This window comes from Astatotilapia calliptera, chromosome 12 (genome assembly GCF_900246225.1).
Source record: "Astatotilapia calliptera chromosome 12, fAstCal1.2, whole genome shotgun sequence".
Taxonomy (NCBI): Eukaryota; Metazoa; Chordata; class Actinopteri; order Cichliformes; family Cichlidae; genus Astatotilapia; species Astatotilapia calliptera.
The window spans coordinates 10567521-10693979 of record NC_039313.1 but is presented as its reverse complement, the minus strand read 5'-3'; the positions used below and the strand labels follow the sequence as shown (position 1 = coordinate 10693979).

Genomic DNA, 126459 nt, shown 5'->3' with positions numbered 1-126459 from the left:
GTCCTTAGTTGCCATATTGTAGTTGTAGTATATACAGAGACTGACGGGTATATTGGTATTTAGAATCAGCTTTAACGTTCAAGTACACATACAAGGACTCGGGCTATTTATGCTCACTTCTCAGTGAAAGAAGCATTTACTTTCACTTGACTGTCAACAGACAGTACATTGCATTATTTATTTTTAATATTAATAAGAGTTTGTTATATTACAACAGTTGGGTGAGTTTGTACACTGCATAAACAGAGGAAACAAGAGTTTTTTAAAAAAAAAAGCAAAATGTTTGTGTCAGAATAAAGCGCAGGCAAATATTTAACAGTAAGAAACTCTGGAAATAATGACAACTTTAATACAGCAATTATTGTTAAAAAAAAAAAAGATGTACCAACTAATAACAAATTCTACTATTGCAGTATTTTGTGGTTATTTAACTCAAACTACACATTTAAAGACTTTCAAATCGTATGTGAAACTTTTTACGTATTACTGTATTACTGTTAATGCTTCCATAGGAGCAGCCAGGTGCCCCTAATCAAATGCACTTTAATACCTAACTGTGCACACCTTTATAAGCAGAGATGTATTAGTTTGATGGTCTGCAGCATTCAGGTAAAACATCAGGAATGAGAAGCCCAATAGTCTGAGATGGGTTATATGGCCAGGTGAGAAGCTTTAACAAGAGGAAAATTGTCAAGACAGTACAATTAAAAAAAGACTGAACAAGAATGGTTTGTTTGAAAAGATGTGCAGGAGAATGCCTGCTTTCTGGAAAGAATGATGGCAGGAAGACTTAGGTTTGCAAAGACTTGTGCAACAATGTCCTTTGGACAGGTAAGAGCAAAGTGAAGATGTTTGGCTGTACTGCAAACATGCACAGGGCCATGTTGGGAGACAACCAAACATAATATTAGCACAATCAACTCGTACCAACTGTCGAGCACAGTGGTGGAGGGGTGATGATTTGGCCTTATTGTGCATCCACAGGACCTGGGCACCTGGCAGGCACTGAGTCAACCATGAACTTCTCTGTATACCTGCATACTCTGAAGTCAAATGTGAGGTCATCTGTGTAACAGCTAAAGCTTGGCACAAACTGAGTCATGAAACGGCACAATGAGCCCAAGCACAGCAGCAACTGTACAACAGAATGTCTGAAAATCAAAGAATGAAGGTTGCAATGGTTTGGCTAAAGTCCAGACCTCAAACTGCCACAGTAAGACCTGTGAGAGCTGTGCATAAACAAAGGGCCACAAACCGCAATGAACTGAAAAAACGCTGCAACTCACTTTTAAATGTCTAACATCTGATGCAGTCACGTATCATATGTTGCTTGAGTCGGCACAGTTGAACCTTTTCTGCAGTAGTTACTGTTTCAGGGACAATATTATATTTAATGAAAAACTCTAAAAGTAAATGTTAATGAATACATTTATGTTTTCATATTTGAAATTTCTGCTTTTTGTATTTAAAATATGTATTAGTTTAATCACTTTTAAATCTTTTCATATAAATGGTTTCTGAGGGAGATGGAGCAAATTAAAAAGAATCTGCATGCCCAGCAACCTTTTTATTACAAGGTGGATATAGTGGATTTTAGATTACTTGCTATGCAAAAGCCCAATAAATCCTTTGAATGTAGCAAACCTCACAGATTACTAGAATCAACAAGCACGTCCTGCAGTACTTGTGGTTACAGCCCAAGTCTGCTGGCTATCCAAACTTTAGCAGAAAAGCTAAAGTTTGGATATGAATGATTATGAAAAGCTTCAGGTTGAAGTCCTGAAAACATCAGCAGTAGATAAGGTCAGTTTTTCACGATCTGCCACCACACAGTCAGCAGAAACCACCATTAGCTTGTTATTAAGTGTTAGTGAGTTTGTTGGGGTGCATGACTTGAGGCTTTACCTAAGGAACCCTTTTCCACTCCTAGGCTATTTAAACTTCACTCATATTTGAAGGAATTACCGCATTTTTAAAACCCTCTTGTGGAAGGTTATCCATCCAGCTGCAGGCAGGAGGCAGGGGGCTGCAAAACTGCTGGGATCAGTTTGGAAAAATCCAGGCATTATAAGGAAGTCATAAGTCTTGTATCATGAAACAAAGACTTGGCAAAGTGTTTGCTGTTGGCAGTGGTCAGTGAAAGGGGTAGAGAAAGGAATCCAAACCGATAACAGTCTTTTCATCTTAATCCAGTCTTTTGTTTTGCTGACGCACAACTTGTGGTTCCACCAAAACTCTTCTTACTGTATTTCTATGATTTCCAGTTAAAGCATTGAGGTCCACTAAACTTCACATCTTCTCCTGAGCTCAGCCCGCTCATGTGGGGCAAAGGTGAGAGCACAGCCTTGGCCCACACTTGGGAATGTAGGCCAGGCCCCCTGGTGGGGACTTGCTGCCGCCCTTGAGACTCACTGGAAGGGAAAGGCCTGAGCTGCTCCCAGCAGGGTGATTTAGATCCCTATCACCCCTGGATCAGGATAAGATCATGAACTTCAGCGTGAAGGGAGTTTGGGTGGTTTTGCAGGAAAATCCGGAGTGAGTGGCAGCAGCGGGCCGGAAACATGCTGCAGTGGAGGATGTTAAGGCAAACAGTGGTATTGTCAGGAGGGCGTGCACATCACCTTGGTTTAACTCAGTATCTGCGAGTCATGCTGTTTTCCCTAGGCTGGCTGAGAATTACTTACATCCATAATGACACTGTTTACAGTCACAGCAGAGTGATGTTATCCAGAAGAAATAATGTTACAAACTGTAACTGAGGAAGCAGAGTAGTTTATTTTAAGAGATGTAATTATCATAAATTCAGCAGCCTTTCTGCTTCCACCGCTGTCATTGAGTTTCTTTCTTTCTTTCTTTATTGCTGGGTAATTAACGTATTTAAAGAAGACCTGTACGTTTTAGTAGAACAAAAATTTCCAAAAATATTTCCATGTAAGAGTACCTATAATTTTTTTTTCTACCAAAAAATAATTATCTTTAGATGCAGTAGAAGATGAGAAGAAGACAGGAACCATTGTATGTTTATTTTTTTAAAATAAACTAATTATATTTGATGTATCTTTAAGTAGCCTGTAAATTTGTGGTATGTTTTATCATTTTTTTACAATAATATTAGGAAGCATAAACTCCCCCATCTCATTATAATTATATATTATTTTGATGTCCATATTACAGGCAGTCCTGATGCGTGTCTGCATTGAAATTCAACCACAAAAACTGAATTTACATTTTGAAAAGTAATGTTGTTTTTGAAGAAAATGGGCACATTATAAGTACATATAAGTATATCCCGTAATTATCAACTTCGAGGTGTTTTAGAGGAAAGAAGGTTTCTCTGTGTTACACTGTAATTATACTGCATTTATAGGGTTCCAGGCTGTATTACTGAGTAATTTAACCTTCCAGTTTTACACTGTAATTACTCAGGATTGTAAGTTTGAAGACCTTATTTCTGCGTAGCCCAACCTCCCCAACTTGAAAAATAATTACAAAGTATTATTAGGGGCATGAATTGTAACATAGAGTAGTCTAACCACCCTATTTTACATTGTATTTACACAGGATATATTAAAAACATGCAGACTTTATTATAAAGTAGCCTAACGTCCTACATTACATTGTAATTACAGACACATTTTTGCTGCTCGTGTTATATTTTGAAGTAGTATAACATCCTCATGTTGCATTATAATTCCACAGTACGTTTTGGGGACCGGGCTGTATTAACAAGTAGCCTCCATCAACACCTCTTTTCTTGCACTGTAATTACACTGCACTTTTAGGGGCATGGGGTGTATCACTGAGTTACCTGACCTCATAGTTTTGCATTGTAATTAAACATGTTTGGTGCCACCTGATATTGAATTAAAATGACTTATATTTGAATTTAAATGGTCTAATTTTAATCATTTCAGTTGCTCTGATTTTCATTCGCACAAAAAATTCAGTTCTCTAAATATGTATGTATTTGTTTAATTACAATGTAAGCTGGGCAGGTTAGGTTACTCAATAATATAAGCCTTATAAGAAAGTAAAAAAATACCCCAAAGTTACTAAAATATTTACAGTATAATTTGTTTCTTCTATCTTTTTGAAACCATCCTGTTTTTACCCTCCTTGTTCTGCTGTGCAACTAAATCACTATTTGAAGCTGCTGTAAACTGCGCCCTAATTCAGAAAAACCAGATGGTAATTTCCAGGAAATTACACAATACATCATGGGCTTTATTATAAATTGCTAGCACCTTTCTCTGTTGTTTGTTATACATTTATACATTGTTATTTATATGTTGTTACAAGGATGGAGACGTGACAACATTGCAAATAACGAGATCTGCTCACTGGATGTTCCCGCGGCACATCCACCCTTTTGGCCTTCTCCCCCTCAGCCATCAATCACTTTGCTCTCCACCACCCCCCTCTTGCACCTCTGGTGAAGTGGGGCCACTGCCCTTTACGCTGCTCTGCATACGAGGAATGTGGCACGTTACAGACCAGACACACACACACACACACACTGAGGAAAACAGTGTGTGTTTTCCTCAGTGTGGACAACTCCCCAAAGGCAGGACCATACAGTCAATGTGTAAATGTGCAGAAGAGATTTTTCAAGGCTTCACACAAACAGTACTGTTGCCTCAACAGGACTGAGCTGCTTAGTGGGGCTTTGTGGGATGTCGGTGGAGTAATGATGTGGGTGGTGGGAGAGGGGTGGGGGGGCTGATACAGTATTTTCTGACTTTTATGATACGCTGTTATGATCTACATTTAAAAACTCCATACAACTTTTATGTTTAAGCGTAGTGTTTCAGTTTTGCCATAACAAGGGCTCGCTAATCCTTTAATAAACTTTAATTCACATAATCTGTTACATACACATATCAGTAACACACATAAACATTGCTAAATGCACAATTTTTAGTGTGTTTGACATTTCTGCACTCATACTTCTTTCTTATCTGCTGACATGTACACAAATACCACTGGCTCTGGTTGTGTTGGCTTTCTCCATTCATTTATTGGTCCGCTTGATGTATAGGCATTCCTGATCCTAGCAAACTCTAATTACTTTGGTTAATCAGACTTTTTATCTAGTGCCACGGCACACCTGAGTAGTTTGTCTTTCTAACAATGACAACCTATAGAACAACAAAATGTCGTTTCATTAATTACTTACATGCTGGTTGATCCCATAAGTAGTTCCTTTTGTTTCACCTGCTCGTGTCCTTTCTTTAAATAAACTCTCAGAAATCTGCACATTCATCAAAATCCATAAAAAAGGAGCACCAGCTGTTTTTACTCCTGTTCCTTCTCTGTCTTTGACAATCCTCTGGACAGCCAGAGACTTAGTCTCTCCATCATGCTGTGAGCAGATCGTGATCCACAGTCCTATACAAACTTTTTACACAAACTCAACAGTACAAATATCATCACCTTAAAACCTTTATTTCCTGCACTGCTTCTGCTGCTTTCGTCTCACCCTGTCAGCCCACAGCTGCCCTTAATGATCCCTAACCCCTACGACCTTTAACCTCTTCAAACCCTCTCACAGTTGGCGGTGTTATTTCCTGAATTGGTCTGTTCTCTTTTGTTTTAAAATGCTTTCAAGCAAAAGAGATTAGCAGCAAAGATATGACGCAGGGCCTGAGAGGTGCTTCTGGGCCTTCAGTTGATCAGTCTACTGTTTATTGAATCCTCATCAGAAATGATTCGAATAACTAAGCAAGATGGAGCTGGAGAAAAGGTTGAGGAATGCCAAATTACTCAAGAACTGGACTGAATCTCAATGAAAACAGGCCTTACGGAGTGATGACATTTTGAAATTTTTGGATCACATTTCTGTCAGTGTGAACAGAAGAGGTCAAGAGAGAGACACAACATGAGTGTCTGCAGCCATCTGTAAATCACGATGAAGTGTCTGTCATGTTTTGAGGCCAGTTGTGGATGTTGTCAAAATTGATGGATTTATGAATGCAGAAAGAAAAAGGTTGCTTTTTGTCCACCACGCAGTATTATTTGAAAAGGGTCTGATTGGAAACCGCCTAATTTTTCAGTATGGCAATGTTCCCAAACACTGCCAATGCAACTAAAGCACATCTGGATAAAAAACACACACACTGGAGCACTATCAGTTGTGGACTGGCCTCCTCGGAGCCTCGACCTCAACATTATTAAAGCAGTGTGGGATCAACTTGACAGAGAATGAAAAGGCTGGCAAAGAAGAAGAGCCTTGAACGTCCTTCAAGAAGCCTGCAGATAGCTAAGTGCCGGCTGTGTTAAAGAACTTGCTGGTCATACTTTTAATATTGACTTTTAAGCTCGTTAGAATTGAAACTCTGCTTTATATACTGTATTTCTATGTATGCACCTTTACCCATTTTCCAAGCAAAATATAAAGAAATGAGTGACGTCTCAAGACTTGTGGACAATAATGTAACCAATCTAGAGTATAACTATGATAACTACACTAATACAAGGTCTGTTTATGTATAAATATGCTTTCCACAGGATGTTTTTTTAAAGTATTGCGTAGAAAACCCTAATCGGCATGACATTCCTGTTACATTTGTGTGTTTGCACACTGGGATGTCAAGCAGAAAAACTGAAGGGAAGTTGAAGGAGGGCAGGCTCAAACACAGTCGGGTGTGATGAGAGTGTCTTTTTTTTTGCCATTTCCTGTGGTGGGTGGCTCAGTCATGCAGGATACCCTTTAATGGATAACAAGCAGAACAACTTTCTTTCTTCAAAATAACCTATGGTCCCCTGAACACAGACAGAAAGCTCAGGAAGAGAAAGACAAAAACAAAACACACACTAACATGAGTTTCCTTGTTCTACCTTTAATTTTTCCACATATCAAATTCAGGTTTTTTTTTTTCTTTTCAAGAGTCCCAAGTTTTCCTGCAAGATGTAATTAGTGTAGAAACAATACACTTTGTGCATCTAAATCCTGATCCTGTTTGTGTACGTGGTTTAGATAGTGTTTGTTTACTAAACCACTGATTGCCATATCCTATGTTTGAACGGGAGTCCAAATAGAAGCCAAAGTTAAAGTACTGCCTGTATCGCAGCCCTTTATAGCAACAGGAGTAATAAACAGTGCTGGTGGTGACATAACATACGTTTTGCTAACCATGCCAAATCAGAAATGTCTCCTGATCACACCCAGACATTCCTCATGCTGCCAGCACTCTTCATCTCAGCAGAGGGCTGCCATTCACTACTTTAACTCATCCATCTTACCCACTCGTATATGTGTGCGATGAAGTTTTTATGTGTCCAGGTATTTCGAATGTCCATTTGAAGATATACCGAAACATGATCTCACCCAGACTGGCATGGAAGGAGTAGAGACTCCCTGTTTGAATTTCTCCCCGCTCATATTTTTGAGATACAACCATCCCTGTGCTCTCTGTTTATTGCACTTTTAAGAAAACATTCGCTGTAGAAATGTTGTTGGCTTGTCTTAAATTATACATGAAAATCTAAATATTGTGTCATTTTTGGGAAAGTGAGATTAAATATTTGGCATGCCTTTTTGTAAATATTGAGATTTGAAGGGTTAAAGTTTTAAAGGTTTAGATGCTTTTTCGGGGGGTAAGTGGGAATAATTGATATGATGAACCTGTTGCTTGTTAACACATCAAGCAAATACAGATTTGAAAGGATAATTCACTTTATCATATATTTACCAGCAGGTAATAGTTACTGAAAGTTCTCGTCCAGTAGAATTTGATATTTATGGACCTACATAATGCATCTTCTGATTTCTTAAACATGCCACAGTATTCCTGTTTAAAATGGGAGAGCTGTCTACATAGTTTTTACATGATGTATACATAAGGATTTAAATATTACCAATAAAGTAAATGCATCAATAGAATTTGGAGGTCGAATTATCCCTGAATTATGTCGTAGATAAACATTTTAACAACCTATTAAATAACACATGTTAAATCTGTTTTTCACAACCTTATCTGAGCGTTATCAAATGTACATTGAGCAAAATACAAAAATCTTTAATGTTTTATTTAAGTTGCAAAATCGGTTCAGGCAAATAATTCTCTATATGGCTTTAAATACACATTTCCTTACAGATATTTGAGATATTTGATACATTTTAAAAGTTTTAGAAGTTTGGGGATTTCAAATATCATTGTACTTGTATCAATACAAGTACTTAAACAGAGTGCTCAAAGATACTGCAAAAAAACCAAGAGCTTCAGCTCATATCCTGCCAGCTTCAGTTAGCACAATAAATGTTCATGACGGTGCGATTACAAGAACCCTGAACAGGCTATGGTTTAAAAGGGTTGCCAGGAGAAAGTCTCTTGCATGAGAGCACAGCTAGGGTTTGCAAAATACATCTGAACAAACCACAAGACAATGTCCTTTGGACAGCTGAGACCCAAGTAGAGATGTCTGACCATAATGCACAGTGCCAGATTTGGAGAAAACCATAACAGCACAAACACCTCATACCAACGATCAAACATGGTGGTGAAGGGGTGATGATTTGAGCTTGTTTTGCAGCCACTGGCCGTGGGCACCTGGCAGGCACTGAGCTGACCGTGAACTCCTCTGTATTCTAAAGTATCATGAAGTCATATGTGATGATGTCTGTCTGATGTCTGTGAATGTTCTCAGTCATCCACATCATCATTGTCTAAGGAGCTTGGAAAGAAAAGTGTCTGGACTTCTTTAAATTTCCTTGAAGACTTTTCACCTCTCATCAGCTCTATCAGCTGTCAGCTAATGCTTGGCCCAGACTGTCATGCAACAGAAGAATGATCCGAAGCACAGCACCAAATAAAAGCACAGCTGAAAATAGAAAGAATTGAGGTGATACAATTAAGTCTAGACTTCAACCTGACTGAAAAATTGTGGCTCATCTTAAGTGAGCTGCGCAAAAACAAATACCTGCAAAACTCAATGAACCAAAGTAGATTTGACTCCATAGAGTCCTGTGATAACTTTCTTTTTCATGTGTATGTATATACGTGCATACAGGTTATTTTTCTGCAAACTGTTTGAGGTATATGATGCTGTGGCTCTGAGCACATAGTTCTCTTGATAGGACCTTCTGTTTGTGACATGCAGCCAATCAAAAGAAAGTTGGCTCAAAGGGAGACTGGCCTTAAAGATTAAGGAGCTAAAATAGTTTGTCTTGGGCAGAGGATGAGATCAGGGGCTGCACCAGTGCAAGAAAAAAAGGATTATTTTGAGTTCTGAATCATGTTAAGCTCGTCTAAAAGAGAAGCAGGAAATGAATACAATATGCTCATTTTAAATGCTGGACTTAGCCCCTACAGTATAAAAATGGGTGAATTTATTTTTAACTATTCTCCTCATAAAAGCAACATTTGATAATTTCCCTTGTACCCTTAATGACGAGCTTCGACACCTCAGTATTTACCAATAAAGACATGACTTGACCACCATTAGTAGTTTCCAGGTAGCTACATAGGCAGAGAGACACCCAAACTAACTTCTGATGCACATCCAGTCTTTTTGCTCAATAAGCAGGCCTGAAACACTAGGTTCGGAAAAACCATTTCAAGGGTTCCTTCTAGTTATCTTTCAAGGGGTAAAGAGATAAAGGGATTTGTCCTTTTCCCGGTAAAAGATAAATCACGTATCCCTATTTTCCAGATTTGACCTGATGTTTGTTTACATGTGATAATGTCTTTGCTGTTCTGTGAAGCGCAAAAAGTAAACAAACTTAACATCTTCACTTTTACATAATCCAGATGGATATTTTAATGTTTGAGGAATGTCTGTTCTCAACCCACAGATGAGCAATTATATGTTAGGATTGCATCAAACCACTAACCTAGCATAAAACAGAGCGTTGTCATATGCAAATGCATACATTTATCTGTACCTGTGTTTGTGTGAATACTGAAGCCTAGGGAGTAGTTTACCCAAACCACAGGGCTCCATCTACAAACACACACACACACATTACACTTCTACTCCTTCTCCTCCTCTCCGCACCCTCCATGTTCCTTCCTGTTCCTGTTTCCTGTTCTGCTGTCCCCCTGCACAGGAAGCCTGGTCGTGCTACTGGACTCTGACAAAAAGCCGTGAGTCAAGCTGTAAACTTTCTGGACACACTGGAAGAAAGAACGTGGAGTTTTGTTTTGTTTTTTCTGATCTCCATCTCCATCTAGCTCTCTCATTGTTTCTCAAACAAATGACTCATGGGGTCTTTAACTCTATGTACAAAGCCACATTTGTCCTCCACGTTTAACCACCTGCAGACTCTTGGCTTTGCTGTCTGTGAATAAGCTGTGTCCAGCTGGGAGGTCTGTAGATTGTGTGCACCTGCTGGCTCTGGTGCAAGTCTTACTCAGTCAGTAAAAGCATTACTCAGTTCTCTTGTTTCGTGACTCGTTTACGCTGCTTTGGAGGCTTTGTAATATCATTGTCCTGTAATGTTAAGTTTTAAAGTGACCAATCGTTCCAAGAGCCGTTATCAGCTGGTGTGAGGAGCTCAGACTGAGGGTTGTGACCCTGATCCGAAGTTTGAGGCTCGGCTTCGATTAGATCATGCCTGATCAGTGGAGGGAGCCGATCTGCAGCCTGACTGGTGACCAGCTCCAGAGGTCAAGGTTCAAGCCATGAGAGTCAACTTCTTAACTCAACCATGAAAAAACACACGTCGCTCATTCGTGACACAAATCTGAAATCAGTGATCAATCTGATCGCCTTTTGACACGGCCTTAACTGTATGGCCTCTCGCTCACTCGGAGGTCAAGTTTAGTTGTTCTCTGTGTGCTGTGTCATCCGTTTGTTTGTGTGCATGTTTCAAAACATATGGCAACATTTGCTCTTTGGATAAAACACAATGAAGAAAATATGCTTTTGCTGTCTCAGCCATTTTTGCAGTGACCATTAAAGGCTTTAAGTAAATCCCTCCTTCATCTTCCAGACTGCTGTGGATAGGCTGTGCGTATGTTTGTGTGTGTGTGCGTGTGTGTGTATGTGCATGTGTGTGTGTGTGTCCATAGTTACTGGAATGTCTGCTAGCCAGGCCTTTTATTAGGCTCATCCATACCACCACATTATAGGCTCCCGTAGCCAGGCAACTGCAGGTTCTGGCTGGTTACAATGGCGAGCGTCCATTGAGTGACGTCGCCGGCCCTATTTGCCTCCCTCCTAAGAGAAATGAGGGCCTTTTTTAAATGTGCACCCCCATTCCAGCTCTTTCAATACTCACACATACATACACTCACTTAACCCGTTACTCACGCAGACAGACACACACACTGTGCTTCGTCACCCTCTGTGAAGATGAGTGGAACTAACAATCTGAAAAAAAAAACATCTCACTGAGGCAGAGCACACTGCAGCTTCCCGGGAGTGTCTTTGTGTGGGAAAACCCATGCAGGCCACAAAGTGTGAGCGCTTACTGTCAGCCAGTCTTAGCCTGATTATGTTACTCTGTCTAGTAGAACATGTTTTACTGTGCAACAACATTCCAACTAATACAAGTAGATTAGGTTATGATAACCTGTGCATTTATAGGTAAACATGAAAGTATGATTAACAGTTATTGAAGTTACAAATTACTCACATTTTATTATTTAGACTAAAAGCAAAGGTTGCCATTAAAAACATGGTCATTTTGTTGGATTCATAGTCTAAATTCCAAAGATATTCAGTCTGACATCAATAAATAAAAGCTGTACCATTTACCGTTTGGGGAAAAAGTAATTTTGGTGATCTCAAACCAGCTATCAGAGATCTTGGAGTGACGTTTTGTGGCGAGTTTTCACTGAATTCTGATGTTAACAGTTGACAAATTTCACAAATGCAGTCCTATTATATCTAAAAGTGAAATGGAGTTTGTTATTCCTGCTTTTATTTCCTGTCACCTTGACTACTGCAGCTCACTGCCTTCTACTCGGGTTGTCTAGCACTCATACAAAATGCTGCTGCAAAGCTCCTTACCAGCTCCTCCATCCTTCAGCTCCTCACATCACACCTCTGCCGATCTCACTGCACTGGCTCCAGAATCCAATTCAAAGCTTAGGCTTTCCTCTTTGGGAGTCTGCATGATGAAGCACCCACTTTTGCACACCTCACCGGGACTCTCAGGTGTTGATCAGGACTAGGGATCAAGACTAAAAACTAAATGTGACAGAGCCTTTGCAAGTGTGAGCCCCCGCTCTCTTTGCAACACTCTGCCCTCCTGTGTCCAATCGACGAGCAGTTTTTTATCAGTTTCTTATTGAACTTGTGCTTTTTTCATATCTTTCAGAAAATGCAAGTAAGTAGACCTTGAAATGGAAATATTCTATCAAACCTATAGATGAGGACCTTGTGATATGGTTGAACATGCTGGAAACTTGCTGTAGTCTCAGTGAAACCTTTGTTGTTTTCTTAACTGCATATTCAACCCTCAATTGTGGGCACCCTGAGTCTCTGATGATAATTTTAATCTACCATGAAGTATTTCTTATGTGTGTTACTAGAAGTCCACTGATCGCCCTCTATCCTGACTGTATGCAGCCTCTCTGCGTGGCCATATTTTGAACTTTTAAGAGGGCATATGACCTGCTAAGATTCGTAAGTCACCAGCAAAACAAGTATGCATAAGCTTCTGTAATCCAGTCACAGTTCTAAATCAGAGAGCTGTTATTGGAATATCTTGTGTATTTTTCCACTGTTTAAATAGGACTGTAACTTCATTACCTTAATATACCAAAGTAATCCCCAGTGTTTTGAGTAAATTCCTCGCCTGTGAAGTAAGTAAACTAATTGCTCTATACCAATTTGTCATGGAGCCCGCCTATCTTAGCACCTTGGTGGAAGAAGATGTGAAGACTTATGAATGAATGGAGTGACTTGCAGGACAACGATTGCAGCAGCTTCTCCACAGCTTTAATTTGAACGTCTTTCACTGACTGCGGATGAGGAGGGGAGGGGAGGTGGTCTGAAGGGGGGTGGGGGTATTGTGAGTTGAACAGCAGAGCCCCACTCTGGCTGAATGGGTATTGTCATCTGGATTTCTATGGCTAACCAAAATACTTTCTCCCGCCGTGGGGGTTGGTTTATGAATTCATGATGGGAACGGCAAGTCTTACACACAGCTATGGAGGGCACTCCTGCCCCTGCAGACCATCATAACTCAGACTTTAGCACCAAAAAAACACTTCAAATGAGGATTATATACAATATATTCAGTTTAATCTTAATAAAATGAAACAGTATTGCATCTTCAGATACATGAATATGGAATCATTACATCAAACATCAATAACAGAAAACAAAGTTTATTTCTGGAAATTGTGAAAAAACAAAAGACTTCCTGCAATGAAGGGAAAAGTTGCAGGTTCTCGAGACTGTAGCCTACACTGTATCTGTTGCACATTTTCATGTCACATATAGGCCAAATCTCCAGAATCTACAGGTCCAAAATAAGAGCAAGCCTCAAAGCCACCCCACTCCTATTAACTTCTGAGCAAAACAAAAGCTTATCTGAGATTTATGAGGGCTTTGACACAACATTTTACTTTGACATTGTTGTCAATTGTCCCCCTAAAGGAAACTGGTCTTTGAACGCGTGGGAGTGCAAACATTCTCAGTTACTGTACAAGGTTGTGCTGACAATGCACATCAAGGCAAAAGAACAGCCTATATTTTTCGGTGGCTAGAGTTCCTCAATAAAAGAAAAAACAACAACAACATGTAGTTACAGCAGTAAACAATTCAAAATACTAATAATTTCGAGAATTTACAAAGCTGGTACCTAAGAAAGATACTCTTTTTTTTATATACGTCGTGAGCTACCTCCTGTAGTTGATAGTCTTTGTTTAATCTCCTGTAGACAGACACATAAAGGACGTGGTCCGAGCGTATTGAAGGGCCAGTGTAAAAACAATAGAGGTGGTTCCACTGATTTTCAAAGTTCAAATTTATGAAAAAAAAAAAAACAAACTGCTGGTGCAAAGATAAAGTCCGTAAAAAACAGTTTTTTTCAAAAGCGGCAGGTTCACTATTAGGCGTCACCTCCTGGGAGCCACATAGCTACACATAATTCCTCTTGTCATAGTCCCCGTTCTGCGTGGCGGCTCTTTTGGTCTGTGCGTATTTTACTGAATATCCCGAGTTCCCGCTGGAAGGACAGGAGCAGCACAGCAGCGCTCCTCCGATCAGCAGCAGCGCTGTGGCCGCCCAGCCGATGTAGAGCGCAGCGCCGATCTCCCTCTTCTTGGATGCAGGCACCTGCGGGTTGTAAAAGTCCGATATAATGTTGTTTGCCATCCAGCAAAGGGGCACGAGTACAAACAGGCCACTGAGGATGTAGATCACCCCACCGGCGTTCACCACCCGAGCTTTGATGTACTCAGTGCGGATACAGTTGGTGCACTGTGCCCCCGCAATCACAACCATGAGACCCAGCACTCCCATCACGGAGGAGATGATGGTGAGCGCTCTGGCCGCCTGCAGGTCGTGGGAGAGAGCGAGGACAGAGTCGTGCACCTTGCACTGCATCTGCCCCGTGCTCTGCACCACACACGACATCCACAAGCCGTCCCAGAGCGTTTGAGCCACCACGATGTTGGCTTCGATGAAAGCCGTCACCTTCCACATAGGTAACCCGCACGCAACCATCACCAGGAGCGAGCCAATTACGCACATGGAAAGTCCCAAAATCTCCAGTCCGGCCGACACCATTTTCTCTCTTGTTATGTTCAGTCAGGTCCGCGTGAAGGTGCTTAAACTCTCCGCTTGTTTTTCTCCTTGAAAGCAAAGTGCTGTTTTTGCTTTTGTCTTCTTCCTTCTCAACTCGATACAGGAGGGTGAGTCGTTAGTCTCGCATCACTCGTTACGTTTACGCAGAGATGTAAGGCAGCAGCTCCCAGTCTCTTTGTTAGCGAGGGGATGTGAAAACAACTGGAATCACAGTCGCACCGGACCACGAATATCTGTGAGGTGGGGTGTGTGGACTCGGAGAGAAACTTTCCTCCAATCCGCTGCGTCCGCATCCTCAAGGGACCAATGAAAGCGCAGGGAAGTTGACCGACTGAATAAAGCGGTCCAGAGCGCATTGTGCGTTTGAACAGTTATTTACAATGAATAGAGGGGGCGGGAGAGGGGTGAAGAGATTTTATGGCAGACCTCTGTGTGCGCGTTAACGTTGTGGAACAGCTGAAGTGCAGTGGTGTGATGTATCACGGCACTTGCTATTGATTCTTCAGACATGGAGGATAATGCAACTTGTCTGTTGGGTATAATTATCATTTCACACCTATTCTCATAGGAATATTATATTTGTCTAACCCATTAGTCAGAAAAGAAGTACAAATCTGACTTTTAAATATGTCCACTTATCTTTGAAGTACAAGTACAACAAGAGTTTTTTTTAATGCTTTTCTTTATTGCTGTTGCTTTTTCTTAATTTCACCTTCATCTTCAGTCAATCGTTTGCAGTCAACTTGCACTTTTAAATAGATTATTTTAAGTTAATAAACTATCTACAGCTAATTTTATACGTTTAGTGTTTGGACTGGAGGGTTTGCGCCCAATGACTGCAATGAGTTGACTTTTCCTATCAAGCAGGCAGATTTCAAATTCTAAAAACCTCACAGGATTCATACAGTCCTACCAGCACAAAGTGGAATTTTACTCCAGGATATGTTCAGTGTAGCAGGCTTGATTTGAACTTGGGAGAACTTTTAATCTGCTTAAGGTGGTACTACCAAAATATAACTCTCAGTGAAAGAATTGTCTTGGCTGAGGGATTTTAAATAACAAATACAACAAGTAGAGAAGTACTTTATTTTTTTTAAAAGGCCAAATGAATACAAATCAAAATCATTAGTAAATGTGTTACAACACTGTAGGTAGGCCCAGGGACCCACTGGATGACTTCTGAAAATATGAAGAGTGACGTCAATTTAGGATTTTTATTTTTCATTTTATTTTCACAAGTTTTATAGCTTTTCTTCCTGATAAAGAACTCCCTCATAGCCATTCATACAAGACCAAAGTAATTAAGTAATAGATAAACAATTAACTGAAAGAAAAGTTCTTGTTCTTTCACTTAGAATCGAATTATGTGGCCCACGATGTAAAATGAGTGTGACATCCCTGATATAGACAATAGCCTACTTTCTTATGCAAAAACCATCACAAACATAGCAAAAAACATACTTCTTTATCTTTTAATGTCAGTTTTTTGCACTGCACTGTGCACTTCATTTTAATGATTTTTAATGCCATTTAATATTTGCTGTGCTTTTTCCCCTACATTTTCTAAGTCATATTTACATCTATTTTCCTGTTTTACTTTATTGTATAATAAAGTAAAATAAAAAATTAAAAATGTCAATTTAATTCCAAATTTAAATGCTAAAAAAAATTATGTATTTGAATAGATTCTTATTTTTGCTTTATTGTATTTAATTTACTTTTATTTCAAATTCGTTTTGTTTGTTTTTTTACTTTATTGAGATATTTCTTTTCTCGTATTGAATTTTATTTTTTGAGTTCTACTTATTTTGTTAGCCTGTAACTTTGTTTAGCTTTTTTTTGTTTAACAGAATTTACCCACTTTGAGATAAATTAAGCGATTCTCTCATCGTTAACATAAGATTACATAATTCGGCGGATTCTTGGGAAACATTATAACATTTTTAATAAGATAGTCACAACTTCTATCGCAGAGTTGTATATTTAACGGTTTCCACGGCAGAAAGAAAAACCGTTACAAGGTAAAGTACCAAAGAAACTGTTCCGCTGAAGTAACCATATTGGTTCTGCCTAATGATACATTCCTACTTACGCCTTTCTAGCAATTGAGCCGAAATGGCGTCAGTGGCGCTGTACGGTAGCCGTGGGTAACGAAAAGACACTGGGACGAGGGCGGACTCAGGGAAGCGGTTTCCGGGTCTCCCTTCCTGGGCTGGGACAGCAGAGAGAGACGAAACGCTCCGGTGGATTAATAGCATTCAAAGGTACGGACAGGTAAGGTACTGCTCGGTTGTTTGCGGTTATTATGATATATAGATTTTTAACTTTAAACAGTGTAGCGACTAGTCGATGGAACCCTAAGGGAGACAAACCGGACAATCAGTTTGAAGACTAGCTGGCAATATGACACCAGCCGCGGTAGCAACTGTTGAATGCTAAAGTTTGACATGTAACACAGTTTCATCGCTTTTGTAGACCCAACGTTGGTTTATCGAGCAAGTTTTTAAAGAGGAAACTATTTAAGGAACTACTGTGTTTACTTAAGCTGGGTACAGGCAAATTGCAAAGTCATTGTCCCAGTAGCAGATATTTGGAAAACTCTGTGAGTGTCTGACAGACTGGGTGTGGTGGACATCTGACTGTTACAGACACTGAGGCCTTCACACACGTTTCAGACTCCCCCTGGCCAGTGACTAAAGCATTATATTAAATTCTCCTTCATTATTTGACACAACTGTCCAAATAAACACTTCCCCTTCTTCATGTTTTGAAAAACAGCTGCGCTACTCACTGCTTTGAGCTCATTTATTGCCCCATGGCCCAACTACTGGGAAGCTTGCTACACTTCACCAGGCTTAATCAATTCATAAATCAGAACCATTAAAGAACTTTGCTCCAGATTCCTCTTGTGTACCCTTCCTGACCTCTGCACTTGCTTTCTAACATGCGATTATTCCATGACCTTTGGTTATAAAGCACATTTCCACAAAAGTAAATTTTGCCTCCAGACATCTTTAACAATAACAGAGGGAAACGATAACACATTCTCATTATGTGTCTGTCTAAGATGTGGCTGAGGGCCACTATTGAAGAATTGTCATCCATCTTTGTTGTGTTTTGGACTGGGTGAAAACATGCATATTTCACTTCCTTTCTTGTTAAGTGGTGAGCACTATGGCAGACTCTGCAAGCTGTAATCTCAAGGCGGCAGCTGCCCCTTACTACAGAAAACAAGTAGGTTTTATGGCCAGCTGAACAGAGATCAATTTGATATTAAAAGAACAACATCTTCCCGTAATGAAAGACGCCCCATGGCTCAAATCAAGCACCTTCACCTTTCTCTGACCTTTCCCCTTCCTCCGACTTTATCTCACTAACACAGTCCAACAGGGATCACGTTTGTTTGAAACTACACAGGGATGTTTCCGATCATTTTGTGCTGTGGTGTGAATGGAAAGGCAAAGCTTCATTCACACCAGCAGAGCCAAATGGACTGTGGGTACTGCTGATGTGAAATATAGGATACTTTTCAATTAAGCTGGACTTGTGTCAAAATGTGATTTTTGTTTTTACATAATGTGAATTTTTTTGCAATAATGTCTTTTTGAAATGTCCTAAAAAAGATCCATTTGAATAGTAAAACAGAACAAAAAAAACCAGGAGAACACAGTTTTAGCAGTTTCTACACTGCCAAACACACTGATGTAAAGTTAAACAGACACATTTTTGAAGATAATAAGTTGACCCAGTAATGTTGTCTTGTTACCAAAACAAATTATAAGCAAATTATATCAATGTGGATTGCCACATTAATACAAACATTTTGTTTATAAGTTTTTAAAGTAACCTATACCTTTCCTTATTTTCTGGTAATTAACTAATCATTTGATTGAGGTGTGTTGACTCAGGGTGATATCTAAAACCTGCAGGACACCGGCACTTGAGGTGTGGAGTCCCCCATCCCTGACTTTTAAAAAAATTATTAAGAATGCCTCAAGTTTCAAATATTGAGGGCATATGTTTAATTTACCCATGTTATCCATAAGCTTAGGCTTATCTGGATGAGGTTTTTGTTTTATTCTTGCATTTATTAAGAGATTCTTTATTTTGTGTTGCTGAAACCCAGAATAAACGTTGTTTCTTCAGTTTGTTTTATATGTACAGCTAGTTAGAAACTTGCCTTGAATACACAGCATGACTTTACACCACCAGTTGTATGAAATAGATGCAAACCTTTTGAGTGTGAAAAATTAAGCCTTAAACCTGCAGCATTTCTAAATGTCAGCAGGCCTGTTAGTTTCCCTTGATTGTAGTTGGCTGTCAAAAAGACTTCCGATAAACATCCGTCCTGCAGTAGTCTATGGGGAAATGGGCCTAAGTAAACACAGAGAGAATTTTAATTTTGATGATTTTAAGTGTCAGAAAGGAGGATTAGCCTTGCAATTTTCAAGCTATTAGCCAATTAACTTCCAGTTTCAAAACATCAAAGCTTCCTAACAGGACTTCGTGACTTTATGTTGGTGGCATTACAGGAGTTGCATCCATCTTTCATACCACAGGTGTCGAACTCCAGGCCTCGAGGGCCGGTGTCCTGCAGGTTTTAGATGTGTCCTTGATTTAACACAGCTGATTTAAATCGCTAAATTACCTCCAGTTCAGGCCTGGTAATGAACCAATCATTTGATTCAGGTGTGTTGACCCAGGGTGAGCTCTAAAACCTGCAGGACACCGGCCCCCAAGGCCTGTGGCTGTAATTATACTCCGCTGCAGATGAAAAATTACAACAGTTCTAAATGAACCCAAACATCTTTTTCTACATGATGTTTTTATGCATATGATGTATAGAGACAGATCTTTGATTGGCTAATATTGGCTGAGTATATTGTAAGACAACTATAGAGAAGATTAGTGCTTTCTAATGTTGGAGAAAGTAGTTTTGCAGTGTGATGTTTTTGAAATAAATTTTAAAAATGAATGCACTTTACAATCAGTCAGTGTGGAATTTGTGTTGTGATTTGATAAAAGGCTTTCTACAAATATTATTATGGAGGTTTAATGGGTGGAAATGAGCATGGAAATGAACAGGTTATATTACCTGCACCTTTAACTGTGCACCAGTGTACAGCAGCGGTGAGTATTATAAAGATAATATTTTGTTACTGAATGGCTCCCACTTGTTTTCAGTAATTTCCTATGTTGTCCTCATTGTCATAAATCATCCTAAGCTTTAAACTCTGTGTGTGTTATGAACAGTCCTGGTGGTTTGCCTGTGGTCGAAAGGCTTTCTTATTCCGCCAATTGTGGCTTTTTTTCCTCTCTGTGGGCTCATATTTTTAAGTGTTTCCAAAACCACAGCTTAAAAGCCTGTGTCATGTCTTTATTACACCACTTTGGCCCACCATTCCTACCTTCAGACCCCCAAGGGCTGCTTAATTACAGTCAAGCCCCCTTCTCTGTGTGTTGTATTGTCTACGTGTGGAGGTCTTTTGCCAAACATCACTTTATTATGCTCAGCTGCTCCGAGGTTCCTGTTGCTTTGATCAGTTGCCAGTAATTTACCATTTTTGTACTTATGCCACTGACTTCATAAAGTCTCCACATTGTTAAATCATTGTTTCATCTTTTTCAATAAGTTCAGAGAGGCCTTAATCCAAGAAGAGCGAGTCTGCAGACCTTTGACACTGCCTGTCAGGGAAGGTGAATAGTTCTTCTAGCATTGCTGGTCCTTCGTGGCTTCACTCCAGCCAATAAATCAACTGTAAGTGCATTACATGCCAACAACTTTGGCTTTCTAAGGTGGCATTTTTCCCTTTTGGCCCTAACTGTTTAATCTCCCCCATGTCTGGCCCACTGATGCCAGTGTGTATGTGTATGTAAGCAGCTCAGCAGCCTGGCCGATTAAATGGCCATTATTAAGAGCGTATTATTGAAGTGTGCCTCCTGCCTGTCTGTCCTGTAGTGTTGTCTTTGAGAGATTACAACTGAGATATTGGACCAGTTTAATTAATCTGCTGCTGGTCTAATGCTGGTTCCCACAGAGCCTGAAGAAGAATAACACTTAGAGTGTGTGTATGTGTGCAACACAACTGAATGCACTTGTGTGGGCTGCTGCTTTAACTCAGATACTCATTAACTGTAAAAACACATTATTAACTGCCTTTGTTGTGTTTTTAGGCCTGAAACAAATGATTTTGTAGGTCATGAGTTGTGACCATAGAGTGTAACCATGGTGTCACCCACCCGGTGTTTAGTGTGTGTAGTGTCTATTGGGATTTGCTCAACCTTCCTCAAACTGTGGGTGATGTGTACATACTCCACACATGGCAGCACTGTGCCAGCAATATTTATGTTTCCACAATGTGCTGGCTGGCCTGTCATGCAGTTTCCGAGACTAAAACCTTAGTAAAAGTGGTTAGCTCTCAGTAGCCTCCTTAGGGGAAAAAAAGGGCGCTGATATTCTAACACTACCAGTCTTGGTCAGAAAGCTGCATTCACTGACTTTGATGCTTTGCGCCACTATGAGGGTAACGTTTCTGAATTCTTGAATATATTGCTACTCTTTCAGGATGTATGGCTGCTGATTGGCTGTCTATTAAATTTTCCTATCCTCCTAATGTATTCAAATTTCTGAAACATTTTTAATTTTTAACAGTACTTGCAAAAATAACAAGAAGCAGGTGGTTTTCTGTTTCCAAATTCTTCACTCTGTATTTAGTGGTGACTTGAGCAAAATTCTGTCATGGATTTGATTATTATAACCACTTATTTAATTTTGTATTTATTCATCCGGTGCAGCCAGAGTAGCTCTGATCCACCAGGGCTTGGCCAATGGGAGATTTTGGTTTGCCCTCTGTGTCTGAAAGAGTAGATCCTTGGGAACTCAAAAGTGTAGGTTGGAATCTTTGAATCTTTAGCTTGTTCCAGTCATCCTTTCTCATTCCAAAGCATTACGTGATGCCATTATATTAGAGGGTGTATTCATCTCACCATTGTGTGAGTACACATGGTGTCTTTTAATGTTGGTGCCTTGAGTCATTAGTCATGTTTTTATTAGTGTCCTAATTGAGACCCACAAAGTCTGTGTAAAGATGTTGGAGGGTCAGCGGCAGCATAAGTCTTTGGTTTATCATCTCATTCTGTGCTTTAACAGAATTACCTTTCTTTATGGCTCAGAAATTAAACTAACAGAAACTAGGCTGCATAGATGGGTTGGATTGGTATCTGGGAACTGGAGGCTGGATTCAGGTTTCTGGTTCTTTATAGTGTAATTCAAGCAATTTCAGAGCAGTGGTATGACAGCAGGGAGGAGGCTGTTGTCATCAGGGAGTGCTATTGTTGAGTGCTTGGTTGGCGACAATGTTTATGTAGATGGCACTCATCCAGTTAACATCCACATGAATCCAGGGACTCAAGGTTTCCACGGAGATTGCTTTAAAGTTGATGAATTTAAGGACAAGGCCTCATATGGTCTCTGATCACTTGGATTGCCCCTTTACCTTAATTCAGCACTGCTCCATTCTAAATGGGTTGAGTCTCCCCCCTTACTGTCCTGCATGCGGTTGGTCTTAAAATGTCTTCAGGGTTCAGGCACGTGTTTCCCCTTCTCTGTAAGCCCAGCTGCCCTATATAGGAAAGGCTTCAGGAACGAAAGGGATAAACAGCCATTGTTCTCCTTGTGTGCTTGGTGAAACCACCCTGTCAGCAGGACAGATCGCTGCCCACTTTGATCTAGATACAGACCACTCCCAACTACCATCTAATACATTTAACAGCGTGAAATGGTTCCCCAGGTGACCACAAATGTGTTTGTCAAATGCCACGGTCAAATCAGGTTCCCATGCCATGTCTTTCCACCGGCAAAGATTACATAACCAGAGTGCATCTCCGTTTGGCAACACACAGGAGCCTGCCTCTTTCTAATGCTTATCACACTCCACCTGTCAACTCCCAGTGTGTTGGTGATAAAATGGAGCCTGTTCTTCCTGCTCATTCATTATGTAGCGAATTTATCAAATGAGGCTGTTGCTCTGTCGTCTGCTCAGGGTCATAGGGAGAGCCAGGAGCAATGAGCAGGCAATACTGTAACAGCTTAATGAGAGTCTGGGAAGTTACTTGTGCAGATTTGATAACGTCTGCAGTGAGAGTGATAGTGTTAACAATGGTGTGGCCATCGGCATCTGAACTTGGACTACATGTTTTGGTCTTTTTGCAAAGATATAAGGTATAAATGTAGCATTTTTCTAATTGTATAAAAAGAAATAGTCAAATATCAAAGTTTTTGCTGTTGCTACAGGTTTTTTTGCCACCTTTCTTTGTAGCTCTCTGAGGTTATTAGGATCCCACAAATCAATGTGACAGCACAGCTCTAAAACCTTGAAAACATCAATTAATTATTCTATTCAAAAAGTTGTTTCAGTTGCTTTCCACAAAATAATGTTTTTAAATTTATATCAGTATTTTAAACTAAATGATTACATTCATGATTTGGTTGATTTAATTGTTTGTTTGTTTTTTTACATTTTGTTTTTCATAAGAAAATTGAAGCAGACTCAAGTCAAATGGGTGTTTTTTTTCAGCTGTGCAGCATAAATCCAGTATAAATATGTCACTTATTTTATGGTGGTTTAACAGATATCAGTGTTTTTTCAGGCTTAAACTTGAACAACTGATTTAACCATAAGGGTGTAACCGTGTAAGTCACAACAGCAATAAAATTTTAAAACATAAGGAAAAACAAAGGCCTCGTTGAGCTCATAGGCTACACAAAATGTTATTATTAATTTGCTGGATACAACTTTTACAGAGTGAAAAGTTGTGTGTGTGTGTGTGTGTGTGTGTGTGTGTGTGTGTGTGTGTGTACATATATGTATTGTTCAACTGAATAGATATTTATGATGCATAAAAGTTATCTGAATCATTACAATGGGTCGCAGCAGGACATGTCATTTACCACTCTTTTTTCCCTCTCCTACAGGCTTGACAGACATCACATAAACAGTAGCGATGTCTCAGTCTGGAGAGAAAGGAAAGGTGAGTAAATGTCAGAAATTTCCTCACATCACAGTTTAGATTAAACTATGCAGATTTTTGGTGGGTGGTTTTCTAATAAGGATCTGGTGATTAAGGGCCATGGTACTTGTAATCTCTAACACACACGCCTTCACAAGCATCCACAGAGGATATCCTGTTTAAATGCAACTGTTTCATGGCTTGGCTTTATTGTGTGTTTAAAGTTTCTCAGTGATATGTATCATCATCAATCTCTCTCTTATACACTTCAACTGTACACCTAGACTTCATAAAATGATGAGGCAGGAGTTTAGAGGATTTATCAGATGAAAGAAATAAGCAGAAAAATGTCATGTAACATAGTTATACTATGCTATCACCTAAATGCAAAACATCACATATACTTCTGACTAGTTTGCAGCTTATTTTTTGTAGTTTCTGATCCTATTTGTTTTTCTTGTGCTACAGTTTCCAGATGCTGCAGGTTATGTAGGGTTTGCTAACCTGCCTAACCAAGTGCACCGGAAATCAGTGAAAAAAGGGTTTGAATTTACCCTCATGGTTGTAGGTGAGTGGTCGAGTGCTCAAGTTTCAAAGTGGGCATACCAGAAAAGGTTTGAAGTACTCTATATGTTTTCTCTTGAAAGTACAGATTTATAGTTTAGTCTCTATTTTTCAGGGGAGTCTGGTTTGGGCAAATCCACATTGATAAACAGCCTGTTTCTCACTGATCTCTACCCTGAACGTTACATCCCTGGTGCTGCAGGTATGCACACACACACACACACACTTTAATATTAAAAAAGGCCTACTGCAATGTCTCCAGCAAAGTGTTATTTCAAGTGGAATGCTGAGAATGCTGCAGTCTCAAAATGTGACCCTGCCCTACTTATGACTTGACTTAGATTAGGACTTGGGCTCTAGCTTGAAAACAATTATCCAGGCCCTCACAGTTCAGAAAACACATATCACTCTTATATGGCAAAACCGGCGGTTTGGGCCAAATCTGGTGTAATTTTTCTTATGATTTGTTTTAACAGAGAAGATTGAGCGGACAGTGCAGATTGAGGCATCAACAGTGGAGATCGAAGAAAGGGGAGTGAAGCTTCGTCTCACTGTAGTTGACACTCCTGGATACGGCGATGCCATCAACAGCCAGGACTGGTGTGTTTTTGTTATGTTGTTTTTGTTGTTGTGGGGGAGTTAGAACAACTTGAGACGTGTGCAGCGTGATCTCCTATCCTCCCCACCTGTCCCCGATGCACCTTTTTTTCCAAGTTTTGTCTCAGGCTCCTTATTTCTTACCTCTCCTCCCCCTGCATTCTCCGTGTCTCCTATTATGTGTGTATGCGTCTGTAATGTGTCGGTATGTGTGCTTACTTGTGGGGCGTCCTACTGTCAACGTGGGCTCTCTGTCCAGGATACGTTTCCTGTTAATTGTGCTGGCATAGCTGTATTTCTACATTCTTGGGTCCTCTTCATAACAACTCTTCAGACAACAGTTTAGACCAGCCGTCCCCTACCTTTTTTGCGCCACGGACTGGTTCATGTCCGACAGTATTTTCATGGACCGGCCTTTAAGGTGTCGCGGATAAATACAACAAAATAAAACCAGTACTGGTACCAAAAAAAAGGAAGATTTATTCATAACACATGGGAAAAGACCCAGGGAAACAGAGTTAACGATAAAAATGATTAAAAAAAAAAGATAAAAAATAACGATAAAAAACAATCAAAACCCTGAAAACCATAACTTTCACAACTCTCACATCCCGGTACCAAACGACTCATGGACCGGTGCCGGTCCGGGGGTTGGGGACCTCTAGTTTAGACTACTGAACTGAGAGAAGGTAAAGAGGTAAAAGTTAAAACTGATGGAATAGTATGATTAAACATTAACGTTATGTATGTTTGGTTGTTTTGTTTAACACTGATAGAAATAGGAATGATGTTCATTCTACAAGTTGATTTTCATATTTGACTGTTTGGCTAGAAGATATAAAACTGCACCCATCAGCTACATTTTTTATCTTATGAGTCAGAAACAGATGGTGTGAAAATGGCTGCTTTCCTTTTTTTTTTAAAAAAGTAACACTGCTGTTGTTAGGGAGGTTGAGATGGTGTGCCAATTACAGCAACAAAACCTTTCATTTTAAGTTGATTCCATTGAATTTCCAGCTCTTACAGGGACATAAACCCCTTCAACTGGAAATGACCTATTCATTCAGTCATAAACCGGGAGGATTTATAATATCTGTGATCTATTGCCTGACATGTAAAACTACACTCTAAAGGGTTTTTGTGGGAGTTAAAGCAGGTTTCTGAAGATCTATATCATCCTGTGTGTTCAATTCAGTGGAAGTATGTCCTGGCCTTATTCTGAGAAACTATTTCTTCACTTTGACCCTTCTAACCTAATGACAGGTGTTTTACAGCTCTAACCTGCTCTTTGTGTATGAGAAAATCTAACTTGGAGTGAAAATAAGTTGTGTATTAAAACTAACAAATTCCTTACTGGTGCAGATAAATGTTTTTTGGGGGGATGGGATGTTCTGTATTTGATTTCAGTTTTAAGACCATCATCCAGTATATCGACAATCAATTTGAACGATACCTCCATGATGAGAGTGGGCTGAATCGAAGACACATAGTGGACAACAGAGTGCATTGCTGCTTCTACTTCATTTCTCCGTTTGGACATGGGTAAGTAAGCACAGACACAACACTAAAGACACCAGAAATGAGCTGACTGGTACTTAACACACTACTTTTAATCATGTTTGGTGGTTCTAAAACAGAACTTCCTTAATTTGGGTATTTCAAAACTACACAACTCTTGCTGTTTATGACATCTTTAGCATTAGCGTTTTTGATTAACTTGAGTTCCTTTCACACATTTCAGTTCTGCTTTGTTTCTCAGTACTGTCATATGCTGTGAAAGGCAGTTATTCCTTGTCCAATTTTATCATTTTTGTCATTTCAAAACAGTTTTTCACTGTGTCCTAATTTCCCTCTTTGTTTTTCCTTCTTTCCCAGTCTAAAACCACTGGATGTGGAGTTTATGAAGGCCATCCACAGCAAAGTCAATATAGTCCCAGTCATTGCCAAGGCTGACACACTGACTCTGAAGGAGAGGGATCGCCTGAAGAGGAGGGTGGGTTTGATTTTACACCCACAGACACATAATTTCAATCCTAAGATGTCTGTTTTCTGGTGTATACACCACATGTAATCATCTTTATTCAAATACTACCACAAAGCCCAAATGCCACTTACTAAAGACACTGTTAATCCAATTAGCAGATATATGTGTACGCCATTAGAAAGTGGCTTATAATCATAGAATGGAACAAAACAGTATTATATAGCTTATCTGTCTATAATGGCAGCTTAGCATGTCACACCTCTTTGCGTTCGTGTGAGAAAGCACTCGTGCACTTCTCCCTGTGATTGCGCTGATGAACGGCTTTAAGTTTTTGCGTTTCTGATGAAATCACCAGTTTCAAAGTAAAGGGAGGGACAAACCAAGAAAGGAAACAGTAGAAGGGATGGACTGAGGAAAGTTTGTTGTATATAATTTAGATGAAGCACATTTCATCCAGTTTCAACATGTCCCACATACTTCCTCTTGGACCTGACCCAAGTGTCTGCCTGCCTGCCTGCACGCTTCTCAGCTTCCTGCTGTCCACAGGGGAAGGACATTGTAGTACCGCTCATCACACACACTTCACAGCAGTGTGTTCAGCTGATAACGTCTTGCTTCAGATGATTTAGGAGGATTTTCCCCGTCTTTCCTTGTCTTATTTCCTTTTTTATATCTATGAGACAACTTGAGTATTCCTTATTTCTGTGCTTTTTGTCTCAATTCAGAGAAAATTGGAACTAGTTGGTTGATAATGTCATTTTCTGTTTTTATATAATTAATTGATTTTAATGTAAAGATGTTGCCTCAGACTGAGAAGTTACATCAGAAATTATTTTTGAACTTTAGCACTTTTTGTATTTGAAATGATTAAGTGAGAAAAAGACCCACTCTTTGCAGCCTGGTAAAAAAGCATATTGTGCCTCAGTTGCTAATAACTTTTTTCTGTCAGCCCTCTTTAATTGAAAGTCAGCCTGTCTCCTCACCTTCCCCGGATGCCCAGACCTCCCACCTGCTTCTCATTCAGGTCTCGGAGCCGGTGGTCTGGCAGGCGTCAGGCTGATCGGCTGACCGGAGTCCAGCTCTGCTTTGTTCTCCCAAACAGCCAATCTGTTTTGTTAGAATCCTGGGCTGTTAAATTTCTTGAAATCACCGATGCAGTATCTTAGCAAATTGCAGGTTACAGTTGGTCATTCAGGATATTTCTTCTTGTACTCACTGAGACAGCAGGATTTAACAGTGGGCGCACATGAAAACTCAGTAACTGCACTTAACTGCAACTCAAACCTCAAGTCTGTTCCTTTGGCAGTTAAGAATAAAAAATACCATGTTTCCTGCCACTGCTGACCCCCACCTCAAGCTGAAGGAAACCCCCAAGCTTTTTGCTCCAGCTGCCAGCCTTCAGCAGGTCAGCTGTCTTTATCAGAGTTTTGGCTCAACTTTTGTTTAATTTTGTGTGTATTTTTCTCCCTTTACTATAAAAGTTTAGCCAGGAGAAGTGAAGTGAGAAATAATAAGGGACAAGGGACTCTAAGGAAATACTGTAACAGTATCACTCTGATCTGACCTCTTTTCAGCTAAACTTTCAGTTTGTTCACATGCTCTGCTAAGTGTTCCCTTAACAGACAATTCCGACTGTACAATGAGCAGCAATTAGCTGCAGAGTTTAACAAAACTGTCAAACTCACGCATACCCACACCCAATAAGATCTATAACATCTAAAGCGATGAAGAAAACAGGAAATATAGAGGATTAGTCAGCTAATCCCATGTGGCTCTCCAAATGACGTTCCTCCCAGTTTTCTCAAAAAGGTATTTCCTACCATCAGACCACACATTCCGAACATTATTAATACTAGTTTTCTGTCTGGTCAAGTACCTAAGGAGCTTAAGCATGCAGTCATACATCCTTTACTTAAGAAACCAGGCTTTGACAGTTCAGTCATGTAAAATTTTAGACACATTCCCTTTCACACTTCCCTTTCTTAGTAAGATCCTGGAAAGGATTGTTTATACTCAGTTGATGGACTATTTGAATGACTCTCAATTGTCGGAAATCTTTCAGTCCGGCTTTAAGCCATTTCACAGTACGGAGACAGCCCTCATAAAAGTTATGAATGATGTTCTGATAGCGACAGACCATGGTAAATATGCAGTGCTGGTCTTCTTGGACATGACTGCTGCATTCGACACAGTGGATCACGATTTGCTGATCTCCCGCTTACAGCACTGTGTGGGAATTTCTGGTTCAGCACTGTTGTGGTTAAAATCTTATCTCTCAAACAGGACCTTTTGTGTTAAGTTGGGGTCGGCTTCATCCCCTGTGGCCCCTCTGCTTTGGGGTGTGCCACAGGGATCTATTCTTGGGCCATTATTGTTTGCACTGTATCTTTTGCCTCTTGGCGCAATATTTCAAAAACATAGTGTCATTCCATCTACATGCAGATGACTGCCAGCTTTATTTACCTTTTAGTCATTCAGATAGTCTCCCAAGTCGACCTCTGCTTGACTGCCTTAGTGATGTTAAAGCATTGTGGCAAAAAACGTTTTACATTTTAATGATCATAAGACGGAAGCGATCTTATTTGTCCCAAATCGTGTTTCTGACGCTCCAGATGTTGATCTTGCCGCTTTGACTTCCATTTAAAGAGTTGGATCACAAATCTTGGAGTAAAAATTGATTCTGCACTTACCTTTGATGGTCATGTAAACGGGGTGGTAAAATCAGCATTCTATCACCTCAGACGTTTATCGAAGGTTAAGCCCTTTCTTTCCAAGCGTGACTTGGAAAGTGTTATTCATGCCTTTATTACTTCACGTTTAGATTATTGCAATTCTCTTTTAATAGGGGTTGGGCAGGGCACTTTGTCACGCTTGCAACTAGTCCTTTTATTGGTTTTTAAATCTATAAATGGTCTGCACCTGTTTATTTGTCTGATTTGTTGAGGACCATGTCCCCATTCGTTCGCTTCGGTCAGCTGAGAAGCTGTTGCTTTCAGTCCCTAAGTCAAGGCTGAAACTTAGAGGAGACGGACCATTCTCTGTTGCAGCTCCGATGCTTTGGAATAACCTCCTCTCCATATTAGACAAGCTACATCAGTGCCAGTTTTTAAGTCCAGATTAAAAACCTATTTTTATTCCCTGGCTTTTAACTCTGTGGGTAACTGACATTTTCATTAATTTTATTGCTATGTCTGGTTTTTGCTATTTTATTACTATATTTATATTTGTATTGTACAGCACTTTGGTCTACCAGGTGTGTTTTTAAAGTGCTATATAAATAAACGACGACGATGATGATGAGCTATCTTCCCTACATTTAAAAATGGCACCATGTGGCTCTTGGGAATGTATATTATTCCTACTGACTCTTGTTTGTTTACAATCTGGGCATGTACAACTTTTATCTCCGTCCTTGTATAAATGACTAAACTGCTGTGGCGCTTCTATGTGGGTTTTGTGTATTTCATATATACAAGGATGCCCTACTTTGATGATCGCAAAGCTGCACTTTTTAGTGTCAGTATTACAATCTTTGGTCTTTAAATAAAAAAGAAAATACATATTACAACACAGCTGAAGTTGAACAGAATTGTACTGATTTAACTGTTGAAGTAAAAAGATGAACCAGTGAACAAGAGACTCCTTTTAGAAAGTGGAAGCACATAAACTCTACTGCTGCTTTCCAGCATTTTGAGTTACATTAAAATGAATCATATACTGGGTGAGATCAAGAACTTCCACATCTTTTCCCATTTAAAAAAAACAAAAACCATACCTGATTTCAATGTGGGCTCTATGCACTTCAATGTTGCCTCCTTTTCAGCTCCCAGCGCATCTGCTTTCATATGCTCAACCTGTTTATTTTCCCTGAAAGTCCTACTTGGTGGTGGGATCATTGCCATCAAAGTCAATTCAGATTGACACAGGACTTGATGTTTACTCTGTACAAGTTTGGCAGTTCTGGTGAAATCGCAAACTTTCTTCTTCAAATAGTCAAAGGGACAGTAAAATGGTCCAAAATTGTTCAAAATGAAATTGGGCAGCAGAACTTTTCATCACTCTTTACATAGGAAATTATGTTGGAATGAAAATGATGGCTGACTAATTTACAATGAATTCAGGATATTTCACATATCTGACCCAGTAATCTGTTTTTTTTTGCATGTTTAGAAGTTTGACGTGCCATGGTAATGCCCATTAATCTCTATTAAGTGTCTCTCGGGAAAATGGACGGGAGTATTTGTTGGGTTGATCAGATAAGTTCAAGTGGCTCTTAGGTATACGTGCCTGACTCCTGCTGTACAGTCCTGTACAGTATGGCACCAAGGCCTTCCTTTGAGGTCAGAGCACTATCAGCCAAGAACCTGTCAGAAAGCTGAATGCTGGAGAATGATTGATAACCTCCAGTGTTTCTCCCACACAATTTATTAGTTTGTTTTTTGGAGAGCAGTTTCTCACCGCTCGGAGAATTTGTTTCCCCTCCCTCAAAGGCTCGTACAGTCCTTTCCCCTATTATTAGTGGGAAACAGCTTGTATAGAACAATATAAATTTCCTGCAACGTGTCAAGACTGTTCCACTGACAAGACACAAGTAGCACAGCTCAGGCTCAAAGAACAAATTGAACAAGCGTTCACCAGAACTACTCGTCATTTGCCTGCGTTTTAACCAGTTCTTCCCTTCCTGGCAGTGCTTCCCCCACCAGCCTATTATTTTCTCGCCCTTCATCTTTGTGTCCTCTTTTTTTCTTTTTCTTTTTTCTTTTTTTTTTTTTTTTACGCTTGTTCTAATGCCAATTTCCTTCACCAGAGTCATCGTGGTCTCTAGCTCATAACTTGCCCTGAGGAGGGTATATTGAGGGTCTGATCCTCTCAGTCTGGGTCCCTAAAGTCATATCCTGTGTGGGGATTTAGTCTGAAAGTGCTTTACTGGTTGTTTTCTGTTTGAGTGAAGAGGATGGTACACAGCTGGTTTAAAGTGGAATCCAGATGAGCAAAAAAAGAGTAAAGACCTTTATTCTTATCTAAAAAAAAATAGAGTGCATATTTCTATTTTTTCCCTTCTGTAGCTACAACACTAAAATTGACTGATTTCAACAGCCACCTTTTTTGTATAAAATTGAGGAAGAGAGGAAGCTTAAAAAACTAATAGAAATCCAAGATTTATGTGAATGTAACTAAAAACTGGGCCAGCTGCTTGCACTGACGAATTACCTCTCTCAAGCAAATTACGAGTCGCTGTGTGTTGTTTTCATGCTTTGATTAAATGTGCCTAAAATAAACACTGCCCAGAACAAAGGGAAAACATCTAAGATCCCAGTCTGTGATTTTTGGAAGTGATCAGCATATTTAAAGTGTGAGGAATTTGCACTAAAAGGTAAAAGAGTGGATAAGGATGCCTTTGCTATAGGCAAAGGCGTAAGAAAGTTGTATTAAGCTGATTGCGACTGTGTGAGCTTTCTTTCCTTTTGTGTAAAGACTAAAGTCACAGGTCAGTGAAGGCCAGAGAACCCAGCCCCTCTGCTGTTCTCGCGCAAGCCTGTAGACCGCAAACAATACCGCAGCCTCCTTTTCAAGTCTTCCTCGTCTCCTCTTCTTTCTTCTCCTTATCTTTCTGTTTGCCCTTGTTCGCACAGCATTTTGTTACTTACTACCATGTACCCAACTCCTCCGCCATACTCCTACTTTGTGAATAAGCTCTCCACTGGTGCACGTTACCAGTGTCGACACAGTCGGTAATAATAATGACTGTTTTTATTTGCATCACTATTAATTTTTTTTTTTTTAAGTGACAGAAACCAGACACAGAAACCCGATTAAATAAACATTGAGAACAAAAAATTTACCTAAACTGAAAGAATCCACATAGTTTACTGAAAAGGCTGAAGCTGCAGCTTTTTACACCGATTATTTTTGCAAAATGTGTAAAACTAAATATCACCAAAATAAAGGTAAAAGAAAATAATACATTAAAAAAATGAATTATTGAATAAATTCAATACAAAAATTCATAAATAGTGATCATACCTAACTTGTTCACCTCTTTTTTTTTTTTTTTTTTTTTTTTTTTTTTTTTTTTTTTGCGTTAAACTTTCTCTCTAATTTTAATAATTTGAACCAAGTTTAGTTAAATGGCAAAATCAATGCATGATTAGTAGTCAGATATGTTACTCTAGGATATTACTTCATATTTTTGAGGTAATTATACGCACATGATTAATGATATGTAGTTTGTGGGAGTTTCCTGATGAGCTTCAGTTTAAATTCTTATTGTGCAGGCCAGAGATGGGCCTTACTGTAATCCAATTACTTTTTTCAAGTAACGAGTAAAGTAAGGGATTACTATTGCAAAAAAGGTCATTTGATTACTGTTACTTTCCCGTAAGCACGCTGCGTTACTGCGTTACTAAAACGGTGAGATTTTTTTTTTTGATTTTTTTTTTTTTTTGCGAGAGTGTCTCATGACAATGACATAAGCCAGTGCGACATTCGTGGCAACAGCTGTGTGCAGATCAACAAAGGATAATATATCGAGTGTGGGAGCGCATATGACCGTGCAGTGTTTAAGGCGTGGAAGTACTGACCTTACTTTGAGTTAGATTCCGTAAAAAGTGACAAAAACATTAGCATTCGCTGTTCACTGCGTGGGAAAACTTATTTTTACAGCGAAAAAAACCCCCTAAACTTCCGAGCAAGCACCAACAGTACGCTGCCACGGGAATGTGAAACTCCCAGATCCTTCCACTGACCGCTACGACACACCTGCACCAGGGCAAACCTCCGCTTGTCCCACTCCTGCTATACAGGTAAAAATAGAGCAACAGGACCACTGAGTCTTTGATTTTATTTATTTTCTGCTGTGTTTTACTTGCATCTATTTGAAAGAGTGAGTGTAAGCACAGAAACAAATTTCTGGTGCTGCAAAATGCTGCATATAATTTAATGTTTGCTTGATGCATAAAGTTAAAAGATTAAAACTAATAAAACAAGTTTCAAAAAGAGACTTTTTCATTTGATTACATTTTATATGATGAATTATGCAGAAAAAGTAGAATTGGGCTGAAAGATCTATTGCTTTATTACCTATTCAGGTTGTAAATCTTTTTTTTTAAAGTAACTAATTACTAATTATTTTCAAAAGTAAAGTCACAGGATTACTTTTTGGGGGAAGTAATCAGTAATTACTTACTGATTACTAATCAGTAATTGATTACTAATCAGTAATTAGTTACTGCTTACGGTACTTTTTTCAAGTAACCAACACTGGTGCAGGCTTAGACTGGTACCTTATCAGTGAGATTATGGGGGTGATTGCAAGTTCCTTGTGTCAAGCCCTGATCAGCTTGTGCTTGATCCTTTTCCTTCCAGTGTTTCAAACAGGGTGATATATTTATTTTTATGCCCTCCTTTGGTCATTGTGCCAGGGAACGTTCCCCATCTCCAAAGATTTTAAAATAATAAATAGGCCTTTTGTCTCATGGAACACACAACTCTGTTACACACTATTAATTGCTTTTAAGTGAAGAAAGTGTGGCTCAACTGTAGCATTACAAATCTGAAAAGATCATTTCTGGACTTTGGCTTACTGCTGATGAGTCACTTGAAGCTGTTGAGTCCCTTTTGATTAGCAAATAAAGTCACAAAACTTGGTTTGTGGCTGTCCTCTTTTAAATCTCACATAAATACAAGATTACGTGAATGGCTCAATTGTATCTCTGTGTATGCTCTTTGATCAAAGGAAAGGTGGGTGGTCTTAACTGTACTAATGCTTAGCCCAGACAATAGGAGTGTGGGTGGCTGTGTGTTTGTTTGTTCATTATTACTCATACGATACCTTCGTGGTACTATGATTGTAGGACTTCCTTTGTACTTTACATCAGTACCTCACTTTAAAAACATTCAAATCTGGACCAACAAAATATTTCTAGATAGTGTTTCTGTGTGTTGTGGTGTTCTACTGGTGCTGCTGTGTGTCACAATTAGTTTTGTACTTTTAAGGGAACTTTCTGGGGGATTTAGTCTGTAGATTGTCTGGTCACAATGGCTTTTTTTAACCTGCCTTGTTGTTGTTCTTTTACTTTGGTGAATCACTGACCTCCTTGAGCTACAAGGCTCCATGCACGTAACATACAAGCTCTGTTCCTGCTACTAATGCCAGATTATACCAGTTGAACACAGTATGTTAGCACTTAGCTGTGTGTGTGTGTGTGTGTGTGTGTGTGTGTGTGTGTGTGTGTGTGTGTGTGTGTTGGGTTAGATGGCTGGTATGAGATCTAAATCCCCCTCCGACCCCCTCAGATCAGGTATTGTTGGGGCTCCTTCACCCCCTCAGACTCCCTGCAGGCAGGAGAGAGCCGGTTAGCTGAAAGGCGTTTCCTTGCAAGACAAAAGTGTTCGGTCTCATGTGTCTTGAGGTTGTATTTGGAAGCTAAATAGTAGGTTTATATGTGAAGGTATGTGAAATGTGTTTTCTGGAATGTTATTTACAAAGATACGAGTTCAGTACTCTCTAGCAAGTGTCAATATTTGTTGACATATTTCATTAAAACCTACGTGCTTTGATTTTGTGAGAGAGAATTAGAAGTCTTGTTATGAGTTTGGAAAAGTCTTAAGGGGTCATACCTTTCTAGACAGCTTTTTGACCATTTTTATCATGGTGTTGTTTAACAGTACTGTCCCTTTTATTTTTTGTAAGGCTATATTGCTGCTTGCTCATATTTCTTCTTTTTTTGTCACGCAGAAAGTAGAAATCCATCATCAGACCCATCAATACTCTATTTTTCATGAGATTTACTGTGACTTGAAACACATTAACAGAAAATGTGTTTTTGACCATAATATTTGTTTATCCAGTGTGAAACTCCAGCTATAGCTCATCTTTTAACGCATTTACTGATTACATTTGCATTAAATGCCCTTTTTATTTTTTTAATTAAAAAAAAATATTTTAAAGTCTTTGCTTCAAGCATCTCTTATATAAGGTTGTAACGTATTAAGCAAATTTGTATAGTGGCACCAGTATACAAAGATGGTGAAATAAAAGTTGGTTGCCAAATAACAATGCATTGACAATTTTCACCTTGGTTCTAACATTTCTTTACTATTAAAATGAACCGCTACAGTGGGACAAAAAAGTATTTAGTCAGCCACCGATTGTGCAAGTTCCCCCACTCAAAATGATGACAGAGGTCAGTAATTTGCACCAGAGGTACACTTCAACTGTGAGAGACAGAATGTGAAAAAAAAATCCATGAATCCACATGGTAGGATTTGTAAAGAATTTATTCGTAAATTAGGGTGGAAAATAAGTATTTGTTCCCCTCAAACAAGGAAAATCTCTGGCTCTCACAGACCTGTAACGTCTTCTGTAAGAAGCTTTTCTGTCCCCCACTCGTTACTTGTATGAATGGCACCTGAACTCATAATCTGTATAAAAGACACCTGTCCACAGCCTCAAACAGTCAGACTCCAAACTCCGCCATGGCCAAGACCAAAGAGCTTTCGAAGGACACCAGGAAAAGTATTGTAGACCTGCACCAGACTGGGAAGAGTGAATCTACAATAGGCAAGCAGCTTGGTGTGAAAAAATCAACTGTGGGAGCAATCATCAGAAAATGGAAGACATACAAGACCACTGATAATCTCCCTCGATCTGGGGCTCCACGCAAGATCTCATCCCGTGGGGTCAAAATGATCATGAGAACGGTGAGCAAAGATCCCAGAACCACACGGGGGGACCTGGTGAATGACCTGCAGAGAGCTGGGACCAAAGTAACAAAGGTCACCATCAGTAACACACTACAACGGCAGGGAATCAAATCCCGCAGTGCCAGACGTGTTCTGCTGCTGAAGCCAGTGCATGTCCAGGCCCGTCTGAAGTTTGCACATGGATGATACAGCAGAGGATTGGGAGAATGTCATGTGGTCAGATGAAACCAAAGTAGAACTTTTTGGTATAAACTCAATTCGTCGTGTTTGGAGGAAGAAGAATACTGAGTTGCATCCCAAGAACACCATACCTACTGTGAAGCATGGGGGTGGAAACATCATGCTATGGGGCTGTTTTTCTGCCAAGGGGACAGGACGACTGATCCGTGTTAAGGACAGAATGAATGGGGCCATGTATCGTGAGATTTTGAGCCAAAACCTCCTTCCATCAGTGAGAACTTTGAAGATGAAACGAGGCTGGGTCTTCCAACATGACAATGATCCAAAACACACCGCCCGGGCAACAAAGGAGTGGCTCCGTAAGAAGCATTTGAAAGTCCTGGAGTGGCCTAGCCAGTCTCCAGACCTCAACCCCATAGAAAATCTGTGGCGGGAGTTGAAAGTCCGTGTTGCTCGGCGACAGCCCCAAAACATCACTGCTCTCGAGAAGATCTGCATGGAAGAATGGGCCAAAATACCAGCTACTGTGTGTGCAAACCTGGTAAAGACCTATAGTAAACGTTTGACCTCTGTTATTGCCAACAAAGGTTATGTTACAAAGTATTGGGTTGTATTTTTGTTATTGACCAAATACTTATTTTCCACCCTAATTTACGAATAAATTCTTTACAAATCCTACCATGTGGATTCATGGATTTTTTTTTTCACATTCTGTCTCTCACAGTTGAAGTGTACCTCTGGTGCAAATTACTGACCTCTGTCATCATTTTAGGTGGGGGAACTTGCACAATCGGTGGCTGACTAAATACTTTTTTGCCCCACTGTAAATACCAATGCCAGTTTTAGTTCCAGTTGACCTTTGAAAACCTTTACAGTACTCCTATATTAGCTCTTGCCTTCAGAAAAGTAAAAATTAAACATTAAAGTAAGTGCATGGCTTTATAAGGTGTAGAGCAAGCAGTAGTTTACACACAGTTGGACCTACTGGAGTCTTACAAGAGGCACACTGTGGATTTTCCTTTAATAATGTCTTCAGCCTTGGAAAAAAGGGATTCCCGGAGGCATCTTCCTTGGGGGGCTCAACCCGGGGTAGCGGTCACGTCCGGTTGAGGGCTCTGTTGGCTCTCAGGTGACTGTTTCCTCGCGGCTGCGTGCAGCGGGGCTAGGGGAGGGTCTGTGCTGACGGACGTGGGTTACTGACCTGGCAACCTGGCTGCCCCTGGGTGGGTCCGGGATGGGCGTGAGGTTCTGGGGGCGCTCCGTCTCTGGGCTGGGGCCCGGGCCGGGCCTCGGGGGCTCGGGTCCTGGTTGGTGTGTTGCCGGGGTTGTGGGCGGGTGGGTGCATGGGGGCCCGGCCCTGGAGCAGGGTGCCGCCGGTGCATCGAGCCGCCTGGGGGGCTCTTCAACTGGTGGGGGGGATGGTCACATCTTGCAGGAGCTTTCTTCTCTCAGGAACTCTCTGCAGGAGGGGGAGATACAGGAGAGGTGGAGGAAGATCTCAGCCTGGGCGTTTACCGTCTTATGTAGTCTGGAAGATGTGTGGTTGGTGGGGTGGGTGCAGTTTTCTCTGTGGTGGGGTTGGGTGGACTGTCCAGGGCTCTGTGGAGCCGGGGGGCGCTACTGCACTGGGCCCCGGTCTGATGGGCCTGGGCCCCCCTTCCCTGGCGGGTCGCGGAGGGTGGGAGTGCCTACTGGGGTCAGCGGGGGAGCTGGCCCCAGGGAGGGGTTACCTGCCCCTCCCTTCCTTCCCTCCCCATCTCCAGCTGCCTCCCTCTTCCCGCTCCTCCACAACCACCCACACATGCAGGGCCTTGGAGTGGGGGTATGTCACCAGGGTGCAGAGGAGGCTACCCCCCCCCCCCCCCCCCCCCGTCCCCTTCTGGCTGCCTCTGCCTCAATTTTATCCCACAACTTAGACATTCACATTATTCACACTCTCATTACACATACATATAGGATCTTGGGGGTGGGCACAATCACGGAGTCCAAATCACCATCAGGGTGTAAACCTCACCCCTGACGTCGTTGCCCACCTCTCAATTTTAAATACACTTAGTCATTGAGGGTTAGCAGGAGGGACTATGCGCTTACCTGCTGCTCCTTGGCAGGTAGCTCCATGCCCTCCTGGGTTTTAATTGCACCTTAGAACACATATGCATCAACACTACAATGAGCGGGTGGAGGGAGGTTTGGAGTCTTCTCCCACCCCCATTCTCTGCGGCCTGCTGGAGCGGGAGGGCTAGTAGGAGGAGTTGGCCATCCGACTGCGGTCTGGGGTGTGGGGCCTCCCTGCTGCTGCGGAGTCGGGGTGGTCTGCCTCTCCCCACCGCAGGGAAAAGGGTAACACCACCTGGGTCTGGGTGCAATTCCCCCCTCCAGGGGCAAGGGTACCTAGACCCGGTTTGTAGAGTACGCTTGGGGAGTGTGATTGTGCGTACAGCGTCTCTTTATGTCTGTCTCCACGTTGGTTGAGTGTGGAGTGAGTGCATATGAGAGCATGAGGGGGGGAATGGATGTTTGTGTCTGTGTGTGCCTGTATGTCTGTGTCTATATGTCAGGTTGGGTATCAGACGCCACCTCTCTGGGGACACCTCAGGCCCTCCAAGGTTTGGAGGCCTATCTCCACCCACCACCACTTCCCCTGCCGGTGGCGGACTCCCTCAGGTGTCGGTGTGTTGGTGGTTCTTTGTGTCTGGGGGTGGGCGTCCGGGTACACACCGGCTCACTCCTTGGCGGCCGCTTGTCGGGGCCTGGGGCCTGGGGCTCGCTCGGGCCCCTTTGGAGGTTGGGTGCCCCCGGCCTCTCGGCCTAGGGCTCGGTCACTCAGGCGCAGCTGGGGGCCGGCGGAGCTCACGGGCGCGTCACTGCAACTCCCCCTGACTTCTGCTCCGCGGCTGCTGGGCGAGCCCTCATCTGGGACTCTCCTCAGCTCATACTGGGACAGTGGCGCGGCTGCCCCTCTGTTGGTCTTCCATGGTCTCTTGTGTTCTGGGGGCCTCTGGATGTCTGGAGTTTTGATCTCCTCCATACCCGCTTCACACCCTGGAGGACGGGGCTGTGGCCCCCCCACACTCCCTAGCAGATCATTACATGGAGAAACCTTTGGAATGCAAGCATGCTGATCCACACAGGTATGCACACATGGGTATTCACAGACGCGGACTAAAGCTTTCTTGGCTGCTGCCTCAAAGCACACTGTGCGCTGTCTATCTTGCGTGCTGCACAATATCGTTTATTACTTAGTAAATACTGATATCTATGACTAGCTAGTTTATTGTGATGGTGCTTTGTTTTCTCTATTATTATGTTGCTCTTTGTTGTTTGCTGTCTCCTCTGTTTGTTTTTGTTTGTTTGTTTGTTTTTTTTCTCCATACAGGTGACCCAGGAGTTTTTTTATTTTTATTTTTTCTCTCTCTTCCCCCCCCTTCTCACCGTCTCTTCTCCCCTTTGGTTTTCTTTCTTTCTCTCCCCCTCTCTCTCTCATTCATTCCCCCTGTCCTATTTATTAAAAAAAATAAAAATAAAAAAAAAAAAAATAAAAATGACAAAGGATGAACTGAAGCTCTGCCATCACGTAATGTCGCATACTGCTGTTTCTGATGTCATTTAGAAAAAAAAAAGAAAAAAAAAAAGGAAAAAAGGGACCCCTGTCCTTTAATCTCATAACAAGCAGCGACCCTCCATGTGGGTCAGTCTTAACAAATCTGTTCGGTTTCTCTCAGTCTCTAATGAAGAAATTGGAATAGTGCATCATAAGGTTTAAGGAGTTTCTGGTATGAAAGAAGGTTTGAAAGCTACTCGGATGTCCTGCTTCTACTGGCAGGGATGCATTGTTTTATTCCCATAGCTTCCTTGAAGAAGCTGGCATGCATCTTTAAGGTTACATAAACCTTATTGAAAGTGCTCTTGGTCTGATCTTTAGTCTTACGATTCTTAGTTGGTCACGGTTGATTGGAATTGAAATGCAGTTTTTTTTTTAAATCCTTTTTGGCTTTCTGTAATGTTATTCTTCTATGTCTGCATTGTTGAGTTCCCAAGAGTACTTTGCGCCATGTTTCTCCTTCCAAGTATTGTTCCATGCCACAGTTTGACTTTATTGGATACAAATCAGACCAAACCAAGAGACTCAGCTCTATCCTCAGCAATCACACGAAAAAAGCCTTTAATAGTTGGGAGTGTTTGCTTGTGCATGCAGTCACCTGTTGAATGCCAGTACTACAGTGATCACCACAATCCCCTTTTTTTGTTTCTGTGTTCTTTTCTTTGGCTGGTGTTTGTTTCCTTCCAGTGATGTTTGTTCATAGCTTGGCAGGTGTTTGAGTCATTCATATTCTTTTTTTGCTTAGCTTATGAGAATGAACAAATCCTGAAAATATTTTTCCCTCGGCAGGTTAAGAGATGAATGTGGAATCCCTCTAATGATGGGTTTGCATCTTGTTTCTTTATGATTGGAGGTGTTGGCTCAACCTACTTTGCAGCTGAAAAAGTGCTTAGTCACATCTCCCACCACTACTGTGTAATTATATCTATGTATAGACCTGCGGGTATGCTATATTTGGGCTGTACATAATTGTTACAGTATATTTCATACTCCTATTTCAAGAACTGAGTGATACCAGCTTTTCTCTGTAAATACACGTCTTGCATGACTCACCTGCCGTTTGCCCTATTTCTAATCTTCAAACCTAACAGTACCATTTCATATCATACCCTCACACTGGACTCAGAGCTGCCCAGCATGATGGAGTCTTTCTACAAACATCACTTCATATTCTGTGATGTAAACCGATAAATTGTTGGCTTCCTTTTCTAATTAATGCTCAGGCAGAGTCTGGAGTTGAATTGTTTGTATGCTGCTCCGACAGCTTCGAACAAACCACTAAAGCCAATCATAACAGTGGGGTGGGAGTGTGTGGCGTATTATGGCCTGACATGATGGTCATAAAGTTAACTTGGTTCCCACTGCCAATATCCCTGTGCCAACTAAAACACTCAATTACGAGAAGGAGAGGCTGGTGTAGCGTTGGGGATTAAGGCCTACATTGTGTACAGTAAATCGGCAGGAGACAACAGGTATTTGGAGCGAGTGGTGGTTTTGAAATCACATGATCCATTAGCGGTCTTGATTATAGGTCTCAGCCTGTGCTAAGCACATGTTACAGAACAGAATAATTCAGGTAAACAGCCATTTAGGATTAACAAGGTCTGGAAACAGATGATGGCAGACAACAGACTTGTGTTTGCGCAATGACTGATGCAGGTTTGTAGATATTTAATTGTACTTTGCATTTGTAAAAAACTGTTATTCTGTTTTTATCAGTTCTTCAGTTCACTTTTTTGTTGGATTTCTTTCTGTTTTATCACATATCACATCTGCATTTGTGTCTAATCTAATCTACTTGTTTTACAGGATTTGTTTGTTTCATTTTTTTTTTCGTGTCATTGTGTCACACATGTTTATTTTCCCGCTGGGTGCATAGTTTCCCAAAATTCTATCTGTGCTACCTCACCAGAGTGATGTTTATCGAGCCTCCGTGTAGAACGTCCCTGTAAATCTGGTGTTTGAGTACGTGAGGGAGAAACTGAGGCTCTAGCCTGGTGTCACAGTCTCCTCTCGGTCCTGCAAAGCCTGTTTGTTTTTAGATCTGGCCCACAACAATACCCGACTCTCCGCCGTGCACACACTATCTCACATACACTGCGTGCAGAGCTCACTGAGAAAACAAGCGACAGCCATAACAAGGACTTAAACAGGAGCTGCACTCCGTAGGAAAAGCTGCACTCACTTCCCAGGCTGGTGGCTGACTCACCACCATCCTATTATACATTATAGTACTTGAAAGTCCCCAAAAAGTCAGGAAAACAGCGCTTGACGTTTTTTGGCACCATTACACAAGATTGCATTGTCGTTTTCAAAATTCTCCTCTCGGGAACACAAAAGCAAAATGCAGCTTTGATGTTTACAATAATAAATACTGACATCTGTCCCAGCGGTAGCAGAGAAGAAAGCTCCTTTGTTTCAGCTTGTTTCTTCACCGGTCAGAGAAGAAATAAAGGAGGGCGAGATCTTTGTTTCGGACTCTTTGGAAGTTTGAGGCGCACACAGGCTATTTTTTTTTTCACCTGTCTAACCTTTCTGTTTCAACTCCTTCTCCTCCACAGGGGTCTTTAATTAAATGTGCTGCTGCAACAACAGGTGCTCACTCACACCCTCCTATTACTCAGTAGAGTTTCCTTACTTTCTGTTTATGGGACAGCGGCTGTTATTTTCTACATATAATTCACAGTTTACAGTGAATGTACTGTGAACCAGTGCACCATTTGGAGACTCTCCAGGACTGGAGAGGTGCTTTAAGAGCAGATAATCTGTCAGCTCGTTCTAAAAAGAGCATCCGCATAAAGATTGAAATATTTTTCTCTTTCCTTTTTCCATAATCCTGCTGACAGCCTGAAAAAAAGTTGACATTGGTCTTTCCAGAGAAAATGTGTTTGGATGAACAGTACCTATATGCCGAGCTGGAATGGTCTGCTGCAGTTATCAGCTGTATTGATGTTGTTTTAGTTTATTTTGTTTTAGTTAGGATATATGATTAGAGGTTTTAATAAAAATGAAATGGTCCTCATAGGTAGCAACAATGTGAACATTTTACTGTTCAAATGAGACATCTGGCTTTCTGGACTGCTGCAGTACCCTGTTGGTAAAGGTCAAGCTGACCCGTCTTGTAGTATTTGCAGTGGCACATTTGTTGGGCTCAAGTTGAGATTCCCATCACAGTGGGAGAGTTCAGGATCACAGTGACGCCACAGCATGGCCTCTTCTTTCAGTTTCTCTTGTTTCCACTTCTCAGATCCTGGATGAGATTGCAGAACAAGGGATAAAAATTTATCAGCTACCTGATGCCGACTCTGACGAGGACGAGGAGTTCAAGGAGCAGACTAGAGTCCTGAAGGTGAGAGAGGGGCACTCAGCTAATGCCATCTTTTCCCATAGGAGGTCCGCCATTTCCCTCTGCTGGTTCAGCATTCTCTTCCCATTCATCTTTGCTTCCCTTCACTGGAACTGCTCCTCGCTGATACCTTTATTTTCCACATATTCTTTCCACTGCCTTTGGGTGTCCACTAACATTTGACTTCCTTTCCCAGGCAAGCATTCCCTTTGCTGTCATTGGCTCCAACCAGCTTATCGAAGTGAAGGGGAAGAAGATCCGTGGTCGTCTGTACCCCTGGGGTGTAGTAGAGGTGGAGAATCCTGAGCACAATGACTTCCTGAAGTTGCGCACCATGCTTGTGTGAGTATCTTTGGTTATAATTTGAAAAGTAAAGTCTTATAAAATCTAACCAGAACTTTTGCCCTGTTAAGCTTGTTGCTGCCAGAGATGAAGTTAAAATCTGAGCTCTGCTGCCTTCTAGTGTTTGAAGATGTGATTGGTGTCTGTCTGTTGCAGGACCCACATGCAAGACCTCCAAGAGGTAACTCAGGATCTGCATTATGAGAACTTCCGCTCAGAGAGGCTGAAGAGAGCGGGCAGGTGGGATCCTGTTTGATATAGCAAAGCACACGTTAGTTATTCCTGTTTCATTCAAGGAGTATAATATTAATCACTTCATTTGTCCTGCAGAGCTGTGGATGAGGAGGTGTTGGATAAGGACCAGATCCTGCTACAGAAGGAGGCAGAGGTAAAAACACACGGAGCAGATTTGTGTATTTGAGCAATAAAAGTGAATAGCCGTACACACAGACCTCAGCAGTCTGAAATCGAATTAAAAAAATACTAGCCTGTGGCGCTTTTTCACTTTACTCATTTAAGGCACAGACTCGTGCATAATTTAGCGAATACTTACATTTCAGTCTTACATCATTACAAGTATATATACAAATTTTCATTTTCTTTGCAAACTACATAGAAACCTGTTCAGTTTTAAAGAGAAATAATGTGACCTGTAAACCTTTGTAAGTAAATGAAACTTTATTCATACATTAAAGGCTAAGGCTGTTTATGGTGCTTCACATTTGTCCAAACTAAATCAATGTTCCAGGCTTTCAATTCAGCACTCATAACATATTTTCACGTGTGTGTTTCCGGGTTAAAAAAAAGGATTTCTATCATTGTTCTTTTTTCTTTTTTTGTTAAAGTAACAGAACTACACAGATGAAAAGCATAAATAAAAAGCATAAAGTAGCTTGATTTCCCAGTGAAATCATGATGTCTGTGAGCCATAAATCTGTAAATGTAGAAAGGCTCAGTTGATCGTTTCATCTTGAAAACAGTTCAGTAGAATATTTCAGGGTGAAAAATGGCTGACATGGTGTTCAGACAGCACACGAGGATTTGATGACTCAAGTAGGTCAACTCTGGCACTCGGTGTATAGTCAGGTATAAATGCAGAATCACACTGAGCCTGCAGCACTGTAACATAACGTGCTTTCAAAGGTCATGACCACAGTTTTAGAAGCTGCAAATGCAAACCAGGAAAGCAGCCTGTTTTTCTGTCTGGTTGTATGTTGGAACGCAAAAACATTCTTATTTTCACTCGATATGCATTGTTAACCTTATGGGCCGCTGAGCCTGCATGTCATCAGGTCATAACCTGTTTCCTGATTGCCTTTGATTGGCCTTTTTCTGTTACTGCAGCAGGGCACCATAGTGAGCAGGTGGGGTGCAATCAGAGCTGTTTGTAAACAATGTCTCCAAGCAGGATATGCCATCACTTCCTGCCTGGGTGTTTTTTATGGTGGGAACAACCTCAGTAACGTTAGGAACCGAAGCCACAAAGCCAGAGGGATCGTTTGTTTGGCTGATTTGTTTAGATGTCGTGAGAGGTTTTGCTGGGAGGAAATATCACAATGACCTGTGATACTCCCTAGATTCCTAAAAGGTCCCAGAGTAAATGAATAAGTAATTGTTATTTACATGAGAGGTTCTTGGAAGTAGTTGTGTACTGAGAACTGATTAGGAGTTCCGAGTTGTGTCACATTCAATGATCGGATAATGCACCGTATGAATGTCAGTTCAATGTGCAGTAATGTCAAATTAGTTTTTCTTAAATTTTCAGGCAAATTCAGCAAATAGCTCAATACATTCTTACAGTTAGGGTTAAATATACATTTTCTGACACTTTAGGGTTTGTTTTCCTTACAGTCAGAGCTGGAGTAGAGTTAACAGCCCACAGGAGGCTTAAACTAGACTTTCTAAGTAGGTAATTCAGTTGCAGCAAGATGCCATCTTCCCTTGTTTTAGACAACATAATACTATACAGTAGCAGACTTTTCAGTCTCTTAGTTCTGTGGAAACAACCATATTTCACCTACTGAGAAAAAATAATCTGGCTTGAACTGCTTGAAGTTCTGTGCTCTGCCACAAGAGGGCGAGAGATATTAACAGGAGAGCTGCTGTTTAATAAGAACACCTGTGATCCTTCTGTAGTGCATCCTCACTGTTAGTTTTAAGTACTGCCTTTGTTTTAGTGCTTTTTACTCTTTAACGTCTACCATGTAGCAATTATTCATTTATTAGTTTGCATTGATTTTATGCTTTATTTATTTTTAAGCTTTTTGACATTATAGCTGATATAAATACTCTCTATTTGACTAAATGGTGACTAAACAAACACTTTTTTTTTCTTGTGTAAACAAAATGTTATTCTGTAAGCTGTTTCAGATGGCAGTTATTTGGCTGCTTTAGCCTAGTTAAATACTGAGTGAATTATACTGTTGTCAGATGAGAAAGTCCTCCAATTTCTTAAGCTTAAAACAATTAAAATATTTTATTATTAAAGAGAAAAAAGGCTTTTTCTTTTCTGTTAATATGTGAATATTTTCTGGGTGTGTGTGAAATAGGAGAAGTACTCTTTGAAGCAGACATTAGGTCTTGAAGTCACACATTACATTTCGCCACAAGCTGATATTCTAAGAAAGGCTGACTGAATCAGCAGATATATGTGTGTATTTTAACCCCAGACCACTACCTTCTGATAAGTTTATATCGATAGTTTGGTTGCCTAAATCTGACCAAACTAAATGAAACTTACTGATGTGAAAGTGGTCACTGCTTGAAAAAAAACTTCAATGGGGTTTTATTTTCATCTTCTTTCTCTTTCTGTAGCTGAGACGCATGCAGGAGATGATCGCACAGATGCAGGCACAGATGAAGATGAAGTCGGACGACTAAAAGGGTCGGAGGTGAAGGGAAGCACTGTGACCCAAGCCACCAGCACACACATATACATAAAGCATACACACACATGCATACACTTAGTTGTCCAGCCCTGCCACTCTGCAGGCCCACCAGGAGCCATTTTCCAGAACCACATCATCTATGTGCACACCACCACCACCTTTTCTTCTTCTTCCCTCCATTCTTCCATCCATCGGCTGTTTGGCAGCTCTGTCTCTTCAAGACTCCACATTCAAACTAGTCTCCTTGTGGGAGTGGGTAAAAAAAGAAACAAGTTATGACGACGATGTTTGAATACTGGGTGATTATCATTTATCTGCTATTTAGCCTTCTTAGTTGTTATCCTCAGCGTTGACAGTGACAGCGGTACCGAGCGGTTTTACCGTCACACACGTGTTTACATAATATACAAACTGTGAGTTTCGCCTCACAGGTCAAAACTTTACAATGCATTATTTTCCATTTATTCTGCTATTGGGTTTGAACTCATTCACTTAAAGGTACAAATAGTTTGCTTCTCGTTTTTTCTGTTGGTTACTCATCACTCACCCATCACCTTCACCTCTGAATAACCATTAGTGCCTGTTTGCTTCAGCCTGATAACGCAATAATTATAATTACCACAGAGATAGATACATGCGGTAAACCAAATCTGGTTTTCCTAAATGTGTTAGACTAGAAACTTTATTGTTTAACCAACAGCTAAAACTAATGCAAACCCTCCAGGCTTCAGAATTTCAGGATTTTTTTGGTTTTTTTTAAATGTATCTGTAATACCTGGTTTTAATGTGCCAAACTATAACTTCAGACTGAAAACTAATCAATCAGTACTGTAAGTTACAATGTTCCCATGTTTGTCTCAGAGACATCATTTCATGTATAAAACGGTCAGCTTGTACACTGCATGTGCAGCTTTTCAACTTACTGTATTCACTCATTTCAGTTTAAATATGTAACTGAGCTGTGTGTAAACTCCCTCCAGCCCACTGTGAACAGCAGACCTTAACATTTCCCCAGCACTGCCGTTTAATCGTGCTTTCACTCATTTGCCATTATTTCTTATTAATGTGTCAGTTAAGACTTTGTAGATGTCGACATGTTTTGTATTTCCTGTCTCAAATAAAATTTGTTAAGAGAACAAAAGTTGACATTTGCTCATTTGGGGGCAGGGGGTACCTTTGAGACTCATGATCGACATGACTTGGCACTGTTACTGTTTCTAAAACGTGTGACTGTCTGTGTTTTCAGTTTGGTTTCCTATGTAACATGTAGAAAAAAATGTGACATCTGTCTTGCACAGGAAACTCTCATAACATCCATTTTCTTGTCCACTTATTCACATTAAGTTTATTTAGGGAGCAGGAGCTAATTTTAGCTGTAACATGGTGAGAGGAGCAGTACACCCTGGATTGGGTCGCCTGTCTAAAGGAGGGATAACAGAGAGACAGCAACAGACTCTCACATACACACATTCAGCTTGAAACCACCAATTAACCCAACAAGCTAGAGAAAGCCCACGTAGGTCTGAGACAAACAGGAAGTTCAAACTAGGGACCTTGTTACTGTGGGGCAACCATTTCGCCGTGAGAACAGGCATAGGAAGAAATTTCAAAGAGGTAGTCGTTCCAGACGTTTCTTTGATTATTATTATTTTTTGTTCATTATGAAGTTGCTGGCACAAAGTCCAGCAGCATGAAAAGTAAATCCTATTAAGCTTTGTGAATTTATCAATTTTATTTCTTTCTATAATGATTTTTTTTTAATGTAAAAATGTAATCTGCACATACCGCAAAGACGTAACCACAAGGGGAGCAGATAGTTATAAATAGTAAAACCTTAGGTCAGACTGAGGACTTTCAAGTTGAATAAATAAAACGTAAATAAAAGGTACAAAGGTTACAAAAAATATGAATGTTTCATTGAAGACACTAAAAACAAGGCAAACTTTTGTAGGTTCATCAGGTAAATATGTGTTCACGTGTTGGGTCCAGTGATTTCAAGCGTAAGTAAAATAGCTTTAATGCTCAGAGAGAAGTGAGGTTTACTTAATAACGGATGTTGCTGAGGATTTGACACTCATAGCATCCTCCTGCTGTTTGGCTGAGTCTGTGAGGAGGAGGAGGAAGGAGTGGTTTTCATGTGTCGTGTCAGCTCGGCCCGCCCTCCTCCTGTCTGTCCGGGGGTTTGGAGGCGAGGGTCCGCTGTCTGTGAGCCGTCGCTTCGGTGAAATTCGGGAGGAGAACGGTGAACATGACGTCCAATATTAGATACAAAAGCCGGATCCCGGTAAAGACAGGTGAGCGTGCTTTCTCGCTTTTATTCGTCGGATTGAGTTTAAATGTGATCAGTGCAGTGATGTCTCCATGTTTCCGTCTCTCTGGGCGTCGCTCTGCATCCCTGCACCTGCAACCCCCTCTCATCCAATCCTATGATGGCTAACAGAGGACAGCACGGAGGTAGGAATCATCATTTATTGTATTCATTTGTGATATTTGTTGCGGTTGAGGATTTTTTACGATGCAATAGCTTTGGCACAGGGAGAGCTCGGCTCCAGCAGCATCACTAGTATTTGCTTCTCAGATCCCATGTTTTCGCTTTTTTTTCTCATGTGCGCGTCAGATTAATAATCGCACGATGCTCTGAGGGTAGCCGTGCCATCACAGGCTGAGCTGATCACCACACTGACAGGCGGAGAGGGGTGGGTAGAGTAATTTTTAGACGCATATGTAGAGCAGGCCAGCGCGACAAGAGGCGAGCAGCCAACGTGATGGTACCCAAAAGGCAGCATCCTTCCTCCTCATCCCCTCCTCCACGACTCTCTGCTGCCTCCACATTTATTCTGGTTTTTCGGTCACTGAATCGGCCGATGGGCTGACCTAATTGTCAGCGTTGCGTCAGCAGGACTCGTGGATACAGTCGCCGCTGCTGACTGCCTTTAGTAAACCTTTACTGACCATTGTTCAGCTAAAAACAGCTGCCACATGAGCCTGCAGGGGAGGCCGGCTCTCTGATGACCCTCCTCCTCTTCTTCCTCTTTGAAGATAGTGTAAGGTGACAGTACAGGAGTAACTGCGTGGTTACACATGTGTGTGTGAGTAAAGCAGGAACCACATGCAGCAAAAAGACTAATTTATTTCTTATACAAAATTCAAGTATCCCATTGCAAGAAATGAACATTTGTGGAATTTTTTTTTTTTTTATTATTATCATTCGGTCTTTCGGGCATGAGTGTCATAGTTTCATCAGGGGAACTCTTATATGTTTTAATTTGTAACTGGAAAAACGACTTGAAGTATAAAATGATTACAATTTAAACTGTTAGAACGTGTTTCTGTGGGTACAACAGTCAGAGGAAAAAAGATGTCCTTAAAAAATTGTTACCTAAGTCCAGTTATGTCTGTATGTGCGGTCTGTGCTCAGAGCCCCTTAATAGGCTCTTGTTACTGGTTATGTGGCTCCGTCCCTGTTATTGAATTGATTTACTGTAATGAAACGTGTTACTGTTTAGATTTCTAGTCAAAGCTGAAACACCTCACTCAGAACAGCAACTTGAATTAGTAGTTTCAATAAAACCGAGCAATATAACATCATACGGGTGACAGTAAAGCAGATCGGGTTTATCTTATTACTGAGTTCCCCCTGAAACAAATGAAAATTTATGCTCAAGTAAGACTATTAGTTTTATTTTTGTTTTTATGTGTACTTTGACCCGGATTTGGAAGAATCAGTGAGGTCTTATATTTAAGGGTACAGGTATGCACAGCAATAACTCTCAGAGGGTTGTGTTTATCTGTCATCTCTCTGCTTTTGTAGAGCGTTTTGATGCCGTCTCACCGCATTTCAGTGCCAATTCCTGTAACAAATGTAAAATCAGTTTAAGTAACCCATATGTCAAAGACTTCACTCTCTAGATGAGAGCATGAACCTATATTTATTCACATTAAACTACTTTCCAGTGCAATTGGTATGCTTGTGGAGTAATAATTATGATGACTTGTCTGCATGATCACAGCAAATTGGAGAGTATTCAAACAAAACAGAACATGCCATTCTCCCAAGGATGGCAAAAAAATACTTCTTAAAGTATATCTGGATATTGTCTGAAGTATAGAATTTGTGTAAACGTGCTTGTTTACGTTCCACCACCTGAAACCAAAAACAGAGGTGGTTTCTATCTTCATTTTTACCTCTACCCCCTGTATACTCCACCCTCCTCAGTGCTGTAGAAAAATGCTGAACAGGTTGGAGTGGCTTTCTTCCAAAAATTCCCAATTGGATCCAGTTCAGTCGTTAAATTCATGGTGGTCACATGGTATTGGTACTGCAGATCCAGCACAGACTATGAGGAAAACCTGGATGAGGATGGTTTACGTTACGTGCATAAACAGTAAAAAAAAAAAAAAGCCTCTTGATAAAAATATTCATTACTACAGTGTTTTTACACCTTGTGAGTTCTGCTTTTGGCTGTCACTTCACTCTCCACTCCCACACTCTGTGCTGACTTTGACCCTGATGAGAAAAATATCTCCTATTCTGGACCATTTATGCTGCGAAGGAGGAGGAAGAGGAGGGAGAGCTGGAAAGCACAGTAATCCTTCTCAGTATGACTGACTTAATGCTGAGATCATAACTGCAGAAACAGCCGTAACTGACAATCAATCTTAAAATCAATGTTTTTAGAAAACTCCCATCCGACTCTCGTGTTTCTCTTTCCACGTTCCCCTCATTAACGTTACCCTGAACGCTCACTTCCTTGGCTGTGATAGTGTGGAGACAAAAAATCAGTTTTCATGACTGCTCCAATATGAAGGAGTGGACGACGCCATCTGACCTACTCACAATCCTGTGTGGTGATTAGTCTGTGTGCGTGTGTGTGTGTGTGTGTGTGGGTGGGTGAGTGGGTAGGTGGATGGATATTCACTGAGCATTTTTTCATTAAAGATTAAAAGAAAAAAAAAAATCCCAGTTTGACCAGCACTCGGCTGCATGATGTCACCCTGCTGGAGTGACACACAGATGATGTATCACTGATTTGAGCTCAAAAATGTGCTTTTGGATATCTAAAGTGTTTCTACAATAACATCAGCTAGTAAATCGGTCTCACCATGACCCTCACTAGTAGCTGTTCATTGTTCTGTTCATTAGACTGATTTTGATGTTTTGATGATTGCTTGTCCTGTTTTGCTTCTGTTCCTGGAAGTTTGCTGTTAATCAGTGAAGACATGCTGTCATGATGAGCCCCTTAGTAACTGTGGCTCAGGAGCAGCAGGGGAGAATAAGAGGGCGGTACATGCCACTGCTGCTGTATTCTGTATGGTCTGTGATTTGGTGTTGGGTGGTTGCTAGGCAACACGATGATAATGATGATGATCTATCATACATAACGAAAGTTTTGTGGATATAAAATGCATGTTTTTATCGTAAAAGTAGACTAGTTTCATGCTTTTATAACATGTTGTAAGTGCATATATGCTACAAAAAAGTAATTTTAGCCCACTTGTATCTGGTTGCTCAGGGCAACATGATGAAGTCATGATACCTGACGTAAATAAGAATCTTCAAGGGCCAAAAATGTTCCTGTTTGCCAAGTTTGATTACTCAACTCCTGATTGTGCAGGATGAGTTTGCACACAGAGATTTTGTGTGTTGTAGCCTGTTAAGGGGTAATCTGCTGTGCAGCTGGAATTGCAGCCACTAGAGCACAGATTAGAAAATCAATCAGTCCGTTTGTCGGCTGTTTATCACCAGGAATGTTCAATCAATACATTTTATTTCACTGTAACGGCAGCATCAAGTAGTGCAATAAACATCCATCCATCCTTTCTTTTCCACTTATCCTTGTCAGGTTTGTGGGGGGCTGGAGCCTATCCCTACTGTTTTAAGGCGAGAGGCAGGGTACACCCTGGACAGGCCGCCAGTCTGCCGCAGGGCTAGCACATAGAGACAGACAACCATTTGCATTCACATTTACGCCTATGGGCAATTTAGGGTTACCAATTAACCTATCCTCACTAACTGCATTTCTTTGGAATGTGGAAGGAAGCCGGAGTACCCGGAGAGAACCCACGCGAACATGGGGAGGACATGCAAACTCCACACAGAAAGACTCCAGCCTGACTCAAGACTTTCTTGCTGTGAGGCAACAGTGCCCACCACCATGCTGCCCCTACAATAAAGATATTAACTCGTAAATTTACAGAATTTCCTTAAGCCTTGCTCTACTGCCTTATCTGTTGCCTATATATAGGCGGGCAGGAGATGTGAGCAGTGAACAGATGTTAAGTCAGATGTGTCTGCATGAGTGTCACTTCACTTCAGGTACAATCTCACTTAATTCTCTCACCTGCTCTCTCTGTCTCTAAACATACACCCTCTCGCTGCCACAGATGGGACCCTCGCTGCTCCCACTGAGGACCAGCTGCAGAGCAGGAGCAGGCAGCTCAGAGAGGGGGGTCGACTTAAACGTGGAAATTTAAGCCTCCTGCAGCTCTTCAACAGATAAGAAAAGGAGGGAGCAGCTGATGCATGAAGCCTCGAGCTTCCATTAATCATATGGGCACAACATTTTCCCCTAAAAGAAACCATTTGACATGTAGGGAAACAGTCACTTGGTCAAAGGCTAGTGCAGCGATTCTCAAACTTTTTCTTACACACCAGCTTCAGAGGTAAAAGAAACAAACTTTGTGCCCCAAACTTTCCAGATTTTATCAGTCATTTGTCATAAAAAGGGATCCAGGATGAATTTTAGAAAAGTAGTCATTAAACAGAGCACCAGCCAGCAGGAGATCTGTGCACCACAAGCAGACTTTCAGGTCTTTGGTGGCTGACTGAAAGTCTGAAAGTCGGCTTTTCAGACTTTGGTGATTGATTTTCCGTCAGTTACCAAAGGCCTGAAAATCGAGATCCTGAAAGCAAAACAGAGTTACAAAAACTTTTTTGAAAGCAAATTTGCTGCAAAAAAATTGGGGTCTGCCTGGACATGTGTGAAAACCATAGCGGGGCTTCAAAATCCCCAGAGCAGCAGCCAGACCGTTTTAGACGATTTTAATTCAAACAGAGATTTTGCAAACTCCTTGAATATGTTGCATGCTTTAGTTCTTCTGATTTTTGCAAGGATATTTTGGAACTGAAACAGAAACTGAAAGACACTCAGCACTTTATCGTTGAACTCAGCGATGACCAAAAGGCCTTTCATACAGTTAATGTGAACAAAAGCCAGGGTCCTGATAATATTAGTGGCCGCCTAATTAAATGTTGTGCTAAAGAACTCAGACCTATATTTCAGGTTATTTTTAATGAATCGTTGCAAATACAACCTGTGCCCTCTCTTTGAAAAGAAGCTGTCCTGGTTCCTGTCCCGAAATCTAGTCGTCCAAAAGTTCTAAACGACTTCAGACCTTTTGCCCTCATCTCAGTCGTGATGAAAGTCTTTGGAAAAATCCCCAGAAAATGATTATGGAAGAAATTGAACATGGTGGAAAACCTGGTGAACTGGATTTTAGATTTTTTAACTGATAGGTCACAAAGAGTGAGAATAAATGGGGCTCTGTCTGACCCAGTGTGTCTTATAACCCTGATTATTCATACTCTATACAAACATGTGTCTGAGCAGATATGAAAACAGGGCCATCATTAAATACACAGATGACTCTGTTATTGTCAGCTTACTGAAAGAGGGTGAAACTAGCCACGATCCAGTCATTGATGATTGGTTTAGTGGTGTGACGAGTCTTATCTCTTTTATTAAGTCTGTTTTATCTTTTTGTTTAGTGGCACGGTTCAGTCAGACCTCTGTCACAGAGCCTTGTCTGTCAGGTTTAAATAGGTGTGTGTGTGTGTGTGTGTGTGTGTGTGTGTGTGTGTGTGTGTGTGTGTGTGTGTGTGTGTGTGTGTGTTTTATGAAGGGATGGCAAGTGCTATCATTTTTCTGCAAAGCAAACTTACCTGCAGGTATAAATAACGTAACCTTGACCTTGACTGAACTTAACTGCCACCGAAACCAACCCAGACCGCTAACGCTCACTAAAATATTTCGCATGCCAAGTATAGAAACGATTATACTGGTTTTACTTGTGTTAGGTGCCAAACTTTGTATTGCCTCAGACAAATTACAAACAGCTCAGAAAATAACTGTTCCCAGCTAATAAGTAGTTAAGCGCATAACACAGCTTAAACACGTTATGTAACAGTGCACATGCATCAGTTTAGAGCTGCTGAGGTTAATTTTAGACAGTGCCAATTTAAATGTTTTCTACAGTTTGTCTCATAAGCTAGCTGTAGCTCATGGCCATAGACTGTATATAAAAGATGGCATAAGCAGCAGTTCGCTTGGTGAAAACGCCTTGTTGAGGTCAATACGGAGGAAGTAGTAACTCAAACAACCACTTGCCACCACCAAGGCATACAGAAGAGCATCTCGCAGGCCTGTGATTCATGCAGGCTCACCAAAACTGGACAACAGAAGATTGGGATATTGCCTGTTCTTGATTTTTGCTGTGAATTTCGAATGGTGCGGTCAGAAATTGTTGTTAAAACCAAGTGCACGCTGGTGACCATGTTGTAATGGAGCTGGATATATTGTCTTGGCACACTTTGGGCTCCTAAGTAATAACTGATCATTATTTTTAGATTTATCACCACAGCCTACCTGAGTATTGTTGCTGACCACGTCATCTCCCTTTATGACGACAGTGCGCCCATCTTCTGATGGCTGTTGGCAGCACAAAGCTCAAATAATCTCAAACTGCCTTCTTAAACGTGACAACGATTTCACTGAACTCAAATGACCTCCATGTTAATCAGATCTCAGCCCACTAGAGAACTGAGGTCAGAATATGCAGAGCATCGATGCGCGATGCGATCAAGTCGTCAATGAGCAATGTTTCCAGCTCCTGAGTGAGTGTGTACACCATTATGTTTGATAACTGAGAATAATCTAGATCCTGAAAAACAGATCAGGCAGCCTGGGTGTGTTTCTGCTCCGGAAAGTTATTTTCTCTCTGTAACAGTTATTACCTGCGCTGTTGTTGTTCAGGTGTTTGAGGAGCTTATGCCCTGCAGTGAGTTCTCATGCACATACTTTCATTTTTCTCATGCCGCAAACACGTCTATACTGCCAGTGATCCATTAGCCTGTGTGCATGTGTGTGTGTTTGTGTGTGCAGTCAGTTTTTCTCTCTGATTTTTAGCTACAGCTCAGCCTCAGCTCATTTTTTGGACAGCTCAGTGAGTGCAAGCTGACCCAGATATCTTTGAGTCTTTGAGAGAAATCTTTTAAAGTATTCGGTCGACCTGGTTATGTTTGGGATTAACTTCTTTGGTAATGGGGATCAGGACTTTGGCAGTAAGAATATTTTGTAACCTTTCTTGAAACATCAAAAATATCTTAATTATACTGTCATGAACCACATGGAGTTAATGGAGTTATTCACTAGAGAAAACATTGAAATGATTTAATTCCATTTAAAGCATGAGGTGTTTTTGTGGTGGTGTAATTCCATTTTTTTCTGTACGTGAAAGATAATTTTTTATCTTGGAAAAATTTTAAAAAGGTCACAGCTCATTCATCTTTGTGGTTTTGCATCACATCATGTGATCATGATCATGCTGAGTTTGCTTGAGGATCTTAGTGACTCTTTGTGCTTTTCCAATGTGTCTGAGCACCTTGACACTTCCTCTTCGTGTTCACCTTGAAACTCCACTTTAGTGACATCAGTTAATCAGTTCCCCAAAACGCAGCCTTTTGCAGCCTTTTGCAGCCTTTTGCAGCTCCCAGGGCTACAACTACTGATTTGGACTCAGCATTTTGGCCACAACTATGCTAGTTCATTGAAGCCAGGAGTTACCAAATGAAAGAGTGGGACACTCCCATAGCAAGGTGAACCCTTAAGCTAAATAAAAAAACAAACTAATAAAATACTGGAATTTCACTCACCAAAATGAAGCCCTGTCAGTATCCAGATGGATGACATATTAAAAAAAAATTCATCCTCATGGGGTCGTTATGAAGTTTTGGCCTCAACTATATTGAGGCCAAAACTGTCTCTTGCATCAGGCTGTAAACTTTTTTTTTAAAGGGTTTACACTTCATTGCTTTTAAAGGTCGTAACTTTGTACACTGCCTGCATCTGACAACAGAGCACATCTGCAGGTAGATGGACCGTACCCAGCTGAACCATAACTTCAGTTTAATGCTGTAAAGTTGGACAGTCTAACACGGGAGTCTTCTGACTAAATTTAGGAGCCAACCTCAAGTGGCCACTGGAGGAACTGCAACTTTTAACAGTTTGACATTGGCATTGCTGCCCCGGAAGTTGGATCCCACCTGTAACCTATAATTGGATATATTGTAATGCAGTCAGTCAGTTAATACGTAAAACAAGTAAATCAGCATTCTCTTCTCATCGTTAATAAAAGCAACACAATCTGATTCTTCTCACCCTTCTCAGCACACTTAGTCCCTAGGTGGTTCCACATAGCTTAAATGGGACAGTGTAATTTTTACCAGCTTTTCTCAAACATGTGGACGAGGTCTGTCGATGACTCTTTACAAAGAAATGAAATCCTGTAAGTGTATATTAGGATCAGTGCAACATGTTTGGCTAATTGGTGTGTTTTTAACGTCTGTATACATCTATGGTACAAAAAAAACATTTTCTTTGTTGGTTTGAGTTTTCATGGGATCTGTTGACAAAAAGAAAATTATAGAAGCATCAGAAGTTACTTAATTATAATGCACAGTTTCCAACATTCCTCAGCATGATTACTTACCAAATATGGTTATAGCCAAGTATCATTTGTCTTTGAATGAGCTGATGCTAAAACTAAAACTGGGCAACCACGGCCAAATGTCCTTGAAACATTTTTATCACTGCCTGAGCATTTACATGCTGTCAGATTAGCATGCTAAATAGCCGGGGGCATGCTGGCCTTTGCATCTCCACGGAGACAAAACAAAGGAGGGAGGGGGGGTCCATCTTCATGTTGTTTTTTTGCACCCCTCTTCCTTTGTCTCACCCGCCCTCACCCCTCCTACTCCTCATCTTCCTCTTTGCCTCACTTTACTGGGCTACCATCCGGTCGGCAGGCAGTGCGCTAGAGGAAGCGTTCAGTGTTAATGGCTTGACAGTGTCAGCGGGATGGCTGGGAGCTGGAGAAGAGTGAACAGTAAAGGTCACAACTCTTCTCAGCTCCATCGCAGGCCGTCTGGCTGCTTTAAGCTGGAAGCACATGAATTAAAGCCGGGTTGTTACCACTACACAAGATCATGGCATGCTGTCAGATTCTTGAGCAAAAAGGGTGGAAAATAATTGGATACAGGCTCTCTCTTTCTCTAACAACTTAGGAAATCTGTTATATATTTTTACAATAATTTATGGTCAGTGCTTTGGTCCTTCCACCTTCAGTCTCCACTGAAAAGCATAAAGATTTTTGCTTTGGTTCACTTATCAGTGCATTTATAGATTAATTGGTCATAGGTGTGAATTCAAGTGTGAATAGTTACTTATCTCTCTGTGTGTGTTAGTCTTGTGAGAGGCTGGTGATCTGGCCAAGGTGTACCCCGCCTCCTGCCCCATGGTAGCTTGGATACGTCAGTGCAGAAGTGCTTCTAACCTGTAGTTTAGTTAATGGCCACCAGAGGGTGATTTGCAAAAAGACTTCTGGTGCTGTAGAAGTTTATGGGAAAATAGCTTTCAATGCTTTTCCTCTGTGACCTCAGTAAAGAGTTTCCTTATGAGTTTATGGACTCAGTCGCTTCTTTCAGGTCAAAGTAAATAAAAGTTCTTATTTTGCAAAAAGGGTGCATTTCCAGGCATGCCAGTGGGTTTGTGTGTCGATCTTTTATACTCTCTGCTAAAGCCCTCTATAAACATTCTCTGTTTAAAAGTTTAGAATAAATTCTTGGTCTGAAAAGTGACATCTGTCCAGAAGAGGCTTAAATCTTTCATTTTTTCTGATAACCAACAGGGTGGCTTTTTGTTTCAAAAGAAGTCTATTGTACAGAAGTCAGTGAGGAAACCAACCACTGCACCTCATGATCTGACCTCAGCAAATATTTTCCCAAGGATTTTATAGTTTCAAAACCTATTAAACATAATAAACCTTCTAAAGCTCTGTTTTTATAACTGGTTTTTGACCGCTGCATATCTGTTACTTCAAGGTATAAATAACGGTCCTACAGTATGTTCTGTACTACAGCCTTCATTTGCACACATATGCTGGATAATCATGATGTTGTAAAAAAACAAGCAGCTTGAACGTTGATGGTAGAAATCTCTGTTTCTGCAGTCTGAAAAAGTTTTCATGATGAATTTAGATTTTTAAAGTTTTCATCAGCAAAACTGTGTCTCATCAACTGTTGTTCCTCCTTCAGCCACATCCAGAGTGATGACATGCGATTTCATGTGTTTGTGTGACAGAGGAGATAACTGCTGTGAGCCTTTGAGAGTCACTTCCTTTAAAGACAACTTTGTATGACTGAGAGGAGGAAGTTGAGCGCTGCCTGATGAGCAAGTGGCTGATTTCTGGATCTCTGCCTAACAGGATCGTCCCACATATTGGCAAAGATACTGTTAGGCAGAGATCCAGAAATAATATTCTGACAGCCAAAAAGTTTCTTCTTCTTGTTAGTTAAAAAAAATAAACATAAACAGCAAAAATGCCAAATATTCTCAGGTTTGTGTTTTTAAACTGAAGATTCAAAAGATATTTCCCAGTTTTACCACTAAAACTGAAAAATTAGCAGAACATTCAATTTACAGACATCATCACTGCTTTTGGATTATCAAGGGTAAAATATTCATATATAATCATATTCATCAGCGCTTCCATAGGGACGATACACAGATGTCGATTTAACACTCTGAGGTCTAAGTCATCTTAGGCAATAACTCTATTTCGATCCAAAACAGTCTTTTTTTAATGATGTTAATGCTTTTTTAATTTTTTTCTTTATTACCTGGTTGTCAAGACTTGTTAGTGAGAATATCTGAGCATGCCGTCTCAAAATAAACGCTGGTATCTTTGACTCCAGTCATATTTTCAATACAAGTTCTGTTTTTTTTTTGCCTTTTAGATAAAGCCAATTCTGTGGTTTCAGAATGACTCTGTTTAATTTGTGAATCTGTTGTGTAATATTCAGTTAAAGTGTTTATTAGGCGTTACCCATGAAGTTCAAGTGGCAGCAAGGCATAAGATGAGCACATGAGAGAAAAGATTATACAAGACCTTTGACTTTACTCAGCAATCAATAAAGCAAGAAGTTTAAATGAATACTTTGTGAAGTGACATCAGCAGAGTCTGCGTGTGTGTGTGTGTGTGTGTGTGTGTGTGTGTGTGTGTGTGTGCGTGTGTGTGTGTGTGTGTGTGTGTGTGTGTGTGTGTGTGTGTGTGTGTGTGTGAGAGAGAGAGAGAGACAGAGAGACAGAAAGGGACAGCTGGCCATTGAGAAAGACTGGGGGGCTGGGGCTGGCTATTGTAAGAGCATTTCAAGACATCTGTTCCTTTCTTTTATTCTGATTGGGCCTCCCTCTGCCCTACACACACACACACACGCACGCACACACACACGCACACGCATTCTCTGTCTACAATGACCGTAAACTTTTCATCTGCCATTTGTGACGTTTCAATTTGCTTCCTCTCAGCTGAGAAAACTTACCAAGAAGCTGAAACCACTAACTTTTTGTCCCAGTTCAGTCCTCTGTCTCCCTCCTGTGGCGTGGAGCGAGGTGCTCACACGCCATACGTGGCGTCACTGCGAGACATTCCTTTTCAGGGGAAAAAAAACAGTATTCTTCTTTAAAAACCCAGCTTCTGTTATTTCAAAGAGCATTTTAGCTCTGCTGCCCACGTCATGCACAAGTCGAACACACCCATCCCATCGTACGCTGACATACACACACCACAGTCACATCTGGAATCAATCGAGTCCAGCCTCTGCCATTAAATGTACCTCGTTTATCTCCACACACACAGAAATGCATACACACTTCTACAGTGCCCAGTGATTTCTTTACATCCTTCTTATTTCAGTCCAGACTGGCAGTTTGTAGCAGCAGCACATAAGTATGTGCATGTTCCCACTGAAAATCACACCGTGGGTATACAGCATAACAAAATTTATTCACTGACCTAAAAAATACACCTAAATTATTTAAAGTACGCAGCATGTGACAGTTTGGGGGGTTTGGGGGCCTTTCTTGATAAGAGATCAAAACTCTGATATCACTCGTGTGTGTGTGTGTGTGTGTGTGTGTGTGTGTGTGTGTGTGTGTGTGTGTGTGTGTGTGTGTGTGTACAGTAAATGTGAAGCCACTGCGAGAAGCTGGCTTGCTCACCTTAGCATAGAGGCAGATGATGAATCTGGTTATGTCTGCATTATATGTTTATGTGCTTTTACACGATGCACATGAACTTCAAACTACACCAACCTTCAGAGTTACCAGGGAATCTGCACTGATTGATTATAAAATGTGATTTTTGTAGAACGCAGCAGTTAAAAAGTGATTTAATTACAATGCTGCTGTTTGTTCTTCAGTCTGGAATAAAACCTTTAAATTCCTCTTTACAGAAGAAGACCTGCTCCTTATTGCACTGCCCTTTTGGTTATATCAGCATTTCAGCAGGTTTAAGGTCAGGAGTTGGACTTTCCCAAACATTAATTTCCTCTGATGTGCGGCAGTGTTTCCAGTGTTTTTGAATCTCTAATGCTTCTTTTAAGGTGCTTGAAAACACACACATAACCACTGCTAACTGCATTTAACCTTTTTGTTAATTTAAAGTCTTGTAGTTAAGTTACTGCTGTGCTACTTGCAAAATACAATTAAAAATATAAAAATACGCAAGATTCTTATCAAATTTCATTTCTTGTATTTGTTTTTTTCTGATAGAGCTGCTTCACTGTACTCTTTACTCAGCTGGCTCAGAGTAGCTGGAAGAAACGTGTAAAGACAGCCAAGGAAAAACACGCATGAAGGGTCTGGCAGGCCAGGCATCAAAATCACAGTGACTCCCTCATGGCAACATTGAATACTGGGTTTCCCCTCATTCATTTTTGGGTTGTGAATCCTTATAAGAATTTATGTTTAGCCTAACTTAACAAGTATTTTTTTTTTGAAAGGTAGACTGCACATTTATGTGGTAAAACTTCCTCCTCATGACTCATCAGACCAGCAAGATATTCAAATAGAATAGAATAGAATAGAATAGAATTCAAATACTGAGTGAATGATAGAAATATCAGTCACAAGTGTATTTTTTGGAGTGCTTTTATTTATTTTATTTATCTATCTAATTTTGCTGTAATCCCTGCACTTACATAAGAGTTTAAATGAAGAATATTTACTCGTTGTATTGGTCCTCTTCCGTCACCGTCTGTCACTGCAAACCTGCAGTAAAACACAGATGCCTCGGCTAATAGCAAAGGCAGCAGATACAGAGCTTTCACTTGACTGACAGGTGACTCGATCATCTGATTGTGTTACTCTGCAGGCCTGAACTCGCAGTTATCATTTGTTTGCACTGCAACTTTTGTCACTGCCATGCTCAAACACGTTCTTTTATTTTTCTTTATCTTACGATATAGTACACTTTCTCTCCCCTCTGTCTCTCTCTCTGCGAGCTGGTAGTCATTTCTCTCAGTGTAAGGATTTATTTTTGTACTGTTGGAGCTGGGGGAGGGAATACAGACCGAATGAATGAGTTTCTTTTAGACCTTCGTTCCTTCCATCCCTCCCTTGTTTCCTCCCTCAAATTGCCACTTCTCTCTTGCTCCCTCTCTCTCTCTTTCTCAGCGAGAATTCCTCCATACCTGTCTGAGCAGGGAGCGTAAGACCGCTGTAGGGCAGAAGAGAAAAAGAAATAAAGAAACAAAGGAGAAAAGAGAAGAAAGGGAGTCAAGAGGAGAGCAGGAGGAACACATTTAAAACTCATAAACAGGAGGGAAGTGTGTTAGAGACAGAGCTATCAAGGTCTAGAGCATTCAAATTTGCCTTTCCGCCTCCCTGCTGGGCTGTTTTTTAACTTTCTGAAACCAGCGGCTATTTTGGTCCGTCAGTGTCGGAGCGGTTTAGGATGGATGCCATCATGCTGCAAGAAAAACTGGTGGAACGGCTGCTGTGCCCACGAGTGAGAACTGCCAGACAGAAGGTAAAGAGTTGGATTTATGGTAAGAAATGTGTGAAGAAAAGCCAAAGACTGGGAAAAGAAATCAGACAGTTACGCGGATATTAAGAGAAAAAATAGCAGCAGATAGCTCGGGATGAGTTTAGAAATACCCCCACACCTGTAGACCCTGTTTCAGCATCTGTTTGCTGTTTTTGCTGCTTTCTGTGGATTTGTTTGAGTTCAGTTTCCATTTGCAATTTTTCTACATAGCGTCAGGTTTGCAGCTGAGATTACCCAATGATTTATGTGCAGCTTTCTCAGCAGTTCTCTCGGTCTTACACCTCTGGCTCTTTGGCAAGTGTCTTGTCTTATTGCGCAGCTTGTGGGTTTTCTTTTATGTGTGTGTGTGTGTGTGTGTGTGTGTGTGTGCGTGTTTTTATAAATGAGATCCTCACCCGAGGGGGGGGGGGTTCGGAAATGCCTATGACAAGTTATGACAGCGTATGAGTACACTGACTGTGTGCTTGGCTCGTGTGTTTGCAGAGTAAAAAAGAGCTTTTCAGGTCCTTTGAATGCAGCTTCTGTCCGTGCGTGAATGCTCTCCGCGGGCCTCGAGTGTGTATTTATGTCCACACATGTCAGTGTGTCGTACTGTGGTGTAAAGATGACGTTCAGATGCAGCGGGATACTGGAGTTACTGCTGTGCGTTACAGCGAGAGCCTGGTAGCCCGTGGCTCTCTTTGTGTTTAGTGGAAACTCTGAGATGCTGGTTATTCTCAGCTGCACGTGTTTTTTCCGTGCAGTTGTAGATTTTCTGTATTACAGACCTCGTCCGTCTGTTGTGGTGATTTTATTGCCTCTGCCAGATCCATTTGGTCTTCACATTACACTCCCTCAGCGCTCTCTTACAGTTGTTTGGTTTCTGCCTCTGTTTTTGACCTTTTGCTTTTCGCTGTTTTATTGTAGGCCTGAAGCTCAACTTAACTTGTGAATTATTCGGTTAGTCAAATAATAGAAAGTCAGTTGGTGATTTTTTGGATTAGTTCAATTATTTAAACTGTTTTTCAAATAAAATATTTCTTGTAAAACTCTGGGCAGCCTACATATTGCAGCTGCAGGAGCAGCTTGGCCATGAAGCTCCTGGTACACAGTTTCTGTGCTGATGTTAATGCCAGAGGAGGCCGAGTTGCTGTGGCTCCTAAACAATTTTACTTTGCAATAAAATTCCACAATCAGCTGTAAGTCTATGAGGGAAGAAGTGTCACAAACTGACCTCCTGTTATAGCGCCATGCTGGAATTCAGTTTGGTCTTTAGAGCGACCCATTCTTTCACATACATGTTTGTCAAGGCAATCCATGTGGCTAAGGTCCTTGATTTTATACACCTGTGAAAATGGATTAAAAACACTTGAATTCAAAGGTTTTCACGGCTGTTTCTAACAATACTTTTGGCTCCTTCCTTATTACCAAAGGAATCGCCACACATAATGAATCCCCATATTTGATTTGGCACAGATTTTTCACCAGATCCTCTTCCTGACACAACCCCCACATTTATCTCGGCTTGGGTTCGGCACCAGCTCGTGACCCCTGCACCTGGGTTTGTGTCTTCCGCCTGGTCTCGAACCAGGATCTTTCACATGTAAGGCGAATGTGTTAATCACTACACATCATGCACATCGCTTTACTGGAGCTAATTTTAAATGTTGTATTTACTGCTGGGTAACTGATGAAGCCCCTTAAGCCATATTGGCTTACACATGACAGTGTGTTATAAAAAGACACAGAATAACCCAAGCAGCAACTTCACTGATAAAATAACTCATATATTACTGTTTATAAGTCCATGGCTGAGAGGAACCCAACATATAAGATGCACGCAAAGCTGCACCAGCTTTCAGGAATTACTCAAACTTGAAATAATTGCTTACAAATCTGAACACAAATATGGGATCCTGAGAAAAAGCAAACCAAACAGGGAGAAAGAGCAGCCATACACTGGGTAAACTAACGGTACTAAACTAAAAAAATAATACCAAAATTAAGACGAAGAAGAATTAAGCTTAGTGGATTTAGATTATCCTGATTGCGACACAAAATGGGAATTTTGGGAAATTAAACAAGCATTTGTTTTTTATACTTTTACATGACCAAGCAGATAAATAATTTATCAAGACAATAATTATTTTCACGACCGATGAATCTGCCAAGAATTTTTCCTACATTGCAGAAACACATCTGTGTTTCATCTCTGGGCTGATGATGAGACTTACAGCTCAGATACGGGCAGATGTCACAACACACCTGACAGCTGCCGTATGATAAGATAAAGTGCAACATAAACACACTGAACACCTCTGTCTCCTTTTCTTTGTGTTCCAGGAGAAACAGTATGTGGGCTTTGCAACTCTGCCTAACCAGGTCCACAGGAAGTCTGTGAAGAAAGGCTTCGACTTCACGCTGATGGTGGCAGGTGCGTTTCAAGCTGAATCTTGCCTATTTACACTCAGCTGCCTATTTAATAGGCACACTAAACTAAAACCAATTTAGGCATATAATAAATTCCCATGGACCAGTTTTTGTTTAAGTTGTTTTTAGAGCCATTTAGCTGTTTCTAATATTTTGCCTATCCTCATTGATAAAGTCATCATGGCAGATGGATTTATTGCAGCACTACATTAGTAAATTGGCAGCTGAGTTTATTTTATTAATATCTCATAATTAAATATACACACAGGATAACTATCTGTGTGTCTGTGCGTGTGTTTGTGTTTGACCTGCAGGAGAGTCCGGTATGGGAAAATCCACTCTTGTTAACAGCCTGTTCCTCACAGACCTCTACAAAGACAGGAAGCTACTGAACGCTGAGGGTGAGTCCTTGGTCTCTTTATTATCTCTGCGCAGCAGTCATAATGAATCCACTGCTTGCTGAATACTTAATGCAACTTCACAAAGCCCCACCTTTAATTCCCCATGTGTGTTAATTTCTTTTAATTAATCTTAGTTTTTTTTATTGGGTGCAACAACAACATATGAATGTGACAGACTTAACTTTTGGTGACATCTGTCACAAAATATAGAGACCACGTTTCCCAGTCAAATGTTCAATTCAATTCAATTCAATTTTCTTTATATAGCGCCAAATCACAACAAAAGTCACCTCAAGGCGCTTTTGTTGTGATTGATATGTGTGGATAGATAAAAAAAAAAAAATCAAAAGCTAAAGAACAACAAGTTCAAACAAATCCAAACGACCTGAACGAGAGAGAATGATTGCTAAGGTCGTTTCCCTGATCCAAGAAGCCACCAAAACCTGGACGTAGCTATAGAGGCTGAGGGACCATAACACAACCCCAGCAGACGGTGGAAAGTGAGGTAGCATTAACCAACCAGATGGAGTAGTTTAGAAATAAATAAAACACAAAGCGATCTCTAGATGAAGCCTACAAGCTGTTCTACTTAACAGCGGCCAAAGAAATAAAGTCCTAAGCTTGCTGGCCTGCCTCTTCAACATAAAACTATAGTAGTGAGTAGCACCCCTAAACGTAGTGTGTCTAACAAAGTGTTTAAATGTGTCAACAATTACTTCCTCTCCCTGTCTCAGATGGACTCACACAGGTCAGTTACATTACTCACGCTTAGCAGCCATCAGTCAGCAGACCACAAACTCTGGGTACTCTAAGTTATATACAAGCGTCCCAGTGATGAGTAACCTCTCCCTAATCTAATGCCAGCAGGACAAACTTCACACAAGGGAACACAGCTGAATGAGTGCCAGCTGTTTTAATAGCACCCCAATTATAAGGGTACTCGTGCTCATGCCCATCGTTCCATTTTTGGCTGATTCAGTCTGCTTCGAAAGTGTCCGTGGGCAAAATACTGAACCACCAGTTGCTCTGGATGTGTTCATTGGAGTGTGAATGTTAGTAAGAAAGCATTTACACATAGAAAAATGTGCTTGTGTGAATTTGTGTGTGTGAATGAGACATGTTGTGTAAAGTACTTTAAGTGCTAAAGTATAGTATTTATAGTATTTAATGAGTTGTTGATCGGCTCTCGTACACTTTCACTGACCTCCCACTTCACTTGTCTTCTCCTCCTCATTGCTGTCACGTTGCAGAACGCATTAATCAAACTGTGGAGATCATCAAACACACCGTGGACATCGAGGAAAAAGGAGTGAAGCTTAAGCTGACAATTGTGGACACACCAGGGTTTGGAGATGCTGTGAACAACAATGAATGGTAAACATAAGACTCTCGCTGATCTGCTTGTGTCTGATTCAGACTGCTCGACTGAATTCCCGGGACCTCGCAAGAGCAGCTAATGTGGTCTGTGGTGTCTTTTTTGTCCCAGCTGGAAGCCAATCACAGACTACATAGATCAGCAGTTCGAGCAATATTTCAGGGATGAGAGCGGGTTGAACAGAAAGAACATCCAGGATAACAGAGTCCACTGCTGCCTCTACTTCATCCCTCCATTTGGGCATGGGTAATAACACACACACACACACACACACACACACACACACACACACACACACACACACACACACACACACACACACACACGTGTACACAAAGAAGTCATGATTAAAGCCACAATTTTGAGTCTCCTGCTCTTTCGTTATCCTTGCTCAGGCTTCGTCCGGTGGACGTTGAGTTTATGAAGGCTCTACATGAAAAAGTGAACATTATTCCACTCATCGCAAAAGCCGACTGCCTCACGCCCAACGAGATAAAAAAGCTTAAAGACAGAGTGAGTCAAGGAGCTCTGCAGCAAAATCAAGATGTTTGCTTTGCAGGCTGGTGAATGAAATATGATCTCTCTCTCTCGTGTGTGTGTGTGTGTGTGTGTGTGTGTGTGTGTGTAGATAAGAGAGGAAATAGACAAGTTTGGGATCAAAGTGTACCAGTTCCCTGAATGCGACTCTGACGAGGATGAGGAGTTTAAACAGCTGGACAAAGAGCTGAAGGTGAGTCTGGGGACTCACATACCTGTGAGCTACTGATTTGCTGTACCTGTGGCTACAGATTCAGATCATCGTACTTCTTATTTAACAAATGCATGGAGAAAAAAATGCAAACCATATGGCTATCATCCATGCAGAGTGGAGCAGACCACCAGGCTCATACACCAGCAGTGGTTTCAGTGAATAGTGTAGAAAGTTAACCTTTTATTGAATTATTACCTCTATTTGAACTTTATAGTATAAAACAAACATGAGGTCTTTCCAGATCTGTCAACACACTGTCACAGTCTTCCTTAATACATGGATTATGCTCAGTTAGCATTTGGTATGTCACTTTCTCAGGTCAGGTGTGGAAAACTAAACAAACTTCTTGTTCTCTGGAAGATTATTTAATCCAGTTAAAAACTCTGGAAAATAACTCGAAGGTATTTGCCTCTAAATCTTGGACCTCCATTGCATTCAGTGGAAGTGAATGGAGTTTTGTTTTTCCTCCTTAAAGCAGCTAAAAGGCTAAGCTGCATCAGAATGTATATCTCAGCTCCTCTGGATAATCTGCACTTGTTAAGCTGGCAGGTTGGAAGTGCTTGTGAAAGCTGCTCACAGCAATGTTTTGTGCCTTTGTTTTTAATGAACTGTAACCATTAAAAGAGGTCGTATTAAATGATTCAAACAAGGACACAGGAGCACATTTCAGCATGATGGAAAGTGATAAAAGCTTTTTTGTGAAGAAAATGGAGATGGATCTAGAGATGCTGCCAGACGTTGAAGTGGGTGTGATAGTTGGATGGCGTTTTGGAAAGCTGAGCAAAACCTGTGATACAGAGAAGCCTTCAGCTGGCAGAAAGTATCTGAACTAAATGATATATATGGTGTATGGATAAAGTTCAAAGACAAATTTATTAAAAGGACCTTTCTTCTCCTTTCTTCCACCATGTTGTAATATGGTTCAAAGTTCAGTCTTAAACAACCCATTTTAGCTCCCTTACCTTTAAGACCATCCTCCCGTTAAGCCAGTTTATCTCTGATTGGCTGCCCCTCACAAGCACATGTTTAATACACACGTTTACAGCTTGAAATATCCTCTATTACTGACATAATACACAGCCAAGAGTAGAAAAAACATCTGAAACAGGGTGTTTTAAGGAGTCTGAAGCTTGGATTACTTGCACATATACTAAATGAAAATAAGGAAAAACACACCTAATCTCCTTTAAAATGTGAGTTCATTAACCTAAATGTACCTGCATGGCTTAATGGCATGAGGCCCAAGTGTGTTTCTGTGGAATTTTGGGCTCCTAACCATTTACTGTCCTTTTAAATGAAAGTACAGCAGCGGCTCAGGGGAGATAGATGCGGGCTTGGAGCATGAACGCACCGATCAGCTGAGAAAGTCAGTGGAGAGAAAATAAACAGCTAACAGTCTTTTACCTGTCTCAACAAATAAAGTCACAGTTGTCTTGAGCAGCTCAGGGGTCTTTTGTGAGCGTGTATAACTGCCAGTGTGTACCAGCATGCTCAGACAGCTTTCTCGGAGCAGAGAGGGGTTGAAATAACAACCTTTCCTCGCGTCTCCTTCTGCAGGAGTGCACCCCGTTCGCTGTGATTGGCAGTAACACAGTGGTGGAAGCTCGTGGACAAAGAGTGAGGGGAAGGCTGTACCCCTGGGGGATCGTCGAAGGTATGCACACTCGAATATTCCACGTCTGTTCAGCTTTATTCAGCCTGAATGTAAATTGAAATAGTTTGCATGTCTTGACTGGATTAATAAAGTTAATGATGCGTATTTCTTTGCGCAGTGGAAAACCAATCGCACTGTGACTTTGTGAAACTGAGGAACATGCTGATTCGTTCCCACATGCACGACCTCAAAGACGTAACCTGCGACGTCCACTATGAAAACTACAGAGCGCAGTGCATACAGGAGATGACCAGGTACGTGAGGAATGAAAGCGTGAGCACGTGCAAACGTGTAGCAAACAACTTCAATAGATGCTGATGTTTTCTCTCCATTTTCTTCATCTCTCAGTAAACTGGCTCAGGACAACCGTATGGAGAGCCCGATCCCCATCCTACCGCTGTCCACTCCAGATGTGGACACTGAGAAACTGATCAAAATGAAAGATGAGGAGGTACCAAGCAACTTTTGTTGTTGTTTTTTAAAAAAAAAAAGATTAAACACAAACTGTTATGACTTGTAATTGAATATATGTGCGCCATAATAAGATTTAACATGTTACAATTTTGTTGTATTCTGTTGAGGATGTGAAAATGTCTGCTGCGTAAAACGACACACAAAGAACCAAAGTGCCAGCAAAATATTTAAAATGACAGTTTTTAATCTGCTCTCCTCTCTGTCTCCAGCTGAAGAGGATGCAGGAGATGCTGAACAAGATGCAGCAGCAGATGCACGACAAAGAGCAGTGATGTGCCGCAGCGCCACCTGCTGCTTATCTCCCTAACGACAGTGAGACCTCCAGACTTTGAAAATGGTTATCAAGCGTTAGTGGCAACTCTGGCTGTACATTAATCTTCAGTTTGGTGCTTTTGTATAGTTTGTTTGCCTGGAGGGTGTTTTTTTTTCCTCTGAAACTATCCAATCTCCCACTTTGAGCCCCTCGCTGTGGTCCTAACATATAAGATATAAACACATAATTTAATAATCAGTGTATCTAATTTATAAATGCAGTGCTAAACTTTTTGGATTTAATGTCAGGGTGTTTGCTGCGACATATTTTGTAATGAAACGTAGGTTCTTGGTGATGTTTAGATTTTTGAACATGGATATTGTTTTTTATTATGCGCTGGTGTGTTTCGGTGTGTGAATGATCATTACATTTTCTTTAATATTACCTTTAATATTACCAGGTATCCATCCATAAAACTCCTTTAAAAGGTACCACAGTGAATTTACGTCTACTAAAATCTGATTTTAGCTCTTCTTCATTTACTCAAAAATACATTTGTTTGGCATTTATTTGCATACGGCCGGTGAAAATCTTCTGCTCCTCTTCCAGCATTTTGTTAATGTGCCGAATGAGCTGAAAATGCTCTTCTTGCCGGTGGCTACAATGAATGGCGAGCCTCTGAGATAACGAGAGTCTGTGCAGTGCAGGGTGCATGTGCAAGCATGTTGTCATTACTCATATCCGCTAAATGCTGCTGTGGGCCTATTTTTACCGCTTTTTAGCCGATGCCCTGTTGTTGAATTTGATGGATCGTGGCCTACAGGATGCTTTGTTACCACTACAGGATCAGTAACGAGGAGCCACTACTTTGTGTTTCTGTTTAAATATCTCTTCTTGGAAGTGAATTATGCCACCAAAGTTGTGTGTCCACAGTATGACAGAGCGTGTGTGTAGGTGTGTGTGTGTGTAGTCTCTGATACTGATGAGCTGTACATATTTTTGCCTGAAGGCTGTGAGCTCAGTCTGTGTCCCATTTACAAAGGTGTGACAAATAAACCCCAGTTTGTCGTCAGTCTGGCCTCGCCGCTTCAGTGTTGTTTTTTAGGAGACTCGCACGATATCCTCATTCACGCCCTCACGTCAGAGTCCGAGCAGCAGTACTCAGAGCTGAAGCTGCTGCAAGGACTTGATCTGCTGATTCATATTTATCTCCTGCAGCCATTCTTCCTCTGCACTGCGCACGGCATCTTCTTCCTGCTGGGCAGCCCAGAAATACACAAGCAGATATGGGAGGAGAGAAATATCTCAGAAGAGCTCAGTTATTATATTATTATTTTATTATTAAGTGTCACAGTGGAAAATAAGGGTGTTTTAATAAAGGTAAAAGCACTCGTTATTGTGATAATGTTGAATGCTTGTGGTGACAGAGTGAATTTTAGCTGCTTTAGTCAGCTCAGTAGCATGAAATGTCTTTTCTTAACCTAAAATAATTCAAAAGAATTCACAATCTAATCATTTGTTTGTTAATTGTGTTTTGTCGTACTGATTTGTATCTGCAAACTAATTGGAGTAAAATTGCAATTTGCTTCTCCGAAGGGCTGTATGAACATAAAACAGAAATATCCAAGATCACTACAACTTCCTCAGATTTGTTTTTAAGCATATAAACACCCCAAAGTCAAACTGGGGTTTCACTGCTCAGAGAGACTACAACAAGCGCGAGACTTACATCTCAGAATCTACACGCCTCAGTTAGCATGTCAATGTTGAAGTTCATGACAGTACAATTAGAAAAAGACTGAACGAGCATGGTCTTGGTTGGAAAGGCTGCCAGGAGAAAGCCTCTTCTCTCAGGAAAGAACGTGGCACAGCTCAGATGTGCAAAGCTGCATCCGAACAAATGACAAGTTCTCGGTGATGGAGGTGTGATGATTTAGGCTTGGTTTGCAGCCACGGGACCTGGGCACTTTGCACTCATTGAGTCAGTCATGAACTCCCCTAATATCAAAAGTACTCTAGAGTTGAACTGAAGCTTGGCTGAAAATGGGTCATACGACAGAAGAATAAAGGTGTTGTAAAGGTGCAGTGAAAGTCCAGAAATGCTGTGGGAGCTAAGAAAGCTGTGCATAAACGAACGCTCTATGAACTGAAACTGTGTTGTAAAGAAGAGTGGGCCAAAATTCCTCAACAACACTGAGTCCTACGAATATCTTTATTTGCACATGACTGTACGTAACCGCTGTCAGACAGTTTAAAACAGAAGAAAAAAAATATGTTTTTGATTTTTCAGCATTTATGTGCTCCTTATTGGCTCCTTATGGAATATTTAATATTAGACTTAATACATGCCATGTCTGGCGTGCATTAAGACACATAAACTATAAAATTATAAAAGTAGATTATAAAGAATTGTACACTTCAAATTATTACACATATTTAATACATGTTTGTAGTTTGCTATACAGAACTAGGAAGAGTCTAGAGGGTCGTGGGGTGGAGTGAAAATAAGTCATTAAAAACTTTATTGTCCTCACATTAAATTCTCCATTTATGTCATGATGGGGAAAAAATTGTCACGGTCTGGGTGTGTGGCTGTAAAATTCCGCTGAAGGTCTGGACCTCCCTGGTATCCACCCATGGGCAGGGCCTACAGCCTCCCTCACCTGAAGCTGATTGAAGCAATTAGGTTGGAGATTTAAGCTGCTTGCTGACACTGCTTCCTCGCCATTTCATCAACTAGCCTATTTACTCCTGGGAATTCCATCACACTGAACAACTCATCTTGGAAATCTGGTTAACCCGCCTGCTTTCAGAATCATCTCCTTGCCTCACCTGCCTGCCCTTACACCACCACGGGACCTTCACCGCTCAGGACAGCTGACACACACCACCAAACCCACCCGGGCTGCACCACCTCTCCTTCAACGCTTCCATCTCCCACCTGCACATGCGTACCTAATCACCAGCCAGCTGCCGTTGCTTTCTTGGGCCTGTCTCCTTGCTTTATCCCTCTCTCCTGGCCAAGACCCTCACGCCCCATGTGTCAAGCCTTAAGCCAAGTGCCATTGTAAACATCATCCTTGTGTTAGTTAATAAAACTTTGTTAAACCCTTTCCTCAGCCTCCGCTTTGGGTTCTCTGCATGTGGGTTTGATCTTTGGTACTCAGCCTCCGGCCGTTTTGTGACAAAAACATTTCTAGCCTCATGTGATCTCAATAAAAGGCCGACAATCGATTACTGTGTGAAAATACTCAAACTTTAAAAATAAAGAAAATCTTTTTACAGCTCTTTTTAGAACTTTATTAGGATTTAAATCATCAAAACATAGCGGGTGGCATGTTTTCCACATTGGTGTGCATGTTCTGTGCGTGCATGTGCACAGGCGTGTGCATGCCTGAGCTCATAATTTGACAGCGGTCTTTATCAGTGAGAGCCAGCTGGCAGTAGCACACACTCTGAGAGCAACTGTAAAAAACAGAGTCATCTCCCGAAGACGCGACGCACTGAAGGTAAAAGACTCTCCTCAGACCTTGTTTAGACTTTTCAGGTCTGCTGTGACATCATCAGTTTAATTTATTCCTCTTAAAGTTAAAGTTGATAGTTGATGTAATTACTGTGTTCTGTTTTCATTTACTCTACAGTGTAATGTACTTAGTATAAATGTGTGAAAACAGCAATGGGGTTGTGCAGCTTGTCATCAGCAGGGAGGTGTTTCCTGTAAATGTCAATGCAATTGACTAAAATTATCCAAAATTAATAATTTATCCTGTAAAACGTACAAATTTGTTATTTATGAGTCCACATGATGACCTCATTATTACCATATTCTAAACATATGTGGTCATTTTGTAATGTTTATGTGTTAAATTTGTTTAAATAAATTATGCCCTAGTTTTAGATCATGGATACATCACATGCAGTTTTACATGTTTTATAAAGTCTGCATGAAATTTACTGCTAATGTCATATTAATCAGGACAAACTGCTCAAACAATGTATGATCAAATACAAAGCAGATACTGTGACCAGTAAAATGAAAACACCTGCACACATGAATGCATTTTTAGCTACAACAACACAAAACTGCAGCCTCACAACAGAACCGAGACTTTGTGTTTTCTGATCATTTACGTTGAGATATGAGTTTGCAGTGGACACTTGTTTGTGACACACAAACAATGACAGGCAGAGGTAACTCTAGTTTTCGAATCATTATCTCAAAATGTTGAGTTCCTTCTGAGTAAGATCGAGTTTTTAAGACGCAATTTCAAGATATTTAAACCAAAACCTTCCGCACTCATCCACGCCTCGTTTCTGTTACCTTGTGTCCTTTCCTGATTTTCTCTTCACCGATTGGCTCCTGTTTTCTTTTGTCTTTTAACTGAACTCAGTTTGCACACATTATACAAGGACTACACTCCTCCATGGGGCAGCAGCTCAGAGTTTTTTCGGTTCATGTGCGTCTCCTTGTGCAGTTAAATAACCTTTGGTCTGAAGTAAAATAAACCATAAGTACTGATTGCTGGCTCTGTTTTTGCTGATAATCCTTTTCTTTGAACTTCCAAATTACATTTATGTTATATAGAAAAAAAACCCATAAGCTCATGTATGTCTGATTTTTTCCCTCTGGCACTGGTGTGGGCATCAGATCTAAAGATCCATCATCAGTCCAACCCTTTAGATCTGAGCAGCTCTTATGCAGGCTTTACTGCCTTAAGTTAGAAGAGTTTATCTTTTTGCACAATGTGGATTTTTGACTTTTTTTTATGTCAGCGCATGATGAGTTTTGCATAAACACACTAATGATCTTCATGGCTTCAATAATATACAGTGAAGAGATTGTTTCACACGATACATACAAAGGGCAGTTTTACAGTTCACCTCACTCTAATTAACCCTTGATTCCTCCTCTCTCCTCTGCAGTGATTAGGAACCATGAAGGAGTTTCTGCTCATGTGTCTGCTCCTCTTGTTTGGAGGTCAAAGGTCCTCCGCCTGTCCCCATCTCTGCTCCTGTCACGGCAGCCAGGTGGACTGCAGCAGCAGATCTCTCACAGCTTCTTCGCTGCCTTCCAGTTTCTCTGCTGGGACCTCCGAGCTCCGTCTCCACAATAACCTGCTGACCACCCTCCCTAACGGGCTCCTGGACGATCTGACCTCCCTCTGCTCCGTCTCTCTTCACGGTAACCCCTGGGCGTGTGACTGTGGCGTCCTCTATCTGCGAGCCTGGCTGCTGCGCCAACCTGCTGGCAGCACATCACACGTGGGCGTCAACTGCAGCTCCCCACCCAAACTGAGAGGTCGGCTGGTGGCGTATTTAACTGAGCAGGAGGTGCTGGACTCCTGCCACTACTGGTACTGTGACCTGGCTTTGGCCTCGCAGGTGTGTCTGCTTGTATTTGTGGTCGTGCAGGCGGCTCTGCTCGTGGCTCTCGTCTTCTTCCTCAAGAGGTTCGAGAAGGTGTCTAAAGAAGCAAAGAGAATAACAGAGGAGAGCTTTAACCCCGTGGATGGTCAGAGGGAGAACGAGTACATGCCTTTAAAGCCGTGATGTGCGAAGGGCTGATCAGCATTTGAACACCAGGGATGAAACCTCTGTCACTGTGATTTTAAGTTTAGGTGTCAAGTTGAAGGAGTAACCTGAAAATAAATATATTCAGATATGTAGAAACATAAATATATTAAACACACCAAGTTTCAGCTTCGTTTCAGGAGAGAACTCGTGAGGAAGATTTTAGATCTGAAAGGCTTGGATACAGTTTTCCCCCTTTAATTTGTCACATGTCCAGTTGCAGACCACAGTAGACCACTGTAAAATGAACTAAACAAAAACAAAGATTATTTTATCTGAGAGTAAATAAACTAACGTGTTAATAATATCATTGTGTTTGCTCTTTACACGTATCTGATCAAATGATGTATGAAACCTGATTTATCTACAAAATGTTATTTAAAAATTATATTTTATGATTTTTAAATAAAATAATAATCCATGTGTTGTTATTATCTGGATTTAAGCATAATTGAAGACCAAATGAAGGGCAGATATGTTGTTTGTATCTGTTTAGGGCAATTTCAAGTTGTTTATTCTTTTGAGCTTTATTTTAGGGCAAATCTCATGATGTCTTTTGCCATTTTGCATTCATACATTGTGTAATTTGTAAGAAAACAAAGCGAAATAAATTATTCTGATTGATGTTTTGTCATATTTGTGTAACTTTTAAGCACAAAACAAATGGTTTGATTAAATTTTTTTCTAATTGTTTCAAAACATTGTACACTTTTTTCACAATTGTATTACAAATTTCATTGCTTCCTTAGCATCCTTATTTATTATACCAACCCTCTACATGTCCTCTGTCATTACATACATGAACCTCCTCTGAGGTTTTCCGTTTTTCCTCATGCCTGGCTCCATCTTCAGCATCTTTTGTCCAGTATATCCACTATCCCCCCTCTGAATATGTCCAAACCATCTCAGCCATATCTCTCTAACCCTTGTCTCATAATCTCTCAACCTGAGTTGTTCCATCTCTTGTGTTTTTCTCAGTTTCACAGTCTCCAAACCAAAAATCACAGCAGGTCTCACTACCATCTCTTAAACCCTCCCTTTCACTCTTGTTGCTATCCTTCTTTGACAAATACCCCCTGAAACTAGCCTTCACCCTGCGATCTCAACAGAGTCCTCATACACGTCCTGTTTCTCTCTTGGCACCCATGTTTTCTCTAGAGCCACCAAAATACAGCTTTAAAATGTGCCATCAGAAGAACTTCAAATGTGTTACATCACAATTTGGAAGATTTTTGCATTCGTACGTCAAATAAACATCAATCGGACCAAATCATTATCATCAAAATAAGCTTTTTGCCATCTGATATTGGCTGACCCCATAAGACAAAAAGGACCCTTATACGTCATTTAAATGTAAGTATTTTGAGTTGATTAAATAAAAATCAATAAATAAAAAATATTATAGGTTATACAGTTTAGGTTATAAACAATATTTTTAGTTAGGATCACTAAACAACGGGACGTCGAACTTTTTCTATAGCGGAACGTTCCTACGGAGTCAAATTTTAGCGACGGACCGGTTTGGTTGATGAACACTTAAATGTTTACACGTGAGGTTAGTGCACTGCTTCAGTTTTTGGATCCAGGTGTTTAAAGTCAAATGCAGCTGTTCAGATAAGAAGGTTTGTATTTGGAGGTGTTCACAAACTTTTAATCGGTTCTGTTAATAACAATTTTAGGCTAACGATAAAGTTACCTTGTTAGCTGTCGATGTTTAGCAAGCAGTGTTTCAGACTTTTTTGGTCTTTCTCATTATAACCGGTGGCTTTGGGTTCATAGCTTTTTATTCACTGACCTACAGACTTAAGTTTAAAATGGGAAAACTAAGGAAAAAACACAACTGGAAGGGGCGACAGCAAAGTGACCCTCCGCCATCTGCAGATGAAGAGAAGACAGAAGTTGTTGTGGAACTCAAAGGTAGCAGGAAAACATCAAGAGGAGAAAACATCTTTGACACTTTGCATGTCGTGCATTCTGTGACCCTGACTCTTCTGTTTGTATAAATCAGATGGGTCCATACTGAAAGGTGTAGATGAGAGCAACGCCTTGGTCCTCCCATCCAGCAAATCCAAGAAGAATAAATCCTCGCTGCCACCAATCTCCAAGAAGAAGCCCCTCACCAAGAAGCAGAAGAAGGAGCTGCAGAAGGTCCTGGAGCGCAAGGAGAAGAAAGCTCAGGTTAGGAATCTTCGTACGTTTAGTTCTCTGTGAGGTTTTTCTATTTCATGTCGACATTAATAACTAGACTGATTACTTTAGTGACAGTGATCCATTGTTTCTAAAGTCCTGAAAGAAAGTTAATGATTTGGTTTTTAAAATGATCAAAGTGAAGTCAAAGTTGATCCTGAAGATGTGAAAATGTTTGATTTTCCTCAGTAAAGTGGAGCAGATATGTGTTATGTGCCGATAAGTACTCTGACTCTAGATATAGAAGCTGAGTATTGAGCACAGTACGATGTTGTCCTTATATTTACTGTAGCTTGTAGCTTAGCTTGTTCTCTAAAGTAATTTGAGCTATATGCTTGAAAGATTTGAATCAGGTGAAAGTTTGTTGTTATCGTTGTTTTGTTATCAGCACTGAAACATGGATGTTTTTATTGTGTTGTAGTGATATTTTATTATAATAGTGATATTTTATATTACTCTCTGCTCTTTGAGGGCTGAATTTTAACAGTCAAGCTCACATGCCGTTTACATGTTGCTCTCTCTTCTGTCCAGAGAGCAGAGATCCTGGCCAAACTGGCTGAGGTGCAGCTTCCAGAATCCGAACTGAAGCTGCTGTACACCACTTCCAAACTGGGAACAGGAGAAAAGCTCTACCAGGCTAAACGGTAAGAGCACAACACAACGTGTTAATCAAGACGGAGAACATGTGTGATTGTTTCTCGGTGGAGAAGGTGGAGTAAAAGCATCTTGTCTTCTTTTTTTTTATTCAGGTCAGCAGATGAAGTAAAGAATGAAGACTCTGGCCCAAAGATCAGCAGCGTCAGCGGAGCAAACAGGAAGAGAAAATGGGAGGAAGATGATGATGATGAAGAAGAACAAAAGGCAGAAGAGAGCAGTGATGTGGACACATCATCTGATGAGGATGAAGATGAGCAGGAGGATGAAGTTAGTAACACCACAGATATGAGTGAATGTAAGGAAACCAGCTCTGTCTGTCAGGAGACCAAACATGAAGTGAAGGTGGAGCAAGATGGAGAGAAAGAGAAGAAGATTTCAGATCAGGAGAAAGTTCAGAAGAAGCCGTCTGAACCAGCTATTTTCATTCCTGTTGATAGATCACCAGAAGTACAGGTGAGCACCTGAGACCGTAAAAGCATCCTGCAAACTAGAACTTAGAAAGGTGTTTTTGTGCATTTTCATCAATTCTGCATTACGATGATGCTGCAGGAGGCTCGTCTAAAGCTGCCCGTTCTGGCAGAGGAGCAGGTCATCATGGAGGCCGTGAGAGAAAATCCCAGTATCGTCATCTGTGGAGAGACGGGGAGTGGAAAAACCACTCAGGTGCCTCAGTTTCTGTATGAAGCCGGCTATGCCAGGTAGTTTGTCCAGTTTATGGTGTTGCCTTTGTAAATGTTTCATTGGAGGAAAAAAAGTGTGTGTAGTTCGCGTCATCCTGCTCACTCTTGATTCCTGCAGTGGCGGGAGGATGATCGGCATCACAGAGCCGAGGAGAGTAGCAGCAGTGAGCATGTCCCACAGAGTGGCCAAAGAGATGAACCTGCCCACACAGTAAATTAACCATTCTGTGTTCAGAGTAATTAAAAAAAACAAAACAAAACATACAGTTTAAAAGTATAACTTTGTGTTGTTAATTATATGTTTGTGTGTCTGTTATCAGGGTTGTGTCGTACCAGATTCGATACGAAGGGAACGTGACGAGTGACACAAAGATAAAGTTCATGACAGACGGTGTTCTGCTGAAGGAGATTCAGAAGGTATCATCTGCTTTCTACTGGGTCACCTAATAAATAATATGACAACAGGATGGAGGTGGAAGATCAGCCAGGTGGATGACTCGGCCTTTTTCATTTTTCACAAACGATTTCATCAGTTTGGACCAATTAAATCAGTTCTAATGAGGAAAGTTAATGCCTCACTTCCATGTTATTTGTATTAACCAGTAGTAACAAATAGTTTTTGAATTGTGTTCTGAATTAAAGGTCAAAAAATATTTGCAGTATGTTATTTTTCCCCATCTTTGAAGAAGCAGTAAAGGGATAAACAAGCATGGATTTAGTGTTACTTCAATTGTCTCCAGTTTTGTCACAGACTATTTTGTGTTGCAGGATTTTCTGCTCCAGAAATACAGCGCAATCATCATCGACGAAGCACACGAAAGGAGCGTCTACACCGACATCCTCATCGGATTATTGTCTCGTATCGTCCCCCTCAGAAACAAGGTGGGAATATCTTAACGTTTCCAATTTACGGGAAAAAAAGGGGGTTGTTTCTATAAAAACCTCTCCGTTTCTCCTCCATCTGTCTGCAGAAAGGTATGCCTATGAAGCTCCTGATCATGTCCGCTACTCTGCGGGTTGAAGACTTCACAGAAAACCAGCGGCTGTTTCGGACGCCTCCTCCCGTCATCAAGGTGGATGCTCGTCAGTTCCCGGTAACTATCCACTTCAACAAACGCACCCCGCTGGAGGATTACACTGGAGAGGCTTTTCACAAGACCTGCAAAATCCACCGGATGCTGCCTCCAGGTAGGTTTTAGAGTTTATATTTATTTACTACAGAAAGTGGTGAACAAAGAGGGGGATTTTGATGAAAGTAAAACTGAGGATATGGGTGATGGGGCGCCTCTTTAAGGGGCTGACCATGCGACTCACGTAAGGCCATCTCAAAGCCCTGGGTTCAAATCTACCCAAGGTGGTTTTCTGTATTTGCCTGTAAAAATGACTTGTGGTGTGTCTCATTCGGGTAAACTGCAGTTAGAGTTCAGTCTTTCCACAGATACAGTCTCCACTTCTTTTATAACATGTTTTGCATTTTAGGTGGTATCCTGGTGTTTCTGACTGGTCAGGCTGAAGTTCACAGTCTCTGCAGAAGACTGAGGAAAGCTTTCCCCTTCAGGAAGGGTGACACAGCTACAGGTGAGCGGTCGGCCTCCTCAAACTCTGACGTATATCTGAGCTGGGACTGTGGTTCTGTGTATTTACTTGAGTTTTGTATCCAGCTGAAGATGAGGAAGCCGAAACCTCAGAGGCAATGAGGAAGTTCAAAAAGGCCAAACAGAAGAAGACTGTTGTAAGTAAACTTTTTAAAAAATATATTCTGTCCACCTCAGTCCTCAACAGATATTGAACAGAAGTGTTTTAACTGTTGTCTCCAGTCTCTACCCCGAATCGACTTGGATAACTACTCCGCCCTGCCAGTGGATGAAGGTGATGAGGACAGAGAGGCAGGGATCGGAGACGAGGAGGATGGAGACTCCGATCTTGACCTTGGAGATGATCCTGCTGATGCAGGTAAGCCATTCTGAATAAATCTCCAGTCCAGGTGGATGCGTTTCAGATGAGCAACATTACAAATTCTGCCCTGTTTCCTCTCCGTAGAGGAAAAGGCGGACGCGTCCATACCGCTCTATGTCCTCCCACTCTACTCTCTGCTGGCCCCAGAGCAGCAGGCTAAGGTGAGATTAATATCTTATCACAGAACAAACTGATAAAAAAAAAATCATACATGACAAGAGAAGTGCCGGTGCTTGTGCGATAAAGTAAAATAAACGTTTTGGTTTTGCTTCTGATCAGTCAGACTCATCATAAAACAATACTTTAAAGAAATCTTTACTTCCCAGCAGATTTCTGTAGTTTTATTTTGAACTGAGTTTAAAATTTAAAGTCTAAACTTTCTGATTTAAAGTGCATGTCACTATAATTTCTAATAGCAGCCACTCAGTAGCTTCTGCTTTTAGTAAATAGCCATCACAGTTTTATTTATAGTGTAGGGATAAGTGCTTTTTGCTCATTTGGTTTATGTGCAAAATGAAGGGTTTAGGAAAACTAAAAGCTCCAGTTTACTGACTTTTCTAAACAAAATGTAGCTTTATACACCCTTTGAGTTCTTTTTCAGACTTTTTTCAGTAGTTTTGGAGTCACATGATGCTTTTATGATGACATCATGTATATGCGTTCTTTTTGGCTGCAGGTGTTCAGGCCTCCTCCTCCCGGCACTCGTCTTTGTGTCATCGCCACCAACGTGGCAGAGACGTCTTTGACCATTCCCGGGATCAAGTATGTGGTGGACTGCGGTCGAGTTAAGAAGCGTTTCTACGACAAAGTGACCGGAGTGTCTTCCTTTAAAGTCACATGGACCTCACAGGCTTCAGCCAATCAGAGGGCTGGCAGAGCGGGACGAACCGAGCCAGGACACTGCTACCGGTCAGTGCTGTTAAACTACGTAACCCTAAAACCCTAATTAGAGAGGGTTGTTTTGTTTTTTGGTTGTTTTGTTTTTTTTACACAACAAGGATTTTCACCGGCGGGAATGAGGATCAGCACCTCCAAATCTCAGGCCATGGTTCTCAGCCGGAAAAGGGTGGAGTGCCCACTCTGGGTCGGGGATGAGTTCCTGCCCCAAGTGGAGGAGTTCAAGTATCTCGAGTTCTTGTTTGCGAGTGATGGGAGAAGGGAGCCGGAGATCACAGACGGATTGGTGCTGCGGCTGCAGTGAAGCGGACGGTCCGTCGTGGTGAAGAGGGAGCTGAGTGTAAAAGTGAAGCTCTCAATTTACCGGTTGATCTACGTCCCTACCCTCACCTATGGCCACGAGTTGTGGGTAGTGACCGAAAGAACGAGATCGCGGATACAAGCGGCGGAAATGGGCTTCCTCCGAAGGGTGGCTGGCCTCTCCCTTAGAGATAGGGTGAGAAGTTCAGCCATCTGGGAGGGGCTCAGAGTAGAGCCGCTGCTGCTCCACATCGAAAGGAGCCAGCTGAGGTGGTTCGGGAATCTGACAAGGATGCCCCCTGGGTGCCTCCTGGGGTTTTTGTTCCGGGCATGTCCCACCAGGAGGAGGCCCCGGGGCAGACCCAGGACACACTGGAGAGATTATATCTCTCGGCTGGCCTGGAAACGCCTTGGTGTTCCCCCGGATAAGCTGGAGGAGGTGGCTGGCCCTGGATAAAGCGGAAGAAGATGGATGGATAGATGGATGGATTTTCACCACAGTTTCTCCTTGTTTCTGCAGGTTGTACTCCTCTGCAGTGTTTGGAGACTTCGCTTTGTTCTCAGAGGCGGAGATCACTCGCAGGCCTGTGGAGGACCTGGTTTTACAGATGAAAGATCTCAACATAGAAAAAGTCAGTAAAATCTGAAATGCTGTCTTAAAGGGGAACAAAATTGTGATAACAGGGTTTTAACCAGAGTCATATTTTGTGTTTTCTGCAGGTGGTCAATTTTCCTTTTCCCACACCTCCCTCTACTGAGGTTCTTGTTGCAGCAGAGCAGTTATTAGTGTCGCTGGGAGCTCTGGAAGAGCCTCCGTGTACTGGAAGGTAAATTTTTACTGTTCCATTTAAGTGTAATTGATGAGTCCCCTTTTTTTCTTAGAACACAAAATATATTTATTAAAAGGGTGGTTTTACTTCAAAGATGGCTCCTGCATAGAGACATGGAAAAAATTAAAATGAAATCTATACTGGGCAGAATCCTGCAGGTATTGATATTGTACGTTTCAGTTTACTTTCATGCGTTTTTAGCTCCTAGCTGGTGGCTAGCCTTCAATGTTGTTTAAATGGACACTTGAGCATTATCAGGATTTCTGCTTTAATAAAAGCATAAAATTCAGTTTAATTCAGTTTTATTTAAATCAAATCACAACAACCGTCGCCTCAAGAAACTCTAAATTGTAAGGAAAAGCCTGTGTGTATATTGTGAGAGAAAACCCCAACAATCACACAACCGCCTTATAGCAAGCGCTTGGCAACAGTGGGAAAGAAAAACTCCCTTTTAACAGGAAGAAACTTTCTTGAACACACTGAGTAATCACTCACTACAGTTTAGAAAAAGTGAAAAGGTATAAAACAGTCTTGTGCAAACTTGTAAACTGTTTATTTCTTATAAGGTTGAAAGACATGCAGCGAGCGAAGCTGAGCTGTCCCATCACCCCTCTGGGCAGAGCGATGGCGTCGTTCCCCGTGGCGCCGCGTTACGCTAAAATGTTAGCGCTCGGGAAGCAGCAGGATTGTCTGCCATACGTCATCGCTGTGGTAGCAGCCATGACAGTTCGGGAAATTTTTGAAGACCTCGACAGGTGAGAAAAGTGTAAAAATTGATGCTTTGGAGGAGCAGATCACCACATATAGATGAGACTAACTTTAAATGTAGGATGAAATCTTGAAATACCCTTCAAGCTCAGTCTGTTTTCGAGCCGTATATATATGATTTTTTATTTATTTTTAATAGCTATAATTTTTTTTCCTTTTCCTCTGTTTCTCTCCTCAGACCTGCTCGTAGTGAAGATGAGAGCTCCAAGCTCAACCAACGTCGAGCTCGGCTGACCCAAATGAGGAGGTTGTGGGCTGGGCAAGGAGCCTCGCTCCTGCTGGGGGACCTCATGATTATGCTGGGTGAGCTTACTCTTTGTTCAAGTTGCACTAGTGGTCAGTATTGTACAACAGTGTTTTAGGCAGTCTGTTAGATTGCATGCTTAGTGTGTTGTATGGCTCCAAAACCATAAATTCCTTAAAGGTTTTAGCAACAAGCCGAATTTTGAGGTGAAGCTGAAACAGCAGGAGGCTCTTCATTAGAATAATTTTTACAGAGACAGATTTAACTGGGGTCCATGAAGCCTTTTAAAAAAATGTACTGCTTGAATATATTACATATGTTAATAACTTGCATTTCTGTGTCTCCAGGTGCTGTTGGTGCTTGTGAATTTGCTGGCTGCACTCCCAGGTTTTGTGAGAACAGTGGGCTGAGGTATAAAGCTATGGTGGAGATCAGAAAGCTCAGAGGACAACTTACCAATGCAGGTACATGCACACAGCAAACTCAGATAATCAACATGTCTGCCTCTGAAACACAGCTGCAAGTCATTTTTCTTCCCTCCTCCCAGTGAACGCTGTGTGTCCAGAGGTGGGGGTCTTTGTGGATCCCAAGATGACTCCACCGACGGAGCACCAGGTGGTTTGCTTGCGGCAGATTGTTCTGGCAGGTCTCGGAGACCATCTTGCGAGGCGTGCCCAGGGAGAGGATTTGGTGGACCCGAAATGGAAGAATGCATACAAGGTCTGTAATTGAACATTAGAAGTATATACTGTGTTATGGGTCTCTTCACATCCTCATCTTTATCCATTTTTGCTCATAGACGCCACTTATGGATGAGCCTGTGTTCATTCATCCAAATTCTGCGTTGTTCAAAACGCTGCCAGAGTTTGTGGTCTACCAGGAGGTCATGGAGACCAGCAAGATGTACATGAGAGGTAAATGAGACTGAAAGGGAATAAAATCACATGTGTCCTCTTAATTCATGTAGAACTGACTGCCCGGATGTGTCTGATTCCTACGTGTGTGACAACTTTTTATAGTTGAATATATAAAAGGGACTACCTTGTGATTAAAAGGTTGTTACTGCATGAATCTGCAGGTCCATCTTTTATAGTCTGTGGCACAGTCCTGATTGTATGGCTGCTTACATGCTTGTTTTTAATCATTTTTACCTATTTTCTAAATATCTTCCTTCTTTAATCCCTAATTAAAGGACAAAGTGGCGCTGGGTTACTGAAACAAGATTTGCAGACTGATGCCTTTCCTTTATTCCTGTCAGGTGTTTCAGCTGTTGAAGCAGAGTGGGTCCCACAGTTTCTCCCGCAGTACTGTCACTTTGGCTCTCCGCTAGAGTCACCGTCCCCGTGGTTCTGTTCTTCTACCGGCACCATCAGATGCCACCGTTCAAGCACCTTCTGTGAGTTCTCCACAGCCGAGCACTAGAGCTGAAACCTCTTTCTGCCTACAGTGGATTAACTGCTGTGTTCCTCCTGTAGTCCGTGTGGGTTGGCAGTTGCCTGCAGTGGAGATGGAGTATCCAGAGGGCCTGGAGCGCTACAAGCTGTTTGCCAAGTTTCTTCTGGAGGGACAGGTACTGGTTTTTGTTTATCCTGAGCAATCCTTCCTGTAGTTCATCCATCCATTTTCTTCCGCTTATCCGGGGCCGGGTCGCGAGGGCAGCAGCCTAAGTAGAGAAGCCAGACATCTCCCCCGCCACCTCCTCCAGCTTATCCGGCGGAACACCAAGGCGTTCCCAGGCTAGCCGAGAGATATAATCTCTCCTGGTTCTGCCCGGTTTCGTCCTCCTGGTGGGACATGCTTTACTCTGAACCCCTCCCAGATGGCTGAACTCCTCAGCATATCTCTAAGAGGGAGGCCGGCCACCCTTCTAAGAAAGCTAATTTCTGCCGCTTGTATCCACAATCTCGTTCTTTCAGTCACTACCCAAAGTTTGTGATCATAGGTGAGGATAGGGACGTAAATCCATTTGGTTTGCATAATTATCCTTGTGACAAAAACAGTAATAGATCAATTAAAAACACGGGAAACCTTGCAAGGGCTGCACAATTAATAAACCTGCCAGGAGCAGTTATCTCACTCACTGTAATGTGTACTTTGTATGGTTATCAGGTTTGTCCTGCACTAAAGAAACACAGCAGTCACCTGCTCTCAAACCCCTCCATCATGCTGAAAACATGGGCAAAGTAAGTTGGTGCTCTCACACACACTTTTAATCCCTTTTTACTGCATTTCTTAATTCATTTACTCCATAAACCAGCGCATCTCGAGGAGTTTTTTTTTTCCTCTTACTGTCATGTCTTTGCTGTTTTTAGGTTGCAGCCCAGGACAGAGGCTTTCCTGGGAGTACTGGTGTCAAAGAAAGTTGACTGCAGAGATGCACTCCACTCTGTCTGGAAGACTGAAGAGAAATGTAAGCATTAATGTTGTTAGTTTGCTTCTGATTTGGTTAGTTGTTTTGTCATCTAATTGTAGAATTTTTTTTCTCCTCCTCCAGTTCTGCTTACTGCATACTGCCAGTGGTTACCTGAATCTGTGCACCAGGAAGTAGCTAAAAGTTGGCCTCCTCTATAAAAGCCTGCGTCTAAACAACCGAGATAATACAACAGACTCTTGACCGGAGACATCACATGGAGCTACATTTTGGCAGAGCCTAAATCTTTTGACTGTGGTGTCTGTTTTTTATGGTTAATCAAAGGGTGTTTACAATATCACAACACTGCCTTAGTATTAGTTTTATATTTTATTTACTGTACCACTTGTAAAGAAGATATACAGGCACAGTTGAAATGTCTTTTAACTTGTAATCAGTGTGCTGCTGTTTATGTGTCTGATTTGGTCTTCATAAGACTTATAAACACTGACTGTGAGAGGCTGGCATTTGACCTTTTTTCATGCTTATTAATACGTGTGCTTGAAGGTTAAAGGTCAACTGAACCAATTTTGCACTGTATGGCATTTTATTTGTCATGAGGATTATTACCAGCTTATGAAGAAAATAAGACTTGATGTCAGCTTGGGCTACTCTAACTCTAGGATGGAGTCAGAGTCAACAAACTGTTAAAGCAAGTGGATGTTTACTAGGTGGGAGTGGTTGAGAATGAAAGCGCTGAATAAGCTTTGTGTAAAATAACTTGAAAAAAAGAGCGCTACCAGGGGTGGATCTAGAAGGGTGGTGTGGGGTGGCATGTGCCACCCTAAAATGTTCCCTTGCCACCTTAACTGCCACCCTAGTTTTGTATATGACAGTGTTTATTAAAATAAGACAACATTAACACTTTGAGCCTAGCTACAGTTAACCCTGAATATAAATTCTAAAAGTGAATATATTGCATAGTGTTACCCTCCTCCCACTCACCATTAACAAATGGTTCAGCCCAAAGTGCAGACCGGCTTTTTTTCTTGTTGTCAGTAGGAAGCGATGCCTATGACTGTGCCAGAGCACATTTTAAATCAACACCATGGGCATTTCAGATTTTACACAAAAAAAAACAACAGTGTGAAACTTAATAATAATAATAATAATGGATTGGATTTATATAGCGCTTTTCAAGGCACCCAAAGCACTTTACAATGCCACTATTCATTCACTCTCACATTCACACACTGGTGGAGGCAAGCTACGGTTGTAGCCACAGCTGCCCTGGGGCAGACTGACAGAAGCGAGGCTGCCATATCACGCCATTGGCCCCTCTGGCCAACACCAGTAGGCGGTAGGGTAAAGTGTCTTGCCCAAGGACACAACGACCAGGACAGAGAGCCCGGGGATCGAACTTAAGTAAGACTTGTGTTTGTGTTGCTTTCTGGATTTTATACTTATTGAGCTACATATTTATTAATTATGCAGGCTATAAAGTACATAAATGATAAATGGCCTGTATTTGTATAGCGCTTTTACTAGTCCCGCTTAGGGACCCCAAAGTGCTTTACACACCCAGTCATCCACCCATTCACACACTGGTGGAGGCAAGCTACAGTTGTAGCCACAGCTGCCCTGGGGCAGACTGACAGAAGCGAGGCTGCTATATCGCACCATCGACCCTTCTGGCCAACACCAGTAGGCAGTAGGTGAAGTGTCTTGCCCAAGGACACAACGACCGAAACTGTCCGAGCCGGGGCTCGAACCAGCAACCTTCCGATTACAAGGCGAACTCCTAACTCTTGAGCCACGGTCGTCCCACATAACATCAAAATTCACATATTTTATCTAATGGAAATCTTCAACTATGTGGGCTACAGAAAATAATTAAGTTATAGACGATATTTATATGAAATATATGTATACTTAGTGCATTTGAATCATTTTAACCATATGTAACACCTGCATATGTTTTTTAAAGGCTTTGATTTTGCCACCCCATTTGATTTCCATGCTACCCTAACAAAATTTCTCTCACTCTGAGTGCTACAGATGTGATGTTTGCTTAGAGAGTGTTGATGGAGAAGTATAAAGAAGGTCAGGAGTTGCATTGTGTCAGTTGTGCATTGTGTGTGTGGAGCGAGAGAAAGCATAAGGAACTGTAGTCAGGTATACCAGAGAACTACGTGAGGGTGGAGCAGGACATGTATGAAGGCAGTGAGACAGTTTTGAAGGTCTTTGTAATAGTTACAAAGTAGCACAGGAACAGAGCCGGAGGGAGAAAGAGAGCCAGGGACAACAATCATCCACAACTATTTTCAGTTGTGGATGATAAAGGATTCAGAAAGTTTATTCATGCATGCCCATATGACAGAGAATATGCATCTTCTTTTTGTTTTCATATTTTAATTTATATTTAATTGTGTTGTGGTTTGAAGAGTTTTGTGTTGTTTCACTTTAAATTTGTTTAATAAAAGGAAAAAGCTGGAAATTTAAATAGTTAAAAGTTGAAATGTGAATAGCTGGTTTTTGTATTATATGATTTATTTATTACATTTTATGTGGAGTGAATAAATAAAAGTATTTTTACGGTGGCCCTAGAGACAAAGCACGTACAAACTTCAAAACACGTATGAACTCTGAAGCACGTAAAAACTGCTCCAGTGCTCCAGAATGCTAGGCGCAGTGTTGAGCTTTTGTTACCTAGTGGCTACACAAGCCAGCAAGTACCAATGACCTGATTTGGTGTGTGGTAATAACAGGTAAATGAACTTTTTTTTTTTTTTAATTATTTGAATATATATGAGTGCTTGTGTATAAATACACAAACCATACACATATGCTTTCAATTGTGTAATTTAAGTGATCTAGATATCTCTGTTTTGGACGTTCAGTTAACTCTAGGAATGTGTTTTGGAGTTTGTACGTGCTTTTTGGAGTTTGTATGTGCTTTGTCTCTAGGGGCCACCACATATATTTATATATAAACATATATAAATAAAACCACTTTTTTTTACATTAGTAATTCTTTTTGTGCATAATTTTATATTATTGTTAATAATAAATTAATTAAAGCAACAAAACAACCTGAAGAGTCGGTTCGGAGCCGAAAGAGCCGGTTCGGAGCCGAAAGAGCCGGTTCTTTTTAGTGAGCCAAAACGAAAGAGCCGGTTCTCTAAAAAGATCCGGAAATCCCATCACTAGTGGCCTTTTGCACATGCGTGGTATCGATCGGGTTTCCGGTACGGATCTGGTAGTGACTACAATTTCAGTTGTTTACAACGTTGGAAATTGTAAATTTTTCTGTAAATTAGAAAACTGAAGCAAACATCATTAAGCGGGCGTTTAGCAGCGAGGAACAGAAACAGTCAACATGGTGAGCACTGTGGTTTTTCTCGCCGGTGACGTTGTATCAAAACAAATCGTAGTTGCTCCAGTTTTAGTTAGCTAGCGGCTAGCAACAGGACTACAGCACAGCATAAAGATTCCCTGTCCTGAACAATTAAATTGTTATCTATTTGCTCTGAAGTATACACGTGACCTGAGTTTGACTGACAATCCTGATGTTTGTTCCACAGTTTTCCTTCCATGTGTTTGACCACCAGTTGGCCCGGGGCTTTCAGAACCGCTTCTCCACTCAGTACCGATGCTATTCGGTGTCCATGCTGGCTGGACCCAACGACCGCTCCGATGTTGAGAAAGGAGGCAAAAGTGAGTCTCATTAAAAGAATGGTCATGTTGGTTCAGACAGTCACTCAGTTCAAGGTTTCTGAACAAAAGATATTGAAGTACAGTATTTTCTCCCATACCACTCGTTCAAATCAAAGTATGTATGGGTGAAGAATTAAATGAAGACCTTAATCTTTGACCTTTGCAAATGCAGGATCTGGTGATTCTGTTTTGCTTGTTGGCATAGTTTGGGTCCACTGTTGCTTTTTAGAGGGAAAGGTCACTAGAAACCAATTTGCTCTGACTGATCACTTTTATCTTGTGATCAAACATTTTAATCCTGATGGGAGAAAATGAAACTCCCATCCTTAATCCTCAAGAGGTCACTATGAACATGTTGTTTTAGTTCAGTATGCTAGACAGTGCTCTCCACCATCAATATTAAAATATCAAAAAAGGGAATGTGTTTTGGAAGATTGGTGCATCATCAGTCCTCTACATTTCAGAGACTGGGGGAAATGAGTTTCCTTTGTAGGGTGTCTAGGCTCTCATTTAGAGATAAGGTGGGGAACTTAGTCATTGGGAAGGACCTCAGGGTAGGCCTTCTACTTCATCACATCAGTTTAGGTCGTTCATAGAGTTTGATGAGCAATGGTGTGATGTATGGCAGATTTACATGTAGCTAATTTTCTGCATTCACCACTGTATTGTGGGTGTAATCTGTGCCAACATCCACATGGTGTAACCAGCTCCCTTGTCCAAACATACATCCAGTACCGCAAACATATCTGAAGTTATTTAACTATTTATTGCTTTGTGGTACTTGTTAGAAAACACAACTGTAAAAAAAATATCCTCAAAATGTCCAAGTTTATGTTAGTATGTATAAGGTGAAAGTTACATATCATATTTCTTTATATTTATTTTATGAAAACACATATTTTCCTTAAAATAACTGTTATTTTTCTTTTCTTTTCAGTAATAATGCCACCTTCTGCTCTCGACCAGCTCAGTAAGCGCATGTTAATTCAAAACCTTCTTACTAAATGTCCTTTTTACATCCTGTTTTTAGCATTGCTCTATATTCCTCTGTTCAGGCAGGCTTAACATTACCTATCCAATGCTGTTCAAGCTGACCAACAAGAACTCAGACAGAATGACACACTGTGGTGTCCTGGAGTTTGTGGCAGACGAGGGAATCTGTTACCTGCCTCACTGGGTGAGAAACAGTAATGAGTGTCTCGTGTCAGCAGTGGAGGAGCACTTACATATTCTTCTTGTGTGGAAGTGGATAACAATGTTTTAGAAGTATGGGTTTAAAAATTCAAATTTGTTGGTATACTCCAGCTTCCTTCCACAGTGAAAGTATTTGCATGTTAGGTTAATTGGTGATTCTGGTTGTCTGTCTCTGTGTCTTAGCCCTGTGATGGTGACCTGTCTAGAGTGTACCCCGCCTTGCACTCTTTCCCCCATGACCTGATAGATGGATGGAAATAGAAAAAAAAAAATAAGGCTGGAGTGACATTTGCTGTATTTTGTTCACTGCAGATGATGCAGAATCTCCTGTTAGAGGAAGGCGGTCTTGTTCAAGTGGAAAGTGTTAACCTCATGGTGGCCACTTACTCAAAGTTCCAGCCTCAGAGCCCCGACTTCCTGGACATTACAAACCCCAAGGCAGTGTAAGGAGTACAGGCTGAAATGTTTATTTCAACTTTAAATTTTTATTTTTTTGACACTTCATGTTTTAACATAAGTGGTTAACATTCATTACAGACTGGAGAACGCACTGAGAAACTTTGCATGCTTGACAACTGGTGATGTCATAGCCATTAACTACAACGAAAAGGTGAATCAGTTTCTTTAAGTCATTGTTGGGATTATATGTGACCAAGGGTTGTTCTTGGAGAGTTTCCTGGAAGATTAAACATAAAAATGCCATCTGGTAATCTGTGGGTTTCAGATATATGAGCTGCGAGTCATGGAGACCAAACCAGATAAAGCAGTATCCATCATCGAGTGTGATATGAATGTAAGATCCTGGACTTCACCACAGTCACAGTGAATTGTTCTGTTGCTTTATTCGCTCACGTGCTGTTACTTTGCTGTTCAGGTGGATTTTGATGCTCCCTTGGGTTACAAAGAGCCTGAACGACGGCCTAATCACCAGGATGAACCGACAGTAAGGAGCAAACCATCGTGGTAACTGTACGTTTTCTCCTTTGAACAGTGTAATAAAACTGTTTTTCTGACAGGAGGAAGAAACAGATCCCAGCAGTTACGCTGACATGGACACAGGCTTCAGAGTGAGTTCAAGTTAATGTGTACTTACTGCTACTAAAAGTACTTGAATAACATAATCTGATTTAATCTCTAATCTGTGCTTTATTTTCAGGCTTTCACCGGTTCTGGTAATCGTTTGGATGGTAAAACTAAAGGGATTGAACCCAGCCCTGCTCCCCTTGCCCCAAGTGACATTAAAAGGTGAAAAGATGTTGTTTCTTACACATTCCCATAAAAATAACTCAACTGTTAAGTGGCCTAACAGACAAGCTATTTTTACAGGGAATGTTACACCTTTATTTAACAGCGTATTGCAAATTGATGAGGAGAGGGATGACAGTCAACTCAAACTGCTGTTCAGTATATGAAAGCCCCCAAGCAGGAGCTATTATATCTATTAGGCTATGTTAGATATCTCAGACTTGAGTTGAGACATAGAATGTGACACCTTGAGGCACATGAGTTTGTCACGTGATATATTTAAATAAAGTTCTGAGCAGTTTATGTATTTTTTATGCTTCATAAAAACAGAGAGGAATACCGGATTTATGCTCTAAGGCAACTGGGTACCCTGGTCTTAACCCTGAAGCCTAAAGCCTGAACCATAACAGAATTGTCAGAAAATTCTTTGCTTACCTTTTTAAAAAAAAAAAAAAAAAAAAAAAAAAATTGGAGTGGTTATTGAACTTTCTGAATGGTCCACACGGCGTTGCACATCTGTGGTGAGTCTTTGTCTCTACAAAGATGTACTGAACACCAACGAAGTATAAAATATAGCGATGTAACTATACATTGGTGTTGTCCCACATATTTTTTTAAAGCTGTGACAGCACACAGCCACACCACGCAGACAATGGTTTTCCAAGCTGTTGTGTGTCTAATGTTTCGTCACACAGAGGGATTCCCAACTATGACTTCAAAATTGGCAGGATTACCTTCATTCGAAACTCCAGACCTCTGCCCAGGAAAATTGTGGATGATGTAAGTAATGCAAACAGTTCTCTTTCCTGGCTATTTTTAAAGTCCTACATTTAGTTCTCAAGCCATATTTTTCAATTTTCTTCTGAATCTTCTCAGGATGATGCCATAAACAGATTCATCGCCTTCTCTGGACAAGGGCAGTCACTACGCAAGAAGGGCCGAAAACCTTGAAGAGTTACAAACGAGGAGTCTGACTCATGTGCACAGAGCTAGCTTATTCTTTTCACCTTCAGCAGCAAAGTAAAATATTGGTTTTCAGATGCGTTGGTTTTGCCCCTCTGCCCCTTTTTAAATGGAGGTTTTGCTGTTGATTATAGCGTGTAATTAAAAGTCTGACAGTAATATTTTGCTCAAAAGAATCTGAGCAGCCTAAAATACTGTCTGCTCTAATTTGGTATTCACAAATTCAGAGTGACTGATTTTCTGCCAATATCTTATCAAGAACATGAAAAAATGACAGCAAACATCTTTCTTATATCAGATTGAATGACCTCTGACTCTGCGCAGACCCATCTTTTCCATAATTCTTTTTTTATTTTTACAATCCACTTTAAAATGGCTGTTATCCACAATCCCAGTGTTACTGTAAAATGGGAGCTTTTTGTTTTGATTATACTAAGAAAATTTTTATGTTTGAGGGTTTTTTTCCAGACTTTTAGGAATTTTTTCTTTTGCTTTATTTATCAACAAATAAAATTGTTTTGAAATGAATTACACTCAGACCTATTTTTGAGGTATTATGCTCTTTCTGTGACATCACCTGAGTTGAGTATTTATATTCGAAGAAGATGATCATTGGATAAACTATTGGAATTGGTGAGTTTACATAAATGTGTAAAATAATGAATGGTTGAGCTCTCAATCAGCAAAAGTACCTACAAATTCAGATTTGAGAAAACCAACATTTTTATCGTTTCAGAAAAAATATTGTTGCAAATAATATATACTTTTAGTTCCAGTAAAAGCAGAATATCTTTAAACAAACTGTGAATTCACAATGACGTTCTTCAGCCATGCACACATTTTTTCGTTTTGATGCTTTGTGGCCTCGTGTATATTCAAAATAAGTGATACAGAAATGTGCCAAGAGCTTTTGTTGTGAAAAATAAAACCGGAAGAAGTACAGTTGCTAAAGCTGTCGCAGCTAGCGATGGACAGGGCTGTGGGAGAAATCGCATGGAGGGTAATTAAACCAGATATTAGGTTATTAATTTCGTTAATGATAACTTTTCCTTAGTTAATTTGATTTGCCTTGTTTATGAGAAGACTCAAAATAATCAAAGTCAAATCCTGATGACGTAGGTCGCAAGGTGATTAGCTTTAGATGCTAAACCGCAAATGTACCCTTCTGTACCATCTAGCAAAGTCAGACAAAGAAGATCCGAGGAGGCGACGTATATTTTTTTGATTCACGAAATGCACTAATATCTGGGCTTGCTGATCAAATTTAAAAACAGCATGTGTGTAGTTGGAAAGTCAAATGAGCCACTGACCAAACTGAGGGTCAGCCCATTCTTAATACGACCGCAGAGAGGCGCTGTTTAAATGTTGAACACTTCAGAGACTCAGGTTAAAACTCACCGGCCATTATATTGGGAACGTCATGCTTGTACTGGGTTGGACTCTCTTTGCCTTCGGACCTGCGTTAACACTTCGTGGCTCAGATTCAACAAGGTGTTGAAAACATTCTTTAGAGATTTCCAGTTTGGCACGACAGCATCACTCAGTTGCTGCTGACAGAGATGTGAGACGAACATCAATAAACTGCTCACCATAGCAGCCAAATGTTGCTGTAGAAATTTGAACTCATCAGATCAGGCAGTGTTTTTCCAGTTCTCTTTTGCGCTGCATAGGTGAACCTGTGCAAACTGTAGCCTCAGTTTCCTGTTCTTGGGGAGCGGCACTCAGTGTGGTCTTCTGTTGCTTCAAGGTTTGACATGCCGTGAATTTAGAGATGGTCTTCTGCATATCTTGGTGGTACTTTTGATAGTCACTGTTGATTTCCTGTCAGTTCGAGTCAGTGTGGCTATTCTCCTTTGACGTCAACAAGGTATTTTTGCTTAGAGAACTGCCCCTCACTGTATATTTCCTCCTTTTCAGTTGCTGCCAGTTGATTGGCTGATTATTTTATTAATAACAAGTAGTTAGACAGGCGTACCCAACAAAGTGTCTGATGTCAGTCACCAGAATCCCAACAGAAGTTTAAAATTTTATTCTGATTTTTGTTTGCTTTGTCGCCACAGCCACCACGGGCATGTGAAGACTACTGGAGCGAGTTTAGACACTGCAAAAGTTTTAAAAACTGGTTTCACCACTACTACACTTACGGTACCGTGCCATCCTGCCAGCAGTGGAAAGAGGACTACCATAACTGCAGAGAGTGGGAGAAACACAGAGGCACCGAGGCTAAGGTGGAACAGCAAGAAATTAAAATTTTAAAGTCCTAAACAGGTGACCTCTGTGATCCGCTCCAGGCTGTATAAATACACTCACTCTGTCTGTCTTGCAGGAGGCGTTGCGGAGAAGTGAGAAAATCAGAGTGGCAGAGCAAAGAAACTTCATTCCAGTGTGGCAGCTGAGGCAGGAGCCTCCTAGAGACTGGCACGTGCCACTGAACCAGGAGAAGCCTCAGGACTCCTGAACATCGAGTTTTGACAACATGCTTAGTTTCAGTTTAAGAGCCTGGACATTCTCATGATCACGAGATGTCATCAGTTGTATTCAGAGAACTGCTGTATGTAAAATGATATATATACAGTATGTCTAACAATGCTGGCAGCAGCTAGTGCTCAGCGATAAGGATTAGCTGTTTTATCAGTAAATATGATCCGTTTCCAGACAGGCTGGTGTCTCATAGGTACTAATTCTGCAAAGCTTGTGTAAACTTAAGCACAAAGACCGACTGCACTCAGAGAAAATTAGCTCTATATTATCCTTATGTTGACAGAATATATAGTCAGTACAGGTAATCAGTGATCTGCTTCATTCTCCTTGAAAAAGGTGAAGAGCCAGGTGTTTGCATGGTACCTGTAGGCCTATCTGTATTTGTCAGCTGCTCAGCAAATGAATTGACTTTAAGAAAGGTTAATGATGTAGGTATATGGGATGTTTAATCCTACTGAAAAATCGAGATGACAGAATTCAGAGTTGTGTAGCAGTTTTCTGCCTTATAACATGACATGTTCAAAAAGATTCTGAACACTGGATCAATAAAAAGATTTATTCCATTATTATAGACAAATATTAACGTGACACAACTCACTGTAACTCTCACACAATGAATGACAATGAAGGAATAAAGACAGTGTGCTTAAAAGCTGCATTTTTGCTTAATGAATAACAGACACACTAAACTACACACAGCTATTCCTCATTTATCACTGCGTGTAAACTTTAGTGATATCGTTGTATTTCCCATCAGGGGCGTCATAATTGGGTATTGCTGGCGTATATGCGGGACCTTCGTGAACAAAGGGAATAAGAAGCGGGTCAGGCTTCAGCGCTGCCCGGTACAGCTCCTCGGACTCCAGCTTCAGCTCCTCCAGTGCCTCCCTCTGTGCTTCCAAAGCCAGTTCAACAGCTTCCACTTCAGCCATGTGCTGCTTCTGCAAGAACAGCAGACAGATACAACCCACTAAGTGCATGAGATGTAGAGCTGGGGTCAGATGTAACATTTTCCATAAAAGCTTTAGTGACGCAGGTGCGATAGGTAAGTGGTAACCTGTTTGTATCGACACCACTCCTTCAGCAGCAGGGCTCGACCCTCACTTTCTTCAAATGACAGCCTTGGAGCAGTGCGTTCCCTTAGACAGAGAATTATGAACATCAATTTAAAGGACTTAAAAGCCCTATATCCAAGAAAGGTATTCAAATGAGCAATTTAAAAGTTTCAAAGCTGTTTTAACGTCCCAGAGCTTCACTGCAAAAAGACTGATAAAACCAACAACACATCAGATAACAATCACGTCTCAGAACTTCAGCCACCTTTTGCAAAGGCAATTTCTCTGCGAAAATGAGCTGTGGCTGAGGTGGTCGAACTGGTCATCTAGCAAAGCAGGCAAAGAAGTCTGTGATTCCTCCTGCCAGCAAAATGTTCTTGGCAAATTGCCCCTAATGCACCTATTGGAGTGTGTACGAATGATGAAAAATGCTTCGGGGTAGATAAAACTGCGTCTGATGGGTTAAATGAGACTTGTAGAATTGTAGTATAGTAGTATTTACATTATCTTGACATAAATAAGGTTTGTGTTAACACTCCTGGGGCATTATTGTCAAATCCATTCTTGACCAGTGAGATGTCATGAATAATAAAAATTCAAAAAAAGCACACAATAAGTGCTTTTGACTTTCTTTTTTTTCCATTTGTTTGTGTGATCCAACAAAGCTGATTTTAACACATGATATTAAAATAGTTCTTAACTCTGATGTGGAAAACAGAGTTGACATCAGCTCAGATTTTCTTCATTGGCTGTGGAGGACAGCGTTCTCAAAGGACGCCGTGGGCTGAGCCACGACACATTAATTTTACACCTTGGACTTATAGAGCTGCTTGATCTGTTGCCTGTTTATTTAGGAATAAAAACACATTTCTTTTCCCATCCATTGGTCTTAAAAAATGCCTCTGCATGCTTATGATGATCCATACCTGCCCAGTAGCTTTAGTTCATTTGCTGACAAGAAGAAATTTGAATGTGTGTTATCACACTGAGCACTATACATTAATGTTTCAATACAAATTTGACCTCATTATTTCAAACGACATTTATGCACATAGACTGAAATGAGCTCCACCTTGTTTCATCCAAGCATTTGGTTGGAGTGATGAAGTCCTCTATGGGTATAAGCTCTGGTGGAACTTTCTCCAGTTTCTTCAGCTTCTTTTTCAGACGCTCTCTCAACATCTGTTCCCTTCTCGGGTCCACTTTCTTCTTCTTTTTTGGCTCAGCTCTTGAATAACACAGATCAAACCTCTATGTTAATATATTCAGCCACAAGATAGAGCTTGCTGAGAAATACTGTTAGCACCACGAACCACCATAACATTGGTGGACTAAGTTGTTCAATTTAAAATATTGATGAAATGACAATTGTGGTAAACCTCGGTCATGACTTGGTTTGTGAGCCTGAGCCTGAATCATACCTCAGTGGAGCAGATGTCTTCAGGGTCATCACTGGTGCAAACCAAGGACTCTGTACAAGATGGTGATGTTCTCCGTACAGAGAGCTGCAAAATAGAGTACAGGTCATTTCTCAAGTTCTCATTTCTCTCAAGTTTGTATATTCTTTGAAGAAGACAGTCTTAAGAGTGCTACTTTTTTTTTTTTACTCCCAGTAAAAATCTTAACATCTTCATCTCTGCCACCTTCGGCTCAGTCGCCTGTCTTTTTATTGGTGCCACCCTCTAACTACCATCTTGTAAACTTTCCCTTTCACTTCTGTCACAAATCACCCCTGATGCTCATCGCCACTCTGCCTGCACTGTCTTCTTTATCTCTTTTGTGCACTGTCATTTGCTTTGGATGTTTAACCCCAGGTATTTAACCATCCACCGTCACAATTTTTGGCTCCTTTCAGCATCACGAGCACAGCTGTCTGCCTCTCACGTGTTCTGTCTTGCTTTTGACTTTCATTTCTCATCTATCAAAGCATACATTCACCTCTCCAGGCTCTCTACTTTTGGTACAGATCACAATATCGTCTGGAAATATTATGGTCCACAGAGACTACTCACTGATCTAATCTGTCCATCTTCATTGCAAACAAGAAGGGGCACAGAGCAGATCCCTGATGCTGATCCAGGTCCAACCCATCTGTCACTCCTACCGCACACTTCACCACTGCTTCTCTGTCCTCATGCATGTCCTGCACCACCCTCATACTTCTCTTGGCACCCCATCATATGCTTTATCTAGATGCACAAGTGCACAGTTCAACTCCTTCTGACCTTCTCTATACTTCTCCATCAACAGGCTCAAAGCAAACATCGCATCTGTACTCTTTCTCAGCATGAAACCATACTCTCAACAACTACATCCCTCTGTAGTCACAACAGCTCTGCTCATCACCCTTGTTATTGAAAATCGCTATAAGCACACTTCTTCTCCATTAAAGCACCGAATAACCTTAGCTATATTAGCTCCACGCAGCTAACGCACTTCGTTCACATCGTACATCAATCACTCACCTCGACGGCATGGCCTGCCGCGATAAAACCCTGCAAAGACATCGCGAAAGAGCCAAAGACATGTTTTAATTACGTTTCTGTTTCCTCCTTTAACTCAGTTTTGGGTCCAGGACAACAAAAATTCACATGTCGTCCCCTGGAGTGACAGCCCCCCCACACACGTCGCTGAAAGATGACGTTTCAAACAAGCGGCCGCACACTTCAACGTGCGCACTTTCGCTTATTTAAAAATCCTGGAAATAAAATCAAAGACAGATATTGGGTATATTATAATCCGTTAATATATTACTTAATAAAACAATAAGATAAACAGTAAAAAAAATTGTAACATTGCGTTGTGTAGATATTTATGTGTAGATATTTTGTTGAATCTTCATGGAGGAGTAAAACGTTACCGGGCTGCAGTATTTGGGGGAAAGGTCACAGTGGTCCGAGGCTTTTATATGCTCCACGCAGCGAGATATCAGCCTAAAACTTTGATCCGGTCATCGCTGGATTGTTGAGTCTGCGCCATGGCACTTCTCAGAGGTAAACAAACACCATTCATTTCATTTCAGCAGTAAGACTGCTGGGACGGGATTTTCTGATGGGGCGTTTGAAAGTATCTGGGTCACACTGCTGTGCAACAGCGCTTTAAAAATCTACCTTTTTATTTATTTTATATGCAAAGAAGTCTCGTTTCCACATAATTTAACTGCAATGTAGGCGAAAGGTGACAAGATGGTGGCAGTATTATTTAAACAGCTGCTCCTTGCTGCTACTCAACTCAAAGCTGTAAATATGTATTTGAACATTTAATCAGAAACCTTTCACAACTTTGAGGACACCAGTTTGCTTTTGTTATGCCCACACTTTTTTGGTTTAGAAAATTACAGCTTTCAGCTGTAATATTCATGTCTGCGAATATTATAGCTATAAGTATATGCTATAGCATATGCTGTGATGCATTTACTTAAGCGAAGGTGAAACCGTGCTTTAAATCTGTTTTAATTATATGTTTAATAGATTACAAATATACATTTGTGCCTCATACATTAGTTAATTTGCATTATTGTGTTTCCTGATTTTGCTATTCATATTTCTCCATATTATGTGTTTATATATGATCGAGGACAGAACATCAAAAAAGTTGGGTAACAGTATTTAATTTGAGTTATTCTTCATATGGCAATTACATCATGAATATGGAGTAAATGTTTAAAGAAATTATCTATAAGGACTTTGGATTACTGGTCATTGAGCCATTTTATATGCATCATATCAGCAGCTCCCAACATTTTTTTCCCCATCTTACATGCACAGCCATTCAATCACTCCCTTGAGTTATTATTCCGTTTAAACACTAAGTAATTATCCACAAAAGTATTGCTAACCAAAGAGTTTCAACAGCTTGTCACTACTGTTGTCTAATGAATCACTTATGCAGTCCTCTTTAATACTTTCTGCTGCAAATTCATTACGTTTAGTTTATGTTTAACTTTTCTGCTTAAACCTATCAATTTAAAAAATGTAAACAAAATGACTAGTCAGAAAAGCTTTATAGTGGATTTATAAATAAATACAATTTTATTGATTCACAAATCTCTGCGCTCTTCTGTGAGTTTGGTCCAGTGCCCCCATTCAGAGTGGAGGGAACATATTACTCAACATTAAACAGACTCCAGCTGTATGCGTCAGGTGTTACTATAATATTTGCAAACTCGATTCCAGGTCAAAGCATCCTGCGTTTCCTGACACGTAGCAGACATTAGTCGATAGTTCAGTGTCCCTCTAAAACTGAAAAAGGTCCCTCAGTGCAACATTTCAAAATAGAGATCATTCCTATTAAGGTACTGTGAACTTTAAACCAATTTTTTTTCCCTCTCAAAAATGTTGCTGTGACTTTCAGATAAATTTTTGGCAGATTATCAATCAGGCCCCAAATGCAGAAACAGGGAATTAAAAAAAAGAAAAACAAAGAATTGCCAAAGTACCTCCTGAAAACCTGCTTAAGATTAGAGGACAGGTATGAAATGAAATGGCATCACTATTCCTGGAAGATTTCTCAGATCCCTGTGTGCAGATGGGTCTAAATTCCGAGTTTCAGTTTATTCCAAATTTGAATTCTGTTTAAATTTACTCTTTACTTGCTTTCAGACTGTTAAAACCTCACCCGGGCTCCAGCTGTAGTAAGTAAATATTACCTTGAATTAATGTTTCAGAGACAGTTTTAGATTTTCTTTCAGCTGCTGCTTCAGAGGCATTTAGTCTGAGAGCAAGTTAAAATGAAAGAAACAGAATTCAAACGTAGGCTTTCTCTAGATACAAATTTGAAATGCACTTAGCAAGTAGGCGACAAATAGGCGAACTGTTTTAGAATCATTCATTACTATAAAACAAATGTTCTACATGCAAGAATAAGTTACCAGCAGCCAACATGAAGAAATAACAAAGTTGCATCTAATAATTTATATTTCTTACTGATCCACATGGAAATGGATCACATCTTGGAGAAGCTCGCGGCTCTCCAACGGGAGATTGAGAGACCAGTGTTGGACTGTTAGAACAGCTTTGAAATTCATATGAGTTGTTCGCACTAAAGTAAAAACCACCATCACTTCATGCAGATACCCCTTTGGCGCCAGCTGCGGTCTCAAGGCTGGAGCTGAACAACAACACCTTGATAACGACTGTGTTTAGACTGTTCTTCCCATTCTATGCAAGGCCACCTGGGTTGGCTGGTAGACTGTTTACTTAACCTGGCAGGGCGAAGGACACTGTGTCAGCTGAACTCTGGACACGCACACACTTACATATACACTAATGTGCACACACTCATTCCCCTCCCTTTCCAAACGCCTTCGACGCTTGTTCCCTCCTGGGGAACACGGCGGGTCTGAGCCCGCGCTGGAATGGTAGCGTTGGACAGGATGGCTGCTGTGTTTGCTTCGGATTACTCCTCACCCCCCACCCGACCCTGTGACTTGTCACGTGTTCCACAATGTTGTGCTGTGGACATTTATGTGCTTTTATGTGCAGAGGAGTTTTTTTGCTTCCTGTTCTCATGCTGTCCTCCCAGGAGCCCAGCATGAGTAGAGGTCTCTTTTTTTCCTCTTGTACTTTCCCATTGTAGTGTATATTTCAGTGTTTTTTCTGTAACACTACTGATCTCCGACCTGTATCCCCATGTGATGTCTGTGTTGTGTGTGTAAGGTCGGGGCGGGGGGTCCCATTTCACTGCAGGGCAACCTGCACGTGGTGAATAAAGCCTTGATTGATTTATTGATTGATTGATTGATTGAAACAGAAGGACCAGGTTTCAGGAATGATGAGCAGCAAATAGAAACACGGGGAAGACCATGGCTACATGTACTCATCATAAAACTAAACATCAGAAAATACAAATAACAAATCCATACACAGCAATGAAGCAATAAATCAAAGTCACTGTCAGGAAATAAAAAACAGAAACATTATAGGAGAAAACCTAAACAGGAACTTTAATTTGAATACATCAACAAAGAATTGAAAACAAGAAATCAGGCGCAGCTTTATTTCAACACCCTGTAAATCATGTCGCTTTAGTGCTAATTATCCCTTCACAAATCTTCTCTCTCTGTTCGTGCTACAATCTGGCTGTAGCTCAGTGGTGGGTGGTGTTAACTCCAAACTAAAATGTTCTTTTTTCCTAGGTGTATTTATTGTAGCTGCCAAGCGTACTCCATTTGGTACCTATGGTGGAGTACTGAAGGATCACAGTGCAACAGACTTGGCTGAACATGCAGCCAAAGCTGCCCTCGCTGCAGGGGGTGTGGTCCCAGAGCTTGTAAACAGCATCATCATGGGAAATGTCATGCAGGTACTGATCACACATACAACACTGAAAGGATTCATTATAAATGATCTGACTATTGTATCTTACATTTTGTTTCTGATCCATTTCCCTACGTTCAGAGCTCAGCTGATGCACCCTACATTGCTCGTCATGTGGGTCTGAGGTGTGGCGTACCCATCCCAGTGCCCGCTCTCACCGTGAACAGACTGTGTGGATCTGGTTTCCAGTCCATCATTAATGGCGCTCAGGTAAGCACTAAACTAACGAAAATAAATCTATTAAACCCATAAAAGAGGAATTAGCCAAAGCAGAAAACAGTGTATTGAATGTTTTCCTATCAACATACAAACAAGGAAATTGATTTTAAAAAGTAATAACAGTGACACTACGAAGACAAACGGGAAAGTGAAGCCAAAATAGCAGAAGAATGGAAAGGTCAGAGTGGAAAACTGCAGTTTCACGTATGTGGACGGAATTTGGGTGGAAAAATGCAAAGTTTTTTTAATTACAGAAAGACATTAAGGTGTAGGAACAAATTGTTGGAGGTTTGGTGGATCATCAGTAGCTTATCATTACCATTTCCTTTGGGAATGTCCAGAACTTTAAAACTATTTTGGAGTGAAATCCACAAACATTTGAGTGCTGGTTGACGTGGTGAGTTAGTGAGATCCTCAGTACAGCACATTCAAACTAAGGAAGAGAAATACTTAATGAGAGTACTACTTTTTGCGGGGAAAAGAAGCTCTGCAGCTTCTCTGTAAGGAGAAGAGTGAGTAAGATAAAGCAAAATGTAAGAGGTGGTTTCACATCAGCCCGGTTTTATGATAACTCCAGGAATCTGTCGTATACGTTTCTTACTAGGAGTAGAGATAAGTGAAGTTGGAGGGTGGGGCACTGGTTGTGGACAGGCAGGTAACACGAGATGGAAAGGAATCCTTGTGGTGAATGCTTGTTTGAAGGTAGCAGGTGAGCAAGCTTAGGGAAGCCTTTTATTCAGCACACAATCACAGAGACACAGAGTTGAGAACACTGGAAAAACTCAGTAGGCATAACCAAAAACAAGCCTGTCTACTACTTTATGATGGCAAACATTTCAGGTGCCCCTTAAATACCAGCCACTGATGAGACCAATGAGCCACTGGTGTGCTCAGTGAGCAGCAGGAACCCGTGCTCTACCCATAGGGCACAGCCTGCATAACCCATCCAAGACCAGAGAAAGACAGAAACGACCCAAAAACAACAACCCAGTGCTGCACTATGACAACTGAAATTCATTGGATGAATTATATGCTGATGTATTTTCGTTCTGTACTGTATCTCCCCAAATGAAAAGGAAGATTAAAAGTTTCTGATCTTTTCCTGTCATGTATATAAGTGGAAAGTAATTGAAGTGATATTTTTAAGTCAGCAATGTGTGCAAAAACCATCAGTAAAATGATCATTATGTATCTTACCCTTTTTCTGCTGGTCTAAAAACAAAAAACCTGTTCCCCTTTGTGTTTGTAGGAGATTTGTCTCAGGGATTCAGAGGTGGTCCTGTGTGGAGGTTCAGAGAGTATGAGCCAGGCTCCCTATGCTGTCCGTAACATCCGATTTGGTACAAAGTTTGGCGTCGATCTGAAGGTTGGTAGATCAGATCTGTGAACACTTGATATAAATGTACATCACCATAACTACAATGATTTGGTATTAAACCTGCCTTCATCTGCCTACCAGCTAGAGGATACCTTGTGGGCGGGGCTGACTGACCTGCATATTAAAACCCCGATGGGCATCACAGCAGAGAACCTGGCAGAGAAATACCAGATCACCCGAGAGGACTGTGACAACTACGCACATAAGACTCAACAAAGGTGGAAGGCAGGTAAGGCAGACCCTGTTTTTTGATTTCTTTTCATGGTCTGCCTTTTAATTCACCCTCATACTCAGTTACTGTTTTAAACTCTAAGCTTTTACTGCTTTCTGTTTACAGCTCATGAGGGTGGTTATTTCACAGCAGAAATTGCTCCCATTGAGGTGAAAGCTAAGAAAGGCAAAGTGCCCATGACTCATGATGAGCACCCTCGGCCTCAGACCACTCTGGAACAGATGGCCAAACTACCTCCTGTCTTTAAGAAGGGAGGAACCGTTACTGCTGCTAACGCTTCAGTGAGTTTATGCTAGAGGTGCCGACTGTTCTCAACAATCTGACATGATCGGGTTTTCTTAGTCTAAGTCAGACGGTCCGTGGTCACTGGGAAAAACAGACCACCTTTTTTTTTTTTTTAATGCATTAGAGTCCCTTATTGCTATTGTGTGATATCACTCCAGGATGTTTTTGTACACTCACACTTAAAATACATTTAAATATAGTTCATTATAAATTTTATCCAACCTCCTCCTCTTTCCTGGTTGTACCTATTATTTCTATCCCCAGGGTGTATCTGATGGTGCTGCTGCTTTGGTGATTTCAAGTGAGGATGCTCTGAAGGAACACAAGCTCACTCCTCTGGCCAGAATTGTGGCCTATCACGTGTCAGGCTGTGACCCAAGCATTATGGGAATAGGTTAGCAACACTGCTCTCTTAAAGGTATAATCTGGGCACCTTTGGATTAAAAGTAATGATTACCTAACCTTTCTTTTTACTTTATTTATTTTAGGTCCTGTTCCAGCAATCACGGGAGCACTTAAGAAAGCTGGTCTGACTCTCAAAGACATGGATCTTGCGGAGGTTTGTTCCCATACAGTGAAACAAATACTTACATGCTTTTTTGTCATATACAAAGCAGTAATGCAACAACTTAAAAATACTCCATTATAATTAATTAAGGAAACTGAAAATAATATGTTGGTGAAAGTGCACACAGCTGTTTTTGCCTGCTTCCTTATTGACAAGAGGTCACCAGCACATGTTTGATTTGTGTCTCTTCCTGCCGCAGCCACAAAGAGATCTGTGTCTCTTCCTGGGTTTGAACCAGAATCTTTCATTTGTTAGGCAAATATATAAACCACTATTATGAGTAAAATTTACATAACAACAGTTAGGCCCGTATGTATTTGGGCAGTCACATATTCTTTGTAGTTTTGCCTTTGTACAATGGATTTGAAATCAAACCATTAAGTTGTGATTAAATGTTGACATTAGACATTGAGCTATAAAACCCCACATAATCCCACACTTTCAGAGGCTTGAAATTCATTGGACAAACTAACATCATTTAAACTAATTATTATTTTTTAATACTCAAATATTACTTTAATATTAATATTTTTTAATACTTGAAAGTTGCTTTTTTAAAATATAACAGCAACCAGCCTGTTGTGATTTATGGTGTTTGTGATTTATTTAGGAAGTGAATACTCAGGTGTTTTTGTTGTTTTGCACAGGTCAATGAGGCTTTTGCTTCTCAGTATCTGGCTGTTTCCAAGGCTCTAGGACTCGACCCGGAGAAAAGCAATGTTAACGGTGGAGCTATTGCCATCGGACATCCTCTCGGTGCTTCTGGAGCTCGCATCACTGCTCACCTGGTGCATGAGCTCAGGTAGCGTAGTCATTTAATGGTGCACGGTATCTTATATAATGAGAAGTGTTCTGCACGTTATTTAAAGTGACTTTGAATAATTATTTACTTTCTGACAGGCGGCGAGGAGGCAAGTATGCCATCGGGTCTGCCTGTATTGGCGGTGGTCAGGGTATCGCCATCATCATTGAAAAATGCTGAGAGAAGAACCTGCCAGCTGCTAGGTTTCCTGCAGAAGAATGACCTACACTCAACCCCACAGTCCGCTAATGCTAAATAAAATGCAAATGATACATTGTAAAAGGGATATTTTTCCACATTTTCACATCAGAACATGTGTGCTAAATGTTTCATTCTTGAGTTGGCTTGGAAGTCCAGTAAAGACTGAGTGCTAATTGCTCACTGACATGCCTGTTCCTGTTTCACATAAGTGCAAAAGACTTTTCAAGCACGTGCCTAAAATGATGGTACAGTGTGTAGCATATAATAACAGTGAAGTTTGTGGTACGACAGAGTGAGACTTGATGGAACTGGAATTTGCCTTAATAGCAGAGAGATTGAGAACATGTTAAGTTTTAATGCTAGAAAATTACCTGTGATGGCTCCAGCAAAAAATGATTTTGTACTTCTGTGTCAGAGAATCTCAAATTAAAAGAAAGAAAGAAAAAAGATTTGTTTTCATGATCAGTCTTTTATTGCAGCTGCAACTTTTTTTCAAACCCATTTTCCAGCTCTTGAATAAAATATTCTATATGATTTTCTTGGTTAGTTGGTGTCAAGGGCAATGTTCCCTCTAATTTTTCATGTGTCTGAGCGAACACACAAACTCCCTGAGCGGTCCCTTGGACCACTGTGAGCAACAGCAGACGTGTGCACTGTGGTCACGCTAGCATCAAATACATCCAAGTCACATGGTTTATTAAAATAATCAAATTACAGCATTTACATTTAAGTTAGACTACTTTTAATTAACCGCTTTAGCCCACTTACAGTGAAGATTAAAAAAAAAATCATGTTCATGACCTGTGTAGTATGTTAACACTATTGGAAATAAAAATAACTTGGACCCCAATTTTGAAAACGTGTTTTTTAAAAACAAAAAAAGAAGTTTTACAGCTTTGGGTTTTTTTTGTTTTTATAAAGCTCTGACTGGTATTATGAGTATAAGTCTGTGGTCTGGGAGAGAGTCCTGTAACTCTCTGTCTGCAAAATACAGTATATAATGACCAATGTTGGGCAATTAATTATATAGTTACTTCTTCAAAAAAGTAACTGAGTTTTGCAAAAAACAAAGCTTTTTGCAGCTGTTTACCTAAAAATGCAGCCGAGGCAGTTTTTTAAATAAACATTTCACACTATTTACTAGAGATGGCACGATACCACTTTTTTATGTCCGATACCGATATCATAAATTTTGATATCTGCCGATACCGATATGAATCCGATATAGTGTGTTTTTTAATCAATAAAACTGGTTTTTTAATATCTTGCTGCATTTTGTATAAGTTCATACTCAAGTTTAAATAAACAACAACACTAAAGCTATTCTGTTATACCTGTATGTAAAAAGTACAACAAAATATTTCATAGTAATAGCAATACTAATCAATCTAATAAACTTAAACCTACTCCATCCTCCCTATTCTGGTATTTTAAATAGTACTTAGCAGAAATATTAAGCAACCTAACTAATAGGGTTGCAAACTCCCAGCAAAAAAAAATAGGGAACCACCACCCATCCTCCACCTCATGATGCTTAATCGATGTAATCAACTTTAATTTGATGCAGTGTGGGGAAAAAATGCATAGAAATCAATTATTTTTCAAGAATAATTAAATAGATTCAACATCTTTCTTCTACAGAATTGCAGACTGCACAGATGGTATCTTCCCAAAGAAAAATGTAGTATAGCTTACTAGGGCATATTAGACTTAATAGTTAATATATACAGTAATGGACTTCTATTCATTTTACATCAGAATAAAACTTTGGGTGTAAGATTCAGATAATTATTTATTAAAAGCTAGACATTTTAAATGAGAATAAGAAAGAAAAGTTTTTGAATTTATACAAACACTTCCTTTAGTATGCAGTCTCAGAACACAGCATCGTGTACCCCAATTTTACTAGTGGAGAATAGATTTGTAGTCCGTCATATCAATGTAATGGCAGCCATCCTTTATGAGACATGTTTAGAGTGAAAAAATGCCATTGTTTATATCAACATGCTCTGTTTACAACGTCCACTGACTTTTTTTTTCTTTTTTTTTTTGCTACTGAACATCCTTGAAATACACAAAGAATTAGTTTGTGAAAAATATTTTTCACCTAACTTTACTACCTGCTCTCTCCTTCTTCCTGTTCTTCTTCCTCACCACTCAACTAGAATTATATTCACAGGAAAAAAGAAAAATATAATCTTATGATAATTATTATAAGAGCAGGTTAGGGATCCATAATTGATATAAAAAGGTATAAAAGGTATAAACTGATCCATATCAATTTACAGCAATATTCAAACTGAATACAGACTGCTGCTGGACACTGACTTACAAACACTGAAGCCAAATTCAGCCAAAAGAGGAATAGAAATGTTTAACTAAAATAATAATAAAGTCAGGCCTTGCTAATAAACTCTAGTGATTTAAGCTACAACAGCATGTTTTGGACCCTATTTAGAGAAAAAAAATAAAATTAAGCAGACGCTTTATAAGTCACAGCAATGTCCTCGCTTTACCAGAACCGTTTGGACTTTTGGTATATTTCAGTTAAAGTGTGTTTTAAATCTGCATCATGGATTTGTGACATTACTTCCTTATTGTCATAGTAGACTATGTGGCAGGCAAGGGTAGGATCAGAGCGCAGGACTCAGAGGCGGGAGAAATAAAAAAAAAAGAGGCAGCTTTCGTGCTGTGATACAAAAATGAGCAATGAGCAGAGGGAGATTGAGGATTTAAATACACACAGGATAACGAAAGAATGGGCGACAGGTGGGAACACAGGAGGAACAAATCACACATAATAAGACAGGGGAGGCAAAACTGAACATGCAGAACACAGGACGAGACACTGTTAAAATAAAACGAAACACACTGAGAGGTAGACTAAGACACACAGGCTTGACACTGGGGCCAGGGGAGAAACAGACATGGGGACGTGATTGACACTAAATAGACACAAAAGAACCACCAATCACTGAGATGAAAAAAACAAAAAAACAAATGTAAAAACAAGACTGACTAACCACAGGAGGAGACGAGACACTAAGGGAAAGAAACATAAAAATCACAAGGAACTGAAGACTAACTCAAACATACACTCAACAAAAATATAAACGCAACACCTTTGTTACTGCTCCCATTCCCCATGGGATGGACGTAGAGACCTAAAATTCATTCCAGATACACAATATAACCATCCCTCCCAAACAGTGGTCACAAATCAGTCCAAATGTGTGGTAGTGGGCACATCTGCTATATTGAGATAATCCATCCCACCTCACAGGTGTGCCACATCAGGATGCTGATCTGACATCATGAGTAGTGCACAGGTGTACCTCAGACTGCCCACAACAAAAGGCCACCCTGGAATGTGCAGTTTTGTCTCACAGCAAAATGCCACAGATGCCACAAGCAATGAGGGAGCGTGCAATTGGCATGCTGACAGCAGGAATGTCAACCAGATCTGTCGCCCGTGCATTGAATGTTCATTTCTCAACCATAAGCCGTCTCCACAGGCGTTTCAGAGAATATGGCAGCACATCCAACCGGCCTCACAACCGCAGACCTCGTGTAACCACACCAGCCCAGGACCTCCACATCCAGCAGGTTCACCTCCAAGATCGTCTGAGACCAGCCACCCAGACAGCTGCTGGAACAATTGGTTTGCACAACCAAACAATTTCTGCACAAACTGTCAGAAACCGTCTCAGAGACGCTCAACTGCATGCCCGTCGTCCTCATCGGGGTCTTGACCTGACTCCAGCTCGTCGCCGTAACAGACTTGTGTGGGCAAATGCTCACATTCGATGGCGTCTGGCACGTTGGAGAGGTGTGCGCTTCACGGATGAATCATGGTTCACATTGTTCAGGGCAGATGGCAGCTGAGAATGTCCCAGTTCTTGCATGGCCAGCATACTCACCGGACATGTCACCCATTGAGCATGTTCGGGATGTGCTTGACCGGCGTATACGACAGCGTGTACCAGTTCCCACGAATATCCAACAACCTCACACAGCCATTGAAGTGGAGTGGACCAACATTCCACAGGCCACAATTGACAATCTGATAGACTCCATGCGACGATGTGTTGCACTGCATGAGGCAAGTGGTCGTCACACCAGATACTGACCGGTTCTGGGTCCCCAGACCCCCAATAGCGCAAAAAACTGCACATTCCAGGGTGGCCTTTTGTTGTGGGCAGTCTGAGGTACACCTGTGCACTACTCATGATGTCAGATCAGCATCCTGATGTGGCACACCTGTGAGGTGGGATGGATTATCTCAATATAGCAGATGTGCCCACTACCACACATTTGGACTGATTTGTGACCACTGTTTGGGAGGGATGGTTATATTGTGTATCTGGAATGAATTTTAGGTCTCTACGTCCATCCCATGGGGAATGGGAGCAGTAACAAAGGTGTTGCGTTTATATTTTTGTTGAGTGTACTTATTAAAAGACTTAAAAGTTATCATGAACCTTGGAAGAACAAAAAAGTTTTCAATATTAAGCAACAAACTACACAAACTAGAAAACACTGGGTCATAGTATGTTATAGTTTCTTGGAATTTACTGGTGCTTAGACCAGCAGCACTACAGCTTAGAGTTTGAGATCTTGAAACATTGCTATTCTGCTGTAGTTGGTGCTGGAGTCCATCCATCCATCCATCTTCATCCGCTTTATCCGAGGCCGGGTCGCGGGGGCAGCAGCCTAAGCAAAGAGGCCCAGACCTCCCTCTCCCCAGCCACCTCCTCCAGCTTATCCGGGGGAATACCAAGGCGTTCCCAGGCCAGCCGAGAGATATAATCTCTCCAGTGTGTCCTGGGTCTGCCCCGGGGCCTCCTCCCGGTGGGACATGCCTGGAACACCTCACCCAGGAGGCGCCCAGGGGGCATCCTTGTCAGATGCCCGAACCACCTCAGCTGGCTCCTTTCGATGTGGAGCAGCAGCTGCTCTACTCTGAGCCCCTCCCGGATGGCCGAACTTCTCACCCTATCTCTAAGGGAGAGGCCAGCCACCCTTCGGAGGAAGCTCATTTCTGCTGCTTGTATCCGCGATCTCGTTCTTTCGGTCACTACCCACAGCTCGTGGCCATAGGTGAGGGTAGGGACGTAGATCGACCGGTAAATTGAGAGCTTCGCTTTTACACTCAGCTCCCTCTTCACCACGACGGACCGGTGCAGCGTCCGCATTACTGCAGCTGCAGCCCCAATCCGTCTGTCGATCTCCGGCTCCCTTCTCCCATCACTCGCGAACAAGACCCCGAGATACTTGAACTCCTCCACTTGGGGCAGGAACTCATCCCCGACCCGGAGTGGGCACTCCACCCTTTTCCGGCTGAGAACCATGGCCTCAGATTTGGAGGTGCTGATCCTCATTCCCGCTGCTTCACACTCGGCTGCGAACCGTTCCAGTGCGAGCTGGAGGCCCTCACCCGATGAAGCCAACAGAACCATATCATCCGCAAAAATCAGAGATGAGATTCTGAGGCCACCAAAGCGAAAGCCCTCCGCCACTTGGCTGCGCCTAGAAATCCTGTCCATAAAAATTATGAACAGAACCGGAGACAAAGGGCAGCCCTGGCGGAGCCCATCACCCACCGGGAACGAGTCCGACTTATTGCCGACAATGCGAACCAAGCTCTTGCAACGGTTGTATAGGGATCGAATGGCCCGTAGCAATGGGCCAGACACCCCATACTCCCGCAACACCTCCCACAGGACACCCCGAGGGACACGGTCGAATGCCTTCTCCAAGTCCACAAAACACATGTAGACTGGTTGGGCAAACTCCCATGCACCCTCAAGTATCCTCGAGAGGATAAAGAGCTGGTCCAGTGTTCCGTGACCAGGACGAAAACCGCATTGTTCCTCCTGTATCCGAGGTTCGACTAGCAGACGAACTCTCCTTTCCAGCACCCTGGCATAGACTTTCCCCGGGAGGCTGAGGAGTGTGATCCCCCTGTAGTTGGAACACACCCTCCGGTCCCCCTTCTTAAAGATGGGGACCACCACCCCGGTCTGCCAGTCCACAGGTACTGCCCCTGATCTCCACGCAACATTGCAGAGGGGTGTCAACCAGGACAGCCCTACAACGTCCAAAGCTTTCAGGAACTCGGGGCGGACCTCATCAACACCAGGGGCTCTGCCACCAAGGAGTTGTTTAACTACCTCAGTGACCTCGCCCCCGGAAATTGGCGGGTCATTCCCCTCATCCCCAGACTCTGCTTCCTCCTCGGAAGATGTGTCAGTGGGATTAAGGAGGTCCTCGAAGTATTCCTTCCACTGCCTGACAATTTTCTCAGTCGACGTCAGCAGCGCTCCGCCAGCACTATACACAGTGCAGGTAGAGCACCGCTTTCCCCTCCTGAGACGCCTGACGGTTTGCCAGAATCTCTTCGAGGCAGTCCGAAAGTCTTTTTCCATGGCCTCTCCGAACTCCTCCCACACCCGAGTTTTTGCTTCAGCCACTGCCCGAGCCGCATTCTGCTTGGCCTGTCGATACCTGTCGGCTGCCTCCGGAGTCCCACAGGCTAACCAAGCCCGATAGGACTCCTTCTTCAGCCTGGTGGCTCCCTTCACCTCTGGTGTCCACCATTTGGTTCGGGGATTACCACCATGGCAGGCACCAACCACCTTGCGGCCGCAGCTCAATGCAGCAGCTTCGGCAATGGAGACGCTGAACATGGTCCATTCGGACTCAATGTCCCCAGTCTCCCTCGGAATGCTGTTGAAGCTCTGCCGGAGGTGTGCGTTGAAGATCTCGCGGTGCTGGAGTCCTGCTGCTAAAAACCAGTGTTAGAAGAATAATAAACCTAGGAACTTAATCCCATAACATCACTGTGGTGCAATAAACCATTGCTCATCTGAGACTCTACCAAACATCTACCTTCTTTTTTACTTTGTGTCAGATGGCAGAGGGAGACAAAGCTGCCAAGAAGATGTTGAGATTATTTTGTTATCATATGTTACCTTATATATGAGATCAAAGTAGTTGCATTATGATACTGTTGTAGATCATATTATACCCTTAATATAGAGGGGGTGATCAGTATGTAGTTTTAGTTTGCATTAGACCTCTGACTTAAAAGAGTGTGAAAATCATTAGATCTGTTGGATTGACCTGTATTATGTTGAATGTCTTACATTGTTTCAAAGGAGTTGTTAGGATAAAGTATGTTATTTTAATCTCACTGATATCATTTACATGCACTGTTATTATTTCATTATTACTTCATTAGTCTGCATCAGTTTATCAGCAATATATCATTGTATCATTCATCATATCATTCTTAGTAAATCGGCTACAAGGTAATTCTCTACCAGCATAGCTGTAGCTCCAGGCGGACCCAGTAAGTCAGATAAGAACACTCAACTTTCTTTGGCCTAAACCCACAATTACACAAAATACACACACTGTATACACAATTGGTTAGGTTCCCAGAAAGCAGGAGTGGAAACATCTGGAACATGTTGTTGTTCTTAGCCATAGAAGGGCATGAGGAAGGAGAGGAGAATTCTTCTGGAATTCTTCTGACGTCATAATGACTATAAAAGCTTTCTGTCTTTGTGCAGACGAAGAAGAAGTCCGGCTCTTCCCACACTGTATGGCACTGTGTGTTTTTTAATAAAATACTTTATTGACTCACTATGGACTTTTTCAGTCGTGTGTCTCTTCCTCAAATTCGAACCATGACAAAGAAGAAGCACGGGAGCCGGAACCCGGTTCTGGCCCGGGGCATCGGTCGCTACTGCTGGTCTGCTCGCAGGGCTATATATAAGAAAAAGACCAAGACCACTGAGACCAAGAGGCAGACCTGTGGTGCCATACAATTTTTTTAATATTGATCAAAGACATGCCACTTTTTCTTTGTCACTTTTTTAGATGATAATTTTTTTTGCTCCAGGTGGAGGATAAGAGTAAGGCTAGACCTAAGGCAAGTCATCAAGACTGTTGGAGGAGACAGCAGCTCAGCAGTGGACATGATGGTGATCTGGAAGATGACAAAACAAAGCAGGTCAATGGGTCAACCATTACAGCGAAGACTAATGGGTAACAGCACCAGAAACGTCAGAATCCTTCAGGTGGCTTAGTTGGTGGCTTGCAGCGATTGACAGGTGGCCTGCTGGAGCGTGGATTCATTGGTGGCTGGCAGCAATTGAGATGGAGACCCTTGGGATATCCTTGGCAGGTGGAATCCACTCCGGCGTTGTGGCAGGCAGTGGCATGGAGACCATGGCAGGTACTGGCATGTAGTCTGTGGCATGCAGCAGAGAGGGACCAACAGGTTTGGTCCAAGAAGCAGCGGGTGGTGTGGCATCCGAGCGTCCCACAATGCAATTAACATGCAACATGAATGCTACAACAAAGGCGGACGTCGAGGCAAGAATATACTTGTTGTTCTGTTTGTGTCTTTTCGTCAGAATCGGGGAACATGGGATTGTTTTTCGTAGCCATTTCCCTCTTTTCCGGGTTTCGGAAATGGCGGTGTTGATATTTGTGAACAAAATGCTCTCATGAATCATCGAGTATCACAATTTAAGACCTTCTCGGACCGCTTGGAACTGTGGCCGAGCAGGTACTAAAAAAGTATCTGGTACCAGGTACTATGACCAAATGGAAAACCCTGAAAACTGAGGCAAACCGAACTGAGTTGATCCGCAGAGGTATTTATGGAAAAGGGGCTAGAGCAACAGAAAATCAATATTTGGACTACAAGTACCATCACATCCTGTAAACAACGTAATTACGTCAACGCCATTGCCGAGCGTCCTTATATACATCACATGCCCAGGTGTCGGTCTTTTTTTCATAGTAAAGGTAAGACAGCCTTGCCTTCGTGTTACTGTGAGAAAGAAATCTGCTTTCATCCATGATACAGAATAAAAAATATTCTCTCCAATTATCATGAGATGATTCTTTATGTTTAGACCATACGGTAGACATCATTATTGCCAAGATTTATTCGTCATGTTACTGTAGATATGTTTAGATTTACAGGTTTAGGCCGCCAGCTAGCCTCCGTACAGCCTGTAACGCTAGCTAGGCTGGTGGTAGAAACGTGTCGTCTTTCTTCAGTCCTCTGTGTTATTCATTCAATTAATTCGCTGTCGGTGTTTGGGTATTTCATTAAACCATAGAAATTTTAAGAAATTTATTTCATCTCAATGAAAATGAAGAGGAGAAAGTTGTGTTAAGTTGCTAATGGTTAGCTAGCAATACTTGTCATGGTCAGGGTTGTCAACTTAGCAACTTTCTCGCTATATTTAGCGAATTTTCAGACCACCTTAGCGACTTTTTGTACTAAAGAGCAACTAGCATCAAATCTGACGACTTTTGCTGGTGTTATTGGAGACTTACGATGACTTTTTGACATGAAAGTATCGTTTTTTTGACACGTATCGCTCTTACTCTCAACAAGCAGTGGGTGCTGCCGTGGGCAGTTGCTACCATACTGGATCCATACAAGAAACACGATCAGTACCACGCATGCGCAAATCTTATGTCACTTCCTCTCTTTGCCAATATTGCAACAGTTAATGTATTTGAATGATACGGTTAGCATCCAGTTAGCTCCTAGCATTTCTCAATCCGGTTGTTCAGTCTGACGTCACTAGCCGTGTCTGGGTCTAAACTCCGCTGCAGGTCTATATATCAAACGATCACTATGGCATTACTGAGAGTTGAAAAACTGTCTAAAGTCTTTCATCTTTAATAAAATGATCAGCGTTCTGCTCTACCAGGTGTAACAATTGAGTTTAACATCCAGGCATCCATGAAAACGGAATTTATGACATTTAACGGAGTTAGAAGTTAGCAGGAAGTTAGCTCGCTAGCTTCTATCTAAATACAATATAGCATGTCCTGACTGCAGGGTTTTGGAAAAAAATTAAAACTTACAGCTCTGCTATCACTTCCAGCATAAATGAAGACAGAAAACTAAACAGCAGTGACGTTTGTAAGGTTACTGAAGTTGGGCTAGCTGGTATATAATGATGTGCTACGTGACCGCTAGCGACACAGCTATGTTAGCATAATATGAACAAGCTAACTTTTTTTCCACTCGATAAAAGTTACTGTGAGTGTTCTCGGTGGTCAGGAACAAATGTAATCGCATGGCAGGATGCTGTAAAAGGACCAAACTTCAGCCAGGAGAACAACTGAGATAATCCATCCACAATACGAGGTTAGTCATTAATATACTGCTGCATGGGCTGGGTTGTAGTTACATCCTAAGGTTTTAAAAACGAGCTTAAATAAATGATTAGCGGTAATAAAAGCCGAGGGAGGTCAACAGGGATCACTGACTGTTTTAGGAGCTTTGTGAGATCAAATAGAAGAAAATACATAACATTAAACATGTTAACAACACAAAAGCCATATTAAACGCAGACTACTTTAGACCCGGAAGTAGGATTCGTCGCGTCATCACTGAACAACCGGATAGCTCTGCCTTCTTTTCGACTGCCCGGGACATCTAAACAATGGATAATCTGTATACAAACAAATTCATGCTTTTCTCCTCAACAGAAAGCGCCTGGACAACAGCGCCGTAAAATAAAAAGGCTCTGAATTTGGACACCCCGCTGTTTACGGATGGACAATAATAACGGTGACATTTAACTTATTTTATCTGACAAATAAACATTGTAAAATGTATGTAATATGTATACCCCCCCCCAAAAAAAAATGCTAAAAGAAAATTAATTTGTAGTTCTAAATGTATTCTAAATGCGTTTAGGGTGTTTTTCTACTCACTTTATGTCTCTTCCACCATGTTATTTCTCTGGCCTACAGTGTTAGTTACAATTACATAAGCGCAACCAATTATGCATTTTCTGCATTTGTGATGGCTCTTTGGTAGCAACCAGCCAAATCAGTTTCACAGTATTTTATAGTTTCTTAGTATTTACTGGTGATTATTAAAAATTTGTTCAGAAAGGCTAGCAGCACTACAGCTTAGGGTTTGCGCTCTTAATACTCGCAGGTTACAATAGTTGAGACCAAGATGAAGGCAGACCTGTGTTACCACACAAATGACTTAATATTGATCAAAGACATGCCACTTTTTCTTCGCCACTTGTTTTGATGATAATTTGTTCTGCTTCAGGTGGGTCTAGGGGTCAACCATTACAGCGAAGACCCATGGACGACAGGACCAGAGGTCAACGACGGGGCGAAGGCGGGACCTTTCAAGTGGCTTGGATTGTGGCAATTAGCAGGCGGCCAGCGGTGGCGTGGCTTGGCAGGTGGTCTGCTGCAGTGTGGATTAGCTGGTGGCTGGCACCCTTTGGAGGATTGGCAGGTGGACTCCACGGTGGTGTCCGCGGCAGGTGGCGGCGTGGAATCCGGGGCAGGTGTCGTGGAGTCCGTGGCAGGCAGCGGAGAGGGACCAACTGATTTGGAGTGGAGTCCACTGCAGGTGACTCTGGTGACACTGTTCTTTCTAATGCAGTCTTATAAGGATATTAATGACAAGCCACACTGTTGAAGTAGCAATGCCTCTGTAAGCACACTGTAACATCATGACATCAACAATACTGTACATAAAACCTGTCTTCATTCTGTCCTGTACTGTTGCCAGCAGACAAGTTAGGAAAATATAACATTTGAATACAGAGTCAGAAAATAATAGGGCTTTGGAGTTGACGTCACGCCGCAATGCATTATGGGAGCGCAGCGCCATTTTCGGGGTCTACGAATCAAAAAAACACACTGTGTTGGAACGAAGACTACAAGAAAGATGCTTAAAAGCAGCTCAAAAGAGAATGAACTGTATAGAGACCGATTGCGTCCAGAGGCGAAGCAGCGGTACTTACAGAAAATAGCGTGCATTGGAAATGTGGACCCGTATGAAATACGGCCGTGGAGTAGAAACCCTGAAGACCAACCGCTACTGATGTAGCCTGACATATTTTCGTACCTTGTCTGTGGAGTCAGAGCGTACAAGTCGTCATTCAAACAAAGGTAAGTCAGCTTGAGTACTGCATGTGAAATGCGTTTGATTTCCCTGCAAACATTCAGATTAGTGCAGCATAAATTCATTCATGAGGGGGAAATTACAGTGAGAACATGTGGAGGCTGTTAGGTGGATAACATAGTGAGTTCAGTGCATTGATGTGACATTGTCCTGAAGGATTGTTATTCTTTACGGTTAAAGAAATTGCACTAATTTATTCATATTTATTATAAATAATCCTAATTATACATCTTGCTTCCATGTTTGTATCCTGTGTCACTAAAAATACATTTTATTTTAGTTTTATACATTGATTAATGACCTGCAGAATCTCCTTATCATATTAAGTGATTCATAATTGTCACTTTATGCTTTCTCCATCTTGAAAGTGATTACATCCTTGCATTACATACTTTAGGTTCATTTTCTGCAGGTAGGTTTCTGACAGAGAACAGGCAGATTTAGAATATAACATGCAGCGTTCTATAGATGAATACATAAAAAAATGAAAAATTACATGTATGTGCTAACTTTCTAAACACTTTGTTACATTTATGATAAAGTAGATAAAACACATTTACGTCGGCCTTGGCTCATTAGTTCTTGTCTTTAAATGAACTTTGTCTGTGTGTGTTTCAGGTACTGCACTCTCAAAGACTGAATGAACCAGCATTGCAGCCATGGGTCACTGTGAGCATCACAGGGAAGGTTGAAGCAGCCCACTGCAGCTGTATGGCCGGAGTCGCAGAGACCTGCAGCCATGTCGCTGCTCTTCTGTTTAATGTAGAAGCAACAGTGTTGATCCGTGGCACAAGGACTGTTACAGATGAACCTGCAAACTGGGTTTTGCTGGGTAATGTGACCAAGATACAGCCAGAGATTGGCCATAAGATAGACTTCTCCTCTTCAGCTGCCTAAAAAAAGGCTCTTGATCAAAACATAAACAGACCATCCGTAGTGACAGGTAAAAGAAGCCGTCCTCAAAAAAGGAAAATTCCACCTGCTACTGTGGAGGAGTCTAGATGTATGCCTGTAGTGCACTGCCGTGTAAATAATTTGCATTTACTGAATATGTACTGACTGAGTACCACTGTTCAAAAGTTGAATAAAGAAACAAACTAATTTTTGCCTCTTTTTTATTTTTTTTATTAAAACCACCTTATAGAGCATCACATCAGTAACAGTGTAGAATCCATGTCATTTATAGTTTACAAATGACAAAATGTTTACACAAAATCATGAGTGTTTACATGATATCACCCACTACTAACATTACTTTATTTACTGTATCTTTTGAAAAAATACAGCAATTTTAACAGCACAATACTTAAGAATATTTAACAGGAGCAGGTTTCATTTTCCCTGGTTTTATTATCACACTGTTCACCAAACGCAGCAAACCTTCACCATCTTATCCAGGAGGGTCACCTCTTCACCCTCACATGGAAGAAGTAATCTGATTGGCATGGTGGTATGTTTGAAGCAGGTCCCTTGTGTAGTGCTGGAACCCAGTCACGATGTTTCATCCATTTCATTGGCTGGTTTGCTGCAATAATGCCAAATAATTAGCAACTCTATAAATAGAAGGTAGTCCTGCAAAATCACTCAGTAGGATGTTTGTTCTAATTTGCTATGACCTCAGAGCGCATAGAAAATAAAACTAATAGGCTATAAAGAGTGATATGAACATATTTAGAACTTACCGGAATGAAAATGTCTGGAGCACCAACAGATATTTGGAGATGGAAGAGAACTGCACGTCAGCTCGTCTCACAGCTGCTATCCAGGCTAGACGCCTTCGTTTGGTAACATCGATACACGAGCTGCCTCATATTGCTTCCAGGTTGGGAAAGAATGAAAAGATAAACCATTTTCAACCTTATTCTCTTGCCGGTCGTGTGATCGAACATTGCAACCGACCACACAGCAAATACGAACCATGGCTGTTGTGTGTGACTTCGCTCCCTTTTCACTTGCGCTAGACCCCCAAAATGGCGGATCGGGCCAAAATCCTTTCCACGCCCACCCCCGTGACATCACGCTCCAAAGCCCTATATTAAAATGTGTGATTATAACTACAGGGTGGGCCATTTATATGGATACACCATAATAAAATGGGAATGGTTGGTGATATTAAAGTCCCATTTGTGGCACATTAGTATATGTGAGGGGGCAAACTCCTCAAGATGGGTGGTGACCATGGTGGCCATTTAGAAGTCGGCTATCTTGGATTCAAGTTTTGTTTTTTCAATAGGAAGAGGGCCATGTGACACATCAAACTTATTGTTAATGTCACAAGAAAAACGATGGTGTGCTTGGTTTCAATGTAACTTTATTATTTCACAAGTTATTTACAAGTTTCTCTTTGTTCACAGCCATTGACATGTCGAAGAGGTTAACACGTGAGGAGCAGATCGAAATTGTGTTGGTATCTGGTGAATGCAGTAACTGGGTCATTGCAGCAGATTTCAATGCAAGACACCCTACGAGACCACCCATCCTGCTCTTGCTCTTGACGAAGGCGGTCGCACTTTTCTCCTCTCCTCCTCCTCTCCCTTAGCTTCCCTGCTTAGCCTCTTATGTCCTTGTCTAGTCTCGTGTTTTTTGTATTACTTTTCCCTGGAACACTCTCTCACAGTCTGTTCTCTAAAACCTAAAAGAGAAATTATGGATTGGATCAACTGGTCCCTAAATGCAATTGACACCCCTTTCTCAACGAGAAGTTTGGGCTTGGGTGAGCCTGAGTGCTGAAGATATCTACCTATTCGGAACCATGGTAACAGGGTTCTGGCTGATCGGAGCTGGCTTGGCCCTGACTTATCGAAGAATTAAGAAAGCGGAACCGGCTGTTCAAACCCCCACAAGGCTGCCCGCTGAGATTGAAACGATGGGAAGAGGCGTGAGTTTCTCAAAATGGGCTCATTGAGTGCAGCACGGATAAGATCTTGGAAAGGCTACGGCTGCTGTGAATACTCAGAATAAGATCTCTGACTGCAGACTGGATTACATCTCGGAAGGGTTAGCTCGGAATAACATCTCTGAGCGCAAATTGGATGACATCTCGGGGAGGCACACTGTCGTGAGTTGTCAGAATCGGCTCCTTGAGCACAAGAAATGACATCACAGAGCGCAAGTATGGCGAAGCTCGCGGCTCTCCAACGGGAGATTGAGAGACCAGTGTTGGACTGTAGAACTGCTTTGAAATTCATATGAGCTGTTCGTACTAAAGTAAAAAGCACCATCACTTCATGCAGATACCCTCTCGGCGCCAGCTGCGGTCGCAAGGCTGGAGCCAAACAAAAACACCCTGATAACGACTGTGTTTAGACTGTTCCTTCCCATTCCATGCAAGGCCACCTGGGTTGGCTGGAAGACTGTTTACTTTGCCTAGCAGGGCGAAGGACACTGTCTCAGCTGAACTCTGGACACGCACACACATACATATACACTGATATGCACACACTCATCCCCCCTCCCTCTCCAAACGCCTTCGACGCTTATTCCCTTCCAATGCTGACGGTGGATCAAGGAGCCCAGCGCACAGGCTGCAGGCCCGGATGTACTGTCTAAATCGGCTGTCTCTCACCCTGCTGTAACCCTAATTTCCTTTGGGATTAATAAAGTATTCTGATGATAAGAGATAAGATAAGATAAGATAGAAGATAAGATAGAACTTTATTAATCCCTCGGGTGGGTTCCTCTGGGAAATTCGACTTCCAAAAAGCACAGCAACGACCGAAGTTACAGTTACAGAATTGTTATATATATATATATATATATATATATATATATATATATATATATATATATATATACACACACACACACACACACACACACACACACACACACACACACACACACATATATAAATACAGAGACAAATATAAATAAAATATACAACGGGGATAAATAGAATAAATAGGAATAAAAAATAAAAAATTACCCACCCCTGTTGCTTGTCATGTGTTTCTTTGGTGTATTAAGAGTTTTTTCATGTGCTATGTGCAGAAGTGTTTTTTTCTGTTCTCAAACTGATCTCCCTGTTGGAGCTCAGTCTGAGGGGAGTTATTTTTTTCTCCTTATCTTTCCTCATGTGGTGCCTTTTCCATTGTTATACCTCTCTGACCTGTCTTCCCCATGTGATGTTTTGTGTAATGTATGGTCGGAGGGTAAGATGGCGCCGCCATTGCGTGCAATAGGTCTGCAGCCTTATGAAATTTCCCCTTGTGGGACTAATAAAGGTATATCAAATCAAATATCACAGACTTTAAGGCCTTTATAATCACAGAGCATACAGAGAAAAGTACTAAACTGAATCAATTTCAGCTTTGTTTCTCATGATGTATATTGTATTAATAATTAAATTTCATCATCTGTGTCTTTACCAGGGCCGTGCAGAGAGGTTTAAAGGGGCGGGTGCTCAAAGTTAAAAAGGGGCACATTGAACCAGGCTGAATAACAACAACACACATTCATCAAGAATCTAATATGGACAACAAGGCAAAGCAAACGTAGCCGATTTTTTACCTGATGGGTACAATGTTGCTGTTGAGGGGTTGCTGTGGATAGTGCTGGAGGGCAGGGCTGTGTTGATCTGAGACTGTAGACAGTAAAAAGTCCATAGGAGAGATGGTAGCTGATTAAACAAGTGTCATGAGATAATAACAAAATGCAAAGATTGGTGACAGCGCTTGGAACCATAAGGCAACAAAAGACTGTGAGAAATAATTTAGGCTCTGCCTGTGAATCACTCTTTGCTTCTCTTCTTTCTTCCATCCCTTTCATTTCATATATCACTCTCCACTTGCTGTCTATCTGAGAACAAGGCACAGCTTGTTATTGCAATAAACTATAATCTAATTATCCACACCTAACAACTCTTGCACTTAATCTATAATTAAATGATGACAGAAAAATGTTATAGCACTGCCTTTAGTAGCCTCACACAGCTCCTACTATTTCCTCCTCATATCCTTACCAGGCATGTCTGGACAATGTTATATCATAAGTAATAATTTTAAAAAATCCATATACATAAAACACACACATGCACGCACACACAGTGACATTTTAGACCTTCTTCAGAATACTGTACTATGGGCATCACTGTGCTGATCCAGAATCCTTACATTATTATTTATAGAGCTACAATAATAAAGCAATGAGGAGGGGGAAGTAATAAATATGAAATAATGTCATTATGATGATTCCATTTGTTTCACTATCCACTCTGTGCAGGGGCAAAGCTTATTACATTTTTAAACTGTAGAGATACAATCATTTTACTGCTGTAAAATCCAAATTTTGTCTTATTTAAAATATAAATCTAATATAATCTGCTTCCTGGGGCGATCGTGGCTCAAGAGTTGGGCGTTCGCCTTGTAATCGGAAGGTTGCCGGTTTGAGCCCCGGCTTGGACAGTCTTGGTCGTTGTGTCCTTGGGCAAGACACTTCACCCGTTGCCTACTGGTGGTGGTCAGAGGGCCCGGTGGTGCCAGTGCCAGCCTCGCCTCTGTCAGTGCGCCCCAGGGTGGCTGTGGCTACAATGTAGCTGCCATCACCAGTGTGTGTATGGATGACTGGATGTGTAAAGTGCTTTGGGGTCCTTAGGGACTAGTAAAGCGCTATATAAATACAGGCCATTTACCACTTAATGTATGTTCTTTAAAATACAGCGTGTGTTTTTTAAAATATTATAATTATAATAATGCATAATTATGTGGACATGCATATTAGATCGTTTTTAGTGAAATATAATCCCTCCAGAAAGGCAGGAAAAGCTCTGTAACTTACTTTAAAACTAAATATGTTCCCTAAAATGGTGACAGAGCTACAGACCCATGACAGCCTTACACAGGTAGCCAGCAGCTATGACCAGCACTACATGTGCAGTTAATAAAAGGACAGGTAATGTTTGTCACGCTGTTGCACACACAGTACGCTCATTTGTTTCAGTTCGTCAGTTGCAACAAGACAATAAGCTAATACTCCTGGGTGCTATACACTACAGTGTACGCTGTACACCTACTTACTGGTTTTGTAGCATCAGTCTGTGTCTCTGAGTTAACTTGTGTTTCTCCTACAGCTCCGGACCGCAACAAATGCGCGTGCTCTTTGTGAGCTCGTTCCCGGCTCGTAACCAGCGCGTTCTGCCGTCAAGGGCGATCATTGGTTAAATGTGATCATGTGACTGATGCAAGTCAGATCCTTTTATTTAGCGAAACTGTGATTAATAGTTAAATATTATTGTTGAGGGGCACAGACAGGACTCCGCACGCACACACACATTAAAAAAATAATAATAATTTTTTTTAAAAAGTTGCCTCAACAAAAGGGCACTTTGGGCACCCATCAGGAAAGGGGCGGGTGCTCAAGCCCCTCTAGCCCCCCCTCTGCACGTGCCTGGTTGGAACAACAAAAGTGATGGTTTTGTGTGGTATATGGGGTACAACGATAGTGGGTCCATTCTTCATCAATGTAAACCTCAACGCCACTGGATATTGGAACTTGCTACATGATGATGTGTTTCCCTCTTTATGCACTGAAGCTGGCATGTTCCCTGAGTTTTTCCAGCAAGATGGTGCACCACCACATTATGGGCAGTGTTGGGGAGTAACGGAATACATGTACCGCCGTTACGTATTTAAAATACAAAATATGAGTAACTGTATTCCGTTACAGTTACCGTTTAAAAAGGTGGTATTTAGAATACAGTTACTTTGTTGAAATAAATGGATTACACAGCGGTACTTCCCTGTTTCATATTGTCGCGGGTCAGGACTGTTTGGGTTTTGTTTGACAGCTGTGATGTTCTGTTGTTCCAGGCAGCAGCGTTACGGTTGCCATGGTTACAGGGTGACGCTCTCTCTCTCTCTGCGTGTTTCCTGGGTGAGAGAGCGCCTTTTTGTTGTTGTTGTGCTAAGTTAATAGGCAGAATGCTACAGGTATAGCTCTAAAGAATGTAGCATCATAGGCAGTGTAGTCCGTGCTGCAGGGA

General features: G+C 41.3%; 9 protein-coding genes across 11 annotated transcripts; 7 read left to right on the top strand and 2 right to left on the bottom strand.

Annotated features, from left to right (window-relative positions):
• Window positions 1-13264: 13264 nt before the first annotated feature.
• cldn5a (claudin 5a) lies at window positions 13265-14941 on the bottom strand. The gene has a single exon (XM_026186474.1). It carries the CDS (start codon window positions 14683-14685, stop codon window positions 14035-14037), a length of 651 nt encoding a protein of 216 aa, XP_026042259.1. The 5' UTR covers window positions 14686-14941; the 3' UTR covers window positions 13265-14034.
• A 1610-nt stretch (window positions 14942-16551) lies between these two features.
• zgc:63587 (septin-2) lies at window positions 16552-48060 on the top strand. Its single transcript, XM_026186473.1, has 14 exons — window positions 16552-16724; window positions 16806-16977; window positions 20337-20461; window positions 23678-23733; window positions 24181-24280; window positions 24392-24478; window positions 24753-24876; window positions 26281-26415; window positions 26749-26866; window positions 43591-43692; window positions 43886-44031; window positions 44188-44271; window positions 44362-44419; window positions 46846-48060. Exons 4-14 carry the CDS (start codon window positions 23707-23709, stop codon window positions 46909-46911), a joined length of 1047 nt encoding a protein of 348 aa, XP_026042258.1. The 5' UTR covers window positions 16552-16724; window positions 16806-16977; window positions 20337-20461; window positions 23678-23706; the 3' UTR covers window positions 46912-48060.
• Window positions 48061-49062: 1002 nt separating this feature from the next.
• On the top strand, window positions 49063-71472 carry septin5a (septin 5a). Of its 2 annotated transcripts, XM_026186791.1 has the most exons (12): window positions 49063-49213; window positions 49360-49373; window positions 65406-65496; window positions 65807-65893; window positions 67144-67267; window positions 67380-67514; window positions 67664-67781; window positions 67897-67998; window positions 69577-69673; window positions 69792-69927; window positions 70022-70124; window positions 70357-71472. In XM_026186791.1, the coding sequence occupies exons 1-12, from the start codon at window positions 49168-49170 to the stop codon at window positions 70417-70419; spliced, it is 1116 nt and encodes a 371-aa protein (XP_026042576.1). In that variant the 5' UTR covers window positions 49063-49167; the 3' UTR covers window positions 70420-71472. The 2 variants fall into 2 exon arrangements, with proteins under 2 accessions (XP_026042576.1, XP_026042575.1); XM_026186790.1 differs by lacking the exons at window positions 49063-49213; window positions 49360-49373 and adding an exon at window positions 62659-63065.
• Window positions 71473-72752: 1280 nt separating this feature from the next.
• gp1bb (glycoprotein Ib platelet subunit beta) lies at window positions 72753-76597 on the top strand. Its single transcript, XM_026186792.1, has 2 exons — window positions 72753-73909; window positions 75324-76597. The coding sequence occupies exon 2, from the start codon at window positions 75336-75338 to the stop codon at window positions 75948-75950; it is 615 nt and encodes a 204-aa protein (XP_026042577.1). The 5' UTR covers window positions 72753-73909; window positions 75324-75335; the 3' UTR covers window positions 75951-76597.
• An 872-nt stretch (window positions 76598-77469) lies between these two features.
• Window positions 77470-87359, top strand: dhx37 (DEAH (Asp-Glu-Ala-His) box polypeptide 37). The gene is made up of 27 exons (XM_026186789.1): window positions 77470-77593; window positions 77773-77888; window positions 77980-78149; window positions 78690-78802; window positions 78908-79268; window positions 79365-79513; window positions 79614-79706; window positions 79816-79912; window positions 80264-80377; window positions 80467-80683; window positions 80975-81073; window positions 81157-81227; window positions 81313-81448; window positions 81536-81612; window positions 82128-82360; window positions 83169-83280; window positions 83369-83475; window positions 84045-84233; window positions 84425-84549; window positions 84838-84954; window positions 85038-85210; window positions 85290-85404; window positions 85749-85886; window positions 85966-86060; window positions 86600-86673; window positions 86803-86900; window positions 86985-87359. Exons 2-27 carry the CDS (start codon window positions 77786-77788, stop codon window positions 87059-87061), a joined length of 3453 nt encoding a protein of 1150 aa, XP_026042574.1. The 5' UTR covers window positions 77470-77593; window positions 77773-77785; the 3' UTR covers window positions 87062-87359.
• A 2692-nt stretch (window positions 87360-90051) lies between these two features.
• Window positions 90052-94423, top strand: ufd1l (ubiquitin recognition factor in ER associated degradation 1). The gene is made up of 12 exons (XM_026188586.1): window positions 90052-90222; window positions 90425-90557; window positions 91495-91527; window positions 91613-91734; window positions 92064-92194; window positions 92289-92361; window positions 92476-92544; window positions 92626-92694; window positions 92768-92818; window positions 92908-92996; window positions 93692-93776; window positions 93873-94423. The coding sequence occupies exons 1-12, from the start codon at window positions 90220-90222 to the stop codon at window positions 93945-93947; spliced, it is 933 nt and encodes a 310-aa protein (XP_026044371.1). The 5' UTR covers window positions 90052-90219; the 3' UTR covers window positions 93948-94423.
• A 438-nt stretch (window positions 94424-94861) lies between these two features.
• c12h22orf39 (chromosome 12 C22orf39 homolog) lies at window positions 94862-97092 on the top strand. Of its 2 annotated transcripts, none has more exons than XM_026187419.1 (3): window positions 94862-94959; window positions 96020-96187; window positions 96286-97092. In XM_026187419.1, the coding sequence occupies exons 1-3, from the start codon at window positions 94927-94929 to the stop codon at window positions 96415-96417; spliced, it is 333 nt and encodes a 110-aa protein (XP_026043204.1). In that variant the 5' UTR covers window positions 94862-94926; the 3' UTR covers window positions 96418-97092. The 2 variants fall into 2 exon arrangements, with proteins under 2 accessions (XP_026043204.1, XP_026043203.1); XM_026187418.1 differs by lacking the exon at window positions 94862-94959 and adding an exon at window positions 95020-95450.
• On the bottom strand, window positions 96983-100162 carry mrpl40 (mitochondrial ribosomal protein L40). The gene is made up of 5 exons (XM_026187417.1): window positions 99961-100162; window positions 98917-99000; window positions 98568-98723; window positions 97498-97579; window positions 96983-97381 (listed from the first exon to the last, which is right to left on the bottom strand). The coding sequence occupies exons 1-5, from the start codon at window positions 100020-100022 to the stop codon at window positions 97154-97156; spliced, it is 612 nt and encodes a 203-aa protein (XP_026043202.1). The 5' UTR covers window positions 100023-100162; the 3' UTR covers window positions 96983-97153.
• Window positions 100163-100311: 149 nt separating this feature from the next.
• On the top strand, window positions 100312-107991 carry acaa2 (acetyl-CoA acyltransferase 2). Its single transcript, XM_026187416.1, has 10 exons — window positions 100312-100488; window positions 103632-103798; window positions 103894-104022; window positions 105281-105397; window positions 105491-105638; window positions 105747-105922; window positions 106191-106320; window positions 106415-106485; window positions 107142-107296; window positions 107395-107991. The coding sequence occupies exons 1-10, from the start codon at window positions 100473-100475 to the stop codon at window positions 107474-107476; spliced, it is 1191 nt and encodes a 396-aa protein (XP_026043201.1). The 5' UTR covers window positions 100312-100472; the 3' UTR covers window positions 107477-107991.
• Window positions 107992-126459: the final 18468 nt, after the last annotated feature.

Coding starts and splice junctions, on each gene's coding strand:
- cldn5a (XM_026186474.1), bottom strand. CDS start 14,685: ATGGTGTCGGCCGGACTGGAGATTTTGGGACTTTCCATGTGCGTAATT.
- zgc:63587 (XM_026186473.1), top strand. CDS start 23,707: ATGTCTCAGTCTGGAGAGAAAGGAAAG. Junction 23,734..24,180: donor AGTCTGGAGAGAAAGGAAAG/GTGAGTAAATGT, acceptor CTTGTGCTACAG/TTTCCAGATGCTGCAGGTTA. Junction 26,416..26,748: donor ATTTCTCCGTTTGGACATGG/GTAAGTAAGCAC, acceptor CTTCTTTCCCAG/TCTAAAACCACTGGATGTGG.
- septin5a (XM_026186790.1), top strand. CDS start 62,991: ATGGATGCCATCATGCTGCAAGAAAAACTGGTGGAACGGCTGCTGTGC. Junction 65,497..65,806: donor CTTCACGCTGATGGTGGCAG/GTGCGTTTCAAG, acceptor TTTGACCTGCAG/GAGAGTCCGGTATGGGAAAA. Junction 67,999..69,576: donor AGCTGGACAAAGAGCTGAAG/GTGAGTCTGGGG, acceptor CTCCTTCTGCAG/GAGTGCACCCCGTTCGCTGT.
- gp1bb (XM_026186792.1), top strand. CDS start 75,336: ATGAAGGAGTTTCTGCTCATGTGTCTGCTCCTCTTGTTTGGAGGTCAA.
- dhx37 (XM_026186789.1), top strand. CDS start 77,786: ATGGGAAAACTAAGGAAAAAACACAACTGGAAGGGGCGACAGCAAAGT. Junction 79,269..79,364: donor ATAGATCACCAGAAGTACAG/GTGAGCACCTGA, acceptor ATGATGCTGCAG/GAGGCTCGTCTAAAGCTGCC. Junction 85,887..85,965: donor CCACCGTTCAAGCACCTTCT/GTGAGTTCTCCA, acceptor TTCCTCCTGTAG/TCCGTGTGGGTTGGCAGTTG.
- ufd1l (XM_026188586.1), top strand. Junction 91,735..92,063: donor TCTGTTACCTGCCTCACTGG/GTGAGAAACAGT, acceptor TGTTCACTGCAG/ATGATGCAGAATCTCCTGTT. Junction 92,695..92,767: donor ATCACCAGGATGAACCGACA/GTAAGGAGCAAA, acceptor TTTTTCTGACAG/GAGGAAGAAACAGATCCCAG.
- c12h22orf39 (XM_026187418.1), top strand. CDS start 95,322: ATGTTGAACACTTCAGAGACTCAGGTTAAAACTCACCGGCCATTATAT. Junction 95,451..96,019: donor CGTGGCTCAGATTCAACAAG/GTGTTGAAAACA, acceptor TTGTCGCCACAG/CCACCACGGGCATGTGAAGA. Junction 96,188..96,285: donor ACAGAGGCACCGAGGCTAAG/GTGGAACAGCAA, acceptor TCTGTCTTGCAG/GAGGCGTTGCGGAGAAGTGA.
- mrpl40 (XM_026187417.1), bottom strand. CDS start 100,022: ATGTCTTTGGCTCTTTCGCGATGTCTTTGCAGGGTTTTATCGCGGCAG. Junction 97,580..98,567: donor AAATGCTTGGATGAAACAAG/GTGGAGCTCATT, acceptor TCTCTGTCTAAG/GGAACGCACTGCTCCAAGGC. Junction 97,382..97,497: donor AGTGGTGTCGATACAAACAG/GTTACCACTTAC, acceptor CTGTTCTTGCAG/AAGCAGCACATGGCTGAAGT.
- acaa2 (XM_026187416.1), top strand. Junction 105,639..105,746: donor TCAACAAAGGTGGAAGGCAG/GTAAGGCAGACC, acceptor TTCTGTTTACAG/CTCATGAGGGTGGTTATTTC. Junction 106,486..107,141: donor AAGACATGGATCTTGCGGAG/GTTTGTTCCCAT, acceptor TGTTTTGCACAG/GTCAATGAGGCTTTTGCTTC.